This window comes from Centroberyx gerrardi, chromosome 22 (genome assembly GCF_048128805.1).
Source record: "Centroberyx gerrardi isolate f3 chromosome 22, fCenGer3.hap1.cur.20231027, whole genome shotgun sequence".
Classification (NCBI taxonomy): Eukaryota; Metazoa; Chordata; class Actinopteri; order Beryciformes; family Berycidae; genus Centroberyx; species Centroberyx gerrardi.
Genome location: NC_136018.1, coordinates 13,685,799 through 13,828,901, shown reverse-complemented (window position 1 = coordinate 13,828,901; position 143,103 = coordinate 13,685,799). Strand labels below are relative to the sequence as shown.

General features: G+C 42.0%; 8 protein-coding genes across 11 annotated transcripts in view; 2 read left to right on the top strand and 6 right to left on the bottom strand.

Moving 5' to 3' along the window:
• cntnap2a (contactin associated protein 2a) overlaps positions 1-25,142 on the top strand; it is a 332,210-nt gene extending 307,068 nt beyond the window's left edge. Inside the window, exons 21-26 of the mRNA XM_071919513.2 lie at positions 324-557; positions 1,481-1,614; positions 9,207-9,300; positions 21,117-21,395; positions 23,711-23,782; positions 24,550-25,142. Coding sequence (XP_071775614.1) covers positions 324-557; positions 1,481-1,614; positions 9,207-9,300; positions 21,117-21,395; positions 23,711-23,782; positions 24,550-24,749 — 1,013 coding nt within the window. The 3' untranslated portion in view covers positions 24,750-25,142. The remainder of the gene's footprint in view (positions 1-323; positions 558-1,480; positions 1,615-9,206; positions 9,301-21,116; positions 21,396-23,710; positions 23,783-24,549) is intronic.
• A 4,556-nt stretch (positions 25,143-29,698) lies between these two features.
• Positions 29,699-31,921, bottom strand: LOC139927378 (lipocalin-like). The gene is made up of 6 exons (XM_071919502.2): positions 31,785-31,921; positions 31,244-31,383; positions 31,003-31,082; positions 30,760-30,873; positions 30,204-30,305; positions 29,699-30,095 (listed from the first exon to the last, which is right to left on the bottom strand). The coding sequence occupies exons 1-6, from the start codon at positions 31,878-31,880 to the stop codon at positions 30,076-30,078; spliced, it is 552 nt and encodes a 183-aa protein (XP_071775603.1). The 5' UTR covers positions 31,881-31,921; the 3' UTR covers positions 29,699-30,075.
• Positions 31,922-33,882: 1,961 nt separating this feature from the next.
• Positions 33,883-41,932, bottom strand: c8g (complement component 8, gamma polypeptide). The gene is made up of 7 exons (XM_071919499.2): positions 41,750-41,932; positions 39,675-39,820; positions 36,875-36,945; positions 36,628-36,735; positions 36,094-36,198; positions 35,826-35,861; positions 33,883-33,902 (listed from the first exon to the last, which is right to left on the bottom strand). The coding sequence occupies exons 1-7, from the start codon at positions 41,930-41,932 to the stop codon at positions 33,883-33,885; spliced, it is 669 nt and encodes a 222-aa protein (XP_071775600.1).
• Positions 41,933-42,447: 515 nt separating this feature from the next.
• msrb2 (methionine sulfoxide reductase B2) lies at positions 42,448-45,585 on the bottom strand. The gene is made up of 5 exons (XM_071919485.2): positions 45,471-45,585; positions 44,675-44,772; positions 43,773-43,849; positions 43,277-43,424; positions 42,448-42,938 (listed from the first exon to the last, which is right to left on the bottom strand). Exons 1-5 carry the CDS (start codon positions 45,583-45,585, stop codon positions 42,813-42,815), a joined length of 564 nt encoding a protein of 187 aa, XP_071775586.2. The 3' UTR covers positions 42,448-42,812.
• A 920-nt stretch (positions 45,586-46,505) lies between these two features.
• On the bottom strand, positions 46,506-59,541 carry armc3 (armadillo repeat containing 3). Its single transcript, XM_071919508.2, has 16 exons — positions 59,494-59,541; positions 59,179-59,296; positions 58,261-58,386; positions 57,663-57,731; positions 57,226-57,401; positions 56,355-56,549; positions 55,685-55,868; positions 55,327-55,479; positions 55,117-55,225; positions 53,294-53,543; positions 52,629-52,765; positions 51,848-52,016; positions 51,457-51,551; positions 47,492-47,692; positions 47,144-47,306; positions 46,506-46,712 (listed from the first exon to the last, which is right to left on the bottom strand). Exons 1-16 carry the CDS (start codon positions 59,539-59,541, stop codon positions 46,506-46,508), a joined length of 2,400 nt encoding a protein of 799 aa, XP_071775609.2.
• A 1,709-nt stretch (positions 59,542-61,250) lies between these two features.
• pip4k2aa (phosphatidylinositol-5-phosphate 4-kinase, type II, alpha a) lies at positions 61,251-98,527 on the top strand. 2 transcript variants are annotated; one of them, XM_071919493.2, is made up of 10 exons: positions 61,251-62,259; positions 78,788-78,885; positions 79,087-79,183; positions 81,559-81,711; positions 82,596-82,742; positions 83,420-83,458; positions 91,662-91,775; positions 92,172-92,412; positions 92,926-93,029; positions 93,784-98,527. In XM_071919493.2, exons 1-10 carry the CDS (start codon positions 62,119-62,121, stop codon positions 93,862-93,864), a joined length of 1,215 nt encoding a protein of 404 aa, XP_071775594.1. In that variant the 5' UTR covers positions 61,251-62,118; the 3' UTR covers positions 93,865-98,527. The 2 variants fall into 2 exon arrangements, with proteins under 2 accessions (XP_071775594.1, XP_071775597.1); XM_071919496.2 differs by lacking the exon at positions 61,251-62,259 and adding an exon at positions 76,205-76,244.
• Positions 98,528-103,276: 4,749 nt separating this feature from the next.
• spag6 (sperm associated antigen 6) lies at positions 103,277-110,095 on the bottom strand. The gene is made up of 11 exons (XM_071919505.2): positions 110,071-110,095; positions 109,852-109,947; positions 109,509-109,675; positions 108,370-108,553; positions 107,463-107,668; positions 106,339-106,512; positions 106,086-106,238; positions 105,739-105,930; positions 105,035-105,151; positions 104,051-104,196; positions 103,277-103,340 (listed from the first exon to the last, which is right to left on the bottom strand). Exons 1-11 carry the CDS (start codon positions 110,093-110,095, stop codon positions 103,277-103,279), a joined length of 1,524 nt encoding a protein of 507 aa, XP_071775606.2.
• A 3,058-nt stretch (positions 110,096-113,153) lies between these two features.
• Positions 113,154-131,135, bottom strand: bmi1a (bmi1 polycomb ring finger oncogene 1a). 3 transcript variants are annotated; one of them, XM_071919498.2, is made up of 14 exons: positions 130,978-131,135; positions 129,816-129,927; positions 128,251-128,314; positions 128,116-128,150; positions 121,894-121,929; positions 119,662-119,795; positions 119,175-119,271; positions 118,310-118,365; positions 117,861-117,908; positions 117,530-117,638; positions 116,354-116,399; positions 115,860-115,958; positions 115,547-115,627; positions 113,154-114,226 (listed from the first exon to the last, which is right to left on the bottom strand). In XM_071919498.2, the coding sequence occupies exons 1-14, from the start codon at positions 131,114-131,116 to the stop codon at positions 113,882-113,884; spliced, it is 1,401 nt and encodes a 466-aa protein (XP_071775599.1). In that variant the 5' UTR covers positions 131,117-131,135; the 3' UTR covers positions 113,154-113,881. The 3 variants fall into 3 exon arrangements, with proteins under 3 accessions (XP_071775599.1, XP_078147511.1, XP_078147510.1); XM_078291385.1 differs by lacking the exons at positions 121,894-121,929; positions 128,116-128,150; positions 128,251-128,314; positions 129,816-129,927; positions 130,978-131,135 and adding an exon at positions 124,626-124,726 and having other exon boundaries at positions 119,662-119,798; XM_078291384.1 differs by lacking the exons at positions 121,894-121,929; positions 128,116-128,150; positions 128,251-128,314; positions 129,816-129,927; positions 130,978-131,135 and adding an exon at positions 123,774-124,158 and having other exon boundaries at positions 119,662-119,798.
• Positions 131,136-143,103: the final 11,968 nt, after the last annotated feature.

Sequence of the window (143,103 nt, the reverse complement as noted above, 5' to 3'; positions counted from 1 at the left end):
GCTGGAGCACAGCAATTTAACACCCACTTTACCACGCCTCCTGAACACAGCCATATTTATGTGTGTGCTTATTTCTCTCTGCCCCTATAATATGTCTGCCTAGTTGTGTCTAGCCATGTGTGAGTGTGTGTGTGTTTCCCTGTGGCTGCTTTGAGGTGGTAGGTGGTTTTTTAACGCTTAGACGCAGCTGATGTGATTTGCATAGCTTTAACAAACGTGGCTGTTTGTGGTGTAAACAGATACATAAGTAATATTTATCTGTGTGTGTGTGTGTGTGTGTGTTTGTGTGTGTATGTATGCGTTTTTCCTCTCATCTCATTCAGATGTCGGGGGGTTCTTTGAGGCGGGAACACTAGTCAAGTACAATTTCCTGCCCGAAGCAGCAGCGGGAGCCAGTAAGGACGCGAGGATCCTGTCGCTTCCTCTGACCCCGCAGGAAGTGAATCTAACTAAGGAGGAAGTGGCCTTTAGTTTCAGCACATCCAACGCTCCGGCTATTCTGATGTATGTCAGCTCCAAGGCGCAGGACTATCTGGCTGTGGTGTTAAGGCAGAATGGTAAATTACACTCACACACACACACACACACACACAATCAATATAAAGTAGGTACACACATAAAGCACGTCAGCACTGCAAAGTTATCAATTATTATAGGCTGTTGACAGCAGAGACCGCCAAATATGTAAAATTCATATCAGGCTATCATGAACAGGTTGTATTATTGATTACCATGCGCAGCCTATTTCTGCTGATGATTAATGGGATGTAATTGGCCAATTGTAGGCCTTGACATAATATATATTCCACTCTGTGACTTGTTGGTGATATGCCTGACAAAGGTTGACCGAAACATTGCCAGATAATAAATGTATTTAATACGCAAGTGTAGACAGAGTTTTATACCTCTCATGTCAGGTTATCAAAAATACAAACAAGATTTAGAATTAGGGTTGGGCAATAGTGTACTTTCTCCTGTCCATCAATCCTCATCACATATATTGCCGATTCCCAATATATCGTCCATGTTGTGGGACAAAGACAGATATAAACACACAAACAATATGTGTGTAGTAAGCGTGATGACTTGAAATGTACTGTAGCTTTTAATTGGACAAAGCATATACTTCCACATTTGAGTGTCAGCATTTTCATGAAGTAGCTGACTAACCTAAATAAATAAAGTTTATTTAGGTGATTGCATAAAAGTTAATTTTCATAGCACTACTCGTGTTGCTTAGCAACCATACTGTATAGCCACTGTTCAAGAAATATAGTGAACATTAATGCTAGTGTTTATTCATTGCTTTAAAATAAAAAAGAATATTGAACATTTGCATTCTTTTTCTTGTAACTACAAGAAGCCACGAGAGGCTGTGCTTTAGTGACTTTAGAGTAGTGAAGAGGTGGAGTTAAGCATGATGTGAACAGAGGTTTTAAACAAGCAGAGACTCTGATTACCACTGGCCGTCCCTCTTCAGGTTCGTTGCAGGTGCGGTACAACCTGGGAGGTCTAAAGGAGCCATTTGCGATAGATGTGGACCAGCGGAACCTGGCCAATGGACAGCCACACAGCATCAACATGTCCCGTGTCAACAGGAGCATCACCATCCAGGTACAGACACACACATACACACACACACATACACACACACTTAAGGCTTTTAGCTGATGCCGTCAACCTGAGCAACTTATATTGAGTTCAAAAGTCAAATAAGCTTCAATTCCAAGGTCCCCAGTTACAAGCAACCAATGCTAAGGAGTGCAACGGTCAGCATCGCCATCCACACACACACACACAAAAATACACACATACCCATACTCAATCTCACTGCCCCAGCCAGAGTTGGCTCGATGGCTTACAATAAGTCAGAGGGGAGAACTGTGTCTGTGATGACACTGCCTGCCCTCTGCCACCGTTAATCCACTTCCAGTAGACAGGCAAAGTATGGCAACAGAGAGACCGCATCGATCTGTGTGTATGTATGTGTGTGTGTGTGTGTTTGTAAGTGTGCACGTGTTTGTGTGATTGTAACCAAATGAATATGTGGGTGTAAGTGCGTGTGTGTTGTGACTGCGTGTCTGCATGTGTGTTTGTGCCCTTGTGCGTGTCCATGTGTTTGCACATGTGTGTATGTGTGTGTTTGCTTGTGTGCGTTTGAGTGTGATGCAGCTTAGTGCAGATCAATACGGCCAAGCCTCGGTCAGTCGCTGCCTGTCGAGGATGGATTGAGAATTCAGCCGAACTATTACAGACTTGGTTCTGGGCTCAGATACCTAGACGTGGCAGCAGGCTGCAGTGCAAGGAGGAATCTAGAGGGACGGCAGCCTCCTTGTTAAACTAAATTACTGCTGGCATCCAGACCTGGATCGAGTTGCATTTGCAGGGGCGTTTTATGGCTTGCCTGCTTAGGCCAGATGGGTGGGGTTTGCCACCTAGTACAGAAACTAATACGGAACCAGAAAGTTCAAGAAATTGAAAAGTCACTTCAGACTACTTTTCTGTTATTAACAGCTTACTTGTCACATATAGCACATTGTGTACAGCATCTGTAAAGTGATAAGGTGTATATTTTTTTGTTTTTTTTATTTTTTATTTTGCATGGCACATCTACAAAACACTTTCTGTACATATGCATTAAGGCATGTCCTCCTGTGATGTGAATATGATGCCCAGTTACATGTTGCCAATGCCCATGTTACATTTACACATCTGCTTCCTCAGTTTCACACATTATGTTTCTATTTACATTGTCATAATGGTTCCACTATTTTATACCGTATATATAGATATTTTTAGATTTTCTAACACTGTATATGCACACTTATATACATATATACAGTATATAGCAAATATGTTTATACATGATTATATTTGTATATACTTATACTAACATATACAACTTACATTTCATATTTGGTAATCCATATTTAAGTAAGCAATCAAGAATGTTAGTATATCGACCTTTATTTATATCCACCTTTATGTAAACAAAGGGAGCAAACTGAGCACACACTGAGAAAAACAAAACAATGATGAAAGTAGTAGTACATAAGTAAATCCAGAAATGTACAAACAACATAACGTGTTGAAATTGCAACATATCAGCAACATATGTGTACATAATCACACAATTATTTCCTAATTCTTAATTATTTTTTATTGGTTTTATTGTTATATTGTTTTATAATGCAACCAACATTCATAACACTAGAACACATTAAGTAATGTAAAATAAGTAAAGAAAAGTATGACAATACTGTAGGCTATATGAATACAGCATATGCAGGATGTGTAAAATAACAGCAGTAGAACATACTGAGACAAAGAAAATTAATGAAAAATATGTAAGATATGAATATATATGACCAACTGCAGCCTGTCAGTTAGGTAGTGTGTGATCCAGACACCAAGGCTCTGAACACTTTCATCACTCTGAGCTTCTCCCCAAGCAGGAGGAGCTGGGAAATTAGGATGCAGGATAGAGTTGTGTAAGAGTGGATTGGACATGGTAGCTCTCATTAAGGTGCAATGAGGTGTTGGTCAAAACGAATCACTCTCTGTCTCACACTCCCACAAATACACACACAAACCCACACACATTGTATCTTCTCTCTCTCTCTCTCTCTCTCTCTCTCTCTCTCTCTCTCTCTCTCTCTCTCTCTCTCTCTCTCTCGTTGCATGTACGCAGAGCGACGACCCCATCGATACTGGAATCTCATCACCTACATCTGCGCACTATAGTGAAAAATTCTGACAGGAACCGAATTAAACCTGAATGTCTGATGGGAACGCTTCTCATTTCTCATTTCCTGAGCAAATCGCATCCTACAACTGCTGATCACCCCGGTGGGAGCACTCCAACATAAGACATCCTTTTTACTGGCATAGAAAGTGATTGCAGCAACACAGCTCATCACACACACACACACACACACACACACACTGTAAATTGTGACTCCCACTGGTTGATCACAATGTCGATGCTCAGTACACTGTTTGGTGTGTGACTGAACTATTAACTATCAAGCACATCTCCAGCCCAGTTTACCGCTGCCGTTTCTCCATGTGCTCCGGGCAGCTCTAAACAAGGAGACTGAGCGTGTTTTTTCATCCTCAGATGATGCGTTTAGCACTTTAGACTTTAAAGAGTCTTCCGAGAATTAAGGAGAACACTAGTGGGTATGCGATAATTGGGATCTAAGAAACAAAAACGATCAGGGAGAGGGAGGAACTCTGGGGGAGGGAGAGAGAGAGATGGAAGATAGATGAGGTTTATAGATAGAGCATGTAAAGTAGACCCAGAAGGTGTGCTAACGAAGATAGCTTTGATGAGTAAAAGTTTCCCATTTTGGCCCTGCTGCCTGGAGGATATGTTCAAGGTACAAACACACACACACAAACATTCACCTTAATATCCACACGTAAACAGATGGGATATATTTACACATGCATACCAACAGACAAAGTGTTGAGCAAATGGGAGATCTTGTCAGGTCAACTCACTGCAGAGGCTCAACAACGCTAAATTCAGCTTCGCTCTGTCAAACTCACCCCTCCACCTTTCTCCATCTCTTTCTATCCATACCTCCCACGCTCTCACTTGTCACATACCTTGAAGGTTTTAAAGATCCAGTGCGATGATTTCAACTCAGTCAGGAAAAGTTTGATGTTGATTTCTAACACAATGAGGATCATTTGTTCAGTTTTTGATGGTTAGATGGTTCAAAGCTTGTAAGACTCAGTGAGAGCCGAACCTTCCCTATGATTGTGCCAATATTTCTATCTTTGGGAACAAATATCCAGTGTTGGAACTTCGGCACCCAGCAACAATAGAGGCACAGAGATTTTGGCTAGTTTGACAAGTAGCTGGCTGGCTATTATCTATCAGACTATGGGACACATGATTAACTATGCATACTGTCGACCAATCAGTGCATTCATTAAAACCTGGGTGTAGGCGATTTACTCCAGGAAGTAGATGGGTGGGAGCAAGTTAGGGCCATATTAAGTAGGACCGATCTGAGTTGTCAATTCATTAGGTATACCCCAAAAAAGTGCAAATTTTCAGCTCATGGAAAATGCACTCTTCTCTCCATGCAAACATGCGCTCTTCTCCCAATGCAAATGTCATCATGACCCTCCATAAGGCCGTGTAGGTAGGTAGCTGAACCATGTTGATGAAAAAAGGAATTTAAATGTAAGACTGTTTCATCATGTCCTCTGAGGAGTTGTCCGTCTGCCAGCTCCAGGTGGGAAAAGACGCCGCCGTAGCTTTGTGAAAGTTCCTGCCAATTAGACCAATTCGGAATTAAATCACTTCTGCCCACTTTAACCATTTGACAACTTCATTTGCATGTTTTTGCCACAAGACGTGGAATTGCAAATGCATCTTAAATGCTAGGTGCCAAGTGTCAGCGATCCTCTGGACCTTCTCTATCATGTGACTATTCTCAGCACTGTAATCTAGCAACACCATGTACAGCGCCTGACAGAATGTGCACTGTTTCAAGTCTTGAATTTAACTTAAATGCCAAGGCATTTGAGTGACTGCTTTTGAATGTTCAAGCTAAATAGCCACAGGATCAAATGTAGAGTGGCTATTCGATTGGTTTGAAATTGGACCTAAAATATTGAGTGATGCACTCAAGCCTGAGATGCTAATTTTGTTGTAGCATACCATAACATCAGCATTTGAAAATTAGGATGTCACTAATTCCTTATCATTATTATTCCCTGATTGCTTACATGTTCGTACTTCACCTAAAGGTATAATGATATGAGTGAGATAGAAAGATATGAGTGAGGTGCAAAGAAAGTCAGTTATGCTGGTGGGCCTGCCAGCAGATCACATTGAATTTATAAGGTGAAGAAGAAAGGATCAAATTTACCTGAGGCTCCGCAGGTCTCTCCTCTCCTCCCTTATACCTCCTCTCCACTATCACAGCTGAGAATCTTTTAGGCATTTAGACAAGCCACTGTTTAAACTTTAAAGAGTCTGCAGAGAACAAGTGGGAAGACTAGTGGGTGTGTGGTAATTGGAATCTGAGAGAAAAGGCAGCCGGCGAGAGAAGAGGAGCAAGAGAAAAAAAGACAGGGGAGAGAGGGGATTGAAAGAAGATGATGTCTTCAGATAGAGCAAATAGATGCAGAAAGTATGATAACAAAGATCGCTTTGATGAGTGAAAGTTTTCTACCTCCTCCATTGCCATGAGGCTACGTTCAAGGCACGCATGTACACAAGCACACACGCATCTGTGCAGACATACAAACACACACACAAGATGAATTTACAAGTACACACAAATGCCCGCTGAAGTGAACACTCAAGCATAAAGAGCGCAGTGCAAAAAGCAAGTGTTAACGGTCTGTGAGGTCTCGTCAGGTCAGCTCACTATCAGGGGGTTACCGGGCTGCATCAAAACCTCTTTCCATCTCTCCATCTCTAGTTCTCTCCATCCTCTCAACCTCTCACACACCGTGAGTGTTTAGAGATGGAAGCGGGAGGAGTCCTTCAGGCGCCAAACGTCTCCTCTCCTCCACACTCGTCTGCTCCTGTCCATTTCCTTGTTTTCTCCTCGCATATTCTGTCTCTTATTTTCTGTCTTATTGCCTCTCCTCTCCTCTCCTCTCCTCTCCTCTCCTCTCCTCTCCTCTCCTCTCCTCTCCTCTCCTCTCCTTCACCATCATCTCCTCCTGCATGAAACTAGCATTTCTTTATACTCTGCTTATCTGTATGTTTGTGCATTATCTGATAGGTGTAATTTTTCAGGTTTAACCCGCAAATATCACTAAGGAGACAGAGCTATCACTTACAAAAGTTATAAAGTTTTCAATGCATATTCACTTGAATATGCACTTAATTAGATTATACTAAATTGCATTCTTTTTCAGTACATAGTTAGGGAAATGGTTTCACCCGTTGTTAATTTTCTCTTTGTGTAAGCTCTGTTTACTTTGCTTACGTAAGCTTTATGTAACCTAAGAGGCACAAGCACCATTTAAAGAGAAAATTGTGTTGTCTAAATGAAGCATTTTAAAAGGAAAGAAACCCAATAATTGCGGTCGTAATTGACAAAGTTTGGTAAAATTAGGTTTCCTCCTTGGTTGTCTTCCTCTGTGGACCTTTTTGTGGGGTTTTGAGACTCAGACTGGCCTCCCTGGCTGTGCAGCCAATTTGTTTCCTCAGATAAAAGTAAATAAGCTGAACGCAATTTAATTGTGCCCCATTATCCCACCCTCCAGTCACCGTGGAAAACAAAACCCACACAATGCTCCACCGAGACCAGGGTTTTGGAAAGAATCAAATTAGGATATGCTGTGTGTGTGCATGGGTTTTTTGGTGTGTGTGTGTGTGTGTGTGTGTGTGTGTGTGTGTGTGTGTGTGTGTGTGTGTGTGTGTGTGTGTGTGTGTGTGTGTGGAGAGGAAAATAGTGTGTGTCTGGAGGGGTAGGGGGGTAGAGAGAATTTTCTGCATAGGAGGCTCCAAGTGATTCAAACATATAAACAACAACAACCTCCCCAACACACACACACACACACACACAAATCCCCAACCCTTTAGTATCAGGCCAGCTCAGCTCCCAGTTTACAGGCCACGGCTGCAATTCGACACATCAATGGAACACATTTCCGGTAAAATACACAGTAACAAAAGTCATTGTTTTCAATCAACCTCCCCCCTTCGGACTTGGGTCATTGGTATGCATTCTGCACACTGTCGTATGCTGAGATACAGCTCTCCTGTGGGGAGAGAGAGAGAGAGAGAGAAGGAAAAGAAGGGGAAATGGAGGGAGCAAGACAGAGGAAGGGAGAGCTTCTTATATTTAGGGAACACACAGAAAGCAATTTACTCGGTTGAAATGATTCTCTTCAATAGTGTGGGCTACAGCCTTCAAGCTAATTAGAAATTTCAGTGAAACAGCAATAACAAGTTAATTATGTTGCAGGGATATTAAAGTTGTGTATTCCCTCCCTCCATTACACTCTCTCCTCTCACATCCCTTCCGACGTTCCTCTTGGTAAATACGCTGCCTGCTCTTTCTCACCCTCCAGTTCTGAGGAAAAGCTTTGAACCCGCCGCAGACTTTGGAAATTGCATCTTGTTAATTATGTGTGATCATTTATCTAGTCCTAATGAAGAGCGAGAGTGCTGTCTGTTTGCAAGATCATTATGGAAGATCATTTTTCAGTTTGCATCCATCAGCGACTAGATTGACTAAATAAAAAAAGGGAAATTAAAAAAACAAAAAAATTAACAACTTTCCAAATGAGACGTTGCCTCCAGTCATTTGGCCTGGTGTGACCTGTGTGAGCACCTAAGCTATTGGAACAAATTCAAATAAGTCATATTCAACAATGAAACACGTGGATGGGGAATGTGTTTAAATATTTGAACAGAAAGTGGCCGGTCTGTCCAGTTTTGGTTTTATGTTCTCTTATCTTTGCATACAGTTGCATATAAGATATGTCCTGGTTGCTATTTGGAACTCAATATTCCCATGCATTATTCCCATAGTCTGTAGAGAATAATTTGGGAATGATGGTAAAGATGAAGAGTAGGTGGATTTTCTGAGGATAAGGGTATTATACACTAGAATGAAATTCATTTGGACATAAAAACTCAAATCTTCCATGGGTCCACAAAATCAGTCTTCCATTCATTGTGTATGGGGTAATTCCAGACTTCATATCTTATGACATCACATGTTTGAGTCTTGGGTCTATGGTTGCCGGCTTTGTTCACTAATATTGATTGGACTGTCCTAGAATATGGGAATAATATATGAAGAATTCTTAAATTGAGTGGCATGACATTTTAAGACCACAAGAGGGAGACATGGAGCTTTAGATCATGCATTTTTAGCTGCGACCAGCAGCTCTATAGCTCGCTCTGTCGGTCGGTCGGTCGGTTGGTTGGTTGGTCCACAAAAATTTCCCCACGCGTGTATGCATGCGCATACACACTGTGTGTCTGACAACAATGAATTACCATCTCCTCCTCATCATCTTGTGTACTCTGGTTAATGTGCTGATGCAGATCTTCGATCGGGTCTTTGAAAATGCTGTGGTCAGTGGTTTTAGACAGACACTCTCTTTAAAATGCAAATACTAATATATTATCTCTCTCTCTCTCTCTCTCTCTCTCTCTCTCTCTCTCTCTCTCCCCCCCTCTCTCCCCCCTTCTCCCCCTCCCTCTGTCTCAGTTGGATCATTACCCTCCGGTCAGCTATACCCTCCCAGACGCCTCAGACACACAGTTCAACCTTGTGAAGACGCTGTTCTTGGGCAAAGTCTTTGGTGAGTATGTCAGTTCATCTAAAGCTTTTTGGCTCACAACCGTTTAAAAACCTGTGGTTGCTGGTTTATCTTCCCTTCTCATGCTGTGCCCCCCCTCCCCCCAAAAAAGGCAAAAGCGGTAAACTTTTTGATAAAGTGGGTAAACTGGAGTTCCTAGTTTACCCACTTTATTATTTACCATTGCATTACTGCCCACAGAGGGCCCAAACCACAGGTCTGGGGTAAAACCAAACAAATGTGATCCATGAGGGAACTCAAACAGTTAGTGAAAGGAAGATTTCTGCTGGCCAAAGGAACATTCTGGGCTCATCAGGTGTCAGGAAGTGCGGATTCTGTTTGATGTGGACTACACCAGCTGGATGTAGAGGCATGCTGAATTTGTGGTGAGGTTTTTATGGCGGACTTATAGATTACTCTCAAAACTGAAACATTATATTAGGTGAGGTCACTCATCACAACAAATATGGAATGTTGTACAGAGGAGGTTGTAATGACACAGTGTGTCCACTAGAGAACACCAGAGGACTTCAGAGGGATGTTGGTGCAAGACGTGAAACCAGCTGCATTCAGCTCTGTGTCTGTGTGCGTGTGCGTGTGTGTGCATGTGTGTGAGTGATGGGGTTGGATTGGACGAATACATCAGGGGTGTAAATTCCCTTGCCAATTTCTGCCAATTTAAATTACCTTCATATTTGGTAGTTTAAAATGTAGCCTCGTGCAAGACTGTCAGGCTTTCCTGCAGCACTTGACTAGCAAAGACAGCTTCCTTTACAAAAGAACACCCTGCGTTGACTGTGAAACCCCCCCCAAAAAATTCAAATCTTCATTATATATGTGTTAATTTTCATTGGGATCAAAGCTCTGTTGAACACAGGGTCTAACTGCAACATCTGCTGGACAAAATCAACATTGCGGCCAATGAGGAGCATATTGGGCATGTTTTGGAACAGAGCAGACAGAGTTGTTACCATTTAATCTAATGTTAAAGACGTAATATCAGCATAACCTGTCTAAAACGTTGGTATTTAATTCCCTTGGCAAGTAAGTCTGTTAGAAACCTCAAATTATTTCCTTCATGCAATTGCAAACCGTGACTTTACACTCGCTTCCTCCCTGTACTTACTTAGTAAACTGATATGAATTTGACTTTTCAAACGCAATGCAAACTAATTCAATGGAGTTTATTTACCCTTGCATATTAAACCAAAATGGCAGATAGAAAATATAGTGTGCACAATATTACTTCAGGTATTTAGGTTAGTCAGCCACTACCATCTTGAGTAATACATTTGCTGCAGGAAACGCTGGCACTGAAATAAGGAAGCAGACTCAGGGACTGATATTATGCTCAAGCTAATTAAAATGTGATTCCTGCGCATCACTTTTTCTGACTGCTGGGACTTAGACTATATATCAAAATGTAAAAACGTAATTCCCTGCGCATTTAAAGGCTAATTTTCAATTTAAGCCTTCACAGTTAAAATTGATTACCCTAAAGTATCATTACAGCCAATAAGCTTTGCCCACTCAGGCTCTCCTTGGTAGCTGTGATGAACCGTTAGCTGGTGAACCTCTTGTTATAGTTTGATGGTTTTATTAGCTTCTGTAATTGAAAGTATTGCTTATACTGTGCCTCTGATGGGAGATTATCCTGCCTCAACATTTGCATCTTGCTCTAGCTTGATGAACAGGACTGAAGCTAGTAATCCTAATTTAAACATATTCTATTCTATTCTATTCTATCCTTTTCTTTTGTGTCCTGCACTGTTCTTTCTTCTCTTCCTCTTGGTACTTCTCTCTTCTCTCCTCGTCTTTTCTGTCCTCCACTGCGAGGAGTGAGGAAGTCAGTGAGGTTGAAGTAATGGCTGACTTCACTTACCAGCCAGAACTATCGACTGCTGCACGCACCGCAAGAACCCCTGGGAACACACTAACATGCACATGCACACACACACACACACACACACACAGAATACAGAAGCCATCCATCTTTGCCCTACTAACACAGCACAGATGCTTGAAGGACACACAGGACAAAGTCACCTCACTCGCCAAACATGTACATGTATTTCACCACATATAGCCAGTCCCTCATATACAGCATAACATTACACACATAAATAGACACAACATCAACATCAAATAAATAAATAGCTCATTAATATTGCAGTGAATATCACAAGGGAGACATAGGTATAGACAAAGAGATAAAAAGAGAGAGAGGTCTCAAACCAAAACAGCAAGAGGCAGGAGAAAAGAGGGTGAGAGATGGAAAGAGAGAGAAAAAGAGAGGGATGATAGTGTGATCGGAAAGTGACAGAGAAAGAGAGAGAAGCAACAAAGAAGGCAGAACACAAGCAGGCGTTTGATTTTGCGCATCTCATCTGATCTGTTCCAGTTCTGCGTCGGGACCGGAGAGACAAGAGAGGCTCTCAGACAGCTGAGCTATCAGATTCTCTATTTCGGTTAGACAGAGCCTCTGTGTTTGGCATCACACACACACACACACACACACACACACACTGATCAGAGAGATGTCTCCTCTCTCACCTCACAGTCTGCTGATTCTGGGTTGAGATGAGTTGGCTAGAATTAAAATGGTAGGAATAAAGGGAGCTAGACATTCAAGGTTAAAGGATAGATACATAAAGACATGCACACAGATTTCCAAAATGCTACAGTATATATCTATAAATATCATTACTGCAAGCTTATCATTTCTAAAATATAGAGAACAGTCTGCAATGAAGATATGATAAAAATAGTTAATACTGTGTTAAAAGTTACATATATGTATATATATGTATATGAGTATATGTTACATGGTACATATATCAAAAAGTGGATATCACATTTTGGAGCAAAAATCTTCAATAGAACTGACTGACCCTCACTGTATATAACCTGTCTACATCTGCATGTCAAGTAAACATATACTTTAGAACCTAAACAAACCAGCCTATTCTGAAATATAGGCAGTTTGAGCCAATTAAATGTTTGAACAACTGAAATACACTGTTTGGATGGGCCTTTGAACCATATCAACACTCCAAAAACATTGAGTGCAGCATTATTTGAAGTTGAAAGGCTTCTGCATTTTATCAGCAAGTAAATTGCAATAAGTCTGCATGATTTCAAGAACAATATTATCCTATCTTGTCATAGTGTCCATTATGGCTGATTGGTGGGCCTGTCATGTCTCAGGTTCATGAGGTTTACAGTGTTGGCTGCCAGGTCTAATTGTATAGTGTGGTATTGATCATGAAGCACAGGGATGATTCAGCACAAGCTATATGCTGCTGTAATCGTTAAAGCACTCTGCTGATTGGCTATTGAAAGCCTCTGCTGCCTGATGCTCTGCAGGTTTATGTTACAGCATGCAGCATGCGTGTGGGTGTGTGTGTATGTGTGTGTGTGTGTGTGTGTGTGTGTGTGTGCTTGCTTTCTGTCTGTGTGAGGGAATGCGATCTGCGTCTTTTTATCTGTGCATAAGTACAGTATGTATATGTGTGGGTGTGTGGGTGTGTGGGTGTGTGTGTGAGTAGGCTGATGTATTGCGTATGGGTCTCTGCTCCCTAGATCTCTGCCTCCCAGTAGAATAGATGGGGGGAGATGAGTCATACATCAGGCAGAGCAGCAGGCACACTCCCAACTCCATCCTCACTGCCACGGTAAATCTGTGAGTGTGCGTGTGTGTGTGTATCTGTGTCTGCGAGTGTGTCTGTCTATCTGTTTGAAGGAAATAGATTCAGAGCCAAAGGCAGAGAGAGAGAGAGAGAGAGAGTAAATGAAAGAGAGACAGCAATAGAGAGAGAGAAATGGCAACCCTGTGAAACTGCTATTAGAGAGAAATGATTGTAGGCCTGAGGGCTGGTTGTAAAGGACATGTACATCGGCAGCTCACTGAAACTCCTATTTCTCTCCTCTAATTTTATTCTACTAGCCGTCTCTTTCTGCTAACCCGTCCAGACACATACTGTATAACACATTGCTCCCTGACGGTGCTGCCAATTGTTTTCCATAGACGTTAAGTCATTCTGCAGTTTGGAGATATAATGGCATCGTTTTTTTTAGCAATTTTGAGGCATAATGGGTGTTATTTTCCATTCAGAAGCCTTTTGTCAGGTTTCCCTTTTTCGTGTGCTCTCGTTAAAAATGGGCCTTTTCTTTCATGGCATATTTATATTGACTGTTGTGACTGATAAGGGACATATCCAAACTCTGCAGGTGCATACGCGTTCATATGGGCATACACACACACACACACACACACTCACACTAATACAGCACACTCATTCGAGCTCCCACAATCTCCCTTGCTTCTTTTTCTCTCTCTCTTTCTCACACAGAGTTAATAGAGAGCAAGATCACTGCAGCACGAGTAAAAATGTTTTACCCTATTTTAACAACCATAATTCTCAAGCATCAGCCCGTACAAGTGAAGTCTTGCGCTTCCATAAGCAATGAATATCATTATATCCAAAACCATGCACTGTATAATTTATCTCCCTCTGCTAATCCATCTGTCAATACCATCTTGCAGATCAAGATATTCTTACTTTGCCTCATAAAAAAACAGGCTCACACTGCAAATCTGTTAAAAAACTGAGGAGATTTGTTTTAAGGAGCACTGCGAATATTACTGTACATTGTATTTTTTTAATTTTTCATTTAACCTTTATTTAAACAGGCAAGTTGGCTAAGAAAATATTTCCAGTAACGGCCCGGGATATTATTTAGGAGAGAGGGTTGGATATATACTGTACACACTTATATTAGGACTCACTTAGTCTTCTACTGTTGGCACTGAAGGGCAACAGGCTCAAGGGCAGCTGTTGAGGGATGGGAGGAGTACGCCTCGCTCACCCGCCCAGATTTTCCACTACATTGAATATGGGGTACATTGTGAATTGGTGGCATATATGATATGAATACAGAAAAGTATCCAGACTGAGCTTTTGATACGTCTGACATTATGTGAAAGCCAAATGTGAGTTTTGAGGCTGTGAAAGGTTTGTTTTCACTGGGTAAAATTTGGATGCACTGGAATAAAGACACAAGAAAGCTTAAGCAAATCCCTAACAAGCTCTTTTTTCCCCTCTAAAGTGATGTTTTAATGTATAATATTTGTGAAAAATGGAATATAGATACCCATTTTGAGTTATGATGGGTTAAGAAAGTACCACAAAAACCTTACTTTTCAAAATCTTCAAGAGCATACATGCATGTGTACACCCATAAAACAGATGCTTATTTTTCAAACTCTGTCAGAGTCAAACTCCCCACCAACATATGTGAATATACCCATGATACAGATGGTCAGAGTTTAGATGGTTAAATTAATTCCCGATTGTATCTTTAAGAACAGGAGTGTGAAATGCGAACACTAACGCTAAATCAACAAAAACAAAAACGATCTTTGGTTGTCTGTTCTGACCTTTAACGGGGGTGCAGAGCCATGAGTCACCCTGACACTCTGATTAAAGCTCTGATGAACCCGACAGAGTGCCACGCTAGACGAGGCTGATAGTAGAGAGTAGTGTTTCTCTCTTATCTGTCTTGTAAGATTGTCTTTTTGTGTGGTAATTCTATAATCTTGCTGTGCCTTTAAATCAAGAAAGAAGTACTCCCTGTTTGCAGTCTCTTCTTTGTGTGTGTGCGTGTGTGTGCGTGGGTCTTGGTCTGGGTCCATGTCCATGTGCGTGTGTGTGTGTGTGTGTGTGTAAGGATGACATCATGCTGTCCTCTCTGGCTATTACCAGTAGTTTTACTTTACACTGCTGACTCCTGATCCGTGTCAGCGTCACTCCAGACTCCAGGTTTTCTCCAGCTGCTGTGTTTGAGTGGGGGGTGGGACTGCAGTGCAGAGAGAGAGAGAGGGAGAAAGAGAGAGAGAGAGAGAGAGAGAGAGAGAGAGAGAGAGATGTTTGCCAATGTGCCACTGTGTTAGGAGATCCACATAGCAGTGACCACAGACGGAGAGAGAGGGAGAGAGAGTGGAAGAAGAGGCGAGGAAGCAGGTTTGTCTGACACACATACTGTATCCAGACACTGGCGTAAACTCAGCATAGGTAACTATAGTTGTGTGTGTGTGTGTGTGTGTGAGTGTCTTCACCTATATGTGTATGTGCACATGCATGAGTGTGCCAGGGTTTGGGCAATTCACTGTCAGTATTCTCATTTCAAAATGTAAATGTAAACTGCAGCTGAAATCTGAAAGGTAGAGACATTTTTTCTCAATGATTTCCTCCTAGTTTGGATACTAAGCCAAAATATTTGATGCGTTTGAATGTGGAAGGAAATCCACCTCCTGGATTAATTGAATTGAAGGTGGATTAACCAGCACCCTGGTGTGTGTTTGAGTCAGAAGGAAAGATGAGCTGCTACACAGAGTTTGACAATGATTATATTATGCTGTTATGATTATGCTTGCTGCTGCATCTCTGTTATGACTCTGCTTCTTGAATTGGCATCTGTGCAACCTGGCATCCTGGTTGAGGAGGAAGCTATAGGTGGCACTGGTGTTGTACCTGCGTGTGTGTGTGTGTGTGTGTGTGTGTGTGTGTGTGTGTGTGTGTGTGTGTGTGTATGTGTGTGAGTGTGCAGTCGAGGAGGGCGTTGCAACCACAGGTGCAGTTTCCCTGTGCAAAACTAACAGTCATAAATCTCCCTCAGCTCTCATCTCCCATCTCTTATTTCTCTCCACCTCCACCTTTCTCACACTCTTTCTCTGTTGTCTTTAGCTTTCTCTCGATTCATCACTCTCACTCTGTCTCCACGCCTCCCCCCTATATCTATTCTGTCTTTCTCTCTCCATCTCTGTCTCCTTCTTTCTGTCTCTCTCTCTCTCAGGCTCTCTCAGGTTTACTTGTAGCTATGTTGTGTATTTCACTCTCTGTGGTACACCAGCTATAACCAGCAGACACTCTGTGTGTGTGTGTGTGTGTGTGTGTGTGTGTGTGTGTGTGTACGTGCACCTGCAAGCGTGCATTTGTGTTATTTGTGTTATTGTGGGGATTATTGGGGGGGTCCATACATCGTTATTCTTTTTTGATGTGACTTAAATGCATCACATTTTCATTAACACCCCCCTCCTCTCTCTCTCTCTCTGCCTCTCTCCTCCTCTCTTCCTCTCCCTCCCTCCCTCTCTCCCTTTTCTCTTTCTCACCCCTGCACTGGCTTCCATTTGTTGCCATGGCAACTGTATTTGATCTCCTCTACCCTCGCCCTCCCTTGGCTGCCCCACCATCTGAGCGCCCCTCTCATCACCCCCATTCCTTCTCCCACTCCTCCTTTTTCCACCTCTCTTTGTCTCCCACCCACCCCCCACCCGCCCCTACACACACACACACACACACACACACACACACACTCACCTTTTCCTCGCACCAGACCCTGTTTGGAGAGGCAGCCACACCCTCCCTCTCTGCTAGTTCTGCAGCTTTCTCTCTATCCTCCCTTCTTTTCTCTGTCTTTCACTCGTTTCTTATTTTATCACCTGCAATCACCCCCCCACCACCCCCACCCTTCCTCCTCAGCCCAAACCTTTTCTCACCCGATAACGGCTGTGTGCGCTGCCCCAACCTATGAATTATTCATGTGCTGCTATTGGTCACCCTGGTGACAGACCATCAGAAGGCGCAATCCTCTGATCAACACTGCGACCTTGCCTTGTCACTGTTGCTACCGACAGTGCATGTGCGTATGTGTGTGTTTGCAAGCACGGGTGTGTGTGTATGTGTGTGGGGTCACTCAGGTGCCGTATGACAAAATGCAGTATGCAGCACGACAAAATTGCAGTGCCAAATTGTAGTGCACATGCAGTATAATGCAATGGTACATTTCATTATTACAATCTCAAAAGAAATGGATTAGTCTTTGGCCTGTTGTAATCATGCAGAGTGTGTCGAGTCCCATCAGGTAGAATGTGTGTTTGCCCAGACTGTGCTGACTGGTATGGAAAACCCTTTTAGCAGCCGGGGCAGACCAATAGAAGGGATTACAAGGCTTAAGCTCAGTGTGCAGAGGCTGGTTCTGACAAGATGATAGCATTGTCCGTGTTAGTACATTACAATATTCCTGTTCCTCAATCTTAGCCAGTACCTTCTCACCAAATTAGAATTATCCAATCAAGAACAAGCGCTTGAGGGTTCATATCATTCACAACCCACCCCACAGTCCATTTAGAATATGTGATGTTTATGGCTAACACTGACCTTTTCCGGTGTGTTGTTTTAAATGCAAACATATCAACTCCCTTATGAAATCATTGGCCCAAAAAATGTGAAACAAGGGAAGCTTGTGGGCTATTTACTCCTCACCGCCATTGTATGCAAAGCAGTCTGTGATGCTCCCATCAGAGAGTGTATTAGTATTCACGACCAGGCCTCTGCAGTGATCAACACATGTTCAGGAATATACTGTTGAGGGAGAGAGAGAGAGAGAGAGAGAGAACTAGAGGAGTTGTATTCATATTTATTCTGTATTCATGAGAGTATTATCAGTATTCTGCTCACTGTGCTTACTGTAATGCTGTGAGGCACTTCTTCCTTTCTTTGTGGCTCTCCCTCCTCTCTCTCATTTTCACTCTACATCAATTTTGTACACCCACATGCATGCAAATTCACACACACACACACACAGATACACACACACATGCACACTCCTTCCACCACGTCTCGTCTGGTGTGAAGTGATTGATAGCAGTCATGTTTCTCTCTGTTCCTGTAGTGCATTGTGGGATAGAAAGGGGCTGACCAATGGCTCATTAATCTGTTAGAGCTGGACCATATTTGGGCTACACACACACACACACACACACACACACACACATGAACAACACTGGTACCTCAGCTTGATTCTGTCTGTGTGACATTAAGGAGCAGAGCCTGTATCTGGTGTCTGTAGCATGATGATTACCAACACACACACACACACACACACACGCACACATACACACACAGCAAGTGTCTGTAGGAGGTCTGGTCAGATGATGAATACTTAGAAGACCCAGATAGCTCTGAGCTCTATTCCTGGCAGCAATCAATAGCACACACACACACACACACACACACACACACACACACTTGCGTTGCACCCATAAAAATTGAATAAAGAGAGGGAATTGCATTATAAGCAATGTTTGCTCTCTCTTCCAGATACTCAGAACCCCATCAACCCCACCAAATTACACACACATACACACACATACACACACACACACAAACACACAGGATTATCCAAACAATTCCTCTTGGGTGTGGCACAATAGTGCAGCAGCACAGCAGCCATGCATGTAAAAACTGTGTCTTGACTATATCTGTACACACACATCCAGAATCCATGTGAAGGAATAAGAGATTTCTCAGCTGTGCAGTGTGTTAAAGGCGGTTTGACGGTGTGAAATCATTCCATGTTTGTGTTGAAGGATGTTTGTTTTTTTGCAGCCTTCATGTCTTTGCCGGATGTCTATGCCGAATTGTTGGTTTTGGAGCATTTTTTTTTCTATCATTTTGTGCGCTGACTGCAGTTTCTCGTCTCTTTTATCTTCTCCATATTTGTGTGAGTTTTTGAGTGTGTGTGTGTGTGTGTGTTAGTGTCAGCAGCGAGGAAGTGTTTAAGCAAGCGAGGAAACGTTCAAGCAATATTCATTCTAAGACGGACAAAATGTGTTAACTTTAAAAACATCAAAGCATTCTCGATGTGAGCCTGCTTGATATGAAGATGAATGATTTCACCCATCGTCAGTGTTAATTTCAGTCTGACGGTGAAAAAAGCAACAGTATGCCAGTGTTTCTATAAGTCCACACTCTAATATTTTCTCTAACCCACAGATACTGATGAAGGCAGACAAGGTTTTGTCCAGTTGAGTTAACTGTTGCTTAAACATATCCTCGCTCTCAAATGCGACACCATTCTTTTAAATGAACATTAATACAAGGATAACACACTGACTAGTCTGAGCACAGTGGCCTGTACCTACAAGTCAGATGTCGGTCTGTGTGTGTGTGGGTGCATCGTGTTTGAACTCTCAAGCTCTTTGAAAATCAAAGAGAGGTGAAAATCAAAGGAGAGAGAGAGAGAGAGAGAGAGAGAAAGGCTATGTTCAAACTGCAGCTAAAAGTGTACACATTCTTGCATTTTAACATACACATCTTGTCAGCATTGCCATGGCCGTAAGTACATTTTCGGTCATTTGCGTAAGCTCAAAATGATACATTTGTCTTAGGGGAATGACTTAAGATTTACTTGTTGTAAAGCGTTAGCAAGGTGGACAACGAGAAACAACAATGGAAAGAAAGTAAAATAGCGATTTGATTGGACGCACATACTGTAACCGAAATGTGTTGGAAACAAGTGACGTCTTTTGTTATGGTTACTAACATGTGTCTTTTTGACATCGCTGTCAGTTCCCAGTAGTATCAGATATGGGTTACATCCTAGAATAGATACGGCCATCAAAAAAATCAGATATGAGGAGAAATTTGAAATTGAGCATGAAGGCCTGCGGTGCGAACGGGGCCAAAGTGAATGAGAGAGACAGATTTGAACGTGGGCGAGGAAAGAACCCAAGGAAAGCATCTTCTAAGAGCCGTGACTGTGTCTGGAGAGCTTATCCTGACAGACCGGCCGACAGCCAGACAGATGGAGAGGTCAGATAGACTCACAGAGACTAAAATAAACCTTCTGCAGGCTTTAGTCATCCTGACTCACGCACCGAGGCACGGTAAAGGCTATGAATAAGGTGATGGCCGCAGCCTGAGAGAGGGAAACGTGCACAAAACTGTTGATTGTTGGCACATATTAAGGGAAATGGGCAACAATACTGAATAAAGAGTAACACTTACTTTTTTTATTGGATTGTTATGTGCTATAGCGAATTAAATTCACTTTGTCGCCTTGTGCTTTGGCAGTATGTGGAATCCCTGTTCCATGCTAATAATACACCCAATGAAGAAAATGAATTGAGAGAAAGAAGAGGGAGAGAGAAAGAGAGGGCAGGAGAGGAATGAAGACAGACATGTTAATTCATTATTCATCCCACATAATTTGACATTAGAGGTCAATGTCGGTACGTGTTCCTCCTCTCCCTTCTCCCTCCTCCTCCTCCTCCTCTCTCTTTCCCCTTGTTGTCTGTATTCTCACTTGTGGGGATTCATATTCTTACTGGGTGTTTTATACCTACAGAGTGTTGGGCTGCTCTGTCCGTGCATCAGCAGAATTTGTCCATATCAGTGCTTGAGTGTAAGCACTGATATGGCGTGTTCACCAGTTATACTGTGTGTATAATTTTGTGCATTCAGACAAATGTGTTTTGTGTGTGTGTGTGTGTGCGTCTTCTTTGTAATATGTGCTGATGTAGGCCTTTGATTTGCTCTTTAAAAATGCTGTGGTCAGTGTTTGTGAGCCTGTGGTTTCCCTAAAACCCCAAATACTGATATATTGTGATGAGTTCTCTCTCTCTCTCTCTCTCTCTCTCTCTCTCTCAGTATCAGTTAAATTCAAAGAGCTTTGTTGGCGTTGTTCCACATAAGTTAACATTGCATTAATTGTGTTAATAATGTCCTAAGAAAAAAACAACAAAATGGATGGGTCCATTTTGCGCTCTCTCTCTCTCTCTCTCTCCCTCTTTGTCTCTCTCGCTCTGTCCCTCAATATCAATTCAAACAGCATTATTGCCGTGGTTCCACATAAGTTAACATCTCATTAATTTGTGGTGTTAATGTCATTAGACAATAACAAAACAAATAGATGTGTTCATCAAAAACATCCAGTGACCCTGTCTCTGTCTTCCACCTCCCCGTGTCTCTGCACAGAAACTGGCGACATCGACCCGGTGCTCATCGAGCGTTACAACACCCCGGGCTTCGTCGGGTGCCTGTCGCGGGTGCAGTTCAACGAAGTAGCGCCCCTCAAGTCCGCGCTGAGAACCGCCGTCCAGGCCCAGGCCGCGCCGACCGCCGGACAGCCGGACAGACAGCCCGCCTCGCCGGTGTCCTACCAGGGAAAACTAGTGGAGTCCAACTGCGGGGCGTCGCCTCTCACCATCCCACCAATGTCTGCCGCAACAGATCCCTGGCATCTGGACAACACAGGTGACGATTAACCCCCAATGACCTCAAGGTGTTGCTGACATTCAATTAGGTTTCCTCCCAGAGTGTATGCAAAACAGATACATGGGGGAAAATAGACGCTCAAATGTTTGATTTTGTTGTTAAAATCAACATATCAATATCCAGAAAACTATAAAAACAACAACTGAATGTACAAAATATTCAGGTCATTTGAAGCACATTGATGAAGTGAATCCAGGTAAAAGCCATTATCCCGTATTGATTTCCCTTATTAAATCTCTACCAATCACAAAGGAGAAGAAGCCTTCATTCATTCAACATTCCCATGAGAATTCCCAACTAAATTAGTAATAAGTAATAACTTCCCTCCGCGCAAATAAGTGTCTGTTTCTATTTCTGTTATGAATTGATAAGCACACGTGATAATTTATCCCACACATACATGTACCAACTCCTTCCGGCCCTGGTCTCTTTTTGGAACATGCACACATACCTCACACACACACACACACACACACCTCACTACTCTGTATCTAATGTTACGGCCCACACCAGTGTTTGGTGTTTCAGAGTGTCATAATTCCGGATGCAGCAGTTTTCCTTGCGCTCAGCTCCAACTGTGCCTTTGGGAGCGTTGGACCGTCTGAGATCGATCAGGTCCATTGATCCGGCTCCGGGTCCAAACTCTCTGCCAGCTCTCCACCATCCCTCCCCCGAGTCCTTCTCCTTCCTCTACTTTGTAGTTTCTATAGATAAACAGATAGATCGTATCTATCATCCATGCATCCCTCCCTCCTTTCCTCGCTGCCCACGATCATTGTCTGTCTCTTCTATTCTTTATTTTTACATTTCTATTGCCTTTTCCTCATTCTTTACTTTGGTTAATTCTTCTGTTGTCTCCTCTCCTCTCCTCTCCTCTGCTCTCCTCTCCTCTCCTCTCCTCTCCTCTCTTCTCCTCTCCTCTCCTCTCCTCTGCTCTCCTCTCCTCTCCTCTCCTCTCTTCTCCTCTCCTCTCCTCTCCTCTCCTCTCCTCCTGCTCTCTCCTCTCCTCTCCTCTCCTCTCTTCTCCTCTCCTCTCCTCTCCTCTCCTCTCCTCTCTTCTCCTCTCCTCTCCTCTCTTCTCCTCTCCTCTCCTCTCCTCCTGCTCTCTGCCCTCCTGTCCTCTCCTCTCCTTTTTCCATCTGCAATTGATTCTGGACATTATATCCAAGCACCTCCAGGCAGCTGACAGACTATAATCAGTCGATTGCTCTTCTGCCCTTCTTTCCTTCCCATCTTCGCTCCTTCGCTCCTTCCTCTCCCTCCTCTCCTTCTTACTCATGTATTTTACCTCCCAGGGGAAGTATAGGTAATGCAGCCAGCAGCAGAAATAGCCACCAGCTCATACCAGGGAGTTGCTGTTTGTGTGTGTGTGTGTGTGTGTGTGTGTGTTTGTACTTCTATCCTTGTGTAGTCAATGGAAGGTCCTCACAAGTACAGTAAGGTGTGTGTGTGTGTGTGTGTGTGTGTGTGTGTGTGTTGGGAGGGGGGGGCATGTCTGAATCTCTGTCCATGTCTTTGCATGTGTATTTGTGTGTGTTGCTCAATTAGAAAGACAGACAGAGAGAAAGCGAGGCGGCGAACAAGAGCTCTTAATGGAGATCTCAACAGTATCATCTTCCCCCCCCTTCACCCCTTGTTATTAGCGCCCACCAACCATCTCCTCCCCCCTCATCTCTCTCTCTCTCCACTCGTTTGCCTTCCACATCTATCCATCCAGGGAGAATAAGAGCCAATTAGATGATGGCTGCTAACCGAGACTTATCGCCGCGCGGATGGGTGGAAGCGGCAGCTGTCATTAACCTCTCAACCTGCCGTGGATCTTTAATGAAATACATCACACTGCTCATCCCCTCGGGGCACTTAGCACTGGTGTATGTATCTGGCTAGTTGACTGGCTGGATGGATGTATGCATGTATGGAAGTATAGCAGACGTCCCACACTGCATCTATCCTCGTCCACTAGAACCACTGCAGCCTGTTATTCTTCACATTTCTTTTAACACAAATTGATTAGTCCTTGTCCTGAAAGGGTTTGCAGGGTAGGGGTTAATTTTCAAAATTGTGATATGGATTCCTCCCTGGGGAAATGCAATACTGCAGCTGTATATCACTTTTCTGCAATGGCTGTATTACTATAATGGCTCTCACACATCTTTACTACTCTGTGTTCATGCAATATCAGTCAGTCTGGGTTTATGTGTTAATCCAGAATGAACAAACAAACAGAATGAAGGCTGCTTTCTTTCTTTCTTTCTAACTTTCCTTCCTCTCTGTCCGTCTCCCTGTGTGTTCAGATGCAGAGTTCCCCTTCAACGAGGAAAGGGTGATTCCTGATGGAGTCAACAGGAACTCGGCCATCATTGGAGGTACAAGTGTCATCATCATATGTTTCTGAAAGCGTTTTTGCGTGTGACGTGTGAATAGGTGACATTGACATGACATCATTTTCAACACATCTGTCGGCACAGAGTAGTTGTGTCAACATGTGTTGCAACAACACATCGTTAACACATGTTGGGTTGGAAGGTAACACGGGATGTGCCTCAGATGTGTCAGGAATTACTTACAGTTTGACACATAGTTGAACACAAGGCGTGCCAGAATGTTTTGACTATTTGAAAGTCAAATTAGTGATCTTTTAGCATACTTTAACAACATATCTGACAGCGTCTGCATAGAGCTGAAATGTTGGGCTCTGGAAGTACATTTCCCATTTTAACATGTAAGGTAGACTGACCATGAGCTATCAGACTGTGGAACAGCTATATATGTAGCTATTATATTATTAGTGTCACTGTTGAAAATGAGGGAAAGGGGATAGATGACATCACTCACAGTACTTCATTCCCCCTTAAAAGCATTATGTGCACAGTCTTGTAACCATATTATTATTTAAAGGATTTTTTTTCTATATCTATTGTTTTTGATTTTCTGAAATCTGTATGGAGAAAAAAAAATGGGAAATTTACTTCTGGGACCTAGGCTAGGTATGTTTCAGCTGTTGTCCTGATGCTGTAAGCCCCACCCCTCTAGTGCTCCAACATTTTTACCAACTATTTGACCCAGGTTTGAAAATGACACTATGCACTATCACTATCTTGTTATTCACCTGATGTCTCTCTCTCCTCTGCAGGCATCATTGCGGTGGTGATCTTCACCATCTTATGCACGCTGGTGTTCCTGATCCGCTACATGTTCCGTCACAAGGGCACCTACCACACCAACGAGGCCAAGGGCAACGGCGAGTCCGGCGGCGAGTCGGCGGACACGGCCATCATCGGCACCGACAACCCGGAAACCATCGACGAATCAAAGAAGGAGTGGTTCATCTAACAGCCAGTGATGGGACAATTGGGAGGGGGAGCGATTCATCAGACCACCGAGAGGCGGAGGCGGAGGAGGTTTCATTCGATGACCAATCGCGGGAGAGAGAGAGGAAAGGTCATCCGATAGGACAATGATCTCCCAGAGAGGGTGGGGATGTGGGGAAAGACGTGTACAGAAATCTGTTTTTTTTGAATATCAAGACTATTAGAAAGAGAAGGGGACAGTTATTCAGTGGAACATGGCTATGAGAGACTATATATGTATATACTAACCGGCTTGTCCTTCTTTGTATTGTGCTTGGGAGTTTTCAGGAGTCCTTTGAATACTGTATATGACAAATAATTATAATTACTGGGTCGTGTGCTAGCACAGATTTATTGCCAGTCTCTGTTCCATTTTGATTTTATTTTTTAAGAAAATCTTATATCAAAAATGATCAAATCAACATGCCAAATCATTTGTTTATCGGACTGTGGTTACAGCAGTCTGCCAACACTCATGCCACTCATATTGTGGTAATATAGAGTTGATTATGGATGCCAAAAGTCGCTCTGTAAATACAGTATGTTGTGTTATTTTCTCGTTTTCACAAAAGTTTTATTCAGAGATCTAGGTCCAATACTTTAACGCTGATGAGAAATTTCAGATCTATATTACAATGATATCATATTTCTGTCCATTACATAATATGTGTATGAAATAGAGTTTTATGTTTAAATCTTATGACATTCGATTGTATCGGTACGGGACGTTCCTTTCTGAGGTAGGACAGAGAGGGGTTTCTCAAAGCATGATGGGAAATCATGACATACCATGGTTGCATTGTTTTAGCTCAGCACGGCAGCTTTCTTTTCTTTTTGGAACGGGCGAAGCCTCGGGCCTTTTTACTCATTCAGACTTCAGCAGCTGGTTTATTTCTTTGCCAAACACTTGAGTCTTACACGCCATTCGCAGATCGGCTCAGAGGTTTGCGTTACACGGTCAACTTTGAGTTAAGGAATTTCACTCTACACCTGTACATCTTGGCTCGGATTGAAGTCGGGCCGCGTGTGTGTGGTGCATCTGTGCGTACGTGTGTGTCAAAGTTGTAGAGAGAGACGTAGGTCAAATGATTTTCTTCTGGGTTTTAGCCTCTGTAGGTTCCAGATGAATCAGATTCGCCACATGAAGTTTAGTCAATCACAGGAAGGTTTTGAATGTGGCTTGCCTCATACTTTAGCAATTGTCCTGATGCACTGAACTCCACCCATTAGTCGTCCAAACAGCTTGAAACAAGCGTCTGGAACAAGGTTATGGTGTTAATTGGCTTATTAATCCATAGTGCCTTCAAGGTGTTTAGCCATTTCGCCTTCCCCTGGACAACTTAACAAGGCCTACTGCAAACCTTACTGCTGCTGTTGCATGAAATCCTCCTAAATCTGATTTTTCGTCTTCCCTAAATCGAACTGAAATGAATTGAATGTTTACTTGGTGCTTTGTGCACTAAGTTATGACCCGTGAAACCCACGCAGGAACCAATGTATAGCTTCAAAGACGCGTGGGTGAGAAAATGAGGCAATCAAATGCCGACTTGTTGGAGGTTTTTATGCGGCAGGAGCAGCACTCTGTACAATACACAAGACGACACACAAACCGCACACTGAAGCGCTCCAGTTTACACCCACCGTCTGTGGCACGCACACATAAACACACACTGTGCATGTCTGATAGAGCATGAGTCAAGGTTGTCCGTTCAGCCAGAACAGAAGCGTGTTCAGAATCGGGATGCTGCTGCTTTGTGAGCGTTGAACTGAGCTCCACTGTAACAGTGCCACTGTTGTCCAACATGCTTTCACAAGATGTACAGTCTGTTGTTTCTTACCATGTTTCTTTTTCTGTCATTGTTGGTCATGTTTACCTTTCTGTGGCATCGGCTAGCATTTACACTGTACCAACGTCATGACCGGCTGCCATATTGTGTTCTTTTGTTGTGTTGTTTGCTTTTTGTATGTATGTCTGGTGAAATGGCTGCCGCGGCGTCCCGTTATGTGAATGATTTTGTACGTCCCTGTCGCCTCGTTGTCGAGCGCTATAACTTTATTTCACTTCACCGGAGACGCTAAAGGACGGCTGGCGCACACAGCCCGCCTGCTGCCGCGGCCTCAAGGAAGACTTTCTCCATCGGCAGATCACGGATCAGCCCCACCTGCTTCAAGTCCACGAAGGACGACTAACGAACGACTCCAGATCGGTCAAAAGAACATTTTAACCTTACTTTTTTGACATAATTATATTGATCAGACATACACACATTCGCTCGCGATATGTGGTTTGAGCGTAATGATGATGATGATAATGGATTAACCAACAGGAAGACAAAACCATAACCCATGTTCTGCTTTCAGTTCTACTGAGTTCAATAAAGAGTCTTTGATCTTAAATATCAAGTCTTTTTTTATGGATCACTTTCATGTTTCACTCTATTCAGACATGCATTACATTATGGTGAATATGTCACACAAGAGGTAAAAGAAATAATATAGAAACAATAGAAATAAATAGGGCGTCCTGGTGCCTTATGCCATGTACTGATGACGTCAGGACTCTGAATATGACTCATGACCTTATTGCATGTCATCCCTCCTCTCCTTTTCTATCTTTCTCCACTTTACACTAATGAAGTGGAAATGCCATAAAACACAGAGAAGATGATGAAGTGCGGAGATGTGATTACTACTTACATATATTACTTGTATGAATTGTGAGTCCAACAAAGAGAAGAGAGAGCAAGCGAGGGTGAAGTGAGAGAGAAGGACACTGAGTCAGAGGAAATGAATCATGGCTGCACAGATTCCCTCTAACTGGGTCACTTAAAAAGTAATATTAGCTGAACTGACTGAATTCATTTCAGCCCCTGCTGCATTTTTCACATGCTGACATGAGGAATAATAGGCTGCACTTATTGGAGGAGCGGTGCAACAGTGTACAGAGCCGGGCTGCTATCTTTTAGACAGTGGAGTCCTTCAAATCACTTCTGTCCACTCAGAGATTTCTCCTGAACGTTATCTGCTTTGTTGAGGATCAGATTGATACATGTGATGTTAATACATAAAACAGGCCCAGATATAATGTTATTCAGACATGCATGGTATGAGTTAATATGCCATAATAAGGTTAGCTAGATGTTTAGAGATGGGGACTTGGAGAGTAACCCTGTCTGTCTGTCTGTCTCTTATCCTCTCAAGCTTTGTGAAAGCAGCTCACAGTTTTTTGAATTCTCATTTTTCCTTTATCTCAATAATTTTATTTTGTATTCATTTGTGTTGCTGTGTCACATGAATCAAGGTTAGAAAATGAATTCATGTGAACATTTTAATGACTGGAGCTCCATGGTTTGGTACAAGGAGTCTTTAAAGCACTCCATGTGATAACTCCCCTCTATTTAGGGTTTGAACTTCTCACTATTGTTCCTGTTTTTGCTTCTGATGAAAAATACGATACAATGTGAAGCTGCATCTGTGACAAATCACATGCTGCCCCCATGTGGTCAGAGGGTGCAGCTTCATTCAGTTACAGGAGAAATTTGAGAATTAGTGCCTTATAAACTGAGTGACATAATCTTACTGTGACTGCAGCTTCAAATAGCCGATACCAAAAAGGCAGCTTTCTGATATGCACTAATATCCAGATTTAGTAACAATACACAAAAGAAACAATTTGTGTTTAGTGAATTGTTACTTTTCACTCACTGGTAATCCCATTCTCTATGGTAGCGGTGCTCAAAGTGGGGTCAGGAGACCCTGAGGGGGCCTTGAGGGGATTCCAAGATGTCCCCCAACAAAATGAGGAGTAGTTTATATTCACTCTTATATAAATCACTAGAATATATTCCAATTAGACAATTATCATCATAATAATTATTGTCTTTCACTGTCACCACTTTTACCTCCCCACCTACAGTATAGGCAGTTATCCATTCATGACTACAAGAACAACAAACATATTTGCATATTGACGGTGCCTGAGGTAAAATCTTGTGAAAAGGAGGAGGGAGGAGGGGGGCCTCTGGGGGTCTTTGATATGAAAATGAGAAGCCCTGCCCTATGGGAGCCGAGGCAGCCTAAGGTTGAATCCCCAGACGGGCTTTGAACATCTGGGTGGGGTAGTGACTGCTGTCCCGTCCCGCAATAAACTGCCACTCAGTGGTCAACAGCATGTGCTGCCCTCCCTCCCCCTCCCCTATTCCCCAGGCTGTTGTGAATGTACTTGTCTGGTCAAATAAGGGTTAATCTGATGGATCACAATCTGCTCTCTTCAGTGATACTTTCTTATCTTTTTGTCTTTATATCAGGTAGCCTACAGGATCTCAACAGAGTACAATTACCAGCATAAACAAACCACACTGTCCAATTGATTTCTAAATAATATAATATAATCTTACCTATGGAAACCTTATTTTCCATTAAAAAAGGCTTTATATTCTCATTCTCATTATGGTCATTGCCAGTAAATTCAATCCATTTTCATTCTTCCACTCACCAAACTGATTTGTAGAATGGAGTGGCTGGTACAATCTTTGCCTACACAGTGCGTGGGTTTATGGTCTAAACTACTGTGGTAGTATAATAACAACCAATTTTTTTTTTTATTTTAATTTTCATCAGTTTCTATTTCTAAATAATCTTTACTTTTTCATTGTTTTTATCCATTAAATGCAATCCTTGGCTGAGCTAATCGGTTCCAACCATTGATCTGCAAAATTCTAACTTCGATCCTTAAAATTCTGTTAAATATTTTGTGGTGTAATATTTCGGGTTCAGTTTTATTCCTGTAAATAAGCCCTCAACCAGTAGGGGGCAGTATGTGTGAAGTCAAATTTTAAGTATTGATTTAATATGTTCACTGACTTGCTGAGTCTGTTTTTTATGTACCTTTCATGACCAAAAAGGAATAATTCTGACACATTTTTATTTTTATTTTGTATTTTTTATTAATTTTGAGATTTATTTCAACAAAACTAATCACAACAAAAGAAATCAGCAGTAAAAAAAAAAAAGAAAAAAAAAGACATTCATGTAGAAAAAGCAGAGACTGGCATGGCAGCTGTGGAATAGCTTTAGTCTCATCCACTTGTCTTTCTCTCCCACTATCAACCCTTTATTGTTGCACTCTAATGCCACAGTTAAAGCGAGGGCTGGAGAGACCGGGGGCTGAATTAGGATGGGGATCGGTTCTTGGTAGGCAGCAGGGATTTTAATGAAATGCTTGAGTGGAGCTTCATTGTCTCGGGTGTAGCCGTGGGATGCTGAGAACTCAGAGAAAGAGATGAAGGACGGAGGCGTCAAGGGACTCTTCAGGCTTCGGAACACTCGGCTGCAACAGCAAACATGAAACACAATCAGTCACAATGTATTTATGATCAATTAATGTGTGTGTCTGTCTCTGAGTGTGTGTTTTTCCCCGTTAACGACGTAGGCCTACCGTTCTTGGGCAGGATGGCGATGTTGTCGGGGAGAATGCCGGTTTCCTGGGAGAACTGTGTGAACCTCTGCTGCAGGGTGGCGCTCGCCTCTGGGCTGCGGCCTGCAAACACAACAAGATCCCCTTCATACCCAAAGCACTACTGCCAGAACCAAAGTTGATGTTGTAATGACCGGGACGTAAATACAGGACAGCACAGAAAAGAATCAAATAATAAGGGAAAAGCAAGAAAACTGGAATATCCGTAAGAAAAGAATGGAATTTCTGAAAGGCTTGAAATATTATCCACTATCCCCCAGGTTGAATGGTGCAATATTTACAGCTAAAATTGCACGTTGGGAGATGTTTAGAGATGTTTAATAGTCATTTGTGCTGATTGGCCTCATCACTTTTTAATGTCACCCATATTTAAAACCCAGTCAGAACACTTTAGACAGTTTGGCCAGCTCACTGTGTAATCCTGCTTCTGAGAGTGTGTGTTGCTTTCACTTCCATCGTCTTGAATCCACAAATTAAACTTAACGCTTTCACAATACAGACTGAGAGTTGGACTTACTGTAAAGCTTGTTGAGGACCTCAGACACGCCGTCCTTGGACTTGATGGTGTGGACCAGAGCGTAGTCGTCATACTGGACTTCAACAATACGCATGTCGTTCTCGTTGTTCCAAGCTGAGGAACACAGAGAAACATGGGTTAGGCTGTTGTATTTGTGTGTGTGTGTGTGTGTGTGTGTATGTTAGTGTGTGTGTGTGTGTGTGTGTGTGTGTGTGTGTGTGTGTGTGTGTTTACTCTACTGACCCTGGCTGTGGAAGGTGAAGCGTCCAGGGGTGTCAGTCTTCTTAGCCAGGTGAGTCATTCTCCAGCAGGTACCATCAGCACTGAGAGAGAGAGAGAGAGAGAGAGAGAGAGAGAGAGAATCATTACCATCATTTCCGCATAAGATTCATCTGAACATATTAGCATGCTTTCACATGCATAATCATGAGAAGCATAATCATGTATAGAGGCCGCGGCCCTCACATTCAAAACTCAGACTCACTTCAGGTTGGCGTAAGAGAGGTCGAGGTCTCCTCCAGCAGTTGGCACCAGGATGGCGGTGCCCATCTTCATCCCCGCCTTGTTGTTCACAAACCACTGAGCATTGGTGGCAAAGCCAACCATGTACCACTTACCAGCCATCTGAGGGAGAGAGAGAGAGAGAGAGAGAGAGAGAGAGAGAGAGAGGAGAGAGGGAGAGAGAGAGAGAGAGAGGGTTGTAGGGTGTGAATATTCTCCACATTTACACAAAATCAATCAAGAAGCATAATGCTTTAGATATTACACTCAGCATACATTCACTTCATCACATGCACAACACCGCTCTTATCTTCTACATAAATTATTCTAAAGTGAAGCATGATCACCAAAGCCTTGTTTGCCCTTTGGTTGCTCCATTAACTGATTGCCTTAAAGGCATTAATCTTGATGCTGAATCCACAAATAAATACTAATAACCCTTGACTAATGAATAATGAACTTCCTTAGTTGCAAAAGTAACACTTTTCTCTCTCTCTCTCTCTCTCTCTCTCTCTCTCTCTCACCTTCCCCAGGTTGAAGTCTTTGATGGGGACGATGTCGGCACAGGCGGCCAGCGTGCACAGCAGAGCGGCCAGCATCCTCAGCAGTGTGTTCCTCATCGTGGCTTCTCCTTGGTGCGCCTGTGTGTGTGTGTGTGGAGCGTCTCTCACGGTGGTAAGGAGCAAAGGCTGCCAGAGACTCCTTATATCCTCTAGAGTCCTGCTCCCCATCCCCTCCTCCTCCTCCTCCTCCTGCAGTCTCCTCCCCATGAGACACACACACACACACACACACACACACACACACTCAGACACTCAGACACACAGACACACACAACTCTGTCCCTCCCTCCGTTAGAATAAAAGCTCTTTGGCCGTCACACATAGGCATGCAAATTACTGCCGTTACACAACTGGCACGTGTAGACGGAAGCGGGGGAAGAGAGGAACGTTTGGGGGGGATTAGGTGATAGGAGGAGAGAGGAAAGAAATAAAGAAAGTGGGGAGAGGGAGAGGAGAAAGGAGAGCGGGGAAATAAAAGGTTCTTTTAACACTCCTCTCCCTCCTCCCCCCTCCCTCACAAACACACAAGTTTCAACAACTATCAACAGTTGTTTGGTAACGAGTGCAAATTCCTCACCATATGGCTTATGAAAGCCTGAAGACACACAAACACACACACACACTCACACAATCACAATCAAGGAATCACAGGCATTCATGCAAAACTTCAGTGTCTTTAAATAAAGGCAATGCCAAGTCCTTAAATCAACTCTGTGAGCTGCACTGGGCCAGTAATCATCCCCATCCATTTGGACTAAACTATAAATCAGAATCAGTATTACATGATTTGCTGAGTGCAATAAATACATTCCCAACCATTTGCATTAAATATTTATTCTCTTTTACGAAAGTCAGTGTAGGCATGAGATGCAAATTGCATTGTCACTGGCTTTAAGACAATGCTTTTTAGAAACCTTACAGTGAAATCCAGTTTTCCTTTTCCTCAAATGAAGCTTTGCCATTGTTCCCTATCAAACAACGATTCTATTGTTCTTTTCAGCTTTCAAACATTCACTCAGATCGCAGGCGAATGCATTTTGAGTGTCAATTAGTTTAATGAACTGAAATATGTGAAATTTAAGGGAGAGGAGTATTATTCTTTCTCCCGTTTTATAACAAGGGGGCGATTTCAGGAGAAGGAGCGTGGAATGTATTTTCATGTTAAAATAAATTGTTATATGCATCACCTTTAGGCTAATTTAGGTGAAAACAATACCCTCTTTGCGTAATTTTAATAAATCAACCACTGCCTGTGACAGTTTGTGTAACATGTATAGTGCTGAGCTGGGAGTGAATTCTTTCGGAGCTCACATACATTGATGGATACATCAAAGCTCCCTTTGTCTAGAGATAAAACAGGCACGGACTTGCAATTGGCTGGTTACATAACACACACAGACACACACACACACACACACACACTCACTCAGGGGTGCGAGGATGAGCGAGGTGGGGGTTAAGGTTGTGCAGAAAACCATTTGGTAACCTAGTTTTGTAACCAAACTCTTTCACCCCTTTTGGACTCCACATCTGGGCTTCATTATCCCCCCACCCTCCCCACCCCCTCTCTGTGTGTCTCTCCCTTTCTCCCTCTCTCACACACACACACACACACACACAAGCATGCATATAGAACGCACACTCCAAATATTACACCTCAGGAAGATGATGGAGATCTTGTTAAAATTTTATGATGAGCTTCACTTTTGAAACAAAAGCTGGTGGCTTTGAGGACTTTTTGGAAAGAAAACTGACACTGGTTTTATTTCAGAGCACCTATTTCTGCTCCCTTTTATTTTATTCATTTGTATTTATACTTTATAATATCGTCCTTTTGACACTTATTTAACCTGCCTGTTGCTTCTTTGTGCTACTTTTTTTTGTAGCTTTTGTTTTAATTTACTGTTACAGCAGCTTAACAGTTCAAGTCAAATCAGTTTTACTTACATTTAAAGTCAGTGGATTTATGTAACAGTTTTAGTCACTTAGGTTCAATCTTTGAGCAACAACTAAACACATGAGGCGCGAGGCTGGATCTTTGTTCCGCAGCTCCACTCCCTCAGCATGTGGGGACACAATCTGTGAGAGAAAGTGACAGGAGAGATTTTATAGGAACAATGAGAGGAAATTGGAAAACATGTTGTTGGCCAAGTTTAAGTAACTGATTGTTACACAAGTTGAGTCTGACACATGCCCAGCCTGCAGGAGTGAACGTGAAGACTGTTGGGAAGGTAAAGGCAGCTGATCATTGGTCTCCTTGAAATGCAAAGATCTTCTCTCAACCAATCTGCCTGCCCCTCCCTCTCTCTCTCTCTGTCTCTCTCTCTCTCTCTCTCTCTCTCTCGCGCTCTCTCCTGTGATATAATAGGCTATGAAAGTTATCTTGTTACATTCAGCCTTTTCTTTTGAAAAATATTTGATTAAAACATTTGACCACATTGCTTGTAAATCCAAACCTGATGGGGATGGAGTCTACAGTATGTATGTGCACCATTTAGTCTTTTTTACATTTTCACAGTTTGTTTAAGTATGCATATTGTGCTTTTGCAAACAGAGAGTTTTTGCAAGGGTTTTCATGAACTCACTGCAAAAAAATCCACTTTTAGAGACTGAGTTGGTGCTTTAATTTGTCACATTTTGATAATATTTTATTTGATCGGTGCAATGGTGAAATAAAATGTGAATCATCATGGTGAATAAAACAATGAAATTCTGAGATATGATGTACAGGGAAATTCTAACATTCACTATACTTCAAAGTCCCTTCATTATTCTATAACTTCAAAACATTAGCAACTTTGTACTTACTGTATTATAACAACGGTTCTATGGAACCTTCCCAGCATGCAGCTGCATGTAGGTTCTGTTTTTGTCTTTGTCTTTGTCTCCCATTCATCTACAACTCTTAAAATCTTAAAATCAGACCTACTCTGATTTTAAACTAGCCTCATCTACTCCAGTTCTATAACAGCCAGTAACAAAGTATATCTTATCAATTTCCATTTATTGGTCAGAGATAGAATCAGAATCATTTCATTCACAAAGTATTGGTGGCTTTGCTGCAGGGCCACAACTAAGATAATAACTCTGTACGTAGTGACACACATGCTCAGGGACAGCAGCACCTCACACACACTACAAGGCGACAGTGCAGGATAATACATATCACTTCATTCAGCTTTAGACCACTATGTGCCTTCAGCCAGCGTGGCACACAGCATCATTTGGGCTGTGGAGGCGGCACGGTTACTGCCAAGCAGAGCATTGAGCCGGTGAACCATGCCGTAGTTACACTGAGCAGGATGAAATGCATGAAATAAGTTGGAGGAGCGTTACAGAGCATGCACAAAATTCCTGAGGCTGGATGTGGCTCAGCGTGTAAAGACCTGAGCAGACACTCAATCATCAAGCCTACAGCCAGCGAATAGAAACTCAACTGAGACTGCAGTATCGCTTTGATGTTTTAACAGAGGCTTAAAGAAAGTTTCATATAGGCCAACTGTAAATTTATTGATTGCACAGCTTCTTTAGTACCTGTTTGAAAATAGCCTTTTACACCTGTCTGCATGTCATGGCGATTAAATAAAAAGCTACTGTATATTTGCAGTATTTGTCATTCAGTGATAGTGTTGTTCTAACAAGCCCAGCTCCAGTCACTTCTGTCCCAATTCTCAGGTCTTTTCAGGTCAGCCTCATAGTCCTCATCTTACATGACTTTTCTCATTTCTATCACATTTTAACAATTTAATTTTATGGAATTCTGTCTTATTTTTATTTTATTTTTACAAGCAGGCTAGGGTAAATGGCTTAAGTTTAGGGAGTTAGAGAGAAATGTGCATGGTTTATTTGTCCTGTTCAGTTTACAGATATCATTGCCTGCGACGTGAAGAGCTTCTTCTTCTAGGTACATTGAGCCAGTAATGTGAAAATAATGCTGCTCAGTTGGTTGCATCAGGTTAAACATTTTATTATAATTCTATAAAAATAAATGATTCCACTTACTGATGACGTGGTCCTGGTCCACAGAACCACAGTGACCTAGAAGGAAAAATACATTTTATTACAGTAATACACAGTGGTGGAATGGAAGTTGAGTTGTACTGTAGTTGGGGACAATACTGAGTTACTCTTTAATATAACATGTTTTAAAGTTGTGTTAAGTAATACCAACAGGTTGGCACACAGTCAAAAGTAGCACATGATGCATTGTCCCAAACTACATTCACATTTTATTTCATTTTTGTTATAATAGAAGTGGATGTGGACGTACTGTAGGTGGGAAAGGGGAAGAGGTAGGCCAGTCCCATCCCCTGCTTCTCAGCAAGCTGCTCAAACTTGGTCAGCATGGGCTCCGACAGATTGTCTACCGACCTGCCTGCATACAGCGCACAGAGAGCAGAGAGATAATAATGTTACAAAGAATATAGCAACTTTTTAACATATTGTACCAGTGTGAAACAAAAAGATTAGTAGCAGCTAACATGCACTGTAGAAAACAAAATACTGTCTGCCCAATTACTGGACTTACAGAAGTGAAACCACTACCCATCTCTTTGTTTCACAATGGTAAACTGGTAAAAGCAATTACACCATTATACAGCACACAGTCACAGTTCAATACGATATATTATTATTCAGTTATTATGTCATATTTACATTTCATTTATAGAACAGTGGTCTGCTGAACTATAGGACTACGGTCAACTCATATAAGACTCTGGACTCACATGGGATTACTTTCATATAGAACTACTACCTGGCTTTCGACCTGAAGTACCAAAGAAAAAGTTGCTGAGGAACCCACCATAGAGTTTCATGGTGATCTTGCCCAGTTTCTGATAGTAAATGATAGCGTAGGAGCTGTAGTCTGTCTCTCCAATCACTACCTCAGTGTTCAGCTCAGGACGAAGCCCTGTGGGAAACAACAGGGAACATATGGTTAGATGGATGGATGCTGCATTGCAATAACTTACAGTTAATTTACCGTTAAACACAGGTTTAATCAGCTATTAGAGTGAATTGTTGATTTATGTATGTCTCCCAGGACTGACCTTTAAGTATTAGGTGTCCCGGAGTTGTGGTTGGATTGTAGACCTGTAATATCTCCCAACACTGGTGATTACTGAGAAGAGAAGAGAAGAGAAGAGAAGAGAAGAGAAGAGAAGAGAAGAGAAGAGAAGAGAAGAGAAGAGAAGAGATATTGGGAATCATCAGAAGAAAGAATGGAATGGGGGGAAAGATTAGAAAAGTGACCTCACCCCCCTTCAGATGAACCTGAGGTCACTTGGTTTGGATCTCCCTTCTGCTAATTGGTAATGCAAGGCAGAGGTAATCTTACTGAAATGAATATCCTACCTAAATTTCTTTACCTCTTTCAGTCCCTAACCCATCCTCATTCCCAAATGTCTTTTCATTGCCCTGTGCCAAACTATCCTCTCCTTTATTTGTGATTGCAAACAACTACATATTGGCAAAAGACACTAAATGATCGGGGGGACTAATGACAATCCAACAGTTCAACACTCCCTTAGAATTTAGGCCCATTTTAACCAAACCCATCTATTTCTGGTGCCGTGCATTATACATACATACAAATATCATCTTCCCTAAATCACATTTCTTTAGATTCCTCCAAGTGAGGAACTTTGATCAAACTTCCCAAACTGCTTCCCCAACCAGCCCCAGAGAACTGTTGTGGATAGCTTTGTCTGAATACTTTACCAAAGGCCGTCGTTTCATATATTTACTCAGAAACTGACAATGTTCAGATCCCATCATGGCTCCCATTAAAGAGCTCATGGGAACCAGATGATTGAGGAGTTAGATTAGCAGGTATGCAGCACAGTTCTGGACCGCATCCAGTCATCCTCTTTCAATGTTAAACACAGTCTTATACAATCCAGAGTAATACATCACATGCACTGGCCCAGAACTAAGTTAAATAAGATTGATCCCAACCTTGATCCAACTTGCATTAGGCACAAATTAGAACCAGCTACGAGCTATTCATCTCTTTTGCTCCTGTCCCAGGTTGTCTGGGTTTTGCAGGAACATATTCAACACATTCAGCCTTAATGTGCGCACAGTCAGCCATGGTAACTGTGGAAGAAAAATTAACATACATGTATTAACAGCTGAACTGGGGTCCTCTCAGGGAATGTAAGGTTTCATGATGAATGGTCACCTCACTGTAACCCTTGTACCATAACTTACTAGGCCAGAGGTCTCTTGTCACAAGTGGCTCCTGGATGTCCCAGACTATCTGTAGATTCTCTAAACTAAGACATAACACGTTGCCGTAACTCTTTTCTGTGACCTCTTCGAAGACTCCTTTCAATAAATATATACTCAAGTAAGACGAACCTCTGACTCCAGAACTTTTTCCTCAACAGTAACATACAGCACTCTTCTAACCAGGAGACTAACTTTGCAAAATTAGAAATCGGAGGCCGTGCCTGCTTACACACTCTTGGGTCAGAGATTTGCTCTGCTCTCTCAGACTTGAAAAGATTACATTGGAAATAAGAGAGAACAGTTTGGCAGGTTGCGGGGCCCATACAAACATTTCTTTGAACAATGTGAAATCTTATCCCTTGTCAAATATGATGATGTGATGCATCTGTCTTTGTCAGTACACTGTAAACGATTTCCTTGTATATTTACAGTACGTTACTGGCAGCACGGTTGCCAGCAAGTTGCTGTATTTTGATTTACAATAAGCTACTGTAATGGTACTGTAATTCAATTTACAGTATGTAGAGTAATACTGTATTACTACAAAACAGTATTTTACTGTAATGAAGAAATGTGGTATTGTACTGTAGGTTTTTACAGTACTGTGCTGCTAAAACTACAGCGACATCTAAGAGTGTATAACTGCTTTACACCTTCCACTACTGCAGGCTCTAGCGCTAATACCAACCTGGCAGACTGGGTCGTAATATTTCTTTCTCAGGCAACTCTAAACATGTGTATGAAGATTTATCCTTGTTATATACAATGTCAGTTTCTGTTACTTTTATTTGGTCCTTTTTATGTCAAGGGTTTGGTGGGGGTTGGCAGGGAAATGATGGAAAGCCTCCTTTTTTTTGCACTACTGTCTTTTCTATGCTTTCCTTTATCTGAATTTGAATGTATCTCGATTCACTTTGGACCTACTTGTCTTATGGGTATGGAGGGCTGAATTGTGTGTGTTTAACTGAGATTGGGCTTGTTTAACACACTTTGTTCACACTTTCTTCTTTGCTAATTGTACTGTAAACTGTGGTAGGCATGTTATATACATTTCCCAATTGTATTTCATACAACCTTTTCATTATGTCGCATTCTATTTTTCTATTTTTCCTGACTTCTTCATCTGAATTCCTCTCTCAGCCTGTGGCCTCAGAGTGAGCTGGTTAGCTTTCTAGCATCATATGAGGAGAGGACACAACACAGCTTAGTGTTTCCTCTGCTCAGGCCAAAGTACATTTTGTAACCTACAAGTCACAACAAGGTTCAACAACAACTTAAACTGAAACTGGGACACACGTTTTAATTTATTGTTACACAAGCTGAGTTCAACTCTCTCTCTTTCTCTCTCTCTCTTTCTCTCTCTCTGTCCAAAGAAGGCAGGTCAGCTTGACCCAAAAATTTAAAAAACATTTTTGGGAAAAGCTGATGGGATTTAACTGTTCTCCTTCTTCCTGTTATTGAGAGCAAATCAATAAAGTCATGCACATGTGGTTCGAGAGTGAAGTCAGTCTGGAATGACAAAGACTAGAGGGACTTGTGGCATATTTGCCCCCTCTGCTGATAAATCCAGGTACTGAAAGAGTGAGAATGAAACAGCTAGTGCATACAGGTACTCACTGGCGTGTTTTAGTGCTGACAGACAGCGGTTCGTCAGGGGTGGGGGGAAGGGTGAGGTTCATGACTGTAGGCTCCACCTTGGTCCCATGCTTCATCAGGTAGGAGCACTTGGAGGCGGAGTTGAGCAGGTACCATGTGCCTCCCATCTGGAACACACAAGAGGTGGATCAGCCAGATAGAAAGAGAGATAATAAGCAACTAACTAACATCTCCTAAGTCACCCAAAGACCTGGGTTAGACAATATCTGCAAATACTTTTTATGGTTTGCATGAAACGTCCCACATAGTGAGGAAGACTCCCAAGAGTGGACTGCCACCACAATCTTCCTTTTTAATACGTAATGAATTCACACTGTGCGAGTTTTGACAAAGACACAATGTCGAAACGCGATGGTTTTAAACAATAAAGTGAACATTATGTATGCAGTCCATTCTTGGGAGTTTCTGTCTTCCTTGCTATGTGGAATTTTTCATGCAGATTTGATTATTTTTCACAAGCACCCCTGACCCACAAAAGGCAGTTTTTATGGTTTGTTTTTGCCACTTCACAGTGGGTGCCAGATGGGTGGAGTTTTCCACGTAGGAGATTAAATGAGTGCCAGAATGACCAGTCAATGCCAGGAAAACATTTCAAAACCAATGTTTTTTTTTGTGAATGACAGCTATTTCACTTTATCTAATTATCCTGATGCAGTAAACCCCATCCATCTGCCCCATCCATCTGCAACTTAGTTTGAAACAAAAGTGAAGAATTATTTCCAACCTCTAGGCCTATTTGTCCGATGATGAAAACAATATTTAGGCATTTGAAAACCATATTCCTTCCATCGGAAATATACTAATGAATCTAATAATGAATGCATCTGCTTCAAATGTCCTGCTCTCTCATCTTTTGATTTCATGAATTTGTATTTCACAGCAAATCCCCCATATTGCTTCAGACACCATATTTACACAATCATACTGGCATGTCTTCATTGTCAACCCACACACTAATCCATAACCAAGTAGACTCACATGCTTGCATGTTTGGAGCCCTTAAAGCAACATTTCTCTTTTGTAGAATATTTCAGTTCTTAGCATGAACATTTGGACAGAAGTTCAGGAGTGGTCAACGTCCTGGAATATCACTTGAATCTCAGCTGTTTGAGTACTCATTCAAATTTTTTAGTATAGTAGATAAGGACAAGAACCAGTATCATTGGTCTAATGCCAGTGATACAAAAGGGGCCTTGTTTCAGGAGGATCACTCCCTTCATGCTCTCTTCAAAACAATAATAATTTTCACATAATTATCTCTGATTTGGCTATTCTGCTGAGTCACTTTCGACTTTTGGGATTAATAAGCTATCCAGCTGTGCCATGGTTTCCCAGTCAGTCTTGTGTGCGTTGTTGTGACATTATGGTACAACCAAGTTAGAGACAGAATCAAAGTGTGTCATTGTGCAAAGGTCAGATAACGGCACTGTGAGCTGTTTACTCTGCTGTTCTCAGGCTGCAGCTGTACTCCACTGCCTGGAAAAATGTTCTGTCCTGTTCTGTATCAAAACATGACCTTTTTTCTTCCTTGAACCTTTTTCCACCCTTTGCTTGTAATTTACTTTTAAATGGAAGTTAAAAAGGGATTTTTTTTTTGCCAGACCAAATGCAGCCTGGGTTTTCTACCTATCAAGTCCTATATTAGAAACTTAAAAGAAATGTTCCAATTAAATAAAACTTTTTCTAAAGAATTCTTCTTCTGTTGATAATAAGCTCCTCAAAATGATGTCATTTTTTAACACATCTGTGGAGATAAGTTACTGTTACATGTAGTCTTAAAGCTGTGTCAATAGCAGCAGGTTGGTACACATTTCATGTCCCAAACTACATTAAAAAATTCATTGAAAATGACTTGTGACTATAGATCTGGTCAAGCGAGATACTATTTTAGGCAACTGTGCAGTATAGATTTGCACTGTATTTTTAGAGAAGTGGATGTACTGTAGGTGGGAAAGGAAACAACGTAGTCCCAAACACACACACACACACACACACACACACTCTATGTCTCTCTGCCTCTTACTGTCATGTCTTACCTGTTGTATGTCTACGTTCTGTGCAGGTGGGGTCTGGTCAACAGGGCTGACCGTTGGCTTCCTGCGAGGTCGTCTTTGGGGTCGCGGGCGACTCCTAGCCCCCCCCACAGCCTCTGTTGTCCCCCACACACACACACACATCAACACCACCACTGCCATCGCGTAACGCCACACTCCAGCCATGCCAGCGCTGACAATAACACACTCAAGAATCAGTCTTGTTGTCCAGTTGGAGGCCGAACCCTCTGTGTTTTCCTGTATTCTTATTTTCTTTTACTCTGTTTTTGTATGGGGCTTTCTGTCCCTTGCTGCTGTCTGTTACACCCTCTCTGATGCACACAAAAACACAGACGCAGAGGAAAGACAGTGTGAAAGAGAGGATGGCCTGTTGAGTTAAATATTAACAGGGTTTACTGGCAGAGGGCAGGACATACTGCAGTGTGTGCATCTGCGCCACAGGGGGCAGCGTTTAATACTGATTCAATATGTGAGTTTGAAATCCTCACAAGCTCCAATGTCAATAAAACACGAACCAACGATTGAGAAAACAGACAAAATATACATTTATTGACAAATTGTGAAGCCCAGGATCAGAATCATATCATACTTTGACATGTTTCAGACCTAAGGACAAGTCAAACATTTAGAGACAAATATCATTCAGAGAACATTCACGCAGAGAACAAAATTGCCTACACAACAAAAACAAAAACATAGTCAATGAAAAAACAAACCAGTGACTTGGACTAAATTGGGAAGAGCCACGTTCAGTGGGGGATTATCTTGACAGTAGGAGGTACAGAAACCTCTACATTTTCACGTTTGAGTTTGGGTTTGTGTGAATGATCGATGTTGTGCTGGTTTGCAAGCTTCTCTCCAGTGTATTTGCTGGTTCTCAACTAGGGATTGGGCTCAAATTCAAATATTGAAAAAAAGGTTCTCATATCCAATCCCTAATGAATGAATACCTTAGACTGAATGCTCTGACATCTATTAATGAACTGGGTTTTCAATTTACATCTTGGATGGACTGGCTTGAGGTTCAGGCGGGTCTAGGTAGTTTCTACTCAGTCTTGTCAGCTTTGTTGTTATCTCTGGGTTTGAACTTGAGAGCCACGCTGTTGATACAGAACCGCTGCCCTGCTGGGTCTGGTCCATCCTCAAACACATGGCCCAGGTGGGCATCACACTGCAGGACACACACACACACACACACACACACACAGTCACAGAGAGGAAATACACACACAGACAGAAGCACAAAAGCAAAAATGTACTCAAACCTTGATCCAAAAATATTAAAATGTTAAAATGCTACATGTAAATGCAAATTATGTCCATAAAATGTTTGAAATTATGAATGGAATTCTGAATGTAAATTATGACTTAACACCACATGTTTCTTTAGGTGAGTGTTTTTGTGTGATTGTGTGTGTCTATATTTTCTTTAAAAAGCCCTATAAAAACAACTTCAACTGTACTATAAGTAAACTGAACTTTGGCTTCATAACCCAGAATGCAACTCACGTTTTTGCACAGGACTTCTACCCCAGTACTACCCAGGCTGTTGTCGGGGCGGCGGATGATAGAGGTGTGGCTCTCGTCCCTCTCCCACGTCCCATGAGCCTCTTTGAACGACGGCCAGCCCGTCCCCGAGTCATACTTAGCCTCTGAACTACCCCGAGAGGGAGAAAGAGAGAGAAAACAGGATTTCAGTGTCTTGCTGACATTGGTAAATTACAGGTGAATGGATAGGAGGAAAGAGAGAAAGGAGATTTTCTCAATTTGTCAATTATTTATAGCATTATTTAGAGCATCTCCTCAGTGAGCATATACCTCTTGGTGAGTGTGTACATTTTTAGTATAAGTAGTGTAAGTAGTCCCATTGGTAAACAAACCCCTTTCCCTGGCAGTGGTAGAGCCATGTTCTTACTCTCTCCCTCTTCATTCCCATGTTTGGCAGTGATTTATCAGTCAAGTTTTCATTAGATAAATAGCCTTAAGATTAGGAGCAGGGTGTTACCTGAAGAGTGGAGCTTCACAGCAGACACAGTGGTACATCCCCATTTCATTATGGTTAAGGTAGATCCCACTAAAGGGCTGGAAACGCACACACACACACACACACACACACACACACACACACACACACACACACACACACATACACTGTCATTGGGGCAGAAACACAGGACCAATAGTTGCACACTCGTATCAGGATGTTTTGATCATTTTACTACGGATTTGTATTTTTTTGGGCCATAAACTCATGATTGTGCAGTAATTCGTCCGTGTCCAGCAGAAATCTTGTATCTCCTACACAGTCAAATTTCCAAATTGTGGAAAAGTGTTTGATTTTACCCATGATGTTCATGCATTCTTGACAGTTTATCATGTGTTATCATTTGGATTGTGAATGAAACACTTTCTACATGTGGGAGAAGATGTTACAGTCAGTAAAAAAACAGAAATCATTCAAATAATAATACAAGGTTTCTGCTGGACACAAAATGGGTCATTATTGATAACATTTACATCATTACAAGTGTCAAAGTCATTCAATCATTCATAATCTACCCCAAAGTTAGTGTCTGGGCTAGTTCAACCTGAGATCAGGTCAGCAATAAAAATGCACAAAGTCCACCTGTGTAATCTCACTGGAACTGTGCTGAAAAGTTTATGAGGCTGAATGTGTGTCAGTCTGTTAAACTGTGACAGTGTTGGTTTAATACAGATCACAGCACTGATGTGGATGTTCAAGGAATTACATCACATTAACATCTGTAAATAATTTAGAGGATTACACAACATTAACATTTGTTAATCTGGGGGATTACATTACTTTAATATTTGTTTGTACATGAGTGTGTGTGTGTGTGTGTGTGTGTGTGTGTGTGTGTGTGTGGGAGGTGCGGGGGCGCTCACCAACTCTGTCCCCTTTTCTCTGGTGACTACATATTGTTCTGGGGTGAGTTTCTTCTGCCAGTCTGTAGTCTCATCATAACGGGTAAGAGACTGCAAGCCTGTAGAGAGCACAGTTTACAAACCAGAAGTCACAGAAGGTTTATTTTGCATTTGCATTATGAATATATAGGAAGACACTGAGTCCACTGGTCCTATTCAGTCTAATATGTTCACTCCTTAAAGCACATTTGCCCTCAGTAAAGTTAGTAGCAGGTGGCTTTTTGGCAACTTCAACTGGTCTGTTTTCTGCATCCTTAAAATCATCTGTTTTGCAGGGATTCCTGAGCTTTTTCACATTAAGGACCCCCAAATAACCCTAACTCAGAAGATTTTTGTTGTCATATAGTTGGTGCAGAATTATTTAACTGTCTCTGGTGTAGATGAGAAGGCAACAGCTTGAAGAATGAAACCTCAAAACAGATTCTCACCTCGTCTAACTTCTAAGCAGGCCATAATAGCGAAATTAAACTATTCCTGATTTTTCTGGGGACCCCCTGCAAGCCCATCAGGGACCCCTTCCCCACTTTGTGCTATTGCATAATGAGACAAGAAATAGTAGCCTATAGTAGCCTCTTTCTCGTCATAGCTTTGCCAAATAGTGCATTCCAACAGATAAAAAAAAATAAATCCTAATATGCAACCTGCAGTGATAAAACAGCATGATGTTGCGAATGGGGGGATTTGCAGCCTGGAGGCGAGATATATAAAATGTCCCACACATGCAGTGACAGTAAACAAATCAAATGTCCTAGCCTACCTTGACTCGTGCAGACAGGACGGATGAAGACCGGGATTCTCTTTGGTAACGTCGCGGATTTGGCTGTCGCCTGCTGAGAGATGACGAGGGCGAGACGGGCGATGAATCGAGACATGTTTCCTCCTGCGGTGTGTTTGGTCCCGCTGCAGTAAAGTGAAGTGCAGAGTTCAGTTCAGTGCCTGTGCGCTGCGTCGGGACGTTCACGGCTCTGCGGGTTTGCGCTGCTCGTCCCAAGCTGCTGCCCTGCTAGCGGGGTGACCCGGTCAAAAGGCACACTTTGAGTTATATAGGTCAGAGTGGATAGGGCTGAACGGTTGTTTATTGCTGGACAATGTGCAAAGAACATAACCTACTGTAATTAGGTCGCAGCTATTGGGGATATGGCCAGCAAATTTATCAGAACACTATATCTACAGTTTATATTCTGTAGCTAATAGTAATCTAAAATAAAACTTAGAAGGATATCATAAAAATATCATACAAAACTATAGGAATATTATATGAATGTTACAGTGATGCCATAGGAGATAAGAAATTAGGTGTATGTATTGTCATTAGCCTATGTTAAAACTGACACATCCTTTGTAAGAGTGTATAAAATGAATGATCCAAGCACCAAAGACAACATGTTTCAGCCTTTGTGACCTGAGCTGAGGCACAAACTGCAGATAAGGCCACCTGCTAACCAGCTCTGACTTGCAGAGTTTCTGGTGCAGTGAGGACAGTTTGGCCCCGCCTGGCCTCGTCTCTTCAGTTGCAACATAGTGGAGCTACTGCAGAAGGGCCAACGGTTAATGTTTTCCTAGGTATGCACACTGTCGGCCTGATAATCACAGGACTTACACAGACAGACACCCTTTTCCACACTTTTTCGCTCATTCAGGCACCAAGGTAATCAACACATGATTTGAATAATACTTTATTGTATGGTTTCCTGAAGTCAACAATACAATTCAGAATACAGTTATCTACTATACATATAAGTGAAATGAATGGTCATGGTATTATGTCCTATTTCTATTCCACCATGTAGGCCTATATAGTCTGGTATTGTATAGCAGCAGGGGTGCTGGCTTTCAGCAGGCTTCCAGGCTGGTGCATGAGGTCTACTATGTAGCGGCAGGGCTGGGGGGAGCACCCAGGGGTGGAGGGGGCCCCTGGGATGATGAGGACCTCGTTCCAAGCCCGGTTGTACTCGCCTCTAACAAGAGTGCAGCTCACTCCAATACGATCAGCCAGACACTGCAGGGGTACAGAGCAAAGAGGAGACAGGGCAGGGTGTGGTTACTTGGAAACAAGAGATGGATTGAATTAAAGGAGTACACAGAATGCAAAAAAAAAGATAAATTGAGAAGGAAGGAGAAGAGGGCAAGAAAGACAGAAATATGGAAGATAAGAGAGAAGCGACTTAAAATAGGACGTCACAAGAGAAAGAAGGAGAAGAGGAGAAATATGGAAGATAAGAGGGAAGCGGCTTGAAATAGGATGTCACAAGGAGATGCAGGCTGACAGGAGAGAATATGTGGGTGAAAAATAAAAGTAAAAGACTGGAAAGGCAAAGGAATAGATGGAAGGAAGGGAAAGCAAGATAGATATAGAGATGTAGAAGAGAATGGCACAGAGTGAAAAGGCGATGATGATGCTTGGATGGTAGTTATTCAGGTCTACTGTACCTTAAAGAGCATTGCCCTGTGGCAGTAGATCCCCTTAGAGATCCGACCGATGGGAACGACGTTAGAGTGCAGCTCAAACTTGAGCTCACTGAGGTGGAGCTCCCACGGGAACTCGTGCAACCTGTCCACCTCCACCGCCCCGCCCATGGCTTCACTCACCAGCCTGACAACCAAACACATGCACATACAAAACCCACAACAGTCCAGGAATCTGTTCAAACTGGCTGAGTTGGATTTAATTGAGTTATCAGTTTGTGTCTATTGTGTATCAGCTTTTGATTTAACACTTTTAGAGAGTTTTGACATCCCTGCATGTTGGTTATGTGTTGATCTGAGTCAGTCAGTCACCTGGCCAAGGCAGCATACTGCTCGCTTTCGTCGCTCAGTGGGAGGATGGATTTGGTGGCCTCAGTAACTAGAACCTTCAGTGAGGCGTCAAACATCATCGTCCACGGCTTCTCATGCTGGGCCTTACTGCCTTCTTCATCTTTATGTTTGTCATCTTCCTTCCACTTCCATTTACTGTACAGAGAGACAAAGGGTTGTTGACTTATAAAGGGGGGTATCTTTGGTAATTTTACAATATTGATACTGGTTTCTACTTCAGATTCAATACTGATTATGAAGCAATTTTGATACCTTTCATTGTTGAATGAAATTATATTTCACTATACAATACATTTTCTGTGTAACATTTGTGTATAAATTGAATATAAACCAGGCCATACTCCATTGATTTTCTCACTAAAAATGAAGAACTGAGATCCAATTCTAAGAATCCTAGATTTTGAAGCTTTGAAATACCCGCTGATGTCTTAAAATTGATATTGATGCCAACAATAAGTACCCAAGATACTTATATTGACATTTGTGAAAGCAGGGAACTGTGGTGACAAAGGAAGCATGTGCTCCCAAAGAGAAAACCTTTAGGAGAACAGGAAAGAGAATTATTATTTTGTTCGATGAAGATGTTGTTCAACTTCCTCGGTAGCATGCTTTTGTTTTCAGAAGCATACTACAGAATCCTGTTGAAGTTCAAGGTGAGCGCTCACAAGTATTACTGTACTTAATATATGAAGACATTCCACTGATTTACATAGAGTCCATACATCGCAATCCCAACCATAATTACTCAATGCCCACAAAAAAATAATTAAACCCTAAACCTCATCTTCCTAGCAAATGCATTAACAAATACAAATTTGAGTACTCACAACTATATTTATACCTGCCTTGCCCCCCCATACACACACCTTGGTGTCCTGCTGCCTCCCTTGCTGCATACAGAGCTGCTGCGGGTGTCTATGTCAGTGGGGCTGTCCTGCCTCTCCTCTGGTGGATCTGCTGGCACTCTGCAGGGAGACAGGAGTAGAACGGTTCATGTCATCAAACAGCACTATTGTTCTCAGTTTTACTGTTCTGTCTACTCTCTGTTGCTGCTATGTGTGGATCTGTGCATGTGCTTTATTACAGATGGATTGTATTCTAGGGCTAAAACTATTTAAATACAGAAAAGTATATCTCATGTCACATCTTACATTATTTCAGCTCATTTTGTGGTAATCACAGCTGACTTGCCTGAAACAACAATTTGCAATACATACAGTTGTTTATTTTTATTACAATGAAGTGCTTCCATATGCCTGCAACTGCATCATTCCGCCCAAAATAGAGGAATACAGTTTATTCTAAAGCATTCAAATGTTTTTGCTGAGAGACTGTAGTGTGTCTGTGTGCACTGTCTCTGTGCTTGCATGTGTGTGCGTGTGAATTTGTATATGTGTGTGGGTGTGATCCTATTGTTCTCATCTGACATGGTCTGGCAGCCTCCAAGAGAGAGCTGCTAGACATGCAACAAAAGTAGGAACCACAAACACACACACACACACACGCACACACACACACACACACACACACACACACACACACACACACACACACACACACACACACACAATACCAACATATTGTCACCACCAACACCCCTCACACTATTATCATACAGTTTCCTGAAGATAAAATATGTCAGCTATAAGGCTCTCGGAGAGTGCAAACCTCTGCCAGTGTTGAACAATTCTCCAACCTGCTGTTACACCCAAGCACACCATTCCTATCACTTGAATTTGAAGTCAAATTGATAACTTGACCCTGCAAACAGACGATTATGAATTGGAATCAAGTCTTTATATCTGTTAGTTTCATAGTTATGGCTAAAAAACGATAATCGTCTAATGTCAGAAATCCCAAATCTGGATCGACACCAAAATCTAATCTGTTGTTCCTTTGTTCCGTCAGTCCTACTGATTTAATGGAAATCCATTCATAAGTATTTGAGATATCCTACTGGCAGACTGACAGCAAAACTAACAGGGGAAAAACACAACTTCCTTGATATAGGTAATTATAGGGTAAGTTAGTTTCCTTCTGACCATCAAAGACATGATAGATCCCTTTGCCTTTATAAAGGCAAGTAGAAATCAATCATCAGTGTGACAGTGGGCAGGCAGTAGAGCTGTGACATTAGATTATGAATGGAAGCCAGTATTTTGTATCCTGGTTGATAATAATATTAGGTTATGGGTTCTGATCCCTGAAATGTTTGTCCAATACAACGCCAAAACAAAAGCACTGTGTGGAAAACAAACACTTCAGTGTTTGATAGAGTGATAATGCAGCTCTAAGAATAACTGTATATCACTGTGACTTTGCATTATGAACGAGAGCCAACAGGGTTGAAACAGGCATTAGGGTGGAGGGGAGGGGGGTCTTTCTTTGGTCAGGAGATATTGGAAAGGAAGAGAAAAAAGAAAAAATGAACAAATCTTAAATCCATTCCAATGAGAGCCATTTTGGATGTGCAGGGTTAACCTGGGGTCAAGCCAAGCCACGGATGAGACCACAGATGGATTGCATAACAGGCTGCTTAAGAATGCCTGGGGTGTTGTGTGTGTTTGTGTGTGTGTGTGCGTGTGTGTGTGTGAGTGTGTGTGCTGGATGAGGGAAGGGGGTATGGTGGAAATGGGGTGAAGTGGGGTTCCCTGAGGGGGTACTGCTCTCTTTGGCAAAGTTAATTCATCAAAATGCTGAATCCTTGTGTGAGCATGTGCTCGTGCTCGTGTGTGTGCACTCCACACAACATGGTGTGTATGTGCATGTATTGTGTGTGTATATGTGTGTGTGTCTGTCAGCGTGCATGAGCATCGTGTGTGAGCGCCGTTGTCAGCGCGCATGTGTGTGAATCCTCGGCTGCATCATGTGTGTATGTGTGTGCACTTGCTTGTGGTTGTGTGTGTATGCTCAGAAGTCCACTGGTGTAACACAAAGACTCTTTTGCTCCGAGCATGTCACCGTCTTAAAGGAATGGGATCGTTTACCCTATGGGGCCTAGCTAACAGGGGGCACACTGAGGGCGAGAGGGGAGAAGAGAGGAGAGGAGAAAAGAAGAAAAGAGGGGCACTGGATTGGAGGAGAGAAGGGGAGGGTGATCGTAGTCTACCAGCCACAACAGTTTGTAAATCCCAAAATGATGGTTGATCCCCTGCCAGTGTGGCTGGTGGAGAAGGAAAACTTGACAGTCCCAGCCAAAGATTCACCAGCATTTGCCCGGTTGCTGGTGTTAATTTCCCATCCTGCTTGTAGTATAAGGGGCCCAGCTGGGATGAATGGATGTGTAGTACTATAAGTGTTCCTGCACAAACTGGCACAAACTGTGTATCACCCACGTAGTTCCTACATGGGTTCCTACACATCTTTTCATTTCAAACTAGCAGACTTTTTTCCAAACCTTCATTTTTTTTACTGCCCTGCTGACAGAGAATGGACAATATACACTATTATTCTTCATGACTGAGCTGAGAAAACCCATCAATCACTGCAACTCCTCATCACAATTTAAAGCATTTTGAACCCTTTGAAAAGCAACAATATGCAAATCATCAGTGTCCTGAAGGAAGCTTTTCAGGGTTTTTTGGAATTAGCTGATATTGTCTGCAGTAAATGTTTCATAAGCCTCAGACCAAGCTACTATTTCACCGAGATATTGTTATAAAGCATTGTAAGATGCCAAGACTATATTGGCATCAATGAGTACAATAAAAACTTTTTTCTTTTTTGTTCTCTAACTTGTACGTTCAAAATGTTGACTGGTTCTGCAATGCAAAACTCAGGCAGCTTTCTGCAATTCTGGGGATATGAGGTATTTGAGGGACACCGATAATAGGCAAGCCATAATCAGAAATGTACTGTAATTGTCAAATGAAATCTATTATCATTAATGAACGGTTGTGTCTATTGATGTGGTATTGGGATCGTACTCTGCTGCTATGTTGACAGCGATGATGGGCCGGTGCTGGTTGACTGGCTGCTTGGACAACTCCTCTAGAGTCAGAACCTGCTGACCTGCACGAACCTGACAGAGAGAGAGAGAGAGAGAGAGAGAGAGAGGATGGTGAAAATCAGTATCTTGGTGTCTGTTGAAGACTTAACACTTGGTCAGTGGTTGTAACATGCAATCAAAGTCAATAGGTAATAATCTATTTTGTGATCATAATGGAGAACAAACTCAACAGATTATTGTTCAAAAAGTCAAGGCTCCAAAAGTGCAAATACTGAGAATGTCTCGAGTTGTAACAAGTTTGTGTGGCGCATGTGCTTCTGTTGCACATGAAAATTTAATAGCACACACACACAAACACACCCACAGACCTGTCCGACGTCATAGAAGCCGTCAGTGGTAATGTCTGTGGAGGCCAAACGGCCTGTCAGGCTGTATTTGACAGACAGGTTGAAGTCAAGCAGCCTGACCATGGCCAACTCGCTGAACCTGCTCCTGCGATTCACTGACTGGTTGATTTCCTGAAGCAATTCCAGGGCTCTGAGACACACATGAACACAAGCATATACACAAGCAGACAATAAGACTTATCATATGAATACACACACTGACAAACATGCACTAGATGAGCACAATTACACACAGGGACGCATAACACTATCCTTTACCGCCATCTACTGGCTCTTTAGGAGATTACTCTGTTCCTCTCCTGGCATAAACCCATGTCCTCTAGTTGAAGGACAGTATTTATTAGTAATTCTACATTACATAATCCATCAGACATGGCCTGACTCAGTGAAAGTGAATACAAATTACTTGCTTTTTCTAACACTTGTTGATGCACAGTGGTCATGTATAGTTGGTTGTAACAGGTGTTGTTTGGTTAGAACTATAGCATCGTAGCCTGACTTCTAGACAGTGTCTTGTTTCTTGTTTATTTAAATTGATGCCGTTTTCATTCATTGAAATCTATTAAGCTCAAGGCAGGCAACAAGAAGGGCAAGACCAGCTAAGTACTATTCTAAAGGCATAAAACCAATGGTGTAAAAAATACATTTCTAGAGAGATTACCATACATGTAAAAGGCTCTCCATTGATAAGATTTTAAATGTCATGTGTATCTGTTCTTTGCATCTGACATTAGTGTCTCACCCAAATTTGCACATCTCCACTGCAGTGGGCTCATCGCTGGCACAGACACTGACTGCCCAGCATGCATTGTGACGCACATCCTTGTGATTGGAGCACAGCAAATTGACCAATGGGGCGAGGCCGCCTGCGTTTCGTAGCTATACAGGACAGATGGTGAATGTTACAGTGCATAGAGAGAGGACATATGCATATACACTGTAAAAGTATTCTTGGACAGTTTATAAGAAATCATATAATTAACATTTGTGTAGTTGTGGCTTAAGAACTAAACACAGCGTTCCTATTGTAGCAGTGATTTAAAATTTGATGACTTGTCCATGACTTTCCATAACTAAGTCAGAATGGTTCCATGACCTGAAAGTGTTAGTTCTTGCTGGGTGATTAGTGCTGTTTTTTCTACAGGGGTAAACCATCCGATTTCCACTGCATTTGGGCTTAATGTGGAGAAAAACAGCTGAAAACAGTCACCAAATTTGATGAAAATGTTAAACAAGTTGTAAAATACATTGTGGTATATTCCTGTAAAGTGACTCATTTGTAAAATTCCCTGGTATTCCCAGAGAATTTATCAAAATCTCTGACTTTCCCTGTCTGGAATATACCTTTCAAAATTCCATGAAATTCCAGAAATTGTGTGTTTGTGGATGGATGTGTGTTAGACCTGCCTCTGCCCTCGCCTCTGCATTGCAGGCCAGCACCGCCAGGCACAGCGTGGCGTGGACCAGGATGTGTGTGTCCGCAGACTTCAGAGGCTCCACCAGGGCCTGCGCGGCTCCGTGTGACAGGATGCCGCATCGGAGGACTTCCTGTTTGGCCATGTTGGCGAGAGCGGCAGCAGCGTGGGCCACTGTCCCGGGACAGCTGTCATGGAGCTGCTGGACAAGCGTCTCATGGCCTCCTGCCTCATACACTGCACTGGGAGACACAACAGAGACGGATGAGAGGACAACTGTTATTATAGTCTGTCTGCCTCTCTCTCTCTCTCTCTCTCTCTCTCTCTCTCTCTCACTCTTGCGTACAGATTGATATACACACATAATGCATACACACACACACACACACACACACACACACACACACACACACACACACACTCACCTGAAGCCAGATTTACAGTAAACCTACCTAGTTGGACACACATACACAAAGATGGACGCACACACACAGCTGAATACACACACCGACCACAATCTCGCACATTCACATGCAAATACACTGTGTGTCATAAATCTACACACGGGACAAGAAAAAACAAAAGTCGGCCTTGTTTGCTGTATTGACAGAGACAAAGATGTAAGAGAGAGAAAGGGTAAATGAGGAGCGTACTAGGGGAACAGAGATGAAGATTAGTGATAGTGAGGGAATGGTGCAGGATGAGAGGTGAAGGTAAAGGGTAGGGCTGTCTGGAGAATAGAAGGAGGTAGTAATATAGAAATATTGAGTCAGACAGCGAGAGAGGTGTGGGGTGCAGGGAAGATTTGTCTGGGGAATAAAATGAGAGAATAAAATGGAGACAGGATGGGAGAGCGGAGGAGCAAAGAGATATTTAATGAGGTAGAACTACAGGGAGACAGTTGAAGGATAGAGGAAGAAACACTGGGTTCCTACATATTTACCACTTCAAAATGACACACTCCTCCAGACCGCAGTTTTAGACACTGCAGGCTTATCACTCATTGTTTTATACACTTAACGATAGGCTAGTAATATCATTAATACTTTGTGGCATACACATTCTCAGTTAGGAGTAATCAATTTGCAGTGCAGTGATAAATTTACAGAATTTGTCCAAACTTTACATTTTGTTTCTTTTCACCTCTACAGACCCAGAAATAATCAAAATTATTTTCAATATTTTTCTAAAAGGAGTATAGGAGATGTGGAGAATGAGTTAAGAGGAAGAACAGAAGAGTGGGATATATTTTTATCTGTTATTGTATATGTTAACATCGCCACACTATTGCAAATAATGGTTCATTTAAAGGTTAAGGTCTTTTTAGGGATATATATCTTCATATCCCGCTCACTAATATTCTTTTGCACATAAATAAAAAAAGATTTTTACTATTATATAATTATAGAAACTGAGCATATGCACACTGTGAAAACAAACAGTAATTGGGATTGGGTGTATAAATGGCTCAGTTAAAATATAATCATTTCTATGATGCATTCTAGAAATAGAGACTGGAAGAGATTTTTTGGTCTATTCTGCAGTCACGTCATGTCATCAAAGATCATTGATGAAGGCTGTGTAGCTGGAATATGTTCATTGTGAATACAGAGTAAATACAGTTTATTCATATTGCTTTTCTAGCAATATGAAAGTATCCAGTAAGTATCCAGTTTACTGTAATGATGTTTAAATGCACAAACAAAATACAGAATATCTGACTTATCCCAAAGAATAACAGGATATTGGTGTGCATATGAATGCGCTCAGGGACAGAGGTGGAGGCAGAGGGTTGTCAGGTTGTCTGTCACTCACCAGGCGTTGAGCTGGTTGCTGTGTGTGAGGTTAGCGAGGGCCTGAGCTGCTGCCTCTCTCAGCGCCCAACTCTCACTGCTCAGCAACTGCACCACGACACAGATCCCGTCTGAAACACACACGCAAAACCCACACACACTCACACTTTGTTATTTGTGGTGGTGGGTGTTTTGGTGGTTGCATGTGTGTGTGTGTGTGTGTGTGTCTGACCCAGGTCTCTGAAGCTGTCCTTGCTGGTTCGGTGGAGGCTCATGGCGGCCACAGCGTGGCAGGCAGCCGTCTTCACACTGTCGCCCTCCGCAGACAGAAGCTCCACCAGAGCCTTCTCCACATCCTGCTCATGGAGCAGCTTACAGTTCTCAGCTACACACACACACACACACACACACACACACACACACACACAGCAACATACACAGAGAAAACACACAGCTACATGAAGTATATTATTATTAAACCTTATGACTATAACACTATTCCAAGGAAAGACACAGAGGGAACTATTCCAAACGTATTATCAGAGAGGAAAGACAGAGAGGAAATTTTCTCTCTCTCTCTCTCTGCTTACCGCCCTGAGCTACACTGGTGATGCATTTGACGGCATTGGACTGGATCTCAGGCATGCTGGGGGCAAGGACAAACTCCATCAGCCTGGTCAGTCCTCCCCCCTGGTGGATCAGCTGGAGGCTCTCACTGTCCCCCACGCAGTTAGCCACCACCTGTAAGGCCTCAACATGGAGGTCATTGAAGTCCTGTCAGAGAGAGAGAGAGAGAGAGAGAGGGTAGAGGACGTAGATATTGAATGGGTAAGAAAAGAAACAATGAGAGAGAGAAATAGTAAGGGTGTGGAGAAGGGTAAAGGGTTCTCAAGGAGGCAAAGTATTCGAAAAATTAGGGGAGGCAACCACTTCTAATGCAAAAGGAAAACTATGTATTCCGGCTAACAGCTGCAAGGACATAAAAATGCATACATAGGCTGCGGAACAGTAAATATAGCTATGCAATACATGCATACTTTAAGATGTGTGTTGCTAGTGGACACAGTCTTCCTCAGGCAGCAGTCATTGTATTAGAGATGGTTCCCCTCCACATATTTTTCTGATTCACTTTTATTAACATTAGCAAGCAGAATAAAGGTGTACATGTGCACTTTACCACCAGAGCATATACTCTCTCACACATACATTCCACAAGCCCTTCATTTCTAAACACAAACCCACACACGCACAAACACCTGCCTTGTTGCTGAGGAAGTCCATGAGCTTCTCAAAGCCCTGCTCTTCCCTGAAGGTGGTGCGTGTGTCTTTATCAGTGGTGACATTCTCCAGGGTTTTTAAGGCCAACTGCTGGATGACGGGGAAGTCTGACTTCAACAGTTCCAGCAGCGGAGGGATCCCGCCCAGCTCATGTAGCGCCTGGAGACTGGGGTAGTCCTGCACACAGACAGACAGTGGGACAGGGGACTAAACAACAGACATCTAGAAGAATCCGACAGCTACGCTTACCACATTATTGCTTCTGTTAAACTAAATCTCACCCACCTTAAGACTTTACCTTATAAAACACCCAAACAATCACACATTTTAGTGGATTTTTGAAATACTGACCAAAGCACAGCAGGTAGCAATTTCTTTCCAAAATGCATTTTAGCATAAATCATTCCAGAGTACACAAATCTTAAAATGGGCAATGTTTTAACCTATTGAGGGATGTAAAAAAAAAATATCCATGAAGAACAGAAGCTGCTTGAAAGCACACAAAAATTACACAACTTTTAGCCTCATTTATAAATAAACTACAAATTGTACACATAATGCAGGCTGTCAGAATTTGAGAGGCAGTCAGACAGAAAGAGTTGCCACTGGCTGGTTCAACTGAAAAAAAAAGCCTTGAATTGAATTCAAAGTCTTTTTATAATATCTATAACTGATAGGTATGGAACAGTTTTTATCTCCTCAAATGAAATTACATTTTGCTACAAAGCTATATTAGCCAACGCTGCTTATTAGTTGCTGTTGTATTTGCTGTACAACAACATTATCTTATTCTATCAGGAAGCACTGGAAACTGTTGGGGATTTGGGGATTTAGATTGATGGCTCTGATCCACCTGAACCAGGTTGAAGATGGTCTCCAGTGTGTTCTTCGTGACATCTGGGTCCGAGCTGGACAGCAGCTGGATTAGAGGCGGCAGCCCCTCCTTGTCAAAGATCTGGAGCTTACAGACGAAGTCCACTGACAGAGAGGCCAGGCACAGAGTGGCAAACTCATGGACAACTGTATCCTCTGGATTAAGGGAGAATATATGAAAATATATGAATTCATGCAAGGATGAAACACACACAATACAGAACACAGTATAGACACACATACACACACACATGCTCCATCATCATTACTGCATGTTGTATACATTACACATTACATACAGTACACATTAAGGTACATGCACATATGGGAAAAAGGAGTCCCATTTCATTTGCTTTGGTTTATTGCAAGTGATGCACTCAGCAGTCTATTGATCTAACATTCAAACTTGGGATTTACCTTCAAGTGACAGTTTTTCGATGATTGACGGAATGACATCTACTTTTTTCAGAGCATTCTTTACATCGCCTTTCAATGAAAACAGAGACAAAGGTAAGTGAAAGTGCCACCTCTGGCCAGTTAACTAGCCAGTAATCCAGTAAACCAACCAATCAGCCAGCCACTCAATCTGTTAAATAGCCCAGTCAGTCAGTAAGATAGCAGACTAGGTGATGTTGGTGTCCACGATGGCCAGGATTATGAAAGCATCTAACCAATCTGACACCCATTCAGTCAGACATTCATGCAATTAACAAGTCAGACAATCAGTCATTCAGTAAGCCTGACAGCATCACGATGGTGACAGGAGTTTTCTCAGTCGGTTGGCCACCATGAAAACAAAGGTAAAGAAAGTGTCGAACCAAACAAACAGCCAGGCAACAAAACAACGAACCGGTCAGCCAGTCCACGAGTCATTTAAAGAGATAGTTTGTCAGTCTTGTCAGTCAGGCAGTCAGACAGTTAATAAGTTATACTGTGAGCAAGGAAATCAGTATGGCAGCCAACCACTCATTAGATCGGTCTGTGTTACCATGGTGACGTGTGTTGTCTTACACACCGTTGGTGGCCATGATGCCCAGGGCCATGAAGGCGTTGCGTCTGACCAGCTTGTTGTTGTGAACGATGAGCTGACAGAGAGGCTCCAGTGCTCCGAGCCCCAGCAGAGCCACCTTGTTCTCATCTCCTGACACCAGGGGGGGACAGTGAGCAGGGAATTTAAGCATGGCTCAGGACAGACTGTGTGTGTGCGTGTGTGTGTGTGTGCAAGTGTGTGGACCTGAGTGATTTTCTATAGTGAGCCTAGACCAATATTGCATAGTAGTGGAAAACAGTTTTTCAGATAAAATCAGTTAAGTAGTTTAATTAATTACCATTCTAATGTGATTGGATATAGGATAAAGCAGCAGAGGGGGATTTAAAGAGATGAGGGGGTAGTATCCTACATATTAATATAAATTATTAAATAAGGTTTTATTTCAAAATGAGATATTGATCATTTTAAACGTGTGTCAGCTCTGGCTTTATTTTAATGTATGTTTATAAATATTTAGCAAGTGACTTAAGGTAACACCTTTTACTAAATGGATAGGCTTATGCAGTGCTTTGGAGTGAAACCATTCAATTGTTTAGTATAAATTTCACAGTAAAAGTGAGGGAAAGGAAAGTTTCCCTCCTAAATATGAACTAATAACTGGGAGAAAGTGATACAATAACAGTCCCTAATTCTGAGCTCCGGCAGTGTGTTCAAGCATTGCCTCTCTCTAAACACAACCACGATACAATACAGATTTTGTTTTAGCTTATCAAATTTTGGGCTTATTCGTCTATGTTTTGAGGGTTTTACTTGTAGATGGAAAATAAAGAAATAGAATGGAAGATAGATGGTCAGGCACAAGTAGAAATACAGTGCTTTTCAGCTGCAGGCTTTGGCCAGAAATGAAAAGCAATAAATATACTTAAGGGGTAGTAGTGGTACCTTTCTCTGCAAATTTATAGATTGCTTCACAGGCTTTGAGTAAGACATCCTCCTCTGGGGAGCTCAGCAGCAGCACTACTGTGGCTGGCAATTTGCTCTCAATAGGCAGTGGTTCAAACTGTGGGAAGACAAGAGTTGTGAATGGCTAGCCTACTCATCATCTGGAGGATGGTCTGTCTCTGGGATGTGTGTTTTCAGGCTATCGCCATTTGTTTCAGTGTGGAATTTTATCTTTCAGGAACATGTTAATTATTATCAAGGGGCATAAGATCAAAGGGTAAAGATGACCAATTCCTGATCACATCAGTCTCTTACCGTATCCTTGCATGGAGTTTCAGTCTCTCGCTTCGATTTCTTTCCCATTCTGTAGCCTAATGGGAAACTGAATTTTAGCTGAGTTAGACGTTTCTTAAGGGCATTTATTCAAGCAGCTGACCCGGTCAACTATTCTATGAACTTCAATCCCAAATACAGCTAACTAAAACAATAACGCTAACCTAAGATAGCTAATATTTAGCCTGCTAGTCACCTCGGCTAGGCTAGCAAAGGTTATTACAGTGTTTACAAATGACGCTTAGAAACCAAATACAGAAACCTTCACATCACCATTTGAAAAATTCAGTGTCTTACCTATTTTTCCACACTAAGGGGCCAGCTTAAGGTTTTTAATTAGCCTGCCAACCAGCCAGAGAAACCAGACTGTAACGTTAGTGTTTTGGAAAAGGAGGTTGACATTACGTTGCTAGGCAACAGGTGCCACGTTGGGCTAAATGAGGAGGGGTTGAACATTTGTTTCTTTTAACCTGTTATAATGATGATAAGTAAGCCAGTTTACTGCTAAAATACACGGCCATGCCAGCCTTTAATTTGTGGGTTGGTAATTTACATATTATATAACGGAAATATTTGGCTGGTGGACCTGTTTTGCATACACTGCTGGCTTTGTTAACTGGACAAAGTTTACACAGTTAACAAAGCTGCCAGCATAATTTGGCAAGACTGACATTGTAGTTATAGGCCTAGTCAGGACCTGGAACAAACTCGGTGGAACAGATTGCATGGCATAGTACATTACCTTCCTGAGATTGTTTACTGATCGAAGAATCCAATATCTAACTTTTGCAGTAACAGGTAGATGGAGGAGGAAAAAGTGGAAAAGGGCATGTGTGTGTGTGTGTGTGTGCGTGCGTGCGTGCGTGCGTGCGTGTGTGTGTGTGTGTGTGTGTGTATGTGTGTGTGTGTGTGTGTGTGTGCGTGCGTGCGTGCGCGCGCGCGCCTGACTGTGGGTTTCCTGTGCAGGCCATAGGAACTGTATGGGGGGAGCTGTGCTGCTGTGGTCCATCCCTCGGCCCCAGCTTGGCATGAGGAGAGTGAGTCATAAAACAAATGAGTTCCACATCAGCATCAGCACACTGAGGTTTCCTCCTCTTAGAGACGCACTGACACAGCAATGTGCCAATGGAAACAGCACACTCTGCACCAAAAAAAAAAGCAAATGACCTCTAAAGACATTACCTCTGGTGGTGTGGGACACTGTCACTCTGCTATTCCACGCCTGCCTGCCTGCGAGCCTCAGATTAATCTCAAATAAAGCAAGCCAAGGATGGGGGATGGGGGATGTTCAGGTTTTGCTGCTAATGCATTATTATTATCGAGGCTACAAAATAGGAAAAAGCACAAACACGCGCGCCCACGCAGGCACGCTCACACACACACACGCACACACACACACACACAGGACCTGAAAATGAAAATGGAAACACAGTAATATAGTGAATATACTCACGCTCACACAAGGAAGCCACCCCCATTCAAGACAATTCAATTGTCAATAAGCCCACTGGGAAATTACAACACATTTGCTACACTATCTAAATTTGTAAATGTAGTGTAAGAAGGCTGCTGTGAGCTATTGAACAGAATGGTAGCATAGGCCGGGTGGAGGGAGGGGGTTGCAGCGAATCAGAGCAGGAGACACCGCAGAGCGCAGGCTGTCACCTCCCCTCCGTCGAGCTGTCAGTTGACAGCCAGCACACACTGAGCCTCCATGCTGCAGATAGAATAGACCAGCCGTAGATTTTACATCTAAATATCTGCCCCTCGGCATTTAAATACGGACCAGGCAAATGAGCATGACAGGCTACATCCCTGTCATCTCTATGGACTGACCACAAACGCGTAGGAGGGGGACTGAACCACTTGCTAGCTGTAGCTGCTAATAGTTAGCCTAGCTAGCTCACAGGCTAATATTAGCTGAACGGAGCCGGTGCTGTTTTGTGCAGTCAGTCAGTTAGCTAGCTGGCTAGCTTGCTCGCGAGCGAAGGTCGGAGGGACTGTCTGGTAGTCAAGAACATTTTACCTAGCTGCCGTTAACGTTAGCTTGTTAGCCATTCAGCAGCATTATCGTGTCATTTGAATAATTTATTGTGAGGTCGCATGGTATACTGGATTTCATTTTTACACGTTGCTTCATTTCGTCTTTTTTTCCTGTTTTATGCTTTTTAATTTCTTTTACCAAAAGCATCGTTGGTGTTAGCTAGCCGACTGGCTACCTGGCTATGCTAGCGTCAGCTCAGTGAGACTTCGCATCGCAGGGGTGCGGAGAGCTCCAGACGAGTCAAGGAAGGAAGAGGTGACTTATGATGTGGGCTGAGGGAAGTGGCGGACTGTTAGGCGAACGCAAGCAGCAGTATTAGCTGAAGAACAGCGTATTTTCTTATACAAGTCCTTCTCAGGGCAGGGCCACAGTGACAGTCAAGCTGTGAGAGACGTTGGACTAAGGAAAAGAATTGGGGCACTTTGAATTGCGAGCTGGCTAAATGAATAGTATCGGTATTCATTGAGACGTGAGCTGGTGGCGACTGCCAGCTTCAAGACAAGGCGCACTGTCAAGATTATCGCAGAGACTGCAATAACCAGCCAATTTACTATTCCTTAAAGATGGCTTCGGCGAGCAGCATTGCCGCATCTATTGCGAGCAAAACGAAGACCAAGAAGAAACACTTCGTTGCTCAGAAAGTGAAGCTCTTCCGTGCCAGCGACCCTCTGCTCAGCGTGCTTATGTGGGGAGTCAACCATTCGGTGAGTCAGTCCATCAGACGTCCATATGACCCAACTAGTTTTGCCCCCTCGACCCTTTCATGTGCTACATCAATCCTTACTTGCTGTCAGCTACCAGCCTATAGTGTGAGTGCGGTTGATAGACAAATCTGAGATGACAGCTGTCCAGCGGTTGTAGTGCTGTCAATGCAAATCTGTGGCCGCCTGCAAATATGCTCGGCTCTTACAGCGTATCATCAGTTATGTTTGCTTTAGTGAGCTTTGTGCAATTACAATTTTCTTGCCTTACTGTTACACGATTTTGATGTGTGCGCCAAGGGGAGTGTGTGTGTGTGTGTGTGTGTGTGTGTGTGTGTGTGTGTGTGTGTGTGTGTGTGTGTGTGTGTGTGTGTATGTGTCAGCAGCTAACCCTTCTTTGGCTTCCTGTTGTGCACATGTAGGATAAGCTCTTAGGGCTCAGTGTCATGAGAGAGCAGATCTTCCCATGCAAGAGAGCTTATCTCTCTGCTCTCTTTCTCTTCCTCGCAGAATATTTGCACAGGGTCTGTTCTTTTGAGACAGAGAGAGAGACACCAAGTTCGGGAAGAAGAAGACAAATATTTCTCACAGGCACTAAAGTTCCTTGTCAGTAACCCTCTAATCTATTTTTTATGCAAAAATATAAAATTTAATAGGCAGAGACGGTTGGTCAGTAGAGTAAGGCATATACCATGTTTCTGTATTTGCGGGTTTGACTCTAGTGCACAACCATTCCCAACCTTTTGTCTCCTTTTTCCTGTCCTTCCTGTCACTCTCCTCTGTGTACTGTCAAATAAAATAAAAATGCTGTAATGTTAAAATATTTATCAGCCAAATAACAGTGACACTAACTTTCCTGAATGAATTAGTTCTTTCATTATTTGCAATGGTAATAGTATTGTATAGCCTATCCTCCATCCTTTGCTCAGCTTGCGGGTCTCTGAAAAACATGACAGGGTTATTACAGTAGTGACAGTTCGTTTACTGGAGGTTTTTATCTGGTATGTTAGATTGAAGAGAACAGCTTCCCAAACATAAACTAAAGAGTTGAGCTTTTAAAGTGAGCAGAAGCACTCATTTGTTGTTTCAGTTCATAAATTTCAGTTTATATGACTGAAATTATTACCATAGGCCAGCCAACGGCGTAAACGAGATGATAGGATAGTTTATATAAAAGAGAGAAGAAGAATCTTGGCCCTTTGCAGGCTGCTACTCTGGCTTCTTGCTGTCTATCCATGTCTCTGTGGTTGTCCTGCTTGGTTTTGTCGTGTCAGGTGGTTAACAGTGTTTGCACAGTTGGATATTCAGAACCACCAGAGGCTGCTTTAGCCAATTAACCAAATATTTCCCACCTAGGAATATACAACAGATCTTTTACTAATTCCATATTGGTAATCACTGGCATGCAAATGTTGATTAGGTATTATGTTCATTGGTCAGAGAAAAACATATTTGGGGATGTCTCTTCTCAAGCAACAACAAGCAGGCCTGTCTGAATGAGGTTGAGGCGTCTTAGGACCTTGTTTGATGTGTGACTGACAGCTAGACAGACACAGAGTGTAGAAGGCATTGATGATAGGTCATTAATTATAGGTATGCTATCTTTGTCAACGTAGACAGTGACATTTAGGGGTGATGGTTTAGTGAGGATTATGCCTAGATAGCTTGGTGTGCCTGAAGCCAAGGCCACTTCAGATCCAAAGCTGTCATACTGTATGTGAGCCGTAGCCTCGCCATAGATTGGCCTCAGTCACCCGGCTGTGGTGTGTTAAGCCTGGAGGGAGGGGAAATAAGAAGTTACACAAGAGCTTTACCTCCAGCCAGCTATGCAGTAGTCATTAATCACTCACTGAACATTTTGCATATCACTTGAAATTCCTGAGAAGGATGAAAGTTGATCCATTGTCCCCTTCACTTGTTTAACAGATTTCATTATCAGATATGACATCAGCCATATCAGGTAAATTGTCATCCAAGCAAGCACATAAAATCCCGCCCTATCATAGTATAGTACAGCATGCTATGGGCTATTTGCAGTGTCTCTGGCAATGTTATAATTGAATGTTCTTAAATTTCTTATTCAGAGTTGACTGGAATGGCATCCTTCGATTCAGCTGTGAGTGTGTGTCTATGTGTGTGTGTGTCCAGTGGATTGAGTAATCTAGGCTGATATCATAAACTTCCACTGATTCCTCCGGGTGTCTAAGACAGAACTCTGTGGGCTAATGCGTCCCTGACTCTCGGCCATAAAAACCTACACAAGTTCGACTAGGCTACATGTTCAAACTGTTCTCTTGGATTGCGTAACACAGAGCAGGGCGGCCGCCAGCACATTTCCTTCTTATGCCTCAAGCTACCTCGCCTGCTGCTTTTCTCATCACAGTTGATAAGGCACTCTTTTTCTCATACCACCGGCAACTTAAAATTTACTTTCAATGCCAAACTATTAGATTGAGCCATTGAGTAACTGTCAAGCGGCGTGAAGGCTGCAGTTTGGAAGTGTTGATGTAGGGTTGCTTTCAGAGTATGGAGAAAGCCGCTCTCTTGCCCCAGATTGGAGTAGGGGTCACTTGGAATGCCTGCTAATGACGGAACACTGCGATGGAATGGAGAGGGGGAGGCCGGAGAATGCAACCAGACAGCCAGCGCACAGCCTGCAGACGCAACACACAAACACATCCACACACACTGAGGCTGCAAAACAGAACCCCCCTTATCTCCGCTGGAGCCTATCAATCAAACCCATCCACTTTGGCTCTTCCTGGAAACCAGCCTTATCACTTGTGTTCTTGCTGCTAGAGCATGAAGGGAAACCAGTGACACCACCAAAGGAGGGAGACTGGTCAGTTAGCTAGACTAGAATATACAGAACAGTCAGAGGAATTACCTCCCCATTGGGACCAGTGAGCAAAGACGTTCTGCAGAATGATTAAAGTGGAATACCAATACATTTAAAAATTCACAGGGTGGTCTTCTGGCCTAGGACATTCATATCAGTATTGTGGTTGGAGAAGTTATCTACTATCAAAATCTTTTTTATGTGCAGTGGTTAAGAAAAGATTGGGGTTATGTGTGTTGAAATGGCACAGTGTGGTAAAAGGTGTCTGGCAGCTGGCTAAAAATAATAGGTAGCCCAATTTTACTTTAATCCTAAAATTTTAAAATGTTACTCGAATCCCTCAGAACCCTAAATAGGTTAAAGTACTCAAGGTTTTACAGAAATGGACTGAGGCTTAAGCTAATTTTTTTTTCAGTGGAAATCTCACTTGTAAACACTGAAGCTTAGTGGGTGTAAAAGTCTACAAGGTCAGTCTCACACTCATCATCAGAAGAGCAGCTCCAGGTTGTAGCCTAAGTCTACATAGCATTGCAACTAAACAGTAGGTCTTGTGTCTCTATGCTCTATTTTTGGGCGAAACTCGGTTGGGTTCACAAATCTTTATTGAAATGTCTCAAGTCAGAAAAATGGCATGTGAATTGTAAAAATGAGTGTTTTTTGCCGTTATTCTGTGCTTGTGAAAGTGGCCTTCTGCCTCACACTCGATAGCAGTCTGAGAGGAATCACCATCTCCCACGCCGAACACCCTGAGGACAGAGTCCTGCTGGATATCGGGATGACCTCACAGATCCGAGTCTTGATTCTCTAATTTCTAGCTTGGGGAGAGAACAAATACAAATACTGACAAGGCTAGCCTGCTAAGCTTTTTGCTACGCTATTTGTTTTAGATTCATTTTGGGTTCTGTGATACCCTAAGCTTGTGTTCAAACCTGTCGTTTAATGTAGTTTCCAAAAAAAAACAATGCTGTCAAGCACTGAAAGCATGTATGTGAACTACAGCAATCATTATTCATTGCACCTCTGACACAGTGCAGTGAACTAAATAGAGGGCCAAAGTTTGAAATAGCCTATGGTCAAACAGTTGTTGCTGCTTTGAGTCGCAGTGTTTTTGTGCTGACACGAACTGAATAGAGTCAAAGTTGAAACATAGCCTACAGGATATTCTGAGGAGTTGTATTTGCATAAAACTAGCAACAATCAGATATAAGTCATCTCATGTTGCAGTAGCAAGTTATCAAATGCTCGACTTACGAGCTTATAGTTAAAATGGGAAGAAGTCAAGCAGATTTAGTGCCTGAACAAAGATAAGATCGTGAGCTTGTAAAATGAAATGTCAAAATATAGCCTACTTAGATATATACACACACTAAACTGTAAAAATGAATGATAAGATGAATAAAGATGAATACAGAGCATTTTGCACAGAGAACCCCCACCGCGACCACCAAAGTTAACTGCCAACCTGTGGGAAACACTGGATTAATGTGTGAATTCTTTATTCAGTGGTATTCTATTGTATGTAAAGCACCAACTTGTGCGGCATCTTCACACTCCTCCTCTGAATACCCTGAGGATTCAGGCCCGCTGTGTGTGCTGAAATAGAACCAGCAACCCAGTGGGAATGGTGCCATACTCTTTATACTGACGCCAAGCACCGTCTGAAACCCGCAGGAGACTGCCTTTCTTGGTAAAATGGAGAGTTCAGAAAGATACAAAAAATTGAGAGGACATCATACAGTGATTGTCAGTTGTTTCCCCTATATCCAGTCAGCAACAGGGACCCCTCTGTGGCAAGAGATAGGCTACATAAAAATAATGGACATGCTCCAGTCTTATTGACCCCAGTAAATGAATAGGTATGTGCCAATGTTTAGAGTTTGTCTTTGTAGTATACAAGCTACTACTGGAGAATTTGTCTCTCCAGTACAAGCTTCAATAAGAGCTCCAGATTGGAATTGGAAAACGGACAGAGGCTAGTTTCTGACACTGGACCAAGAGTGGAAGTTTTCCAACTGCTTCACTGCTACAAAAAAAGAAGGGTAAACATGTATCTGTGTTTTTTTACTGATGTAGTCAAACCAAGGAAATGTCCTAATCACATTTTTGTCAGCCTAAATATACCCTACTTGCTCACCTGCAGGGTTCTTAAACTTTATCACCCAGGGACCCAAATTAGAAATGTAGTCTTGCTTGGAATCCAAGCTTTTTAAAACATTGCTACTCTTGTCATGTGTGGACATAAAAGAAAAAGGCCAATGGCGTATTTTGGGCTCCGACCTACATTATAGAAAATGCTGATGTAGGCTTTAAAGGATGAACTGTTCATGACGCCTGCAAAAGTTTTGCTGTGAAAAATTAAGTTGTTGCGCATGAAATTGCTAGCCAAGTCCACCTGACCATTTGATGGGAAGGAGAGTTTGATTATGGTGTGCAATTAAACACAGAAGAAAGCACAGCAAAACAAAATGAAACACTAAACAACAGGGTTTTCCCAAAATTGTTGGTGTTGGTGTAAAATTTTGAATTGGTTCCACATGTCCCTGTTTGTCCTAATTTTGGTTCTTTTGTGTTTTGCGCGACTAAAATTGTTCTTATTTGGATACCTCATCATGGGTATGTATGACTGTTTTTTGCAATTTTCTTTTTTCACTTGCATATGGGCCAAGTTTTTTTGATGTGGTGGTTGACCACTAGTGTAGACTAAGAAACACTGCCAAGCACCTTGTTGCAGGAATGCTGTTGCCGCAATGGGAAATGGATCGAAATCTGACTTAACTGCCTCGCCTCCCACACAATTCATGAGTGTGTTAGAATGGGATGTCATCTTGGCTGTCTGTCTGTTCTTGTAGAGAGTCCTTGGGGTGTTCAAGTGCACTGCTGGAATAAAAACATGTCAGAATGGGTTCTGCTGTTGGTCGAGTTTTTGAGTAGAATCGTCAGTGGCTGGAGTGCTGTGCCGCAGCAGTTTAAGGCACCTACTCCGTACTCATAACACTGTAACTGTGAGTCCAGCTCTCAACCTGTTGTTGCATGTCACCCCCTCTCTCACTCCTGTTCTTCTTGGCATTTTCTGCTTAATACTTCCATAATCTAGAACTACCATCAAATTAAAGCAAATAATTGTGTTGAGCTGATGTTCCACATTGCTTTAAATCATCACAAGCCAAGAGGCAGTCAAGTTGTTTGTCACCATATACTCTCTATTGTTATAAACTACTGTGCCAGCCAAGGGGAATCTTGCAAAACATATCATAACCAAATTTCCTCAGTGAAAAAGCCAATTAATTGAATGCAGTATGATGGAGAGTTAGACTCACGAGGAGGCTGAAAAGTGTGGGTCAATAGCAAGCAGTTGTTTAATGTAGGAAATCAATCTCCCTCTCACCCACTACATTAAAATAATAAATTAACAATCCATTACTCTCCCAGAAGAACTTGCACTGTATGCAACCTTTACTTCAGGCTAAATTTTAAGTGTCTCTCTCCATTTTTCTTTTCTTTTCTTCATGCCTGCATTTTTTTTGTTTGTTTTATCTTCCTTAGTATCTTTCCTTTCTCTCTCTCCCTCCCTTAAACTCTCCCCATCCTGCAGGTTCATTCTTTATTTCTGTCATAGCCCCCTTTTTGTGTGATACTCTATCTGGCTCACTTTCGTTCTCTCTCCCTCTCTCTCCCCTCTCTCTCTCCTCTTTCTTTGCTTTGTCCTGCCTCTCTCTGACTCAGAGTAGCTGTGTCTGGGTCTGTGGATTGCATAAGAGGGGGATTCTATAAATATCCGCAGGAGTGACCTACAGTTAATATGTGTGATGAATATGGGTGAGGAGAACAGAAAAGATGGGGCCTCACAAAAGACCTGGCATCCCAAGGCAATGAGGGATGGAGGAACACTTGCAAGCATGTGTGTTTTTGTGCCTGTGCGTGCATTTCCAAAAGTCTTCAAATTTTACAAAAAAACCTCTTTGTGTGCTTCTGCATGCAAGCAGATGTATGTGCATGCGCCTGTGTGTGTATGTGTGTGTGTGTGTGTGTGTGTGTGCGTGTCATCCACCACAGAGCCATTACAACATGGTACTCTCCTTCAGCAAATGTGATGCGACATGTAGCCGAGCAGCTTGATACACTCGGCAAGACAGGTCATATACCATAAGCCTGTTTGTTGCTCAGTCAGTCTAAACCAGTATATCCTTTAATAGCTGGCCTTTCGTAGCACTGACTCCGTACCAGACGTGAGTGTGTGATTGTGGACATGTCTACTTGTCTGCCCACGAATTTGTGTGTGTGTGCTTGCTATGATTTATGTTAGATGTATGATTATAATTTGTGTGTCTCCACCCTCCACCCTACACCTCTGTCATTTGGTTGTTAATAGAAGCTGCATGGGAGGGCCATGCATTACGCCATAGGAGACGCTGACATTGAATAACATTTATGTCTTCCTAATATAGGCCTTGTAGACCTGACTTAATGGTCCGTAGCAGCTTGTGCACTTGAGTGTGTGTTTGAGTGAGTGAAATGGACTTGAATGAGACGTTAGTGGCAGATGTGAATCAAGTGTCATACAGTAGGTCCCATGATTCAAGGGGAGACCACATTAATCTGTTAATTGTATTGCAGGTGTATGACTCAAGTTGTTGCTCGCACTTTTCCTTCCAGGCACTCTCTCACACGAATACACACACACATACAGGCGTCCATCCCTATACATTACCACTGCTCCAGCGTCATCATCAGTGTGTCCTCATTATGGCTGACCTCTGCATGCTGTGCGTGTGAGCAGAGGGAGTAATGAGGGAGATGAGTGCAAAAAAGACATAGGGAGATAAGAAGTGCTTGCTAAATTAACAGCTTTTTTTTTTTTATAAGACACACCACTGTAGGCAGGGCTGCCCCCGACCCTGAAACTGTCGAGGCTGCTCCACAGGATTAGCTTAAACATACGCCGTCACTCTGATAGGCTAACTTTAAATGTGAGGTTTCATGGTGATGGTGATGTGTAATGTCAGGGTGTATGGTGCCAGTGAAGAGGAGCTCATATCACCGGGGCCTTGTTACACTATTAACATTTTCTCATCTTTTGCTAAGTCTAGGGATGAGCAGTGCAGTCTAAAATTCATATCACAATATAATTTGAAGCATGGACGATGATGGTATATCAGTATATTCGTCTTTCTTAAAATTTCAACAAAAATGCTTCTGGTATGGCAACTATGAGGGCAGCTATACGGTTTACTGTGCTGTAACTGTACTATTAGGACATTTTATATAGTACCAAGGTGTTTTAAATTAAGGTGTACTTGCTGTACCACATACCTTGGATCCAGTGCTTTGATCAATTATTGAAATCCCTCTCTCGCAGCTGTTTGAAAGGGAACCATGTGCTTACATAGATTCACAGCATGTGTGATGTCCCTACAGTAGTTACTTTTTTCTCGTATGGACCAAATCATGTCCATATGATCGAAGTCGCGCTCCTATTTTTCATAAATTCCTCTGCATTTGCTGCATTTTCCGTTGCCATTTCTTCATCTACTTTTCTAAACAAATCAATGAAAGGCATAGGCTTCCCAAGGCTGCCATCCACATGATGAATTTATGAATTTATCGAGATTTAGGCTATATCCAAGCTGGAAACTAATTGCAGGAGCGACATGGTAAATTTTGAATGCTGGTTGGTTAGTCTACTCTATCAGCCACTTTGACAGGTGACCAGCCATAGTTCGGAGGTCGTATTTTATCAAAAAAAATAAACAAGAAACATTCTGAAAGTGGCCGGTGAAGTTTGAAATCCTTCCAACACTGGCAGGTGGATGAAAGATTGTTTCCTGTAGTGATTGCATCCAGTGTCATGCAGGCAGTTGGCCAGTGGTTTAACAAGTTGATATTGAGCTTGTAAATTAGTGCTCTCCTTCAAATTTGTCTCTTAGTTGCTGTATTCAGCAAAAGAGATATCTTTCATAATTTCTGCTACCAAGAGATGAGCCACCAGCCTTCCTTCCTCCTTCAAACTGCCACCCAAGCATAGAAACCATCATGCCTAATGCAGGGATGTGTTGTTTTTTTTTGTTTTTTCCTCAGGATTTCAGGTTTATTGGACATAAACCTCCTGTTCACTTCTAATGGAAGATTTCCATTTTCTCTGCTTTTTCCCTGTTATTTTGTGTTCCTCATCCCAGTATGAAACCCTGAATCCCACACCCAGTTGCCATTCTTCTACTGTGTATGTAGCTTACCTCATAGAAAGACTTGATAAGAGTTATATTAACAGTTAGTAATCCGGCTCCTAAGGTTAGCTGTATTTTTCTTCTTATAGAGATTGTTCAGTTGACATCCTGCAATGAATGGGTCTGAGATTTATAACAGGTCAGGTAATGATGTAATAGCTTTGTTAAGTAGCTAGAGAAAGGTCAAGTCCAGACTCGATACAATCTACTGCAGTTATGCTATGTGACCTTTGAAGCTCACTATGGGGCAGTAAAATCTACAAATACAGATACATGCTGTATCTATATATTATTAGCACTATGGTCTTGTGAATATCACCTGTTCGTTATTCAAAGGCATGCGTAGGTCCTTATGGTCAGAGAGTATACCAGACACATGCGTGAGTTTCTGATGTAGACTCATAGTGCTTTATTTGGCTTGTTTGTTTCTTTAAACCATTCCCTTTTCATCTATAGAAGTGCAAGACTGCTGATTTTGATATTACTTTATACAAATACCCCACCATGGTGCACATTGATTGCAATAGAGCTTTTTTGACAGACTGCGAAATCCTGTCTTCTCTCTGTAATGTGAGGAAAATTGTGTGTAATTTGGCCTAATGTGGTCAAATTAGATATATTGTTAATTGCAAGACCAGTCAGTCTTGATTACACCTTAATTAGAGCCACTTACACTGTAATATCATGTAAACAGGGTTAGAGGGATGGGCACAATTAGCCAAGGATATTAATCTTATCTTACCTACTGTAATAAAACGTGTCTGGCCTCAACATGGCAATGAATCAATACTCTGTACAGTGTTTTATCAAAGGCTGGATGAGGATCCGAAGGTGGGATTTGGGAATGTTAGAATGGGTGGGCGACCTAAGAATTTAATTGGCTTAAAAATGAGTGTATTGTACAAAAGATCCGCACAATCTGGCGTAGTCAAAGCCAGACTCCAGAAAAGTTAAGCAACTGTATTAACCAGTCACTGGACGTCCAATCTTTTTTATGACCTTACATCAACAATAACCTACTAGCTTTGCATTTTGTCCCATCTTTGCTGGAGCACCATTGCTGCTACAGCCAGCAATCAGCACCTCATGTTGGCATCAGGCAGTAGCACGGTGATTTGGTTATCGCTTAAGCTTTAGGTTTTATCTTAGGTGCTATAGTAAAACCCGAGGACACCGCATAAAAACATGATTCTAATGATTGAATTTTATGTAACAGACCCAGTAAGCTGCCTGACTGAAACAGAGTGATACATGATATCCATCTACTTTCATCTGCCACAGCAGCTGGTAGATTCAAAATTAAATCTCTAAGCAATGGTTGTTTGTATTTGTTGACAAAATTAGACTAAATACCATGTCCAGGACCATGCCAGCATTTGGTTTGACCATTGGTGCTAATGTTTCTGTGTGTGGCTGGTGTGCGCTAATGTGAGAGGATGTTAAAATAGATCAAATGCCAGCTGCAAGCAAGTTTAGCCAACAGTTGGTTGGTGACTGACGCTATTTGCTTATGCATGTGACTGTGCTCTGACATCATAGGATTCTGGCTTGCGCAGTGAGAAATTTAAGTATGTGTGATGTACGACCAGTAACTGATGAAGACGTGACAATTTCAGTCGGCCTTTTTCAAGAGGAACGGAATTGCCACTTCACTACAATGACTTTTTAGATGTTATCAGTGACACATTCTATATACAGTATATCTTGCAGGTCAGTAACTTAGTTATCAGGAATTAAAAAAGGATTAAAAAGGTGACTGTCATAGTTGTACCCTGAATAGTTTTCCTGTTCATTGTGAAATGCACCGCTCCAGGCTACACATCCTGATGGCATAACTGATTAGTCTTGCTTCCTTCGTTTCTGGCTTTGGGAGAGATCTTTGTGCTCACAAATTATGATTAGACTATCCTATCCCATAGAAATAACTCAATCCAATGGGTTCTTAAATCTGAATTTTATTCACCTTTTATCAGGAGTGAAAGGTGCTACAACTTTTCTGCTGACAACACTATCAATGAGCTGTCGTCAGCTAAGAGTGACTCATCTATCTGTCATTGTTCAGAGAGATAACGTTATGCCATGCTGCTGACCGAGCACGCTGACTACACCAACTTCCTGTCCAACGGAGCAACAGCACACGCTTGCTTCACTCTGGGCCGGAAAACCAGCCTTCATCACCATGGAGACAAACAGGAAGTGGTGGTGTGAAACTTGGCTGCAAGTCTGATAGCTGCAGGGAGATAAAGGCTGACATTGACGTTGGAGGCGTCAGATTAAAACAAAACACGAGAGCTACTCTACAACACTTAAGACCGGAATGATAACATGATAGCTTAGCAGATAAAACAGAAGGACTTCACTTTGAATAGGAAACTTACACTGTGAATTTACTGGGCAGCGTAGAGTGCAGCTTCAGCTAATTCACTGTCTCTGAGATCATTTTAACAGTTTTCTTTTCTAGGGTTTCAGACAGTTTTGGACACGACTCCCATTCATCTCAAGTGAAGGTTCCTATTTTTTTAGCGCTTTGTTTACTGCTTGTTTTTTGTTTTGTTTTTTACCCCATCCCTCTTGGAAAGCCTTAAACTCACAGCAAACATCTTGGAAAATATATTTACAGTGAATATCAATCCTTGATGGTTGCATCTCTGCATCTCTCCATTATAAGAGAGAGATTGTGTGTGGGATGCATCTCACAAATAGGACCCAACCAAAAAGACACCAGCCGATGAGAACCAGAGCAGTGAAGTGCAGGTAAATAAAGCGATGCTGTGTGTAGGCGTAATTAGGAGGAAAGAGCAAAAATCCCTTTGGGGGCCGAGGGTGGTGGGTGGTAGTTGATGGTAGTCTGTCACCCCCCTGTACGACTGTGTCTGGCTGGTGCTGTGGCAACTTGCCAGTCTGGATCTCAATTCCCCAGGGAGGATTTATTTTTTCAGGGGTGGGACCAAGGTGGCTTTTTTTTCCCCAGGGAGCACATGTGCCTCCTGAAGTAAAAAAAAAAAATAAGACTAGGTGTCCCTGATTGCTGGGACTTTCTACTAGACGAGCCACGCCTCCAGGCAGGCTCACTTCAAAAGGTTTAACATCAGAGCAATGTTTGGTGCTGTGCCTACCGCCCAGCCCAAAAATTACAGGGGAGAGAACTTCACAAGCATGATTTGTGAAAATTATTGAATATGTTCATCTTGACTTAGAGTCTCAAGTTGCACATGTGCCCTTTTTGTTCAGTTTTCTAGAGAGCATGAACATTTGCGGCTAAAACGGTAGCAGTGTAGAAACTGGTGACAGGTGGTGGTTTTATCTGGCCTGCTCTCCTGTCTAAGCAATGATGTAACCTTCAAACTGATGGAAATTGTTTTCTGGGCCTGCTCCAGAGAACGGTTATCCTTCCCCTCATCTAACAGACCCAGTTCCACCTCAGTGTGTGTTTGTGTATGTGTATGCATGCAAATATTTTTTTATGTATGCAATTTGCATTAACATTTATCGTGTTTTGTACAGTCTAGTGTAGTGTCACAGAAGTGTGCGTGCGCGCGTGGTAACATGAGGCATTGTTTCTTCCTCCGCCTCTGTGTGAAATAGAGCTTTGTTGGATAGGTGACGTCTCCTCACCGAGTACCCATAATGCATCTGCGCCATAGCATCACTGTGACGTCGGTGCCTGTCACACCAGGGCACTGAGACATGCACGGATATGGCATCTGGGGACTTGAATCCTCTGCTCTCTCTCTAATGCTCTCTTTCCCATATGTGCTTTCTTATCTTTTTCTTATGCTTTCTTTTTCTTATGTGTTTTCTCTTAAATTATTTTCCATATGCTTTCTTTTTCAGACATCTTATCCTCTGTCTTTATCTTAAGGTCTTCTCTCTCACATTCTTTCATGCTGTTTCTCTCTATATCTTCTGTTAATGATGTGCACTAATTTAGTTATGTTTTCATGTTCTTTCTACTCTCTCTTTCTGTGCTTAAAGAAAGCTTACAATAATCCTTGAGGGGCTTTAAGATGGAGGGATTTCCATTTTGAATTGTAGTTCTCGCCCCTCAAAAAGTCAACATGAAAGAGCTGTGCCCAAAGTAAACAGCCTTGCTCCTGAAACACTACTATGCTCAATTAGTGCAAATTGGCTGAGCTGCTTAAAGGCAGAGTGGGAGTAGTGTTCAATGATGGTTGCACCTCATTGGCCAATCTGCTGCAGCGTTCAGATTTTTTCTTTTCACTTGCCTGGTCGAGCCTGTAGGTCAGAGTTCTACCTGTGGCACTTATTGTATTCATGCATGAGCCCTCAAAACTAACTGATGAGGCTTTTCTGTAAATGTAACTAGCTGTAACATTGAAAAAACAAAACAAAAACCAGAGGGTACATTCATGAGTCTGGTACCAGCTAGGTGCTTCCAGCTATTGTCCTGTCGAGTGTATTTCTGCTGTAATTGTCGGTGCCAGCTCTCTTTACTTGGAAATTGCCAACAAACTGTACTAGCGGTACAGGATTGATTCATCATTTTTAACCTGAGGAAACTGTCGCTTTCACAATGGGGGGAAGAAAAAAAATTAATTTGAAGTACCTGCCACCATGTTCACTACTCTCTGACCTTGGAGTATTTCACAAAGCAGGATTAGCAGGTTAGCCAGATAACTTTAAACAGTGTTATAAAATATCTTCTTCTATCTTCTGAAATGTTTATTATTATTAGCAATAATGAACATGCATGACTGAATCATATTCCTAAACCTAATATGTAAGTTTGTGTTACAGATTCAAATCAGTATCACCAGGATATAGGATATTTATCCGTCTAACTTTCTAATCTTGCTTTGTGAAAGGCCCCCCTGCTCTGAGGTGGCGTCTAATCTGAGAAGAAGCACAACAGAGTAGAGTGGGCCAGTGGAAAAGCAGAGAGGCAAAAACAACATGCTTATTATTGGGTGAGAGATAGTAAGACCAGAAACATTTTGGGCACCTGCACTATTGGACCCCTGACTGGACAGTCAACTCACCCAAGTCAATGTTTTACGGGCCGTTGGGCAATCCTTATTGTCAAACCCTGTGTTATTGTTTATATCACTCTCCTAGCGCTAAATACAGGGATTGAGCTGTGGGAAGACACTCAGATCAACCCACAACATTTTGCCCAGTTATTATATTGTATTATATAATTTGATAGGCTGTGGGATTAACTAGGTATTCTTTTAAGATCAACCAGTCAATCACAATCACCGGATAGCAAAAGCCAGGATAGATAGTCAGCCCTCTTCAACATGCATTTTGTTATATTGGTCCTGAACAGAATCACGAGCGTAAAAATCGTGTACGTGTTTAAGTGAGAAATACTGTCTTTTCTTTACCCTCCAAAGTGTGCCAGATGCTTTCATCAGTCAGTCAGTCAGTCATGCTGAGGCCATACTCTGCACCATCTGCTGTGAGGTTCCTGCAGCATTACAGGGCCTCAGTCAATCCCCAATGGCTAAAATATTGGCTACCTCTTCTAAAGCAGCTGCTGGAATTGTGATACGATACCACCGCTTGTCTGTATTACTTGTGAGGAATTTAAAGCTAAAAGCACATTTGGGGCTGTACTGTACTGTACTGTTTTTTGTGATTAATGTTAAATGAAGGATTGAATATTTGGGTTTATTCAAAAGACTTATTACCAGTGTGGCTGCTATCCTAAAGAGTGGCTATTAATAGATTCAAGCAACCTGCCAGCACCTGGCATCACACACACACACACACACACACACACACACAATCATGGATCATGTGTGTATCAAGCTGTGCTTGAGTCACTATAACAAATGTCAGATCTACGTGTTACAGCAGTGTGGTGCATGGCCAGCCAAATGGAAACTCCTGCAATGTAATAAAGCCTGTACCTTATGGGTTTGAAGCCTCGCTGTTTATTCAATATGGAAGGTTAATTGCAGCATTCAGTTAATTTTGAATTTTTCTTGGATAGCAATCACAACTACAAATGTACGGTAAATGTTAATATTGTAAATCACCTGAAAGTACACAACCTTTAGTTTATTTAACAATGATTGTCAAATCTCAAATATGCAGTCTTAATATGAGATTTTTAAAACATAACCAGTTTGAAAACTCAAAACGGACTTAAATGGTTCTTTGTCTGATGGCTGCCTCACACTACGCTTGTTATCCCATAAATTTTATGTGAGAAGAGAGTAAGAGGTGAACACTGAAGTGGTGAATATCCCATGCTTGAGTTTTTCTCGACGGTTTTGTCGGAGCTATTTAAGGAACACTAGTCTGCGATGGCCACTTCGATGAAAAACATCTTATGGTGTGAGTTCACCCTTGGGTTGCCTTATGCTTGCCGGTTTGTTTCGTTTTGTATCTTTAAACAGTTTATTCTGTTTTATGAGAGAGTTTACAGGGAAAAAGTGACATAAAAGATGTGAGAGATTGGATGCTTTCCGGCAAAATTCATGAAGTCATGAGTGCATAGGTTGTGTCTTTTCCCACTGAGCCACTAGGATGTCCCATTTCACTTTGACCGTTGTTATAGGATGATATAACTACGCTTTAATTTGGATAGGGCTACGCACAGTCCCATCCAAGAGCTGGTTGTGGACATATGGAAGTGACTGAAACCACAGAGCTGCACAGCTACTGTTGCTGTATGTCTCATAGCTCAAATCTAAACTGTTTGTGCTGTTGTTCACTGCTGAAAAAATGTAGAGCAAAATAGTCTGTTGGCTACAGCGAAGTGCAGCACATGCTGACTGGCACCCTGGCCACCTGTCACATACTTGTACCAACACCAGAACAAAATACACGTGGATATGACGCAGTGTGCTCGCAGAAAACTTGAGGGTGTGTGTTGAAAGTAAATTATTCTTTTGTTAGATGTGATTTCTGTTGCAATGATTGTCTATTCAGACGTAGGATATAACAGTTGTGTGAATGGCACGTTGACCTTTGTATCAGTCTGTGTGGAAAGATGGACTTTATTGGGTGAGATTATATTGCGCAGTGGAAAAGGTTGTGTGTGGTGAAGTGTGAAACACTAAATAACTCCAGAAGTCCTGTGTTGACATTGTTGAGCTGCTACAGCAACACGTTTTAGTAAATATTCTGAATCCTAAATATTTTGAGCAACAGAAATAGTCCAAATAAAATCTGTGCCTCGTGTTCTTTCCACTTTAAGCTCTGCCTTTGTGTTTACAGGTAATCCTTCAGTGGTTATCCCACTAGACCAGGTTATGTTTCCTGCATTTGATGATTAGCGATATTTGTCTAGGTCTTGTCTATATCTTTCTCTGTCTATATCTCAGGGAGGGATGTGATTTTTCTTTCTTTTTTTCCGCAGGATTTCAGGGTTTTTGGACTCACAACCCCCAGCCATTTTTAATCGGAAATAAGAGTTTAATGACCTGCTTTTTGACTGCTTTGCATTTCTTGTCACATCCCTGATCTCTCCTTCTCTCTTGTGTCTCTGTCTGTCCAGATAAATGAGCTAAGCCATGTTCAGATTCCCATCATGCTCATGCCAGACGACTTCAAGGCCTATTCCAAGATTAAAGTGGACAACCACCTCTTCAACAAGTAGGTTCCTTTTTCCCCCCTCATGTATTACATAACCATTCATTGCAGTTAACAAAACAAAGATATGTTACAGGAAAATTTATTTTATCCACATAAATCTCTAGGACCTACAGCATCTCTTAAGCTATATGACGTTTTCTCGCTGACCTGTGTGTGTGTGTGTGTGTGTGTGTGTGTGTGTGTGTGTGTGTGTGTGTACAGGGAGAACATGCCAAGCCATTTCAAGTTCAAGGAGTACTGCCCTCTGGTGTTCCGAAACCTCCGAGAGAGGTTTGGCATTGATGATCAGGACTTCCAGGTATGAACAGATATATTCACAAATGAGAGACAAACTGAGCAGCATAGTGCCACACCTGGGTCAGAAAGCATTTGCATATAAAGCTAGTGTTTATTTTATCCTCCTTGTAGTACCAGATTGGTGCGATTTGCGACATTACATGTTATAGTGCCAGAAATTTTAAACGATCACAGGATTTGACAGTCAGTATATTATACTTTTCTGTGACTGACAACTTACCCAATTATATCTGAATTTTCATTATCTGGTAAACCCATCCATCTGGTGCTCCAAGCACATTGAAATAAACACTGCTAACTATGTGGGGGGAAAAACTGCCCCAGGTCTACAAGTAAACTGTTGCTCCACGGTGCTCTTTCCTTTCCCTCTTTTGTTTCAGCCCACTCCTTCTCTTTCTTTATTTTCCTCTCTTTCCTAGTAAATCCCCATTCCCAGGGCAGGCAGTGAGTTGGCAGTGTGTGGAGGTCAGTGTGTCCCAGCTCAGTGCAGCTGTCCTTCTCACATGTTTACATTAGGGTTTCGGCTGGCTGCAGTGAGTGGGCAGTGGGGGGTGTTAAGACGCTGGCCAGCACAGTGGAATTCCTTGACATTCTCAGTGTTAAACTACTATTTTTTTCGTTGTGGGCAAAAAAAGTTTCTTAATTTGTCCTCCAAGTTTCAGTATTTGTCCTTGCTCCAAAACCGGCCTGTTGGCATTATTCCTCGTTGTATTGGCAGTATCCCTCATTACAGTAAATGGGCACCGCCAGCTGTAAGCTAGCTCATTGGATGACAGCTAACAGTAACCATTGGTTTTAATGAGAAATGCTAGCAACATTAAATTAAAGGTTTTTTTGACAGGTGAACTGAAGTGTAAACTCCCTACATTGTGATAAATGCCTGGTGGGAAAAAATCTAAACTAAAACCAAACATTTTAGGATATGACTTTTAAAGCTTTCCATCTATGAAAGCTTCAGCCAAAGGGCATCTTAAACAACATCTTCAACAATGGGACACAAATCATTTCAGTGTTACACTGGGACTCTGGCTATAGGTTGGCCTTTTAGTATTATTAGTAGGGACCTTCTGAAGCAGGACCACAGCCTATTTTAGTTTTGAACTCAGGAAGAAAGACAGGCTGTTTAGCTATCCCTTTAACATATAAGTTTGGTTCTCACTTTGGGATACAAGCCATAGATGCAAGGAGTTTAAGAGGGGAGAGTGGAACTGAGGGCAGAGGACACCAAGAATTTTTGGGGAATGAGGTGTTGGGCCAGGCGTGTTGGATCATGTTACTTTTGTGCTCAAACTTCTGGGCAGCAGCTGTTTGTTTGTGTGTGTGTGTGTGTGTGTGTGTGTGTGTGTGTGTGTGTGTGTGTGTGTGTGTGTGTGTGTGTGTGTGTGTGTGTGTGTGTGTGTGTGTGTGTGTGTGTGTGTGTGTGTGTGTGTGTAGGTTTGGCCTGGCAGCAGGGTCAGACCCTCTTGGTGTGCTTAAGGAGGGTTGGAGGTGAGGTGGTTAGACAGCAAGAGGCAACATGCAGGCCATGCTGTATTTTAGGCTTCACTGAAATATGTTGAAACGGGGGCTTTTTCAGCAGTTTGACCCAAACTGAGAAAATTTGTTTCACCCCCGGCTATTAAAACATACTAGTACTTTGGTTATGGTTATGGGGACCCAAAAGAAGCAGACCATTTGGGGTCCTGACCCATAATTTAAGAAATACCTTTCTGAAATCTCTTTTATTGTATCTTTTCTGTTTAGCTAATGTCTATGAGAGAGGCAAAGACAAATTTATCAGGGAAAGCACAGTTTTAATTCACGTTTATTCAGGAAGTACTTCTGCTCAACTTGTTAAATATGAATTAATACTCCTCTCCAGAAGGAAATACAGTCATATGTTAAAACAAACCCGATGCAGCTTATGTCTCTGTGGAAAGCTGTAACCACCGACAGCCTGAAATACGGCTTGAACGCTCCATAACAAACACTTGCCGTCCTCATCCCAAACTGACCTCCATGTTCTAAATCAAGTTGTTTAAAAATGTCCTGCGTGTTTGTGTTTGGTGAGTCCAGTTGGAACACTCAAAAAAGCAACACAGAAACAATCTATGATATTTTAGGTGGAAAATGTAGAATGGTATAGAACTTTATTGTTCAGATTGGTTGGAAAATTGTTTTGGACCTGCCTGAGAACTCAAAATGATGTACATCAAACATAATAGACATCAGAAGCATCAATAGACAACATACCTAAGTAGATCATCTTGGTCTACTGATGGTAATGCAAGTAATGCATGTGCAAGCGATGTCAAAAAGACAAACTGATACCCCTATCACAGAGTATAAACCATGATAAGTACTCTTCCTTTCTGTTTCTGCTCTGTCTGTTTGCAGAACTCTCTGACGCGCAGCGCTCCCTTGAACAGCGAGGCCCAGGGACGGAGCGGGGCCCGCTTCCACACCTCCTACGACAAACGCTACGTCATCAAGACCATCAGCAGCGAGGATGTGGCCGAGATGCATAACATCCTCAAGAAGTACCACCAGGTAATCACAGCTTCTCTCTCCACAATACATATAGATTCAAGCTTTGACCCGTGCATACTATAGGCTGCACCAGTGTTTTCCCCGAGATGTTTTTCTTTGGAAAGGCCTCAGAAACAGCATTTATACCTTTATAGGACTAAAACCCTCCTTTGAAGTCAACACTTAAGATATTCTTTTTGGTGGAGTGGAAGCATTTCAAGGCAAAGTAGCCCACCTTCACTATTCAGTGTTAGGGGAAACAGTGGGCTTCACACTCTCTGAATCCCTCTCCCCCCTTCCATTTCTCTTTCTCTTTAGGAGCTCTCACACAGTATGGGCCTCCAATATAAACACACATTCACAATTTACATATTCCTCTGTTCTCTGTTTCTCTGTCTCCATCACAAACTGACACACAGGCTTACAACACACACACACACACACACACAAGCACAATATGCTCTTTCATTCATTCACTATGACAGAAACAGGATAAGGTTGGATTTGAGGAGAAATGTTAAGGGAGGAAGTCAAGCACTCTCCACAACTTTGTTCAGGATCGTGTAGGGTCAACATTAATGATGTCGTATAACTTCTACTGAAGTGATGGGTTTTGGATTGGTGGATATTTCAAAAAGTGGAAGGTAAATTCACAGGATTGTACAGCGCCACTGTTGTACCGGTTGGTTAGAGCCGTTAGGTCGTCCTGTCTATTTATGAATCACGTAACAGTTGATTTCACAGCAATAGTGAGTCACAAAGTGGTCATACTGTGTTTATAGAAATTTCTTTCTCCCTTTCTCACATTCTCTCTCCCCCTCTAACACACACACACACAAGGCAATAAGCATCCTCTCTCATTACGAAGGGACAATAAATTGATATTTGTTGCTCTCGTTCCGTAGTTCATCGTGGAGTGCCATGGCAACACGCTGCTGCCTCAGTTTCTGGGGATGTACCGCCTCACGGTGGATGGAGATGAGACCTACATGATCGTCACGCGCAACGTCTTCTCCCACCGCCTTTCTGTCTACAAAAAATACGACCTCAAGGTAGGAGGGCAAGTGGGGATGAAGGGAGGAAGAAAACAAATGGAAGCAAGGAAAGGAGAGATGATCAGGAAGGGAAAGCAGAATAAGAGTGAAAAATGATTTAAACCTAATCCATAGTTGCACTACAGCGCCCCCTGTTGAAGCACTGTTGCCCCTCTTTTTTCATATAGTGATTTATTGGATTGAAGACATTTTTCGCTCTGATTGGTTTGGCCACTGTACCATGCACTGTGGCAAGTAACCAACCATCATTTTTATGTCTTATTTAATTCTAAAAACCTGTTCGGTTGATAAAAGAAATTTTGTGATATACCAATCATTGTGGCTTCCTAATTAAAAGGAGGCAGACTGATCAGGTCAGTTATTTGTGCATTCCTCTCAACTGAATGATGTGGAAAAACATCCAGAGTTCACATGTATAAACAAGGACTTAGGCTAACTGACTGATGTCCACAGCAGTACAGTTTATCCCTACATAAATCTAATCAAGCATACAAAGAGGGACACAAAATGGATGCCAGAAAGTGGCTGCAGATGGAAGCTGTGGTATCAGGTGACAAAGGATGGAAGGAAAGAGGCGAGATAAGGAAGTTGGAGAGGAATAAGACAAGGCCTCCCAGTGCCAGTAGTGACACTTGAGTATTGGAGAGTAATTTTCTTTCCCCTCTTTGCTCTAGGGTTCCACTGTGGCAAGAGAGGCCAGCGACAAGGAGAAGGTACAGTCACCTGTCATAACCCGGATTACATACTCACACACACACACCTTGAAACTTCGGCACAGTCGTCAGGACTTTCATCAGGACCTCTTAACCTCGACTTCAAACTTAAACAAACACAACTCACACACACGCATACACTAAACCTCTCATTTCAGTCTGGTGTCTTACAAGCAAACTAAACACTGATAAGCATCTACTGACAATTAGTTAATGATTCTGAATGAACTAGGAGCCAATCCATGTCCATTGAAAGCCATGTGGAGGATGAGCGAATGAGAGAGAACGAACTGTGTTTCCACTGGTTTCAATAACCAACACAGCTTCTGACAATTGCAAGCCTACTGTCATCACCCAAATGGCCCGACTAACACAACTTTGGTGTCTGTTTTTGTTTGCCTTTGGGTGGGGATGACAATGGCAGATATCCATCTTCTTCGGTTAGCACCTACCTCATCTCCCCGTCCCTCTCCAGCCCCTGCATGCTGTTTGTGTGTCTTTAGTTTGCTTCATTCCCCCTATCCCCGCTTCTGCAGTCCCATCACTTCCCCTGCTTGCTGTCTGTGTGTGAGAGATTGAGGGTTAAAGTGTGTGGGTGTGTGTCTTAGAGTTTTTTTTTTTTATCAAATGTTGTCACTTGATTTCGAGTAGTCCTGTGTGTGGCGTGTTTTCCACATACCAGGAAGGATGTATGTCTGACAGTGTGGGGTGTGTGTATGTGTGAGCAAGAGATTTTGTCTGTATGATATTGCTGGAAATGTATCCAGTGTCGCAGTTTGCTGCGAGAGACAGGCTGTTTTGAGTCTTTGGCCGTTGAGTGTCATTGAATGTCTTGGCCAGAGCCATCTGTCTAAAAAGAGTTACATCATTGAAATCGCTGAGGCGAGAGTTTGCTGTGCTTCCTGTTAGAATGTAATTAACTTCTAATCAGAATATTTCACCTGACAAAAAAATCCACCCCAAAGAAGAGTTTTGGCAAATATAGCACAGGAACAAGGACCAAGAAGTCACTGGAGGCTCACAACAGTTCCTCAGTGAAGCAACATCTCTTTTGTAGATACAAGGCCTTGGTTGTGGTCAGTGATGGAAGCTGCAGACAGCGTCCCTGAACACTCTGACTTTGAAACACTGTCTGTCTGGCCTGTCAGCTCAGCAGTATGGAAAAGGGCTGAATCACTTGTCCAAGGTGATTTTGTGTGTGTGTGTCCATGTGTCCGTGTGTGAATGTTTGACCGACCATGAATATAGTCCTTCTATATGAGCAGTGCCACGGTTTGACCCTGAAGGGTCTGAACTTTCCACTGGGGCTTAATCTACGGGCGTCAATCAGTGGGGCATGAAGACTTCAGGGAATCCCCAAACTAAATATAGCCTAAATGGAAGGAGAAACGAAACATTATTGGGGTTAAAATAGAGAGTTGAGTGCAAAAACAAAACAGCTGAGGGTTTAACACACGCACGATCCTAGTGTGACCTCTGTCTGTCTGCAAGTCAGCCGTGTGTGAAACACTATTTACAGACTAACAATGGAGATTAACTAGAAACGGGGTAAACTTTGCCAAGCTGACATGTGAATGTATTGAATCCACCAGTCACTACGGCTAGCGAATGAAGATGTTAGTTTCCTACCCTAACTACCACTGACTCTTAACTCACTCTAACCATGGTTGCTGTGGTGATTTCTGTGGTTGTTTTATGCCTTTTATAGAAAGAACTGAAGCTAGTGATCAAGAGCATTACACAGTAACCGCCACTGATGGCCAGGCCTCACACTGCTTTTACTTAAATGTAGAATATAGTGCATGTGTGTAATACAGTGCATAGACATGTGTGCACACATACATTCACACATACACACACACACACAACGCACAACAACACACACACAACTAAGACACAATCTTAGAGACACAGCTAGGGCTCAGAGATCAAAGACGAGGAACTGGCAAGTGACATGCTGGCTTCCCCACATGCAACGATACCTTCATACACACACACATACCGAGATGCCTAAATTAGCATGCAGTTATCCACTGCCTATGCTTCAAGCTGTTAATGATTGTGAATGAATGTGTTGCCTTTTCACATAATTCTTCTGTAGTGTATTTAAGTGTAATATGACATTCTGACTCAGAGCTAGGTTTGTGGGATCTCTCACACACTGTGCTTCCAAATGAGAATGAACAGAAGAGGGTACTCCGTGCCACATGGAAGAGGAAAAGTGTGTGTTTTGTTCTCAAGGTACGGTGTGTGTTAAAGCTGCTTCACACACACAAACAACAAGCACGGCAGGGTTCTCTCCTGACTGCATGACCGACTCCCTTTCATGCATGCGTCTGCATGGTACATAATCTTTTTCTGCATCTCTTCTGAAGACATTACTTCTAACACATTCCGATGTGTATGGACACCAACCTCATTGCATGCTGTGGACATGTCATGTTCTACTCACATGTGACATGTATTTTTCTTTTTACATAAAACATAGTTTGGGGTTCTTGTAGCTGCTGTCTTCGGGTGCGGCTAGCACATACCAGAAGTTGGCTCTGTGATTCGCTCTACGTGCAGCATTTCATAAAACAGAGGGGTTGTCAGAGGGTTTGCTGGCTCATTTTTTCTTAAATTTTCATAACCAGGACCCAAATTGAATAAATTTGGTCTCACCCAGGCCCATTAAATCATACTAGTTCTTTTGTCATATGATTACCCACCAAAAAACCAGTCCATGACCCATTTAGGGCCCTGACCCACAGTTTAACAAACGGTGGTGTAGGTGATTCACGCTACTACAGTATTTGTTTGTGTGACCTGGAAAATGCAGAGTGTGTATGTTAGTAAATAGCTAGCGGTCCTTGCTTTGTGGAGTACCACCTGTGTCTGTACCAGGTTTTGGCTCAGTAGCTCTCTGCTACTGTTGTTTGTTGTTTTTGTTTACTCTCCTCTCGCTCTTCACGCCAGCACCGGCTGGCCTCTCCGGTGGGGGTACATGGCTTTAATGTGGCGGTATGACTGTGTGCGAACTGCCCTGATATTAGTTTAGTACCCACTACTCCCACTTTTTCAATCTTTGAGAGCTATTAATGTACTTGACATGTAAGTGTAGTTGAATACAGGTTCATAGAATGCAAATTAGTTTACTGTAGTACTCCTGCTCTGCGTAGTCCCAGCTCCTAGCCTCCTCAGACGAGCTCTGCCAGTCTGCTTGCTTTCTCTGCCAGGCTTTGATGCCAAGAACCTCGCACGATAAAGAAAATACCAGTGTAGGCAGACTACAGTCACATATACACAAAACGCAGTCTTAAATTTTTAGATTTAGAAATATTTTTAAGGCAGAAGCCAACACCCCATTGACAAGTGAAAATAACAGCGTCTCAGCCCGTTGAGATACGACCATCTTGGCCCACCTGGAGTAAACCACTAGAATAGTCTTCTTCTTCTCGCTGATGCCCTTTCCAGCCCTCAGCCAATCTGAAAAAATTGTGTACTGTATTTTTCTTAAACACTTTGCCTTTACTTCCTACTTCCTTCCTCCCTTCCTCTCTCCCTTCTTCTCTCCTCTCCTCCACCCCCTACCGTCCCTCCCTCGCTCCCCCCTTTCTAGCAGCCGCGCCCGCCAGAGGATGTGCCCCCGCGGCCCAAATCTGGTAACGTTCAGCAAAGGCTGCAAACACTGCGGATTGCCACGCGCTTTTACTGCGCCATGAAACACGTAAGAGATGTAAGAGAACCAGGGCTCATATACCAGGCATGATCTATTAAACCAATCTTCTTCTTATTTTTATTATTATTTGTACAGCGGAGCGTTTTTGTTTTTTTCTCTCTCGTCTTCTCCAAGCTGACACTGTGATTTAAAAGCTACATTTCGCACACTCTTCATCCCATCTGCAGTCGTCCTTCGTTCTTCTATCAGCCAGTCCAATTTTAGTTTTGCCAGACATTTTTGTTCCCACCAGTCGCTCAACAGCAGCATCATGTATCTGAATCATTGGAGAGCAAGCAGTTGAGGAGTCAGGTGAGGAGACAAATGGCAAGGACAAACTGAGTGGTCAGGAAGAAAACCAGAGATGGGAAGAGAGGTAGAGTACATTACTTTTGCATTGTTGGAAAGGTCAGTCAGAACTTTTTTGCTAAGTTTATTTTGTCATTCCTATCAAAGGCAAGTTGCCACAGCTGAACACAACTGAAGTAGTAGAGTCCCACTAACAAAATCTGACAATGTTGTGCATTAGGGACACACCGATAAAGAAAAGACCTTAGCTTACTTGCTGTCACTTTTTAATGGGTGTTGGTCTAAAATAATTTACTAGAAATGGATTCCTTATACTGAACAGCTCCAACACATTTATCCCAGAAAATGTATTGAGCCCCAAGGCTCTTTGTCATGATGAACTTCTGGACCAGTGGACTGGTGGAGACGCATTGATCAGGACAGGGGTAAAAATAAATAAATTAAAAAAGGGACCACACACCACCATAAACCTGGTTTGGACAGTTACTGGAGAGTCAAGCAAGACTCAGTGTAGCCTAAGGTGCAGCGGACCTGTCCCTTAAAAGCATTGGAGTGTAGATGTGAGTAAACTAGGTTGCCTGGTTTTATGTCCAGTGCTCCACTGTAGCAACACACTTTGTTTTGTAATACAATATTTATTTGGCAGTCAACAAGCAGTTTGCTAAGGACAAACAGTTAAAAGCGAGGCTGAGAGATGAGTCAGTTGTTTTCCTTTGGGCTGAAAGCACAGGGACTCCGGCCCAAAGGCAGTGTGACTAAAAGGTTAGTATCTTATAATTTACTAAACCTTATGAAAAATTCAGCATTCTGTGTTTTATGAGCAGTAAGCCAGGATTGTTAATCATCTTTAGGTGAGTATGTCTGTAATTTAAATGATGCCATACACTACAATTTTTTTGGACAATGCAGCGCTGATGGGCAACAAGGCATCACTGATTACATGATGACTTCTTGTTGCCAGGAAACATTAAAATATATTTTTTCACCAGGGATCTCACTGTGTTTCCTGTTTTGAGAGATATCGCTCATCATGTCCAAAAAATGATATGTGGTGTGTGACAGCCTTACGGGTTTCAGATACAATCCTGCTAGTGTTGACTTGCCAACAGTTTGGTCATTAAAGTGGAGAACATTTGACAAAACCTTCAAGGTACAACCCATACAATTTATCACAGTTAATGTGATCCAGGTCCATGGCACATCCTGTTTTTAATTCGTACTCTTTATCTGGACTTCATACACACACACAGACATTATCCTTAGCATCATATTTTGACACACACAAGTCTCACATCTATACCCTGGTAACATACACTCTTTCACTCTTTTCTGTGTTTGAATCTCTTGCAAGTATGGAAACACCCCAGAGCAATGCAATGCACCCAAACAGTTAATTCTGCACTTACAACACACACAGGCTATATACCTGTGGCTGACCCAGATTCAGTATCGACTAAGCTAATTGGTAAAGCCACCGTGACGGAAAGAAGCTGAGTGAACTAGTATGCGAAACCAGATCAAACAGGAAAAGTGGTATTTGTTGAAAGTGTCAAATGTCTGAATAAACACGTGAAGTGCTCGATTCATTATCCCGTGCATGTTGAAGTGCCTAACAAGTTGAATTAAACACTTATCAATTCATTAAAATGTTTGAATGCTGTTCCAAAAATTATATATTTTCCATTAGTATTTTAAGTAAGTATTTTATGACATTAGACAACCCATTGAGAAAAGCCATTTACTTTCCACTTAAATAAGGTATTAACAAACTGACTGTGTTTCATGGTTCAGGAGAAATTCTGCTATGATGCATTGCAATCAGGACTCTTTCTTTCCAAACACCGTAACACTGATGTTGCACCTTCTTGTGAAAGTTTCACTCAGCAGATATACAGTTCCTAACTTTAAGTGGCGTATAATTTGGGTAAAATGGTATAGAAATGCCCCAGTTCCAGCATCACCAGTCCTAAGGAGAGCCGTAGCATTCTCCTCCTGAGACAGCAAAGACGTCGACATAGGTTGTCAAAATCCAAGATCCATTTTCCACCAGCCGACTGGAGACGGACAAGACATGAGATGCACTTTTTGATGCTCAGGGGGAAATGCATCTGTCACACAGCAGCTTCACAAGGCTCATCTCTGCCCCACTCTTTCTTCCTGCCTCTTTTTTCTCTCTCTGTTTTTCTACCTACCTCAATTTAGTGCACCGCTCAGGAATCAAGACACATTTCAATGCAGTCAGTGTAACAGAGAAAATCAATGACAGGCCAACTGATAGAATCCTATGCCTGACTGAAAGAAAATGTAAGATTGAATGCACGGGTAGAAAGACTGAGAATGTATGGCATGGAAAAAGGCAGATGGGAATGGATGCATAGGAAGATGGATGAATGTAAGAGTCAGGAATACGTAAATAGGGTGTCGGTTCAGCTGATAGGTCTGTAAAATGCCTTTAGGTTGAGTTCACTCTGCGGTCAGCCTTGTGTTGCGTTCCCATTTACTTTTATGTCTCATCCACATTCAGTCTAGCAAGTTGCACATCTCATATTTTCAGCAAATTGGAGGTCTATGTCTGTATATATATGTGCTCAACGGTCCTATCTTTGTGTTTTATATCCCTGTGTCTGTCTGTGTGAAAGTGTGAATTCTGTATGTGTATGTATGTGTGTCAGTGTGTGTAGTCTGGGCTCATTCTAGTGCTACAGAGCGCTGTTGTGTTGCTGCTCTTCTCCCGCTGCCATAGAAACACTGTAGTAGCTAAGCTGCTGCTGCCCCGTTACCTCATTTCCTGCTCTCTATTTCCTTAGTATTAAGCCCCGTCCTTCTTCACATAACACATCTGCCCCCCACAGGCTGTTGGCAGTATTGCAGCAACCTGGTTTAGAAGAACATTAATCCCAGTAGCAAGAAACCTCAATAGGAAAATCCTTCATTCTGCTTCTAGGCTGAATGCAGTGGGAATCTGTCACAAAGATACTCTGGCTGTACAACGGTGTAATGTCTGGTTAATGCAAACAACCATGATCTGGTTTCCCAAAAGCATCTTAGCATTAAGACTTGTGTTAGGATCTTTTGTCTCAGTGACATACTGTAAAACAGATAAGAATTGATGCTTTTTGGAGTCCAGCCCAGTGTTAACAAGGACATTTCATGGCCTTCAGTTGAACGTCCTCTTCTTTATGAGTCAAAGCGTATAGATCCACCAGATGCATTTTAAAAGATGTCTACTCTGAACTCCTGCTCAGTGCCCGATGTTTGATGCTGTGCTAAAAAGTGAATACTTTCCATCGTAAACAATTAGGGAAAAGATGGGAACTTGAAAATGATGCATCAGGTGAATCTGTACCCTAATGCGAGCATGCAGCATGCATTCAACAGTCAAAATGTTCAGCTTAAAGAGAGGTGAGCCTTGGTTTGGACAGTCTACCTCTGCTTTGTTAGCCTGCTCCTTGTACCAATACTGGATGTGGTATTTGGCTGAAGCAGAGACAGGCTTGTCTAACAAACCACAGGTTCAGAGCCTCATTTCTGGCCTGTGGGGTGTTTCAACATGCAGGATTACCTAGTCTGCCAGATACCTATGGGTGAAATAAATATTCAAACATCATTGTTGATGTTGTGGATAATTTGTAAGATTTGAATCTGATCTCATCGTGCTTTTTGAAATACCCCTTGGTTCTGTTAGTGGCTAAAGAAGACGTCTGTATGCTATCTACTAGTCCTGGGCAATAAAATAAAAAATATATATATTTTAAATATTAGATTGTAAATGTGTTAAATATTCAGGGGAAAAAGCATGAAGAACACTGATGCTGATGTTACTACTTTTTAGTAACTTTCTTTACCGCTGTCCCCATATCTACAATATTTGAAACCATTTTCAAATATATTTTTGAAGGGTTCAAACTCAGTGAATCCCATAGATTCAAAAGAAATGCTTGCACATTTATTGATTTATAATGTGATATTATTTGTAATATGATTGGATGATTTGATATTGATGGATACTTTCTCATTTCCCAAAAAGGAAATTGGTGAAAGTTGATTTAAGCACAAGAATTGTCACATATCAAGAACTACATTTTTGCCCAGGTCTGCAGCCTACCATGCCACAGGTTTGAACAGTTAAGTCTTCTGGTTTTGACCGTTACATTGTTGTTTATCTGGTCGCTAATCTCCACTACTAATGGGCAGGCCAAGGAGCTGCCCACCTACAAGGACAATGACTTCATCAATGATGGGCAGAAGATCTATATCGATGATGAGAACAAGAAGATGTTCCTGGAGAAGCTCAGGAAAGATGTGGAGGTAAGAATGTGATAATAAGAATGTGATGGGGTGAAAATGTTGGCCTTCTGTTAGGTCAGTGGGTAGAGTATGACACTAACATCAGCAATATAAGAGGTTTTAAAAATGTATGCACTCACGGTGCTATCAGTAGCTGTGGATCCAACAAATGGTATATCTAGAGAGATTTAAAAATATTTAGATGTAGGGAATCTTGTGGGAATGTTTCTTTAAAAGCCCTCCCCTCACTCATCTTCTCCCCTTCTCCCTGCATTAATCCTTCCACTTCCTCTGGCCCCACCCTTTCAACCCTCCTTTCCCCTCTTTCTTCTCTTCCCACTCCTCTCCTTCCTCCTCATCCTCCCCTCCCCACGCCTCCTCTCCTCTCTCACCATCCTCCTCTCCCCTCGCACTCAGTTCCTGGCCCAGCTGAAGCTGATGGACTACAGTCTGCTGGTGGGGATCCACGACGTGGAGCGGGCTGAGCAGGAGGAGGTGGAGAGCGAGGACAACGAGGGCGAGGAGGAGGGCGAGAGCGACGGCGGGGGCATCGGGACGCCCCCCGACAGTCCCAGCAACACCCTGGACAGCACCAAGCCTCTGTCACCTGGAGAGTTTGATCCCACCATTGACGTCTACGCTATCAAAAGCAACGATAGTGAGTGGCAAACAGCATGTCTTTTTCTATTGTCAATTTCTATGGTGGTGTCCTGTGCTGGCAAAATGCAGGAACACAATGTCCATGAAAAGTAGGTGTATCACACACTTAATGAGTAAAGCTGACTAGTTTCCATTGTAGATATTTTTCATAATGTAAGTAAAAATGTTAGGGCAATGGCATAATTGCGGCAGGTTTGTTGTTTGTGAAAAATACATTGTTTTGCGCCAGTGTTCTAACTTGCATTATGAAAAGTTAAAAAGATACTGAGAGCTCCCCCTACTGGGCTCTCATCCAAGATTGCAGTCTTGAATGCTGCTGTGAAATTCCTCTCACGTTACTTTTTTTTTCCCAGATGGTGCTGGTGAAATACACTCTGTAGAATGTTAATGTTCATTGTTACTGTTCAGTTGCACTTGTGTATTCCCTTGTGTCACATATGTACCAGATGTTGACTGCAGGTATTGTGCAGATAGAGATTTTCATGCAGTGTGCATTGGTTTAAACCTCCAGGCGCTCCCAGGAAGGAGGTTTACTTCATGGCCGTCATAGACATCCTGCAGCATTATGATGCCAAGAAGAAGGCTGCCCACGCCGCCAAGACCGTCAAACATGGGGTATGGAGCTGTGTGCAGGAGTTTTACAATGTGTTGGAGTTCCTAAATACCTCTGTACAGTGTTGTAGTACTGGAGTCCTAGACTCGAGTCCCAATTGATTACTCGGACTTGGACTCTAATTCAAACATTGAGGACTTGAGACTCAAGGTTTGAGGTTTGGTGACTTGACTGGTCTAATGATAATTAACAAAATATAGAACAATATGAAATTGCTTATATTACATTATATTACTTAAAATGCCAAAATATTACTCTGCAGTGAATAATTTCACTCCCTGTATACACTACCAGTCAAAAGTTTGGGCAGGCTTTTTTCTTTATTTTTACTATTTTCCACATTTTAGAATAATAATAAAAACATCAAAATTATGAAATAACACAAATGGAATTATGCAGTGATCAAAAAGTGTTAAATCAAAACTATCTTATATTTTAGATTCTTTAAAGTAGCTGCCCTTTGCCTTGATGGAAAGGCAAAGGCTTTGGAAAGAAATTATAGGCATCAACTTCACTATTTATATTTGTCTAAGAAACAAATTTTAAGCATTTAAGCAGAAGCCTTTAGATCAAAATGGATTTAAGAGAATGAAAAACACAGTACATTCAGGTGTGTCCAAACTTTTGACTGGTAGTGTACATACAATGCTCAGGCGAATATGCAAGTAAGTAACACACAAACACATGCCATTGAAAAACCATGTGGTGAATGACATCCGTGTGTGTGTGTGTGTGTGTGTGTGTGTCCCTCTGCAGGCCGGAGCGGAGATCTCCACGGTGAACCCAGAGCAGTACTCCAAGAGGTTTTACGATTTCATCACCACTATCCTGTCATAGCCCCCAGGAGTGACAGGGGGCACAGGGGCACACGGGGGAAGGGAGGGCAAGTTTGGGGAGTAGGGCGGAGACGAGAAGTGACGGAGAGAAAACCATCGAGAAGCTGACACGATAAGGTGCTATGATGGCTTTGTATCACTCTCTCCCTCACCCGTTCTCCTCGTCTCTCCCCTCCTCTTTCTCTCTCTTTCCTTTCAGTGGGGTGCCGCGCTCTGCAGCTAAAAACCATCATTCGTTTACATTTAACCTCTCCTCTGTTGAGTTTTGTTTGTTTGTTATTTTGGACCATAAGGGTGTCGAAAGCAGGTGTCCAAGTCATTATGTTTTTTTTATATATATATATAATTTGTTAATTTTTGTCTGTATGGATGTTCATTTGGGAATATGGCTTTTTTTATTGCCTCTAACACAACGTCCAGCACCCCGCATTGGTTTTGTAGTTGTTTTTTTGTTGTTACTTCTTTGTTTTCGTCTTTCCCTTCTGATGTGAGGGGGAGGTGGGGGAGGGTGTGTCGTGTGTGGTGTAGCGTGAGGTCAAGGGGAGTTCAGAGGTCAGATTACGGCACAATGTGAGGCCACTCTCGCGGTAAGTAGAGAAGGGGTTTGAGCGGGACGCAAAAAGGAAGTCTATGTTGAGCCTCGTCTAATGCAATCGCTTCGTTTCAGGAAGTAGGAAGCAGTCTTCCAATAGGCCAACAGCCAGACCCCAACCAATTGCCATACATGTACTCAGCCAAATTATTCTTACCATTTGGGTTCCTCATCCATCACTCGCCCTTTAGACCCCCCCCCCTCCCAACAACGGTTGTTCCCCCTTCCCCAGTCACCTTCCCCCATTTACAATTAACGGATGAGACTTCTGGGTTATCTTCCTGCCACACACACACTCAAACACACACCTCTCCTCAGCTAAGATAAGGTCAGAAGTATCCAGTAGATCATAATGCTTGTCTATAGCTCTAGTTTTGTCTCAGTGTTCGTGAGCAGGCTGCTTTGTCCCTTTTGCTTTGTACAGCCGTCCTTTGATATACAGTAGTTAAAAAATGAATGAGGGAAGGACAGGTAACTCAGAAAGAGAAAAAGTGGGATTCAAGCAGACAACTTGAAATTTGTTCTAGTAGTTTCATTAGTCCGTTGGGTAGTCGTGGTTTCTGTTCCTTCGGCAGGGAACAACCCAGAAGTCTTGAGACCTTGTGGTGGTTCATGATCGTAACTCCTTGTTAATCTTCCCATAGGGTGTCACTTTGAAACATCAACAGCCCTTAACTTTCTGTTGTCATCAGCACCTTATAACTAAAATCAAAAACGTTGCACTTTTTTTTATTTGTTGTTAGAGGATAGGAGCTCTTGTTCTGTTACATGCGCTGCAACAAAAGAACTGTTTAGAGCAAAAGGAACGCAGCTCTCTTAGATTTTTAATCTTGGAGGCCCGGTCCCAAATCCCCCCCCTCCGCCCGCCCCTCTTCCTGCCCCATCCTTCACCTATGGGTACTTCTTACAGATCTGAAGGGATTGGATGGGAAGAATTTACTGCAATATTCGACAGGGAAAGTGGAAGAGTTCCGCTATAGGGCTTTTACAAACCAACCTTTCCAGTCCTTTCAGAAGTGCCCCATAGCGTGCCGGCGGCGGGTTTTGGGACCGGGCCTGAGTGTTGCGTTAGCAATATTGTGAGTGTGTTAGTGCGTTCAGGGCAGACAGACGACGGTTTACCTCCAGCATCGTACCAGCACACACCCAACGACGGCAAGCGGTGTGTGTGTCAGTGTTCCAGGAGAAAAAGACAGAAAGGGAGAGAGGAAAAGGGTGGAGGGAGGTAGGGAAGAGTAGCCGGAGATGTAAAGATACTTTAGTTGTTGTAAGTCATTAAGTCACACCAACAGCATCGGTCTCTTCTCTAACCTTGGCTGTGAGTCTGTTATTCATTGTTGTTTGTGTTGTTGTTGTTGTTGTTCTTGACATTGTTGAAAGGTGGTTTATCTGTGTTTTTGAATTTGGCGGATTTATGAATTGACGTGGTAATAATTTTTTTTTTTTGTTTTCTGTTTGAGGTTTTTTGTATATTTTGCACAAGAGGAAAGGAACCAAATGTTACGCATACGATCCCAATTAGTTGATGTGGTCTTAACAAGGGAAATGCAATATACCTGTATGTAAGTGAGAAGAGTTTGTGCGTGTGATGTTGTGTATCAGTTCTGGATAACCAACTAAAACAAGTAACGTCGTCCTCCTTGACTATTCTAACCCATGCAAAAAGCTTCCATCACAATATGTTTGTTTAGATATCATAGATTATATTCACATTTATATTTTTACATTGCATTTTAGTCATGAAATATAGTTGTATTTAAAAAAAATAAAAATTTGCGCCACCCTTGGGAGTGAATGATGGTGCTGTGGTAAATGAAGAATGATACTGCTTGAATTTGTACAATGCTTACTATAGATGTACTGTTAAAAACTAAAAAGTTAGAAAAAAACAAATGCATGTCGCAGGACTAAGTTTCCTTTCCCCTCTCTAGTCTGTGTTGTTGGCTGTTCAGGTCCCCTCTCCCTGTATCCCTTCACTTTAACCAGATTTGTGTGCTCTTCAGCATAATAGTCAGTCCCCACCATGCTTTAAATAACTGTGTTTTCATTGTATACACTGTGCAAGAGGTGTGCCTTTATACTCCGAAATTATTTAATTTTGTATTTTGTAATCTTTTTTTAAAACAAAGGTAAAAGGTTATTTTAATAATAGGGTGTTTACTTTGACATGTGTTATTCCCGACTTTATTTTCAACCTCCCCACCTTCCTCCGCACCAAAACCTCTGTGTGTAGATTTGTTAATGTTATTCAGTCAAATTAATAAAACCATCTTGATGATTGTGTTTTTAAACAACGAAAAAGTAAATGGCTGTCTCAAATTTGAAAGTGTGGAGGTTTGGGTCCCTGGGCACAGATCAGTTAGATGGCGGATCAGTTTAGATTCTGTAAATCCAAAATGAAATTCATAAATCTGATCGTTCGGTGTCTACAGGCATCTCTAACCTCCTCCTCAGAGTGGAGACGGCCTCTGTCCCGATGTTAACCCCTTGTTCGTTCCCCACGCTGGTCCTGCCTTGGTAGAGAACGTGTGTGTGTGGATGTGCATCGTGGAGTGTGTGTGCGTGTGTGTGAGTGAGTGTGTGTACACATCTGTGGCTGTCGTGATTGTGTTTTGTCGTGCTCGTCCTCACCGACTGACAGCTTCCATCTCAGGAGTCTGTCCACACTGACCATCTTCATCACATACCAGCTAACCACAGATGCGGTGTCAGATTTCAGGGATGTGATTTTTGTGTTTGTCACATGCTTTGGATATACGACTCGCATTCAATTCTGACACAGATTCCGGTTCTCTTGCTTCCTCGCACCTTTACTTCCACTCACATCCCTGAGATTTACCTATCAGCCTGCCTACATGTTATCAGGGAAGTTCAAAACTGATAGCTCAGTCAGTGGTTAGATGCTATTTCTGTGTGCTTTCACTAAATGGACTATTGTTTTTTATTGTCACGTAACTCATACTGTACATAGGATATCTCGTTAAGAAAACGGGGAATGAGGGAACACAAGCAACTTCTAGTCCGCTTTGCTCTGTTTGGCCCTGGAGGCCTCCTTGTAGTCAGAAATGAGCAAGCTCACGTAGAACACAGAGCAGTGCATGCTGGGAGAGTGAGTTGTTTTTTTCTTTGTTTTATTTTGGGAATATTAACTCTGGATCCAGTGTAACGAAGGCGATGGCGATGATGCCATGTCACGGACTTTTAACAGATGCAAATTAAAGACAATAACAGCACACACACACGCTCTGCCGGTGTACTCTGAAATGAATGATTTGTCATTGCTGCCGTAACTTCACCCATGAATGACCCATACCCCCCACCCGCACCCCCACCCACCACCGTTCAGTCCCTCCACCCATCCAGCCGCCACCATTAACTTGCCAAAAGCATCGTTCCAATCTGTGCATCCCATCGGCAGTCAAAACAAACCCAACACGAGCTTGAAGAATATTGTACGGTGTATAATGTGTCTGTCTGTTTGAATTGAATTTGTTTATTTTTTTAACATGTATTCTGGGAGGTGTGTGCATCGCCCCCTATATGTGAACGTGTGGAAAGTTCCAAGCTATGGGAAACAAACAGCGCTGTGTACATGTGGTTCATCAAGTGTTAAGGGAATATGAGATTATAAATACAAACGACTGGAGGCCAGGCAACATCTGCAGGGCTGGGGTGATTTCCTCTGGCCCTCAAATTATTTTTGAAGACAAATCCAAATAATACAAAAATATATATATATACTATTAGAAAATAATTGAATCTATTGAATTTGCATGCACACCGGGCGAGGAACCTCCCCCTGCAGGATGTGCCCTGGTCTCCTAAAGGCCCAGAGTACTTTTTAAACATTGCTAAAAGCATTAATGTGTGTGTATGTGTGAGTGTGTGTGTTTGTTTATTGCTGTCTGACGATGGTCGGTGGGAATCCCCTCTCGGTGGCGGAGAGGCCAAACTGATGTTGTATGATGTTTATTGTTCTACACATTTAATGACGATGACGATGATAATAATACACTCCATTCCATAAGCGTTCACTCAAACCGATTAAAGCACTTGGTCTGCTTAACTCGAAGTCTGCCTCGGATGTTTTCTTCTTTGTTGGTTATCATTCCATGTGTTTTTCCCCTCATTATTTTGGTTATATATTTTGTTGGAGATGATGCTCATGCTCATAATCATGAAACTGTCCTTTTTTACTCTGAATTCATTCTCTACTAAGGAAGAAAGTTTTTTTCATGACTCGCGTGAACAGTTAGAAGTTTTGCAGGGTTTTCTTGTCAGTTTGTTTCTCATTCACATATTTTAATTTTTGTTTTTAAAAATAGAGGCATTGTGTTTATACTGTCATATCTTTCGTTTATATTTTTTAGCTAAACCTCGTGTCAGTCTCGTCTCCAGGTTAAATTAGTCCGCCGTTGTATTTGATATCAAATACAAAGCCTTTTTCAACATGGTTGACAAATATAAGAACAGGAAAAATTCAACTTGTGAATTTATAATTGGATTTAGGAAATTTGGAGAGATAAAGATGGATACCTAGCCTGCCTTAAACGACCAGGATGTGCGTTTACCCAAGTGTAGACTATGAAAAAAAAAACTTTAAAAAATATTTCTTATGGTAAAAAACGTAAAAGAGGAAGATAGAAGTTGGGGAGTGTTTAACTTCTGTGGAATAACTGCTTGTGACGGTTTTTATTATTATTCTGATTATTATCCTGTTGGATAAAATCGGATCAGATTTTTGACGCAGACAATGTATCATCTAATCTTAATATTGACATAAAGAGACCAAAACTTGATTGGGTTAATTAATTAATTTGGGTTGTTTTTTTATGTTCAGATGAGAGATTGAGATGATTAGACACAAAAACAATCAGGAATAACCAGAGTTTCTATTTTAAACTTTAGCCGTTGACGGCAGATGTTTTGAGAAGAGTCAGTCTTTGGAATTGTCTGTGGGCCAAATAATGTGCCAATGAAACAGACATTTTTTTTTTGGATGGCAAGAATTATAGCCTAGGCTACATATAGAGCTGATTTCTAGTAAGCGGTCAAAATTGCAGACTAGGAAAACTCAATTTGATAATGATTTTTTTAATGTTGGCGATATGCTTTATAGCCTCGTCATCTCCAGTTGTCTCCATGGTAAGATAGGTGTAATAACCGCTACAGACAGCTGATTAAATATAAGCAACTGCCTGCATATAGAAACTGCAGATGTTAAGATATTTTCCATGAAATCAAAGAGCCTGAATATCAAATATTAATTTGTCGCTAGACAAACAAGACGTCCCGCAATATCAGTTTTAACTCTTTACGAAAAGATGGTAATCCTATCACAGCAAAAATATTCAATACCCTATAGGAATATTACTAGCTATAGGCTAGGGGATGCCATACGAGGTAAAAAAAAAAAAAAAACAACAACACCATAAGGTCACAATAAATTAAACACACTACGAGCAGCTTACCTATAGGAATATTATAAGAATATAATCGTGGTTTTCGTTTGGGAATTTTCTGATGCCGATGTAAGACGACAACAGATTCAGACATAATTTTATGTTTCCCAAGAATTTTCTCATCTCGTCGCTCAATATGCTTCTGACGGTTTCATCAGCTTATACTGTATATTGTTAATGAACTATGGTCTCCAGTCTGAGCTTCAAGGCAAACAACTAGCCTGTGAATTTATATCCATTTTATTTTCACAAAAACATTGACAAGCATTTTACCCCTTAAAATACCATAGCCTATACTTATGAAACTTACATCAGTTTGCTTCTCCTTCTTGTAGACTATGAATTCATGTCAAGAATATTTAGTTAAAAAGGTGAGTAAAGAATTCCGCAGATAAAAAGGTGAGTAAAGTGGGTTTAGATGGCTTTACCCTTCACTACACCCCTGGTTAGAGCATCAACAGGAGCTTTAAGGAGCTGAACCCGGACTGGACACTCTGCACTTCAACCACTGACCCATCCTACAAATAATAACGCTTTGGTCAGATTACTTATTCCTCCATATTTCTACAGGACTGTGGCATGCAGACGACCATACACACCAAGGTATGTTTACACAAAATACACACTTTGATGCCCACACTGTTCTGCTCCCTCTCCGTGTGGATGCAGGATAGAGAAACCATCACATGGTGTTTTGAGAAGACTCACCATTTGGAAATGATGGTTGATATTTGAATGTTTTTGGGTCTAATTTAGATCCCAGTCAAGCAGTCAGATTTCCACACTGCACAAACTCACTATTTGATTTTTATTTCTTATTTTTTCTTATTTCTTTTCTTATAGCCGTTTGATCTTTGCATCAGTGGTAAATTCATATTCCACTGCCTGTTCCCTTCAAAATGGCCGGACGCCGCGTCACCACAAGCGTCTTTGCACAGGAGGGGTTGCAAGAATGGGACTAGTATTATTTATTAATGTTGTTTTTGAGATATGTTTGCAAATTCTAAGTTGTCAGTCGACATCAACAAATTGGATGAAAGTGCCGAGGGTAAAAATTAAGTCTTGTCCTAACAGGCTATTCTACACAGCTGATTAAATGTATAGGCCTAGCCTACCATAGACTGGGTTATGGGAAAAAATGCAAATGCTATGCTTTGGATTCCGTTTTGCTTGGTTTGTAATTTATACATAAATAAAGATAAAAATAAGAGTCTCTTTTTATATAAAAGAAAATGTGGCGCAATAATGCTCTTTTGGGACAAGACTGAAATATTTATAAAATGTGTTTATATTTTTTCCACTGTGACAACAGGCTGCTGCGAAAGGAGAAACCTCAACTTTGACCTCGCTTTTCCCTGTTAAAGCTGTAAAACACGGATCTGAAAGTCCACACGGCGAAAAATATCCATCTTAACGAGTCATTTAACCTCAGTCTGACTTCTTTTTCTTTATTTTTTTTAAAAACAAGTTAAATATTCTGCCAATGGGGTGAGATAAGCCCGCAGTTATTTCCAATGCACTTTAACGTGTTTCAGGTATTTTTTTTTTATTTTTATTTTTTTTGTAGAAATAAGAAATAGCCTGTGTCAGTATCTGGAAAGCAGGCACTTCACTTGTATCAAAAATAGAACATTTCATTCAAGAAAATTCTTGAAAGAAGTCGATCTGCGTTGGAAACAAGCGAAATTACCTCACTCCATTGGCAGATTTTTTTCGCTTATTTAAAGGGAAATAAGACTTTCACCCTTGATACCAGTCCATAGGCTATAACTTGAATATATATTTTTTATTACAGTGCAGACAAGTGATCAGATCCGTATCAGATCTAAGCCACTATCAGATCTGATCCGGAAAACATACTGAGACCGTGTAGACTGTAACGGGGGGGAAATCAGGTGGTCCACATATGGTCAGAAAATCAGATTTTTTTTTTTAGGGGGGTGGGGGTGAGTGTGTGGGGGGTGTAAATCCAGCCAAAACATCGTCTGATCTTTGCTGCGGTGCGCGGCACAGCCATATTTTCACCGTCAGTACAATGTGGAGAACAAGCAGAGACAAACCCTGCAGACAATAAACAAAGACCGGGTCGCCATGTGCAACACAGCTGCTGCTGCGCGGACAGCTGAGGCGGGGAGGCGAGGCGGGGCACCGGCCGCCAGGGGGCAGTCTAACCCCTGAAACCACAGCACAGAGAGAGAGAGAGAGAGAGAGAGAGAGAGAGAGAGAGAGAGAGAGAGAGAGAGAGAGAGAGAGCGAGAGAGAGAGAGAGAGAGAGAGAGTGCGAGAGAGAGAGAGAGAGAGAGAGAGAGAGAGAGAGAGAGAGAGAGAGAGAGAGAGAGAGAGAGACTACAGCAGGTACATCAGTCTGTTCCGTTTCTCCACTAACCAGCACAGATTATTGTGTTTATGTGTTGTTAATGGTTCTTTTGTTCCACTAATCACCATGGAAACCCACTGACAGGCAAATACAGCACAGGATACAAGGTGAACAATGAAATAAACACAGTAAATCAAAAAACAGTCCAAAAATCACCAGTTGGCCTGTAACAGAGGATAGGAGATATTAGCTGTATATATAAGAGCTAAATATTCACTGTCTTTATTAAATGGGGCTGCAGGTCAGCCTTGTGTCTGTCACTGACCCTGACCTCTGACCTCCTGTGGAGGGAGACAACAGGGAAGAGAGTCTCCCTACAGGATTCATTAAGTGTCACATTATCTGTGGGAAAACGTGTAGCTGAATGGTGCATAAGATATTCAAATGGGATAATAAAAGCAATTCTTCACCTCAAGAAGAAGTGTTGGCTGTCTTATGTCTTGTATGGGACATTATTTTAAGGAGGAGGCAACTCGGTAGTTTCTTCAGATGGAGGCTTTTATTTCACCTTCAGGGTAATCTGGCAAGCATATGTATTTGCACTGTTTTCCACAAGAGGGATTTTTAAATTATGTATTTCTCTGGTTGAGCGACTCAGATCCCTACAATTAAAATACATGTATATGTATAAAAATACATAGATTAAAAAAAAAACTTGAGATAAAGCATTTAGTAAATCTGCTACACAAAAATAAGACTCAATGATGATCAGTTTCAAATAGTCTCTCATGTAACATACAGTTATGATGCTGGTATATATTCTACCCACTCATTCTCCATACAAGCTGTACTCAGTTACCCATAACATGCATCTACTGACAATAAAACAGGGCGCAAAACCAAAGACAGGCGATACAAACACACAATACAAAACAGCTCTGTGATAAAATGGTTTCGATTTACTGGCGAGACATTGTTAAATCTTCATAGTGTTGTGGTTATAAGACGCTCTGTGTGGTGGAGGGGGGGGGGGGAGCTGCTGTCAGGCCGGCTGGTAGTTCTCCACCCGCTCCAGCAAAGCCTCTGAGTAGCCAGGAGAGTAGTACCTGCAACAATATTATTTTACACTGTTTGGTTTTTTGATACTGAAGTATTATTTGGCTATTTCTCCCTTATCATTCAGATTGTGCTGAATTCTGCTGCTGTGTTACTGCTGAAGTCTAAATAAATGTTGATCATGATTTTGGCTCCTCTACTGCTGCCTGTTAGTTTCAGAATTGATTTTAAGATTTTACTTTCATTTTCTTGTAAGGCTTGGCTGCTGCTTTTTACAGATAAGCTTCAATATACTTATTTTATTGTCGTATGTGCTTGCTTTATTCTTATGTTACCTTGTTTTGAATTAATGTGTCATTTGTCTTGTTTATTTTATTGGCTTTTATTTATTATTTTTATTGTTTGTACAGCATTTTGTAACTCTGAAAAGGGCTATAAAAATAAAGGCAATGATGATTATTATTATTAGACTGTTTGCAGTTGAGTGACAGGAAAGATGGGAAGAACTAGACTCAAACCTACAGTGTCAGAAGCACCTAGTATGTGAGTACAGGAGCTGCTGAGTCAGCATGCAGGACACCAGTTGTGACATGACTCAGTCTACATGGTCATGTGATCTGACCAGTGATTCCTTAATTGGTGTTTATATCCTTAGGAGACGTTACACACACAGAGGGCTTAAATCTGGACAACAACCACAGAGTATGTGTGTGTGAGCGTGTGTGTGTGTGTGTGTGTGTGTGTGTGTGTGTGGCCCGACCTGACTATCTCCTCTGGGTAGCAGTTGTTGATGCAGTTGATGTACTCCTGCAGGGCGGAGCCGGCCTCAGCCTGGATTTCCTGCACCTTCTTCAGCCCCCCGCTGGTCACAAACAGACGCCGCGCCTTGCTGTCATGAGGCAGCACCTGCAGGAGGGAAACGCGTGTCAGGATCCTGGAAATATTTCACACTGACCAAGAGCAGACATTTTTATTTCCCTAAAACATCAGAGCCTAGAATGGCAGAATATAGACAAGACCAGTTTGGTTAAAATTCATTAAATGTGATGTAAAAATCAATTTACAGCCATAGCCATGTCATCTACTGTGCAGTACATACTCTATTCTGCAAGATGAGGACCCAAAGTAGAGGGAGCAGTATAGATAAAGAAGAATACAATTACATGTTTATGTTGCCTTTTTCATCAATCTCATATTGATGTATTTTTAAAAGTCAAAATGAGAAAAACTTGTTGATGTTGAGTGCCTCCTCTCAGTATAGCTGACTTGACTTAGCATTAGTTTAAAGTGGTAATCTGTGAGATTCTTGTTCTTTTGGGGTTTTTTTTTTGGTGACATCTTTGGTGCTCAGCGCTCATTTCTGTGATGTTTCTGCACTGCACTTCCCAGAGATCAGCTGTGAATCAAACAGTGTGTCCAGTACTGTGACGTCTTTTTCCTCAGAACTTCTGCTGTTTTCTGCTATCGCTGCTCATGTAAACTACCCAGTTCTTCTTCTATTTATTCCAGACAAACTGCTGTTGCTGCTGCCAGAAATGCAAAACACATCACCTGTGCACCAGAAATTCTTTCCTGGGAAAGACCTACCTGACATCAGGTGTTTAGAACAGCAAATCTAAAAGCTTTCATGAACCATAGGTTGAATCACTATTGTGCTACATCAAGCTGTGATAGAGAGCAGCGAAATGGATGTTTATTTAGATGAAAATGTTACTGATTATTACTTTATGTTTAATTTGCATACCTTGCTGAACTGGCAGACCACGTGTTTGAGGATGTTGCTCGGGGCGTCGTACAGGAGCGGCTCCAGAGCCGGGAGGTGGGTGCACTTCTGCAGGACGCTCTTCAGAGCCTTCTTACTCTGGGAGAACACACACAACACACACAAGACACACACTCCTATTAAACTCATTTTCTCTGACCACCTACATGAAATATATGCACAACTTTAATATACAATATAATGTATTCTGTATCACTCTTATGGCCTCCACAACTGCACAGTTTTATACTATCCCTTCCTCTATGCCGTATATTTCCAAAACTCATTCGAAAAGGAAGGAATATCAGCCTTTTACCAAATTACCTTTGTCTTGACCTTTGCCCCCCCCACATATGTTTCTGTGGTGACATCATTCTCTAATCCTCTTTCTTATGGTTCTCACTAGGGATGTACTGATAACTCTTTTTCACTACCGCCACTTAACTTCAAGTGTAAGCTGATATCGATTACTAATCCAATCTATTACTTTTCTTGAATAACATAGATTATTGATTGGTCTAGAAAAAAGTGAATCTACTTAGAAATCTAACATCCTTCTATTTGTGTAAAAGGAAACAAGCACAAACTCTTTTGCTTTGATTTCTGGTGAATCCTCTGATCCTGATTGGTCAGCCTAACACCCGGTGCCGTTACCGGTCCCATCGCCTCCCCAGCTGGACTCTTACTTTGACCTGCAGGTCCTCGGAGCTGCTGGCGTCCATGTAGAGCTGCAGCAGCCGGGGCAGCAGGTTGGCTGTGGCCACGGCCCGGGCGTGCTCCGGGGTGTGGCGCCCGATCTGACCCACGGACCAGGCCGCCGCCGACCTGATGTGGCTCTCGGTCTCCTCGGACAGGCACAGGGCCAGCTGGGGCACCCCCTGCAGGACGGGAGGGCACACAGCAGGGTGGGGTCAGCTCCGATCATATGATCTACATACTCCTCACTGAAGGAGCTTCATCAGTTTCAGTGGAGAGTTTAATTATCATGTGGTCAGAAGGGGGAGAATGAGAAGAAACACACACACACACACACCTTGGAGACAATGACAGCCATGGCGAGGTTCTCAGTGTGAGCCGCCACGTATCCCAGCATCATGATCCCCGGCAACCGCAGGTTTCCACGGCAATCGCCCAGGTAGTCGACCACTGCTGCCATGCCGCCAGAATTCACAATCAGCTGGGCCAGCTGGACACACACACACACACACACACACACACACACTGGTTACTGGCTCTCTGTGTGTGTTCGGCATGTGTGTGTCTGACTGTGTGAGTGTGTGCAGTACCTCGGGTGTGTGTTTGACCACCTCCCTCATCAGCGTGGTGACGTTCTTCCTGACGTACTCGTCGGGGTCGCGGAGGCAGGCCAGCGCGGCGGGGAAGATCTCCGCCTCCACCACCAGCTCCGCCAGGCCGACTGAGTGCTTACTGATCTGGCTCAGCGCCGACAGGACCTGCCTCTGGAGGGGGGGGAGGATGGGAGGAGGAAAGAGACGGAGAGAAAAAGATGCTACGTCTGAATTCTGCTCACAGAGTTCCTACACATTTTTTGCATATGTTTCCAAGGTCCAAGATTTGCCAGCATCTCTGTTCAAATGTTACTGTTTTTCATTAAATAGCTGGTAGTTTGGCTTGTTACTATCACTATTGTAACTATCACTTGGAGCATTTGTTACCAGTATCCAATTTTGATATTAAATATTATATTGATATAAAAATATAAAACAGTTTTTTACTCTGAAATTCTGAGTTATTTTGGTAATTTCTATTCAATCAAACCCAAAATACAAAAGAATATCCTGGCATTTTCAATAAAATACATTTTCAATAAATATTTTTTTCCCCAACAGTCTGCTGATCACAAGGTATCACATACAGTTAAGACAGGGCAACAATTTTATTAAAAACAAGGATGGAGGGAGAAGAGGAAGGGTGGATGGAGGGAGAGCAGTAAGAATTTATATAAACCAAATCTGATGCGAGACCCAAAAAAAATGAAATAGCTCCACAAATCTATATCAGTAAGTCCTGTTGAGATCATTTGTGTGGAATATATGAGAATATAATAGTAAACAAATCTGATAGGAAATCCATGATTGAAAAAATATATATATACATTGTTTATAGCCTGAAGCCTCAAACAAACAATAATTACACATTTGTAGAAAAATTATTTTGAATATATACAATTTGAAAAATATTCTTCTGTAAATTTGGTGGCAGTGAGTGTAAACAAATATTAAGCATGCATGTCTCAATAATCTGATTAGATTTTTCAATATTTAAAAAAGGGGATTCAAATGAGATTATTATTATTGGGTCCCTTTCATTCATGCTATTATGAATAATAGTGGAGTTTAAAACAAAAGCTGATTTGGAGAGACAGAAAATGGCCAAATAAAAGTCCCACCTTGAGCTTGGCGTCCGGGTTGAGGATCATCTGAGCCAGGTGTGCGATGGCCCCGGTGTCCACCGCGGTCTGGGCCAGCTCTGGAGTGTGTTTGGAGATGTCGCTGAGGGCCGAGGCCGCGATGCGTTTGAGGGCCACCTCAGGCTCCTGGAGGCACAGCACCAGCAGGGGAACCGCACCCGCATCCACCACCGCCTGGGACAGCTCTACACAGAGGTGGAGTCATGGTAACAGACAGAGTGGGACGCTGAGTGATGCAGTGGTAACTGTGTCTGTGTGTGTGTGTGTGTGTGAGTATGTGTGTGTATGCTGGTGTGTGTGCATGGGTGTGTGTGTTTGGGTGAGAGAGAGAAGTGAGTCACAATGGAACCACAGTTTGAGAGCATCTTGCTTCCTTAATGTGATGTATTTCCTGTTGAAACAGGATGTTGGGGCGGGACATAACATGGAGAGGGATCAATCAAAGGTGTGAACCAATGGGAGATCATTTAGGGAGAGAAAGGCAATTTTATTTGAGAATTGTGATGGTATAATTCGTTGGATTTTGTTTTTATGTACATGTTATGTTCTACTGGTACAGCATGAAGTCACCATTAAAGATACACTGTTTTCCAAGAAGTAAATGTAATGGGATTTTGATGTGAAAATACAAGAAAATAAAAATTGTGTAAATTGTTTGGCATTTATTGTTAAATATGTGTATATTGTGGCATGGAAAATTAGCTAACAAGGTGAAAAAGTAATTTTTCATTTCATTGTGACTTTAAGTGTGATGTGCCATGTGATTTAACCCAGGCAGACAGATAGAGAGATTTAAGAAAAATCTTACGATGCCAATAAAGCTGTTTGAATTGAGACTGAAATATAGAGAGAGAGAGAGAGAGAGAGAGAGAGATGTCCTCCTTACGTGCGTTGTGGCGTGCGATGTTGCCCAGAGCCCAGGCGGCGGCCTCCTTCACCCCGGGGTCAAACTCCTCCAGGGACAGGACCAGGGCGTCCACCCCTCCGCAGGACACCACGGCCTGGGCCAGCTCCGGGGAGTGTTTGGCCACCGCCCGCAGCACGAAGGCTGCTGCCTTCTTATAGAACCTCTGCACACACACACACACACACACACACACCAACTGTCAGGGTCCTGCAGAAACCGATATGATGGAGGTTCCTCCCTGACCACAGCTGCATAAAAACAGTCAGTAAAACCTGCAATGAAATATTCTTTTCTTTGCACATTTTATATAGGCTATTTGTTTAATTGTTCAATAATTGTTTTGGTGAATTAACTCTTCATTTAAAGGCCTTGAGATTCCCCGATCACTGAATATGTGTGGTGGGTCATCCTACCTAAAAGAGCTGCTAACCCACCTAAAATAATTTCATAAGTTTGGCTTTCATTGGGGTTTTAGTGTCCCATGAACGGAATCATCATATTTAAAGATATTGAATATTGGCACAAATTATCAGCTGTTGGCGACTTCAGTCTAAAATGATTGGTAACTCTATCAGCCCTCAAAATCCCATATCGGCCACATTCTAACTGACCTCGCCTTTTCAGCAAACCAATCAAACAATCTTTGAAAAGATTATTCTCTGGAGCTGCAAGGTTTCGCCAGTATGCATGTTGAACAACTGCATCCAAAAGTGCATAATTTCCCATTACAAACAAGTACTAAACCTTGCCTCCAATCCCCGTAGGAAGTCTGACGCCTCTAAGTGGGCTGATAGAGAGAGAGAGAGAGAGAGAGAGAGAGAGGAGGAGATGGAGAGAGAAAAGAAAGGCTTGGTTGCTCTCATGTTAATGGGCTCTTAGGTTTTGAAGTAGCCCCCCAGGCAGACTGCCAAGTTAGCCCAACATACACTCTCCCATTCAGAAGCCTGACCCTGGTGCCCCACAGGGTGAGAGCCTCTGTCTCTGTCTCTGTCTCTGTCTCTGTCTCTCTCTCTCTCTCTCTCACACACACACACACACACAACCCCAGAACGAGCGTCCACAGGGGCCAACAGCGATGTAGCTACAGATATACCCAAGTGCAATAAACTGACACTGACGTTCTGCGAGGCCAGAGAGTAGACCAGCTGCGGCAGGATGTCTCCCTTCACCACGGCCTCGGCCAGGTCGTCGCTGTGGTCGGCCAGCCGGCCCAGAGCCAGAGCCGCCGTCTGCTGGACGGTGGGAACCACGTCCAGCAGCAGGGGCCGCAGCAGGGACATCACACCTGGAGAGAGGAGGGGGAGAGGAGAGGAGAGGAGAGGAGAGGAGGGGTGTGTTGAAGGAAGGAAGAAAGAAAGAAAGAAAGAAAGAAAGAAAGAAAGAAAGAAGTTGAATGCTGTAGTAGAAGTAGTCCAAGTAACAGGTGTAGTAGCTAGTTAGTAGGCTAGTCTTGTTTCTTACCTGCACTTTGTAGGGTTTCTATGTTTTGTGGTCTGGTTGCCAGTTCAGCAACAGTCTGTACAAACTGCATCCTTGATTTCTGATACTGCTCGAAAACTGCAGAGCACAACAGACATGGCAGCAGTGAGGCAGTTTAAATTACTAGTAGAATCTCCCTAATGTGAATCAAAACAGCTCACCCAGGAATTGCCCAGGAATTGGGAATAAATTCGATCTTACCTTGTAAAATCTGTCGTTGACTCATTATTACAGACTGACCCAAAAAGCCTCGTTTTAAAGAACTATTTTACAGCAGCGGAGTTGGTTTATCTACCCCAGAAAACGCATTTAGGCTACTGCAGCCTGCGATGCAGCTTTACACTCAGGTTTGGGTCAGTTAGTGTTGTTGTTAGTGTTGCCCTGGCAACACACAGGAAGCAGAATGGCTGTCGCTCCTGTCCTGCCTTGCCTTGCCTTAACGCCAAAGATCGTCTAGTGGAGAGATGAATCACTCAGTGGACTCTGATCCGCTGCGGTTCGCTGTGACGCTCGTGCTTCCCGGAAATAGGTTGAGGGTGAGAGCTCGCTGCTGCCTCCTCCTCTCTGTTTGCTCTCTGTTTTGTTCCCGCGAAAAGACAACAGCAGCCTCTTTGTAGCAGAGCTGTCGCACACTTTCGATACGTCGTGATTTGAGTAAAAGCGAAACGCACAATACTGGTTGAAAACATTGTAACGTCGTAAAAACGTTGATTAAATTTCAGTTCAGTTAAACCGCAGCTTGTATGGTGCCGCACTGAAACATTCACTGACTGACATTCACTGACTTCTGATCGGTTTGAGTTTACAGCTTTATAGAGCCTACCTATAGAGTGACTCTATAGGTTCAACAACAACAATTTAAACTGAAACTAGTAGCCACTTCACGTTTAAATAATTTATTGTTACACAGGTTGAGTCCAACTCTCTCTCTCTCTCTCTCTCTCTCTCTCTCTCTCTCTCTCTCTCTCTCTCTCTCTCTCTCTCTCTCTCCACACACACACACACACACAGAGAGAGGGAGAGGCATAGCCCTATTTAGGATGTTAACAGACTACACACACGTTTATGGAAAAAGTCCTATTCTCGAAAAATGAGCGTTGGTGTGCCAGTAAGCTAATTTTAGTAGTCTAATTTTAAAAGTGGTTCTTGTTTAAATCGAGCTCAGCCTGTAACCATAACATGATGTAGTCTGGTAATAAGTTATAACATAATGACAGCCTATAATAAAATATATTTTGGACACGCCAGTTCTAATGACAGACTATCGATTTATTCATATAGGCCAACCTTCATCAGATTGTCTAATTGGGGAAATTATTAGGCCTATAAAGCTGATCGGTTTCTCTGCCAGCCGCTTTAGCAGGAACCAACTATCATTCAGAAGATATTTAAAATCTTCTATCATTCAGAATACATTTTGAATCCACCAACCACTGTAATAAAACAGCCTAATTCTTCCCTGTTCTGGGTTGTAAAATCAAGATCTAACACCTTTTCCCCATGGAGGATTTTATTAATTTAGTTCACCTATGCCTATGTGAAAAATCTAGGTTGTTTGGTCGATTTCCTATCATGTTTCACACGTCAGATAGACTAATTACATTCAATTCAAATTGTCACACTCAATTAAGCCAAAGGACAGGTGATTCTGTGCATGTAGCCTAATTAGAATATTTGTATTGCATTATTTTGTTGCATTTCTTTGTTTCCGTTTTAATAAGATATAATTTGTCCTATGACACCCAAAGTTAAATTTATATATTACTTAATTACTTATTAATATGGTTTCTGCTTTGACCTTTTGTAGCCTAAATAGGCTAAACTAAAACTTGGAACAGCTCATAACTCCTACCGTATTAATCAATATTAAAACATCCTGCAGAATCTTTCCATTTAAATACAGCCTTAACTTGATAATCAGAAAATCACTAATCAGGTAGATTATTTATTTGTAATTATTATTATTATAATAATTATTATTATCTTATTCGAAATATTATTTTATTAGACAACTAGCCTAAAGTTTATCAAGCAAATAATTTACCTAAATTTATCATAATGAGTGGTGTAAACCCAAAGATAGGTCGCCTATTTTTTATTTTTTTATTTTCAGATTAGGCTGAATATTTAAAAAATAATAATAATATTGGCAATTTACTTGAATTGATAGGTTGTCGAAATATATTTATATTTAGGCATTCATATTTTCTACTATAGGCTATTGTCTATTTATCCATTCTAAGCATTTAACCAAATTACATTTATGTCCCCGGGATTTGACAATCAGTAGCCAATTTGGCGAATAAAACCTTGAAGTTAAATATAGGCTACTCTAAGAAGTTAAAGGCCTATATCTGCATGTGACAAAAAAAAAAAAAAAAAAAGCACTAGTAGACAAATATTCAACATATATTATGTAGTTGCATATAAGCTAGATCAAGGCTGGCCAGGCTCAAAGCCTAATTCAACAAAAATAATAGCAGGTGCAAACGTTAATGGGCGATGAAATATTTACCCGGAAAGTTACATTTTGGAATAAAAAATAAAATGCCCATGATGCATTTTAAAGTAGACTAGACTCTTATATGGCTAGACGTTTTATAAATTAATTTTCCATTTAGTCTTTTGCAGTTCGTTGCAATGGAATTTATTCAAGTGATAAATGTTCAATAAAAAAAAGAATCAAAAAATACTGACAAGAGTCTAAAATAAAATGTAGCCTATATTCATCCCAGTATTACCATGACCATGAGGCAGGTTTCCAAGCTTCCCTCGTTAATGGAGTTAAATCTGCTGATCCAACAGACATCTGGTTGTTTCTGCCTCTCTGCATTCATTATCTGCCGATTTGAATTCCCTTTTCGTTCATTTCACCTAATCACTTCATGCAAAACACCAGACAGGCTGCGATCTCTTTCAGCAAACACTCTTAACAAAAATAAACAAATCGATGTCTTTTAATAAGTGTAAAATGTTTTATTTAGATGTTTTTATACTGTGCAACAGTAACAATACAATAAGTTGTCCATACAATCGAGCGATACAAATACGGAAAACACGGGAGACATCGAAACATCTGTCATTGAGCATGAAATGGAGCTGAGTGAGAGCCCATGTCATTCCCTCGGAGTAAAGGGGAAGAGAATAACATCATCGCTGATTAAATATGCATTTTGTTGCTATTTACATGTGGAGTTTCTAAAACTGCTTACGTGTTAAAGATGTGGAGGATAAGCAATCGGATTCCACTGCAGCTACAAGAGTTTTTTTTCCAGTAAAGGCAAAGTAAAGTGGATTTCTTCTCCACAGACCAGCACGAGCCTAGTCGATTTTCCATGAAGCCCACAGCCCCGCACACACTTCCTTTCCCCAAGTATAGGCTTTTTCTTTCATTGGAACAAGATCAACTTCTCTGAAACACTTCAAAAAACCTGTTCAACTGAAATTTAGGCTGGAGGCAAACACACCTAATCCTTTTTTTTTTTTCCTTAAAAGAAAAAACAGTGTTTTCATGAGCATGCATGTTTTAACTGACAGTTTCAAAGAGGCTAGCCCAACACACTTAAAATAGTCATGATAAACACATTTGATTTGGAAGAGACAAAAAAAAAAAAATCAGTAAAAGGAAAGAAAAAATATAAAAAGACTATCTTCAGTCACATCTGTAAAATAAAACTGTAGCTCTGAGGGATAAATGTCTGCCGTTCTCCTTTTTTCAAACACACTTCACTCCGCGAATGTCGCCTCTCCAAATACAAATCCCCCGCCACCCAACTTCCTTATTTTCCTTTTTTTGAAATGTTTCATCTGATTCCACTACGTTAAAACTTACATATCCCATAATATTTATAACAACAAAGGAAGAGAGAGAGAGAGAGAGAGAGAGAGAGAGAGAGAGAGAGAGAGAGAGAGAGAGAGAGAGAGAGCATTGTCTACAACAATGGAACTACGTTGGCATGGAAACGGTATTAGCTGAGCGGGTCTGGCGTTGGTTCGGGTCTGCGGCGCCACGTCATCCGGAGGAAGTGGACGAGCCGTTCAGCGAAACCTTCCGGGGCTTGGCGCCGCCGCTGCCGAAGGGGAAGGGCCGGCTCTGGGTCGGGCCGCTGGCCGGGGTCCCGTTGACGCTGTTGGGGACGTGGGGGAACTGCGGGTGCGGGGACTGCGCCGGCGTGCCGGGGCTGGGCAGCGACGAGGACGTGGAGGGAACCCCGGCGGGACTCCCGGCTTTGTCGCTCGCGGAGTCGCTCTCCGGGCCGGATCTGCTCGCGCTGTTCTGACCCTCCTGCTGCGCGAGGCTCATCTTCATCTTCTTACAGCTGGGGCGGACTCGGTACTTCAGCGGCAGGGGGCCGTTCTGTGGAGGGGGGGGGGAGAAGTTAAATAACTCAAACAAACACATAAAATAAATACAAATAAAAATGCATTCACATATAGGCTACTTTAGATTATGTTTATAAATATGTTTCAATATAAAATATATATATATATATATATATATATATATATATATATATATATATATATATATATATATACACACGCTGGGAATACATTTTCTTCTATGAGTTGTCGATAATAGCTATATGCATGTAGCTATACCCAAAATATATTTTGGCCACTATTTTGAATGAAAATAATCTAAATGTAGGCAAGAAATGCATTTTTGTATATTTTGAAATTTTCTCTAAACATAATTTCTAAAGTATGTATTTTCCGCCCATTTCCCCTATGGGAAGCACTACAAGATTGATAAATCAAATATATTTATTAGGTCTTATTTTTTCCCCCCAAAGTCTTGGGAAAGAGCCCATGTAGGCTATAGCATAATAAGAAGCCATGAAATGTATCCTACATAAAAAAATAAAAAAAATAAATCGGATCTAACTTCTAACCCCACCCCCTCCCTCCAGCATCTACAGCCTTTTAGACTTTAGTCTGTACAGGCACCGTGGAATGAATGGTATCAATCAATAACTGATAGTGTGCACATTTAAAGCCAAAGCATGTATTTAGTCCTATAGATAACTAAAACAAGTTGGTTAGGACATATGTGGAATATGTGTTCATTAGTATAAAGTGTTTTAAAAAAATAAAAATAAAAACACATTTTGTAGCCTATACTTTGAATGTATTTATTTTTTGTAATTAGTCTTTATCAATATTGCTAACTGCAGAGTGTTTAGTTTATGTCATTAAAGGGCAAAAATTCAACATTTAACAATTAACTCTAAAAATGCTATAATCAGTATGCACCAAAAACTCCAGTAAAATGTATAATCTTGAATCTATTAAGTGGCAAAACACACAATGCAAGCTTATTTCAGGATCAGCATTGGAGTTTTAAATCTCTACAGTCGTGTAGAGGCGTGGCTACTACAAAAAAATAATAATAATAATATTGGTCACATTGATTTTTGTTAATATTTATTTTGAATTCTAAAGAGTGATGGTGGAAGACCACTGTAGTGAAATCACAAGGTGTTAAAATATATTCTGGATAAGAGATGGTTTCAGCAACACTGGTTTCACAATATAGATTAGTTAAAATGAACAATGCTTTAGTGATATATATTAATATACGGGTGACAAAGAGGATATTCAGGAGACCATAAATAATCCAGCAGACATCCACAAAATCAGGTCTTCAATAAGCGTCCAGAAAAAGCTCTCTTACCCTTCTCCAAGTGTAGATATATGCTATATCCATTAATGTGTAGTAATCTTTCAGCGGCTCGTCCTCATACATGACTTCAACCTGCAGTGAAAAAAAATGAGAGAAACTTTAAATAAATATCACTAGGGCTAATATATGATGTTGAAACTGAGAACCTAAATACCACGATACCAGTATTCTCTTGGACAGCCATATTCACATTATCCAACTGGTTTTCCAAATAATTTAAGCAGTTAAGGTGGATATGTTTTATACTACTCGCAGTGCATCAGTCACACAAAAAACAAACAAGAAAAACAAAAGCCTCTGTGACCTGGTAGGTGTTGGGGATGTCCATTTTGCTGCGCAGGAACTTCCTCAGATGCATGACTGTCATGGCGGCTGGACACTGCAGGTACCTCTTGTTGGCCATCTGTAGAAAACAACATTTAATCTTCAGTGCATTCCAAGAATTTAACAGCAACACATACACAGTGACTATAAATGTTGTCATATGTTTATATAAATGTAGGCTTATGCATCAAAAATGCTGCAGAGGGCAAAGGTTGGTCCACCTTAAAAGCAGATTAAAAAGAATTTGCATTACAGAAGAGCTGCAACTGTCACCATGAGGCAACAATCTGCCTGTCAAACTGTGATGAGATGAAGAAAAAAAAAAAAAGATATTTCAACAGCAGCAATAAAATGAAATATTTGTTATTTAATTAAAAGGAGCCTGCAGGACTGGGCTTCTTATTCTTATCTGGTCCCAAGGGACTTTGATAGGAGACAAAGTAGAGAAAATGTGGCTAAATCAGCTTCTGATACCTGGTCTTTAGACTGTTTTTCCTCTGCTCCAACTCCCAGTTTAATCCTAGAGAGAAAAACAGGAAAACATATTAACAACTTGGCACAGAACACTTTACGCTTTGATTACACAAGTGGACTTAATATTCACTTTTCAACTTTGTAATCATATGATTTTTTTTTTTTTTTAATGTGCCAATGCCATTCACACATGCAGTAATGACCGATCTAGATTATTTTCAATTACTTGCTTAAGAAAACACACCAATTATCTTTGAAAATCCAAAACGAAATTTTGTGGACAACATCAACATATGCACAGAAAACAACCTCTTGAATAAAAAGCACGTTTTACTACATCTATTTTCTCTCCTGCAGTCTAAGGTTTCACACAGGTAGCGCTGACTCCAGGCAGCAGGGCAGCATGTGTGTTTCTGCTCTGGAGCTATATTTGACACATCCTTGTGGCAACAAAACAAGGTCAGACAGGCTTCATTTCTCATGTTAGTGGTTGATAAAACTTTTTTTGGTGCTGCAGCCAAACCAAGAGGGTTGACAGTAAGCGAAACAAGTCGGTTAATTGTGAAAAACAAGAAACTCTGTGGCTCGAGTGTTGATCATTTGGAAAATTCAAAAAGGCTGAACCAGAATAGAGAATTAACCAAAAGGACTGCAGGAAAAGGCCCGACTTAACCTGGAGAGAATGTGTGTTCATGACCGCAGTTAGTGAGGTTTTATTGATTTTAAAAAGGAGAGTGGGCAGTCCACTCCCCTAAAGTTTTTTTTTTTTTTTATACAGTAGGAAATCTGAGCTAGAGGAGACTCAGGAGAGAAGAACCTGGTGGATTTTGACCCCAGGACAGCAGAGGTACTGGTGGATCTACTGGGCATCCACGCTCACCAGTGGGAAACACTAATGTAAGAGTTACAGAGATCATTTGTTTGATGAAAGCCAGATTCCTTAAAAATCCTTAAAAAAGCTGCTGAAATGTAAATGTAAACTCAATCATCTCTACATAATTAGGAAGCCATTATCAATTACGCCTCCATATAATATTGTTATACCAATATTATAACATTAAATTATGACGGACAAAGAAGCATTATTGCTTGTAAAAAAACATCAGCATGACCCAGATGGGAAACACTCTTCACATTTTGTTTTAACACCTGTCCGTCCTTGTGAAAACTGCCTACCTGCTCTGGTCAAAGAACTCGATGGAGAGGCTGATGATCTCGTCGTCTGTGATAATCCTCTTGTCCTCGTCCGCCACCTCTCCACGGTCCTCGTTCGATCCGTTAGAGGCTGCAGAAGAAAAGAAACACACCGACAGGCTTGTCAGCATACTGAAACTCACGTTGGCAAGTGCAAAGCGTGAAAAAAAAAAAGAATCAAAACAGGCTGGAACATTTAATGACAATAAGTGAAAATGATTTATGTCTATAATTTCATCCAGAACTTGAATGAAATCTGTTTTTCCCTCCTCATTGTGTTCAGTTCATGTCTCCTGCATGCCGCTTCACTCACCATCTACAGGATGATCCGCATAAAAGTCTCTCCTCCTCTTCATTTCATCTACAAAGGACAGAGACAAGCCATTACAAGTCTGTTCACTTTCAGCGTTCATGAGGCTAAAACACTGCAGCCTTTGGTGTTTGGGAATTATTTGTTTTAGTCTTATTTTTGATCTAGAGCAGGCTGCGCCACTGAAATGGAAATGCGTGCTTTCATCAGAATAAATGATCCAAATCAGAACAAACCATTCTGGGGTCAAATTGGGTTGAATTTTTTTTTTTTTTTTTCATTTCCTCTTTTCATTTTGCAGTAGTGATAATATTCTTGGTGCAGTGGCCCGACACTGTTGAAAATTAATGCACTGATAAATATTGACAGGCAGCATCAGAACAAACGACAGCAGAGTCAGACTGAAACCAAACAGCATGCTAAATAAAGAGAGCGACACTCTGCTCTCTTACTTTTGAAGAGGCCAGGGACGAGCTTGTAGACGATGTCCTGTAGAGTTTTGTCAGACCTTGAGAGAGGAAGAGAAACTTCAGTCGTGTGATTCAGAGGATTAAACACACACACATTGCAGTGTGTGCAATCTCAACATGTGTAGTCAAAACCAGCAGCAGCAGCGCAGAGAAAAGCTTTTTCTCTTTTCCGTTCAATCAAAGCTTTTGGTGCAGAAGCCAAATGACAGTGGAAAGTCTGTGCTTATAAATGGCTCACTTTTAAGGTTTATGTGTTCTTTACATACATACTCACTGCTTGTAAGCATTGCAGCAAGAAAGTATATAAGCTATGTACTTCTAAGAATCAACACACAGTCTAATATACATTCATACTTAGTTTGATTGATCTGGTTGTGGCTTTGAAGACTGTGGCAACTCACACATTATAAATAAACTGGCAGAAGTACAGACAACTAAATGTGTGTCTTATGATTGGCTGTATTAAACCAATCATTAGCTGTTCACAGTGGGGAAAATAGGTTTCATATTGTTGCCCTGTGTGCTCAACATAGCCAGTGGTTCAACAAATTCAATCTAAATGTATAAAAATGACAAAAACATACTAAGGTCAATCATTTCAACCCAAGATCAAGAGTCACTCCTACGCCAAGAAGACACAGTTGTTTGTTTAGTCTACAAGGCTCTTCTAGCCAAAATACTTGAATCTTAAGGGATGATTCCCTTGCTTCAGCCAACACAAAAAAAAAAAACACGTAAAAAGCAATAAGCAAAGGAATTAACAGTATGGAAAACCTATTTTAACAAGATTGCATTCTGTAATGCAGTGGAAGAAAATGTCAGAAAATAAAATAACCACAGTTCTCACCTAATGTTGAGCAGAGGCTTGGTTTTGTGCACTTGTACATCACAGATGGGACAGTATTTGCTGGTTTCCAGGTAGCGCACAATGCACATCTTGCAGACTGCAACCCATACAGAAAAAATTGTCAATACAAAAATGTGTTCTGGGAGGACATCCTGAATCCGAACCACAGCCTGATACTGTCAAATATGGTTCAGTGAATTGTTGCCAAGGAGAAATGGTATTTGCAGCATAAACACTGCAGCACTGAATCCCATAAATAAAAGTGTATTCACATGGCAACAGGTAAGAAACTGTCCCAGGAGTAAATATCCCTGCATACTGGATGAGGACATGCAAAGGCTGTGGTTACATTCTGCTGTAGCCTATCACAACTGTAAATCATTTCATATCATGACAACAACGAACTCGCTCAGCTCCACTTCAACACTTTCCCAACTTGTATAAAAGAAAAAAAGCGCCTTTGTTTTTCTCGGGCTGTTTTGCTCACATGAATGAAGACACTCGATGATGGTGGTTGCGTCTATGAAATATCCGCCGCACAGGACGCACATGAGGTGAGGGTTCAGCTCGGTAATCTTTATCCTGGTCGTCCGATGCATGGTCAATGAAAAGGGGGTAACGCTCCTGTGTGGAAGGTAAAAGGAGAAAAAAACTGAAGTCATGTCGGGGGGGAAAAAAACACATAGCAGGCGTGGAGGCACCGAGGCCTGTTAGATCAGCTCCACCATTTGGAATAGGCTGCTGTTTGTTTGACTTGTGTTAAAGCAACATCATCTTTTATGCTAATCCTATAATAACCAAAGGGGACGGTGCTCGGTGGCAGATTGATAGGCAACAATTGGGCGTTAGTGAGCGGCTACCGAGTGACCGAGGCCAGTGACTGATCATAAATCAATCTCTTCCACTGATAGATCGACGCTGCTCTGCGCTTTTTCCTTCCCTCGACTTTAAGTCTCAATACCGCACAAAACAGATGGCAACTTCAAATAAGATCAGGGCTGATAATTAGAAGCAAGCTGCGGTCGAGGTTTCTCGGCGCCTTAATGCAAAATTGGACCGAGGCACCGACCGGTTCTGGATTTTATCTATTAGGCTATAACGCGGATTCGTGATCTGGATCAGTCTGTGCTGCATCCCATGTTGAATTAAAAGAGAAGCGGTGAATACAGCCTCAAATGGATGCGGCACATGCATAACTTCACCTAAGTGAGTGAGCGTGTAGTTTTAATCATTAGGCTAATGGAGAGCAAAGGTCGAGACCAAATTGCCAGAAGTCTATTTGGGAGGCATATTTGAATTTTAAAAAAATCATAAAATCAGACCGGGGGCGCATCGAAGGTCAGTGTTCATCTGAGCTGACAGTTTGGTCACCTTTCTAATAATTTATCGCACTGACCAAATAACAGCCTAATATCTTTAGTCAGTAAGTGCTCCACTTTATACTCTATACCGAAATCAGCGGGTTTGGAAGTTTTGGTGGGAAATGATATTAGCTGTAGGGACTCTGACGCCCCTGGGTGAGTGCGGGTGAAAGGGGATGACAGGAGGCACCCATTCACTGCGTCAGGTGTGCCACATATGGGGGAAAACCTGAGCGTTTCTATGGCAACTTCCTTTGCTTTTAGCCCACATGGCTCGTCGCCAGACAGCAGAACGAGGCAGGATCCGACCAAAACAACAGCGGCACCGTCGCCCGCCGGTGCTGCGAGCGGGGATGAGGTGAGGTGGGCTGCCCGTCCCTCCGCACACAGCCGCTGGACTGCCAGGCTGCCGACAGCACGGCTGCCATTTTGTGAAGGAAAAAGCCCGTATCGTTTGAACGGGCTGCGGGGTTTCCTTCCAGAGCGGGTGAAGCGAATATCCGACGCGTTTCGAATCGCTTTCCAAATCTTCTCTGGGCTGTGTGTGAAGGCTGTGTGCTCACCCCGGACATTATTCTGCTTTTTTTTTTTTTTTTCCATTCGCTTTGCGCCGTTTTGTTTTTTTTCCCACGGCGTGTGCACGAATCAGCACCGTGCACTAACAACATGGCTCGACACCAGCGACTATGCTGAAGTTGGAGCGCACACAGATCACACTTATTCAGCCTATATTCTGCGCCATTATCGACTAAAGACGCATACAACCTATTGATTCAGCGTCTACAGGCACTTTCTGACAGTGGACATTTCACATGGAAAACGAGACTCTGACAAACCAAATACGCTAAAACCATGAAATAAGTTTCCCTTTCCTATCCAAAATGCAGCCGCTTCTTTCTATTCTAACCAATAAGCTTATTTCTACATTATAAAGGCAGTTTTATCTTTGAGGTTGGAGGAATAGGCTAATCATCTAGAGACGCGGTATTGGGGCGGGCTATAGCCTGCTGACTACAGGGACGCCCTTTGCCGTCATATGGAGAAATAAAACGCCAGTCATGAAAGTGTAAATCGGACACATCAGCTGTGCATCAGAGGTTGATCCTCCTGACATACTGAGTGACAGCCAGCCTGTCCAGCTCTATGGTCCCAGCCCTGAACCCACACCATCACACACTTCCTACAGCCTGCACCATGCCCCGGTCCCGGCCGATATCTAGTCTAATGGAGACAGACTCCTGGTCGTTTCTGAACAGACCCAGGCAGGCAGGCAGGCATGGGCACCGGCACCGTTCAAAGGATGGATCACACATGGATAATGATGGATGGTGTCTCTATATATGCAGGGAGCCTGTTACGCCATTAATCGATTGACTGGTGTTTGGACAACTGTTCTCCCTCTGTCCTATGGGAGCTGGTCAGACTATACAGGAGACTGCCGCGCTTCAAGTCACTCACCCCACAAGTCCAAACGCAAATAACTCCATTTATTATGGGAACGAATAGGCGACTATCACATGACTGTAGCATCAATCAGCGAGCTGCGTTAAATGCTTATCTAGTCTGTTCAAGAGTCCCGTCATGGATTTAGTTATTGACGCAGAGACACGGACTGTGACGTAGAAGATGTATTCAAATCGCACATCTTGTCACCAAATGGACAATTTGCGCTTTAATTATGGAGTCGGCTTAATTGGTAGCGTCAATTAATCCACACACAGCCTCTACGGCTACCCAGAAGTGAATCCTTATTTCTCCCAAATACAAAGAAGCAAACGAAGAGACTCCTCTCGGTCCTTTCAGTGACCTAAACTTGTGTTGCTGGTGAAACGCTGTCCACCTCATTTAGTCCCATAGGCTACCAGTTCCTCTTTTAAAGGTTCCCGTTACAAGCAGATCAACAGCAGCTGGAAATACCCCAATTAAAATCGGCAATGGGAAAGACCGAGACCTCATATAAACAGCTGTCAGTCAATTTTAAAAAATCTCGAATTCAATTAGCGGGGGTGCCTAATTGACTGTATACTAGATGTTGCTTATAACAGCCAATGCAGTCAATGGAAACACGGATGGAAATCTAACTTTTAATCCATAGCCTATAGCCAATCGCATGGTAATGTTTTGGCAACACACAATCCCGTCTGTTGCGTTATCACGTCTTTTCACAGGCATGTGAGGCTGTCAACCTGAAATCCTGAGGAAAAAAACATTTCAAGGATAAGAAAACGCATGCGTTAAACATCAATTTTAGCCGATGAATCACACACAAAGTCCCTGATTGCATTCTTGACCAAAATAATTATTTTCCCCCCAAGAGGAAAGCCCTGGCACATTTGTCTGTCTGTCCTTTACCATCAGCTGGAGAGACACAGTGCGCCAACATCCAAGACTATGATATCAAAATCCATAATGAGCCTTAATATCCAAAAACAAGTGATCTGCGCTGTCCGCAGCCTATGTGACTGAAACAGAGAATTTACTGATGCTTTGGCTGTTTTGTAACACACAGCCATCCCTTTGTAGCCTGGCCGACGTCTCGCCTCCAAATTTTTTTTTTTTCTTAATTTTATTAAAACTCTAGGAGCTTTTTGAACCAAGATCACCATGCACTAAGACACATACAGTCACAGTGCATGTTTAACGACGACCCCGTGTTTACCAAGTGGCCGTAATGAAACATTTATGCACAAGTGAAATGGTTTGCCTCCTTGTCACGTTTATGGGAGCAATCCAACTTAAGTTAATAAAACCAATGTTTAGCAATGTACGCGCAAAACCAACATAATGTCCAATCCAGAACATCCTAAACATCCCAACTCTATAAAATGAAGACATTATATGGAAATATAGGCATAAAAGGACCGGTTGGAGGACTTGGTGCCGTTAACATCTCACCCATTCCAGTCTGGTTCGCTCGAATCTCCCACTTTACACAAATCCAAACGACTCAACGCAAACCCCAACCAACACCAAACTTAAACAGACAGATCACCGAACAGTAGAGAATGCGACGTGGGGTGTGTGTGAATCTTAATTCGTGTGTGTGTGCGAGAGGCGAACAGTTTTTAGAAAAAAGTGGTGCGGAGACACACACAGAGCTCCACGTCGGTGATCTGCAGCCACCGTTGAAAGCTCCACATCCACCGCTGGATTGGTGCGTAGAAAAACACAAAACCACGCACCCCGAAACCCCGGGCTATCCCCCCGTTAGTTAGAGACGATATCGAATATGACATACCCGGAGGCTGGGCTGGTAATCGGTGGGTCTTGAGGCGAATAGACAATGAAAGTTGGGAGGCGATCAGCAGAAAATGAATAGGAGCCGAGCCGCCATCTTGAAGCAGGCTGCAGACGCTGTCAGTGGCGGAGAGCGCACGGCGGACCGGAGCGCATTTCAGATGTGCGAATAAAACTCCTCTTTTCCTCCCCGTTTGCGCGCTTTGTGCGTATCCGATCTACGGTTTCCAAAGAGTCCGGTCCACTGGCTTCGGGTTGGGAAGGGTCCCACTTCTGCACCGATAAGTTTGCCTCCAAAATATCCGCTTCCCCCCCAGTAAAATGCAGCAGTGTGTGTGTGCTCCGTGGAAACTGACACCGTCCCCAAAATGGCTTGTAGTTCGACCGCCCCGCTTTGGTCACGTGGTCTCGTTGCTTAAGGGTGCCTAGGAATTACTGTCGGTGTATTCTGGGTGCCTCTAATCTACGACGCATGATACAAAATAACACAGAAATGGCATCCACGTTCAGTTTGATAGCGGTTTGAATGTCAAAATGTCATAAACCATTCACTAATAGGCTGTGTAATCTACTTGAGCTCAGATGGCAACGGCAACTGCTTAAGGGCGCCTAAAAAATTACTGTCGGTGTATTCTGGTCTCTCTAATGTATGACGCATGATATAAAATAACCCACAATACGCATTCACAAACAGTTTGATATAGTTTTGACCCCCAAATGCCATAATTCATACACTAACATATATTCTACTTTAGCTCAGATGGCACTAGGCGAATGCTTAAGGCTGCCTAGAAAGTCCTGTCGGTGTGTCCTCGTCTCTGATGTTAAAAATAACAACAGAACGCGCACTCACACACGTTGATGTCGTTTTGACCCTTAAAATGCCCACCGTCCATCCACTAACGTGTAGTCTGCTGGAGCTCCGCTGGCACCAGGCAGCTGCATTATTAATGTTTGCTGGGCTGTGATTCCTGCGCGCTACAGCCCGCTCCAAGATGTGGCTTCTCCCCTCCGCTGACTGCTTTAAAAAGCACGCACTTGCACAAGATACGTCTTTGTGACAAATGGCTTTGAACCGCTGGTGTCAAACCTTTGTCACAGGCTGTCCTGACATCTGCAAAAATGCGGTGCAACTTCCCACTTGGTGAACTGGAGCCTTTATCCGGCTGAAATGAAGGCATCTCGGATGTTTATGGAATCTGAGCCGCCGTGGTGCTTTTAGTTCAGCAGCTTTGAACTTTCAGCAGGAGTGGATGCAGCGAGTCCAAACCAAATATAAGGACTTTCATCTGACCAAAAAAACTTTAAAATACAATTTTGTCAATAAAGTCACAGATTAGTCTCTAATATCGTGTGCAGTGCAATTTTCCCTCTGATGGTTACATTTTAAAAAGCTCCATCAGCCCTTGAGCCCTGCAGAAATAGCTTGGCTCATGTTGGAGGAAACAAAACACACATGCTGTCATGCAACTATGGCAAAAATCCTATTCACTCTCGCCGGGGTTGACAAAACATAGGCCTACCAGCTATTTCGTTGGCTCGATCTTTAAACAACATATGTCACCTCTAGAACAGCCTGGCACCAATCTGCGTCATCTTCTTTAAGCACCAAGTTGTGTTTATTGATAAAAAAAAAAAACTTTCCCACCAAAATGTGATTTTCCCTGCAAAGACAGGCAGCACATCCAGGTGCTGCTGGGAGTTTATCATGCTGTGACAAAACTGGAAGCACAAAGTGTATTTTGATATACTCAGTTTAATTGCAATACAAGTCGGAATGATAATTGTTTCATGTGCATAACGTGTTTCAGTCAATCTCAAGTAAAAAAAAAAAAAAAACTATAAAGAGAAGATGAATGCCGCTAGAAACGGATGAAGTTCAGTGCTTTGTGGTGCAGGAAAGGTGTGGAAACTGGACACCAGCATGGCCTCCTCACATCTGAGTGGCTTTCTCCAGACTCTTGGCAGCGTCTTTCAGCTTTCCCACCAAATCCTGAAAACAAAGACACATTGATCCACTTAAATATGGATAAAAACACACCAGCGTCACGCGACGTGGATAGAGACAAGCTGAAAATATAAATGAAAAAATAATAAAATGAAAGAACATTTATGAATGCAAAATGACACCGATTTCAATTGAGAATTAGACTGAATTATTTGGCATTCAGCGTTTTTGATAAACCCGCACTTCACACTAAAAATGATGATTAGGCAGATCCGACATAAATTCACCAAATATTTTGGATCATGAAACGGATCGTCAAGTTGCCAAACCCAACATATTCAAATATAGGTCAAACACGTCACCCTTTAGACAATGTCTTGTCGAAATGAAGACAGAAACAGCCGAGGTATAGTGGAACTGAGTCATCTTAATAAAGCCAACAGTCATGGTTCATGTGTCCATATAACATTTTCACTATAAATTACCGACTTTCAATCCGTTCTCAAGAATGCAAGGCAACACTTTCTGTGGATCAGAAATGCGATTATCTTACATTTATTTTAATAGACTATCATTCTGAGGATGCGTTTGAGGCATAAATTATTTTAAACTGAGGTTTGACAACAACCTGCAAATACGGAAGGAGGTGCAATGGGTTTAGCAGTGCAGCAATGAAAATCCGATTCATGTCGTGCAGACGCTCGCCAAAAGCCCTTCAGTTGATTATTTGAACGCAGCTGTGAGGACGTTATATAATATAATTTCATACATTTAATTTCTTTGAAAATTCTCCAGTTTGAAGAACAAGACTAGCCTGCAGCAATCAGCTCAGTGAGGCGACCTCTTTCATCTGCGGTTCCTAAATGCTGTGCGTAATGATGCAACTGCTACACTACAGCAGAGGGGAAATTAGAGATGAAGAGGCTGCTGGTAGTTCTGTCATTTGATACATAGACAATAGGCTACAATACTGTCCAGAACAAACTCCTCTACCTGTAACTGCTCCATCGTGCAGCTGAAGTCGATGTCCTCCGAGGATCCTGCACCATTCTGCCAAAGGAGCAGAAACAGCTTACAGCAACACACCATTCAGAAAAAAATACATTAAAATGAACGGATAACAATGGGTCAGATTCATACCTCAGTGTTAAATGAAAGCATGTAGAAAGGCTCGTTGACCTTCTGGACTTGTCCGTTCTGCAAAGGAAATAACACTTTAGTTAGGCTGGCAGGACAAAATATGCAACAACAAAAAACGCTAAATGTGCTGTGAAGTTTGGTCTATACCTTCATGTGGTACTGCAGACGCCACGACACGTCGTTAATGTGAGGTGGGCACCTCCCTATGCTGAGAAGAGAAGAGAAGAGAAGAGAAGAGAAGAGAAGAGAAGAGAAGAGAAGAGAATGTAGAGGGATGTAGTGTAAACCCACCTAAACCCAGTTTACCGAGCTTTTTATTTGTATACCCGCCTATTTAGGCTGACGTGAATCTTAATGATGTAGCCTATACAACATAGCCTAAGTATTAAACTCATGTATGAAGATAGGAGAAAAGCAAAAAATATAACTGAACATAGAACTGATTTTGTTCATATTGGTGGCCGTTTGCCTTGTGATGATCACCGAATTGAAGTCACAATTTATCAACTTTTTAATCAACGCTACATCCCTGCTAATTACATGTTTGAAGTGAAATGCGCACTGCTAAACACAGTCGATAAAAAGAAAAACAAGTTCATTTAATTCTGACACAAGCTTCAACAGTGAGCTCACTAAGTTTTGCCACAGCGGCTCACAGCTTCAACCCAGTAAGAAAACACAGAGTGTTTTCTGAAGTTTTGCGTGTCAGGACAAAAGGGACAACGAGCGTGATTAATTACAATGTAAATGCTGCTTTATAACGCGCCATAAACAAACGCTCATTGTAAAAGAGCTACCTTGTCTGCAAATACAAACTGATTTAAAACAGCTGCAAATAAATTGTCAACTCATATAAACCACAGAAAAGTATTTAACAACTGAGCAAGCAAAGGGGGGAATTTAACAAAGCTATGATTTAAAAAAGCTTGGGACAACATGCAGTGATTGTGATGAAATAACCTCAAATGGGCAATTTAATGAACACTGAAAGGCTTTCAACGTGTTTAAAAATTCTCACAGACTACTATTCAATTAATACTTAAGTCAATTATTGTGCAATGTTAAAACTTTGCTTGGGCTACACTTCAAAGAATTTATTTCTCATTTAAGTCCCAATTTCATACATCTTGGGGCCATGCTTGCTTGCCTAGTGGTGATCAATCTGACTGGGTGTGAAAACAAACTTTTCAGCACAAAAACAACACCACCACAAATATCTTTGTCATTTATAGCTCCAACAATACATTTAACTCACCTTGCTAACAGACGTTCCAGCTCTTTTTTATGTTTCTGTAAAGCAAGACAGATTTCATCAGTTTGTGGAGGGCAGCCACAGTGACAAGACTATAAAATAAAATGATAATCTTATGAACATCATTTGAACGGTCACCTGGTATGAGGTATAGAATATTTCTATTCTCTCTGCACTGAATGTGACTTCTTCAAGGCACGAGCTGCAACAACAAGGCAACAAGGTAATTCCACAACAAGCTGCATTTACATTACAAACTCTTGTACCAGTCAAATGTTTCATATGCCTCAGATTACAACTGGCAGTAAAATTCTGACACAAAAAGATGCATCTTTTTTTCAAAAACAGAGTTTCGGGGGGGAATAAACACTCCAGTCTCTACTTCAGTCCCATCTAGACCAAATTTTCATGCAACTTCTGTCTGCCTTAGCCAGGTGAAAATGGGCTTATGATCCCAGCTTGAAGGCAATTTTAGAATGTGCAGAAATACATGGAAACCTAAGCAGGGTCCTTTGAGGGGGAAAACATAAATGAATGCTTCTCTGAAAATATAACTGATTTTTGCCAATACTGGTGGTTGTTTGCCCTAAGATGATCACCGCCTGGAGGTCATAGTTCATCCACTTTTTAACCACTACATCACTGACTATAACTGTGATGCACTGATTGTCACAGACCTGGTTTACATGCACACCAATACCTACAACCTGAAGAGTTTATATTTTTGGCACATGCACGCTGAACATCCTACTGCATTTATGATCATCCTGTTAACCCCCAACTCTGATGAATGAATAATCAGATCAATACCTTCAGTTTTCTGATCATAAACAGCACAGTGAAGCATATAAACACCTAAAGATGACAAGCAACATTTTGAAGCAATGCAAGTGTGCAATTTCCCAACAATTATGATAAACAGCATTTTTGATAATATTATTGATACTTATAGCTTACTATGTCAACCATAACTACAGTATGCAATATATAGATTTTTTTTTCTCCATTTGCTATCCCATATATCTTACTGAAGACAATATTTCTGCACAGGCAATGCCAAAAGTTGCCATTGCACCACCATTTAATTCCCACTAACTGACAACTGTTTTCTTGGTAGTGCACATGCAGGACATCCCATAACTAGATGTTTGTGACATAGGCCACAAATTCATATCATTATTGCAACAACATGGTTTATTAAGTGATTTCAATGAAACAATATTATGAAGGTGTGACCTCTTATGAGTCACATTACTTTGATGTATTTTAAATGGCTGGATTTTGCTGGGGTTTTTTTGCAGGCTTTTTTTTCTATATTTTGTTGTTTATAGTAGCTTAGCATTTTGCTAGAAATAAGATGAGATTTCATAATATACGTTTCAGATTTATTTTTTAATTTGTTGCTGACATTTTGGATAAGCAAATGGTCTCTAGCTTGAGTGATACAATCAGGAGATTTACAGCAATATACACTAAACTGGTTAACAAATAAACATGCAAACAGCAGAATCTGATTAAGACCCTAAGGCATATATTTAGTGCATTGGTGTGCATATGCATAATTTTCAGCCATAATATATGAGTCTAATAACTAATGGTTTATCATTATGAAATATTATTTTTACCATCTTATAAGAGCATATGTATGAGTTAAAGCAGCACAAAGACGTTCCACAGGAAAGGCACTTTCTGACTTAGCCTACCTTATTGTTGACTTGTCTGCATTTTGTTTGACCGCCTCCAGTATGAAGGTGGTCGCTGCAGTGTGACTCTGTTTCAGCAGGATCTGGTCGATCTGCTTCAACTCGGGCTGATCTGCAATCAGAGGAAAAACCATGTGAGAACGATGTGGGAATGAAGCCACTGTGTGATCAGCATGTGGCCTACTCTCTCGCTCGCGCACACACACACACACACACACACACACACACACACACACACACACAAATACAGTGAGGACTGTTGTCAGGTTGGAAGTCAGCAGTTGTAGCCTACACAGATTGTCATAAATGATGTAGCCTATAGGTTTGCAATCCATACTCGTGTCCTCATATAGAAACAGCCTATACAATGGAAATCAATGATCATTTGCATGTGAATGAGCCATTCAACTGCATGAGCCACAGCTCCTTTGTTGGTTTGTAGCTATAAGTCCAGAATGAACAGCTCACTTTCTGCACCATAATCGCCAATATTTCTAAATGAAGGCTGCCTGTAAAAAGGTCTGGAATGACGCAGAATGTGGACAAACAGCACATGGTCCACGAAAACAGCGGAAGCAGCCATTAGCCTACAGAGTAAAGAGCTAGTCTAACACTAACTAGTGGGACTCGGTTATCATATTGCATGGGCTAATTTCTCTTTACTAATGAAGTCCAAAGCCAGTTAAGAGCAGCAGTAAACTGACCGCTGCGGGCTTCAATGCTCTCCGTTAAGAGTCAACGGCGCACTTTGCATATCAACATGCGTCCATTGTCAGTTTTGCCTAATGGTGATTGACGTGGTGTTTCTGATATGCTGGGCAGACTTGATGTCATTTTAACTAACAAAAGGCGTCCCGAGTCGCCGTGTGATTGCTGCAGAATGCGAAGCAGGCAGCGGGCAGATAAAGCTAAGCCCGCTTCAGTGCAGCTGATGGGCGGCCGTCGATCTGCACCAAACAAACACCTCCACGCTTTAACGCTTCCAGTGAACGAACACACGCTGGTGCTCGGGAGGTTCAGGGCGACTCGCAGCGATGCGCTACAGTCCGCACATCGCCGTGGAAACCTACAGACGTCGAGGCAGCTCCGACACACCAACACGGAGAGAAACCGGAAGCAGCGGCGGAGACAAAAAGCGGCGGCGGGGAGACGCCGTGCTCACCGAGGACACCGGGGTCCGCGTGCGAGGAGAGCAGGCTGCGGAAAGAGACGTCCAGCAGCACCGGGAAGCTGCTCGGGTCGAAGACGGACGGGTCGGCCAGGGACTGCAGCCCTCTCTGCACAGACTCAGACAACTCCATTTTGCAACAAGGGCTGACCCACGACACCACACCACGTGACGCATCAGCTGATGCAGCGTGCGGAGCAGCGCTGAGCTGAGAGCAGCTCAGGCTCGGCTCAGGCTGAGAGAGGACACACCGAGCCGGACTGGCAATTTGGCAAAGGTCGGGAAATCACCGTGGACTGCAGAGTGGGCATTAGGGAACACAGTCTGGGGGAAAGTGCCCGTCTGCCTGCTTTAAATGCGACTGTCCCTGCAATGCCCTCACTGCATTTACGACCAAGCAAAGGACAGACTCGTGTACATTTTGAAAAAACGCAATTAAATTAGGCCAGTGGTTTCCAAAGTAGGGTCCGGGACCCAAAAGAGGTCCCTGAAAGGATGCTAAGGTGTTCTCAGCAAAATGATACTTTAATGTTACCATTACTGTTATTTCATTCCCCCAAGGTTAGTGCAGTGTGAGAATGCACCTCTTTACGGTTATATCTGCAGTTATAAAATAAACTCTAAGAACACAATTCTTCTCAGATGGGGGGCGCAGGGCTAAAATTTGATCAAACAGGGATCCGTAGGGGCTAATGCCATTCTTTTTGGGGGTCCTTGACATGAAAAAGACTGGGAGATGTTAATTATGTAGGCTAGCCTAATCGAGGCTTATTTGACCATGGCCACACAAGTAATTTACACAACTACAATGTGAAAAATAGAACATAATGATGTTTGGGTTATAGGATTTTGCGTAGGCTTGTGTCAATTATTGTTTTTTTTTTATCAAAAGATACACTGAATTTACAAAATATTTGGGACACGTAGACTACTGTTTTCATTTACACTGATGACGTGACTCCAGGTAAAAGCCATTATCCCATATTGATTTCCCTTATTAAATCTGTTCCAATCACAAAGGAGGAGATGGAGATAAAGAGAAGCAGATTTTGAAGGTTTGAGACAATTCAGATGTGGATTGTACAAAAGGGGCTGCAATATGAGGGAGATGCTCCTAATATTTTGTAATAGCCTATGTTATGTAAAAGGAGGGCAGCTTCTGCCTTTTTACAGTGAAGCAAACTAAGCATAATCTGTGTCAAATCTCTTAAAGTTCCTTTTTGTTGCAATCATTTTTGGTTATACCCACATGGCTATTGGAAGCTAGCCTGTGCTGCATTTTAACATGACATTTTTATTATGTATTTTTTATTTCACGTGCCTATGTACAGTGTGTGCCTCTATTTTGGTGTTTTTTTAATACATGGGGAGGGGGGGGGGGACTTCCCTGCCGGAGTCTTGAGACAGTCATGAGGTGAAGCCTGTCTGTCTGACAGTGTGATGAGTAGGTCACTTCTAAATTTCCATTAGGTCAGGCTGAAGTACATATAATCAGTGTGTAATACAGTCTGGAGCAGAGAAATGTAACCCCATGAGAAATAGCCTTACCCTACCGACAATGGAGGAAATTCCCTTTTTACATGAAAACCATAGCTGATTTGTTGCAGGAGTGTGCTGCAAATGTGCTTCAGAGGTGCGGACTGCTCTTCTCTGGTCATTCACTGTGGTGCTAAATTTCCCCAAACTGTCAGGAAAAAACTTAAATCCCTCAGGTCACGTGGCTATCATATAGCCTATGGGCCCATTGTTCCTCTATGACCAAAAATACCTCTTATTTATGTGGAGAGCTACATCTGTCAGAGGAGAAATCTTCTTTTTAGGCCAGCAGATGTTTTTATCAAACTGTTCAAGGACTTCGGCAGATACTTGTACTCATTCTCTACAAACGGTTTTATATCCTAAGCATCAGATGCCACAAATGCTCCTATCATCCATGTAATCTGGTTCTACAAAGCATAGGCTGTACTCTATAGCCCTCCTCGATTTCATTTTTATGAGCACATGCCAAGAAGCAGCAGCACATGGACTGGACCCAGAATAAAACCTGTTCATGGTTTGCAAATGCTGGTTTCAAGTAGGCTAGTCATGTATCAGCTTCTAAGTCTATAAGATATCGTGTTAGAAGCGATGTTAAGTGTGCCAAATAGAAAATATGCCTGTTTTTCATCGTTTCCCCCTATGAGTTTAGAAATCATCAGCTTGTCAACAGTGTTTTCTATATCTGTTTTTATTTTCTTATTCCTCGTCGACTTTTCTCGTTCATTATCGTGAAGTATCGGCCACACACGCTGCGGCTATCAGACTGACCTCTGACTCCCTGCTTTGTCCAAAGTCCATTTTACCTCCAGCAGGTCGGGTTGTGAAATAGCTAAGCCTTCACTCTTAACACTGTCATTTTGTTTTTGTTTTTTTTTCCTCCAAGATATGTCTGTTATCGCGATGACGTGCATCCAACTTCTGAGCAACTTCTCTGACCAGACCGCGACTTTTAATATTGACGCGCCTCTCTCCCTCCATCCATCACGTTTATTATAGGTATCCTGTTGTTCAGATTCATCACTGATTTATTTAGTCCAGGTCAAATGTAAATTTGCATACATCTGCATCATCAGCACAAACCCTGTCCTCCAAATAAATTTCCAGCAGAGTAGCCTATATCCCATTCCCCATTCATAGAGACACAGTTAATGATCCCTGTCTCGAAAACTATATTGTCTGCAAGGAATTGAATGTCCAGCAGTATTTTCTATCTTTGTATCACACTACTTCATCCAGATCCAATTGGTGCCATAATCAGTATTTTAAACGGTTTCCCAGCCCTATATCCTCTCGTTTAACACATCATCTATTGTATATTTACATATGTAGCCTACTCAATATTTTATCTAAGGTACATTTAATCTATTCACAGTAAACCTCAAAGCCATTGAATAAAGACCTAAAACAGAATATTTAAAGCACTGAGACCGCCAGGAAATTTAACAGCAAACACCTAGTTTCAGTTATAGTCCTCTTTGTTCTGTTGTTTCTAAAGTGTATCTGGTTTAATGGCAACTGAATTTCCAATTTAATGTGTTTGAGGCATAACTGAACAACTGAACAACTGAACTCAGCTTCTCCGTTTCATTATGTGTTTTCCTGTCAATGGCTTTTGTTGAGGTGGCTCTGTGAAACTGTTTGAGTCATCCAACGGAAACATGATGTGATTTTTTCTGTTGTCAGAATGAAAAATCCTGATCATATCATGTTTGCCGTTGTTTCGAGGAGTAGCTACACGTCGTAGCTGATTCACTTCTTTGGCTATTCTGACATGCTATGTTCTCTGAAGATGTAGGATGTGATCAGCCCAAATAATCTACAGTCTGTAGGCCTGTGACCTCCTGAAGCTGAACATCACATATCAAAAGTGTGATATTAGAAGACAACATCAATGCAATTACACGTCCATTTCAGCCCAATTCCTGCATAACTTCTAATACAAACATGAACTTTTGAAAAAGCCCATTTAAAAAAAAAAAGTTATAGGCCAATCAAACACAACTCAGTTGAACAAAATGTCTTTATCTATTAAGTTTTGAAAGAAATGAGAAAATGTAGACTTCTTTCTAAGGGGTTGTCAAAGGCTTTTTTGTTGATGTTTGAAGAGTAGCCTATATTTTGGTTGCTGAAACCCAATCATCTGCCTATATTTTTCCACTCTATTCTATTCTATTCTATTCTATTCTATTCTATTCTATTCTATTCTATTGCAGGCGATTATTGCTCTGCCAAACAACAATGGTCATTTTTAATTCAGCTGTTTTCCTTCCCATTATTAAATAATCCATTAGGCCCAATGCAATCAGCTATCTGTTTTGGCATTTTGGATCATAATTAACAACCAGAGCCGGATGATCATCTTGGATAAATTACAGTTCCACTCCATAAAGCAGCCTTACATCATCAGATCTAGGTGAAGACAAAGTAGTGACATCCCCTTTAAGAAGACGCTGGGTGTTGTAATATGACCTTGGAAAAATGTGTGCATATTGTCAACAAAAAATGTCCACTTATATAAACACACGATCGTATGACAGTAGGATACTGGCAATAACAGACTTGATAAGTACCTCATAGGTTTGTACATGTTATTTTTAATAAGATCAGCTGTAGACATGCTCTGTTTATTACAATGGGGGTAAACGGGATGCTGCAAATTCTCTCCAGTTTTTTCGTTTTTTTGCTTGCTACATTTTTATTTCTGAAACACTGATTTTAAAAAATTAATGATTTGAAGACCAGGCTAAATATCTGGACCGACGCGTTCCAACAAGCTACCAATGCATTTGTGTGGACTCCAGGTCTGGTCTGGTAACCTGGTAGTTGCTCTTCTCTTCAAAGCTTTGCCTGTAAAGAAGGACTCATCTTAAAATGCAGACTTCAAACCAAGCCATCAGTGAAAAGGTGAAAGGAAAGTGAAAATGTGTGGATGGAGTCCTGTGCAACATGAAGGGACCGAGTGACTTGCAAATGCCTGCAGAGCACGTCATCACCCTGTGACATAGCCTATCTAATATTATTTAACCTATAATCGCCTATATATGTATCCATTAGTGTATGACACCACCCGCAGCTGCAGACAGGCAGCCTGGCACATTTCTGCAGGTTTCTGAAGGAGTTACACGTAGACAGAGGAGGGGACTGTAGGCCCCTTTCCCGGCGAGCCCCAGGGTGAGCGACCTGAACCTTAATCATAATCTTATGGCATGAAGGCTGCACAGCACCTATAGCACGCATGCGCAGTGGAAACACACAACTAGTTATGAACATCTCTGCAGAGTCCTGGCAAGCCGTGTGGCTATACTCGCCCTCGGGTTTTGTTTTGTTTTAGGTTATGATGCGGAACCGCAGACTGCCAACATGGAAAGCAGCCTGGTGCAGGATTTCTGTGTAAAGCTGATAAAACAGGCAAAATAATATCCAATTTCAGGTGTGTCGTCTATGAAAGGTGAAAGATCAAAAGTTGATACCTTACACCGCACAACTTCTTTTATTAATTCAATGCAATATGTTTATGTTGGCAAAATGTCTTTCATGGTTTGATAGGCTCCCACACATGGCCTATCTTTGTCTCTCTGATTTTCCTAAATTCTGGTTATTCTTAATTTGGTCAAGGCATCACCAGAGACGACTAGAAGCCTGGAGGGTCACCACAGTTTTGTGTAGAAAAAAAAAATCTTAAAATGGGCCTATAGTTCCTCCTCTCTTATGTATTTTATTGTGTATTGTTTATTTTATTGTCCTGCCATTAAATGGATAACGCATTAATGGAGTTTAATCGTTTTGTGGTTAATTCCAACCCATTTTAGGAGCTCAGTCCAATTCAGATGTTAACAAAACGGCTCCATCGCATAACACCAAACGTGGCTCGATGCCATGCCATGTGCAAGAGATTTAGTTATTTAGATAAATTAATCTGCTGTGCAATATGATCTATTTCCGTGTTCTGATGTGGAAAATGTTTGAATGTCTCAGTAAGACCGTCAAATCTCAAGGAAGATCCACTTTCCCTTCTCATGGCCACAGCATGGCCCATAAGGGCTTCTATTGAAACGTTAGGGAAATTGCAACAATACACTTTTATTCATATTGTTTATACGTCATACTCTCTTAATGCACAAACAGCAGCATAATGAGGTTTAAAGGGATAATACACCCTAAAAAGACTCGTTATCCCAGTTACTTTGGACAGTTCAGTTAATGTTTGTGCCTCCAAAACCTAGAAAACAATCAAACCTCTAATCTCTGATGTGACTGAGAGATATTTTCTGTAGCTGCTCCATTCAAAATGAATGGGAGGCTGACATTGTGGATGTTTGTCTGAGCTTTTACATTATATTATACAAAAGGTTTTAAACCAGAAAATACATTTCTGCATATGACCAGAAAATCACATTGTGTCCCTTCATAACATCCAAAGTTAGTCCCTCATTCACTGTCAGTGGGGCAGTCAGACTTGCTTTGGTTTACAAGTCATAGAAATAACATGGAAAATCTGTTTTAGGTGGACTTTCAGCTTGATTTTGGATGCATATTTGCTTTAATTGTGCCATGAATCTTAAGCTCTTTCTATGCTTGGAAACACTGGGATGGAAAAAAAAGGCAATCTGGCAAAAGGTTGATTTTCCCTTTCCTTCCATTAGGCTACATTCCATTATTTATAAGATCAAAAATACAGATTTTGACTTTAATTCATGCCGATTGTTGTGAATCACGAGAAGGCATGAAGCCACAGCGCCAACCCTGGGGTCGGGACCCACAGTGGGGCCCCCTGTTGTGACAGTGAGGTCCCTAGAAAAAAATCCAAATTAAACTAAAACGGCTGTAGTAATATCTGGATATTATTTTGGAACATCCCGCCAACCGCTAGCAAGCTTACAAGAGACGGCTGATTTCTGTCCCACGAGGAATGAAAATTTGGTTTTGCACTGTGTCAAACCTCAAGCATGTTTAACAATCAATTTTCAAATGTTGGAGTCCTATAGGAAACTTCCAGCTTCATTTGCTAAAAGAGATTGGCAACCTGTAGCCTAATCTGTACCTCTGTCTGTTCAGTTTCATGTTTAGGTTGTTTAGTTATTAAACAAGCAAACAACACGCACAAGCACACGCACACACATACACACAATGGTTAGTAAGATTTGTATAAGGCTATTTAAAGGTAATTTTTAAGGCAGCTGGGGAAGAGGTGAAAATTGCTTGCAGAGAAAAACAACAGATCTCAGAGAAAAGCTTGTGTGCGTGTGTGTGTGTGTGTGAGAGAGAGAGAGAGAGAGAGAGAGAGAGAGAGAGAGAGAGAGAGAGAGAGAGAGAGAGAGAGAGAGCGAGCATAACGCCAGCTTTATACAGAGTGATTCTGCCCCCTGTCGGACAAAAGTCTCATCTCTTTCTCTCTCTCTCTTTCTGAACTGCCTTCTCCTTTTTCTACATTAAAAATACTCTGCGGTAAAGGATTTATTATTTTACTAATAGACTACTTATTGTAGTTATGGCTCAGCTGTATTTTTGCAAGTGTTTTTTAACCTTATATCTCGCAAATTACTTGATCACTGTGATGAAAAAAAACAACAACAAAAAACAACAACTACTAAATTACAAATTAAGGAATCAGAAAGATGAACTCCTGGTGGGGGAAAAGAAGTTCGCTCTGAAACACGTTGGTCTCTGGCATGCAGACAAAGTGTTGACAGCCAGCGGACAAGTCGGGATGAATAGCAAGTGAATTCATGTGGAAAATACAGATATGATTGATTAATCTCACTTATAGGCGCTGAGAAGGGAGAATGCCCTGCAGAGATAATCAGGGCTATATAGAATCTGTAATTAACGCTTCCTTGTTAAGTACCTCATTAGCTAGCTTCTATATAGACCTAATTAAATTATTGGCCTGTATATGAAATAGCCTATAGTCTTCTCTTAATTGATACATTTTGATGCCGGGAAGAAAGACGCGCGAATACATTCTGATGAAGATAATTGTAGTTAATCTCAGGGAATAAACCCTTTTTCTACAGTGTCGTGCTCAAGGACACTTCAGCAGGGAGGACGGTTTCCGGTTTGAGCACTCTCTCTACCCACAATGCCACACTCTCCCGCCTTGTAAAAATGTCCCAAACCCACGGGCACAGACAGCTTTAATGATGTAAATTCATAGAGGTCGGTATAGTCGACCGCGGGGCTAACAAAGACACACACACACACACACACACACACACACACACACACACACACACACGCACGGTTACATGCGCGCTTCCGCGGCCGCTGGGTGGCAGTGGTGTGGTTTCTCTCTCTCTTTCCCTCTCTCTCTCTCTCTCTCTCTCTCTCTCTCTCTCTCTCTCTCTCTCTCTCTCTCTCTCTCTCTCTGTCCTGTCGGGAGCCCATAGAGGGAATCATCGGAGGGGAACAAAGAAAGGAGAGAGAGAGAGAGAGAGAGGAGGGAGGAGGCTGTGTGTGTGTGTGTGTGTGTGCGTGTGGGGAGGAGGAGGAGGAGAAACAGGGGGGAGGAGGAGGAGGGTGGGGGGCTTCTCCCTTGTGACAGGACCTATATGGAAATCTGAATGGCTCGCGTTCACCTCGCCAGAGCGCGCATGCCTGCTCTAATTCCCCCCGTTTCTTCAGCCAACACCATCACCACAATCTCCACCATCGCCACCATCACCATCCATTATGAGTGCGGGCGCGCGCCAGGCCCTGGATATGACAGATGTAATGGTGATTAGGCTGCGTGTTGATATTCTGCCAGAGATGTAGGCGTATAGCATGTTGTTGGCTGGATATAGCCTAAAATAAGCTTGTTTACACAGGGTGAACCCCTCCAAAGCTGTGTGTGGGTGTGGGTGTGGGTGTGTGGTGGTGGTGTGTGTGTGTGTGTGTGTGCTCCTATTCTCCTATGCTCCTATTTGACAATCAAACCTTTCGGGGTTCAAAGTGAGTGCCACTATAGTCCTGTAAGCTTGTCTAACTCTACATCGTATCACAATTACAGCTGCAGTATAGCAGGCCAACGTGGTGTGGCGGGATATTAAGTGGAAATATCCAATCATCTGACGTCTGCAAAAAATCAATAACATTATCGGCTCATAGTCTTTAGGTAACCTGCTGTTCACATTTCATTTCATTTGGGCAGATCTGCAATAGCCTATATTAAATTATACAAAAATATGTTAAAATATATTAATTAGGCTGCTATAAATAATTCTTTAATGTCACGAAAGGCTAATATGGGCAACAAAAACTTCAATTTTTGCCCAATTTATAATAATAAATGTATAAAATTTATGGTGAGATTTTTAATAAATTAGCCTATAATTATATAGCCTATTATTATTATTGTTGTTAATGTTGTTAATGTTATTAGGACTAGTAATAATATTGTTATTATTATACTATTACATAGGCTATTTAACCTACCTTTTGTTGACAGCCTAATGTTATTCAGCCGCTATTCAGGCGTGGCTGTTTTTTATAAATCCAAAAGTGAACTTATAGGCTGCTGTGTGTAACCTTTATTCTCTTGGCTAGAAAAAAAACTATGAGCATTAATTTTATTTTATTTTATTTTATTTTATTTTATTTTATTTTATTTACCGGGCCAGTTATTTTTAAATCCCGAGGAAGCCGGTGTTTCCCTCGGCGTGCAGGAGGCGCTTTTCCTCCTCCCGCCTGCCGGTGAAAAGCAGCTTCGTCCCGGCTGCTGCTGCTGCTGCGGCCGCTGTCAGGAGCCTGAGCGCCCGTCACATCCTGCTCGCTTCCCCGGGACAGCGGCGGCGCACCGGGCACGACAGGCGGGTCGTACAAACCGAGGGAGGGGTTGAGTGATTATTACTCGGATACAACGCGTTTTTACGGGTTAGAAATGTGTAAAACACCCGTCTTTGACGCTTTTTTTTCAGACATATTCTCACGGTGGACCCGCCATATTTAGCCCGGTCGCTGATGCAGGACGGCGGACAGGCTGCTGGTTTGTCGCCATGCAGCGATGGAGCAGCTCTTATTTTTACACTTTCACCTATTTTGCTCCACTTATAGCCAAATGTAGACTTGTGTAGCCCACTGTAGGCTATTTCCACAAATTTATAATGTCGTATAAACTTGAAAACAAGCCCAGATTTGGACTCATAGTAGATCTGTTCTGGCCACATTGTTGACATTATAAATAATTAAATATTAGCGGGTGATTTTTTAGTTTTTGGGAATGTCGTTGCTGTTAGTTGGGAACCCGTGCATGTCCCTTGTGGTGCGCCCATCAGCCCAGGATTATATCGCCAGTGGCTGTGAAGCAACTATGTTGTTGTTGAATGGTTTATTCAAGGCTGAGCTTCTTGAAGGCTCACCAGTCAGTCCACATGTAAAAGCCTCAATCACTGGCAAAGGTCTGGATCAAAGTCAGCTAAGTGAGTAATTGAACTTTGTGGTTAGAAAGGTTATAGTCCCGGTTGACATGTTGCCAGAAAAATCTGCTGGCTTTCTTTACCCTCTCCCTCCCCTTCAGCTCACACAGGTTGACCGTTGTTTGTTTCTGTGTGTGTGTGTGTGTGTGTGTGTGTGTGTGTGTGTGTGTGTGTGTGTGTGTGTGTGCGTGTGTGTGTGTGTGTGTGTGTGTGTGTCCCAGGCAGTGCAGACGGCTTGCAGAGCAGAGCCTGGGTGAGGGAGGAACAGCAGTAGGTTGTAGGAACCAGTAGAAAATATCTTTGACCCAAATAAATTCCTGGATATTCCTCCTTTCGGCCTGTCCCGTCCCGTCCCGTCCCAAACAAGCCAATAGACCTCCAATTTACACCACTGTTCACCCTCACGGCGAGGCAGCTGCAGCGGCCAGCCGGATTGAAAGAGAGAAGGCTTGGCAGGCCGAAGTAAAGTTGAACCACCAGCAAGTAATAATTATTTTTTTATTAGATGATCTGCACAGTTAAGGTTCCCCTTACTGAGGAAGTGGAACATAAAGACGTTTAAACCTGAACCCGGTCTAAAACAAAATGGTCGCCCTGTAGCTGCCACAGCAATCTAAACGATGACAGCTGAGCATAAAAGGATTATGGTGATTATTAGTGTGACAATATTGTAAAAGGAAGCTGTAAAAGGATTGTTTGTGTTGCTTTGCTGCCAAACACACTTATGTTTTCGGTTTTGAGAAAGTTATAAAAGGCGACTAAATTTACAAATCCTAAATAGGCTATTGAAGAATGTATGAAGCCTATCTACCTATGGTGTCCTGCAAAACCTCTGTATCTCCACATCTGTGATCTTCAACCTGTAAAGATTCCACTTGCAGAAAATGAAAATGCAAAGCCACTGATACACTGTAAAATGTCAGAAATACACGAGCGTCGGTAGGAAAAACAACCTTTGACTCAATTTCAGAAAAGCTGTCGTTTTGGAGATACAAGGTTTCAGCAGCATTTAAAAAGACTGAGGCTGTAAGACACCATTTAAAAACACATTTAAAAACACATTTAAAAACACATTTAAAACCCTATTATAGGTATAACCTAGCCTATACCTGTTGGCACGTTTTCACAGTTCTAACTGATTGCTTACAGCAATACGTTTTTCCCACAAACTTCAAGTTTCTGGACTCTATAAACAGTGATTATTTTTAAAGGTCTTCATTTTGGGAAAAACTCAAACGTTGTAGGCCCAGTGCGTTACAGTAGAGCCACACGCTGTTTCTCTCTGTTAGTCCTATTTCATCTTATTACAGCAAGTTAAATTTGTGATGAAGTTGAATTATTTGGCTGCGTAGAATATTAAGGTCTAAGAAAATAAACAATGCCTAAGATAAATAAGTAGATAAATAAGTAGATAGATAGAAAGATAGATAGATAGATAGATAGATAGATAGATAGATAGATAGATAGATAGATATTGAATGGATGAATGAATGAATGAATGAATGAATGAATGAATGAGGGAAGAACGTTACTAACCGAAGATTCATTAAAACAAAAACAAAAATCTTCCAAAAACCTTTTATAAAATAATAAAATAATTATTTTATTTTTATATTTTTCTTATGTTATAGTGCACCCCCTCCCCTCCACGCACACACACACACACACACACACCAAATAAATAAATAAGGGAAGAACGCTACTACGTTGCTGATGATATAGGCTGTGACTTAAAAACTTCTTCCAAAATTATTAATGAAAAAATAAATCATCAATTAAAACTATCTCGTGAATTTCAAGAATTATGTTATAGTTACCCTACACCCCCACCCACCTCCCCCTCTCCCCCTCTCCCCCCTCCACACACACACACACACACACACACACACACACACACACACACACACACAGTGCCGTGCTGGCTGGTAGGCAGGGCAGTGCAGGAGAAACAGGAGGTTGCTTTTCCCCCTCTGCTCTCCTCCTCCTCCTCCTCCTCCTCCTCCTCCTCCTCCTCTCCTCCTCCTCCTCAGGCAGGCAGGCGTCCACCGCGGCCCAAATTAAAACGCTTTACAATCAGGCAGGGCGAAGGACGGCCCCGAGGCCTCTCAGGTTCCTCGTGCAGGGGGTCTTAACGGAGGATCAACTTTCATGCATGCGCTCCGAAAGAAGGATGTTCCTTTGTTCTATC

What these genes read in the sequence shown, in the direction of transcription:
- LOC139927378 (XM_071919502.2), bottom strand. Translation starts at nt 31,880, where the DNA reads ATGAGGAACACACTGCTGAGGATGCTGGCCGCTCTGCTGTGCACGCTG. An exon ending in CTCTCTTACGCCAACCTGAA is followed by an intron (nt 31,083 to 31,243) that starts GTGAGTCTGAGT and finishes TCTCTCTCTCAG; the next exon opens with TGCTGATGGTACCTGCTGGA. An exon ending in CGCCATCCTGCCCAAGAACG is followed by an intron (nt 30,096 to 30,203) that starts GTAGGCCTACGT and finishes TTGCTGTTGCAG; the next exon opens with CCGAGTGTTCCGAAGCCTGA.
- c8g (XM_071919499.2), bottom strand. Translation starts at nt 41,932, where the DNA reads ATGGCTGGAGTGTGGCGTTACGCGATGGCAGTGGTGGTGTTGATGTGT. An exon ending in AGAACGTAGACATACAACAG is followed by an intron (nt 39,821 to 41,749) that starts GTAAGACATGAC and finishes TGTGTGTTCCAG; the next exon opens with ATGGGAGGCACATGGTACCT. An exon ending in GATCACCATGAAACTCTATG is followed by an intron (nt 36,199 to 36,627) that starts GTGGGTTCCTCA and finishes CGCTGTATGCAG; the next exon opens with GCAGGTCGGTAGACAATCTG.
- msrb2 (XM_071919485.2), bottom strand. Translation starts at nt 45,585, where the DNA reads ATGTCTCGATTCATCGCCCGTCTCGCCCTCGTCATCTCTCAGCAGGCG. An exon ending in TGTGAAGCTCCACTCTTCAG is followed by an intron (nt 43,425 to 43,772) that starts GTAACACCCTGC and finishes CTCTCGGGGTAG; the next exon opens with TTCAGAGGCTAAGTATGACT. An exon ending in TAGAAGTCCTGTGCAAAAAC is followed by an intron (nt 42,939 to 43,276) that starts GTGAGTTGCATT and finishes TGTGTCCTGCAG; the next exon opens with TGTGATGCCCACCTGGGCCA.
- armc3 (XM_071919508.2), bottom strand. Translation starts at nt 59,541, where the DNA reads ATGGGAAAGAAATCGAAGCGAGAGACTGAAACTCCATGCAAGGATACG. An exon ending in AAACTCCATGCAAGGATACG is followed by an intron (nt 59,297 to 59,493) that starts GTAAGAGACTGA and finishes GTCTTCCCACAG; the next exon opens with TTTGAACCACTGCCTATTGA. An exon ending in AGCAACCAGCTCAACGCCTG is followed by an intron (nt 53,544 to 55,116) that starts GTGAGTGACAGA and finishes TGTGTCTCCCAG; the next exon opens with TGCAGTGTATGAGGCAGGAG.
- pip4k2aa (XM_071919493.2), top strand. Translation starts at nt 62,119, where the DNA reads ATGGCTTCGGCGAGCAGCATTGCCGCATCTATTGCGAGCAAAACGAAG. An exon ending in GACAACCACCTCTTCAACAA is followed by an intron (nt 78,886 to 79,086) that starts GTAGGTTCCTTT and finishes GTGTGTGTACAG; the next exon opens with GGAGAACATGCCAAGCCATT. An exon ending in CCAAGACCGTCAAACATGGG is followed by an intron (nt 93,030 to 93,783) that starts GTATGGAGCTGT and finishes GTCCCTCTGCAG; the next exon opens with GCCGGAGCGGAGATCTCCAC.
- spag6 (XM_071919505.2), bottom strand. Translation starts at nt 110,095, where the DNA reads ATGAGTCAACGACAGATTTTACAAG. An exon ending in TCAACGACAGATTTTACAAG is followed by an intron (nt 109,948 to 110,070) that starts GTAAGATCGAAT and finishes TGTGCTCTGCAG; the next exon opens with TTTTCGAGCAGTATCAGAAA. An exon ending in TGGCTGTCATTGTCTCCAAG is followed by an intron (nt 105,931 to 106,085) that starts GTGTGTGTGTGT and finishes CCCGTCCTGCAG; the next exon opens with GGGGTGCCCCAGCTGGCCCT.
- bmi1a (XM_071919498.2), bottom strand. Translation starts at nt 131,116, where the DNA reads ATGGAGTTGTCTGAGTCTGTGCAGAGAGGGCTGCAGTCCCTGGCCGAC. An exon ending in AAGCCTCTGCTCAACATTAG is followed by an intron (nt 118,366 to 119,174) that starts GTGAGAACTGTG and finishes TCCTCTCTCAAG; the next exon opens with GTCTGACAAAACTCTACAGG. An exon ending in AAAAACAGTCTAAAGACCAG is followed by an intron (nt 115,959 to 116,353) that starts GTATCAGAAGCT and finishes TGTTTTCTACAG; the next exon opens with ATGGCCAACAAGAGGTACCT.